This window comes from Bos javanicus, chromosome 2, assembly GCF_032452875.1.
Source record: "Bos javanicus breed banteng chromosome 2, ARS-OSU_banteng_1.0, whole genome shotgun sequence".
In the NCBI taxonomy this organism is placed as follows: domain Eukaryota; kingdom Metazoa; phylum Chordata; class Mammalia; order Artiodactyla; family Bovidae; genus Bos; species Bos javanicus.
The window spans coordinates 95,891,064-96,011,240 of NC_083869.1; the positions used below are offsets into that span (position 1 = coordinate 95,891,064).

The 120,177-nt window shown below is 39.8% G+C and overlaps 3 protein-coding genes and 1 pseudogene across 19 annotated transcripts; 2 read left to right on the top strand and 2 right to left on the bottom strand.

Moving 5' to 3' along the window:
* Window positions 1-10,877: 10,877 nt before the first annotated feature.
* Window positions 10,878-26,493, bottom strand: LOC133227856 (mitochondrial import inner membrane translocase subunit Tim17-B-like; annotated as a pseudogene).
* A 9,018-nt stretch (window positions 26,494-35,511) lies between these two features.
* Window positions 35,512-108,928, top strand: CREB1 (cAMP responsive element binding protein 1). Of its 12 annotated transcripts, XM_061382751.1 has the most exons (11): window positions 35,629-35,715; window positions 54,041-54,162; window positions 60,653-60,799; window positions 61,510-61,551; window positions 68,371-68,471; window positions 71,534-71,676; window positions 76,364-76,546; window positions 78,443-78,593; window positions 86,296-86,865; window positions 88,147-103,028; window positions 108,630-108,928. In XM_061382751.1, exons 2-9 carry the CDS (start codon window positions 54,049-54,051, stop codon window positions 86,438-86,440), a joined length of 1,026 nt encoding a protein of 341 aa, XP_061238735.1. In that variant the 5' UTR covers window positions 35,629-35,715; window positions 54,041-54,048; the 3' UTR covers window positions 86,441-86,865; window positions 88,147-103,028; window positions 108,630-108,928. The 12 variants fall into 12 exon arrangements, with proteins under 12 accessions (XP_061238746.1, XP_061238762.1, XP_061238735.1 ...); XM_061382762.1 differs by lacking the exon at window positions 35,629-35,715 and adding an exon at window positions 35,512-35,599 and having other exon boundaries at window positions 86,296-103,028; XM_061382729.1 differs by having other exon boundaries at window positions 86,296-103,028.
* METTL21A (methyltransferase 21A, HSPA lysine) lies at window positions 36,505-108,228 on the bottom strand. 5 transcript variants are annotated; one of them, XR_009729973.1, is made up of 5 exons: window positions 107,706-107,941; window positions 107,110-107,289; window positions 105,554-105,665; window positions 59,500-59,653; window positions 36,505-56,913 (listed from the first exon to the last, which is right to left on the bottom strand). XR_009729973.1 is itself a non-coding variant. In XM_061382850.1 (5 exons), the coding sequence occupies exons 3-5, from the start codon at window positions 107,254-107,256 to the stop codon at window positions 99,563-99,565; spliced, it is 657 nt and encodes a 218-aa protein (XP_061238834.1). In that variant the 5' UTR covers window positions 107,257-107,289; window positions 107,706-107,796; window positions 107,948-108,127; the 3' UTR covers window positions 99,262-99,562. The 5 variants fall into 5 exon arrangements, 4 of the variants coding, with proteins under 4 accessions (XP_061238834.1, XP_061238824.1, XP_061238843.1 ...); XM_061382850.1 differs by lacking the exons at window positions 36,505-56,913; window positions 59,500-59,653 and adding exons at window positions 99,262-99,960; window positions 107,948-108,127 and having other exon boundaries at window positions 107,706-107,796; XM_061382840.1 differs by lacking the exons at window positions 36,505-56,913; window positions 59,500-59,653; window positions 107,706-107,941 and adding exons at window positions 99,262-99,960; window positions 108,141-108,228.
* Window positions 108,700-117,402, top strand: LOC133227847 (protein bicaudal D homolog 1-like). 2 transcript variants are annotated; one of them, XM_061382870.1, is made up of 2 exons: window positions 108,700-108,945; window positions 117,202-117,402. In XM_061382870.1, the coding sequence occupies exons 1-2, from the start codon at window positions 108,700-108,702 to the stop codon at window positions 117,370-117,372; spliced, it is 417 nt and encodes a 138-aa protein (XP_061238854.1). In that variant the 3' UTR covers window positions 117,373-117,402. The 2 variants fall into 2 exon arrangements, with proteins under 2 accessions (XP_061238854.1, XP_061238864.1); XM_061382880.1 differs by having other exon boundaries at window positions 108,700-108,928.
* Window positions 117,403-120,177: the final 2,775 nt, after the last annotated feature.

Consider the following 120,177-nt stretch of genomic DNA (forward strand, 5'->3'; position numbering starts at 1 on the left):
CCTGGTGGGCTACAGTCCACAGGGTCACAATGAGTCGGACACGACTGAGCGACTTTGCTTCACTTCACTTCACTAGGGCCATTTGTCTGGCAACAAGCAGACAAAGATGAACTTTGAAGAGTTCAGCTAATCTCTCCTCTTCCACTCTCTTCCTACACTTCAACTTTTATAGTAAACTGATTAAGTTATAGGTATTTATCTAACAACCGAGAAGTACACTAGAAAAACACAGTTTATAAAACATGCATTAGTCAGGATAACATAGACTATGCTAGATTAAAGTATGAGCCAGTGACTCTGGAAAGTTTAATCTCTTGCTCACACAGGGTGCTATGCCAATTAGGCAACTCCCCAGGGCATCTATCCTTTATCTGGGGACTCAGTAATCTAAGCTGCTTCCACTGAATGGCTTTGCTATATCAGGACATGGCCTTCAAGATCACAGCAGGAGAGAGGGAGAGGGAAGCTGAAGGATCATATACAGGTCTTAAATGCTTTGTTTGAGAACTACTACGTGTCATTCTACTTACAATTCAGTGGCCATTCTGCTTACATTCTACTTACAATTCAGTGGCCATTCTGCTTACAGGCTCATGACTAAGAGGGCTTGGAAAAGTAGCAAGTAAGTGCAAACGTGATAGATAATATATCAGTGTCTCTGATATAGGGCACTGTATTCATGTTTTCTTAATACTACTACTGCCACTATTATTAATACTAACACTACAACTAATAATAAAACCATATATTTATCACAACTAAAGTTTATTTTTGTTATTTATCATTATCAAGGAACAAACTTTTCATTTTTATTAGTCAATTCCACTGAGGTTATTTTGCTTCATTTAACCTGACATAAATTTTTCTACTCTTTGGGATTTCTTTTTGTTCTTTTTGTATTTTCTTGAGCTGGGTATTTTATACTCAATCTGATTTATTTTCTAATAAACACTTGTTATAAATTTCCCTCCAAATGACACTTGCCTACTTTTTATAATTCTGATATACTACTTTCATTGTGGTTTCATTCTGAATTTTATACAATTTTATTCTGACTATCTCTTCATCCAGAAAACTAACTATTTAGGAAAATGTCTTGCTAATTTCCAAATGTATAGATTTTCTCTCCTTATTGCTTATAGGATCTTAGTTCCCTGACTAGGGACTGAACCTGGGCCACTGCAGTGAAAGTGTCATGTCCTAACCACTAGACTGCCAAGGAATTCCCAGGTAGCTCTCTTTTATTGTTGTTATTGTTAACTTATAATTGTATTACATTGTAATCAACCAGCATGGTTCCACCTATTTGGTAGCAAATGCTTAACTTGTTGAAATTTTTTTGGCCTGTTTTGTTTTTGTGTGACTATGTTTATCTCATTCTCTAAAATAAGGTAAAGAATTACCTAGAGGGTTTTTACAAGATAACATATAGCCAAATGTTTCTCCAGACTGTCGTTGTTCAGTTGCTAACTCATGTCCAGCTCTTTGCAATCAAATGTACTGTAGCATGCCAGGCTTCCTTGCAGAGAAGGCAATGGCACCCCACTCCAGTACTCTTGCCTGGAGAATCCCATGGACGGAGGAGCCGGTGGGCTGCAGTCCATGGGGTCGCTAAGAGTTGGACACAACTGAGCGAGTTCACTTTCACTTTTCACTTTCACGTGTTGGAGAAGGAAATGGCAAACCACTCCAGTGTTCTTGCCTGGAGAATCCCAGGGACGGGGGAGCCTGGTGGGATGCCATCTATGGGGTCGAACAGAGTCGGACATGACTGAAGCGACTTAGCAGCAGTAGCAGCAGCAGGCTTCCTTGTCATTCACTATCTCCCAGAGTCAAGTTTACACAAACACATGTCCATTGAGTCGGTGATGCTATCAAACCATATCATCCTCTGCCACCCTCTTTCTCCTTTTGCCTTCAATCTTTCCCAGCATCAGGGTCTTTTCCAATGAATCAGCTCTTCACATCAGGTGGTCAAATTATTGAAGCTTCAGTTTCAGCATCAGTCCTTCCAATGAATATTCAGGACTGATTTCATTAAGGATTGACTGGGTTGATCTCTCTGCAGTCCAAGGGACTCACTCTCAAGAGTCTTCTCCAGCACCACAATTCTAAGGCATCAATTCTTAGGCGCTCAGCCTTCTCTATGGTCCAAATCTCACATCCATACACGACTTCTGGAAAAAACATAGCTTTGACTACTTGGACCTTTGTTGGCAAAGTGATGTCTTTGCTCTTAATACGCTATCTAGGTTTACCATAGCTTTCCTTCCAAGGAGCAGGCAACTTTTAATTTGATGTAATGGCTACAGTCACCATCTGCAGTGATTTTGGAGCCCAAGAAAATAAAATCTGTCACTGCTTCCACTTTTTCTTCTTCTATTTGCCATGAAATGATGGGACCAGATGCCATGATCTTAGTTTTTTGAATGCTGGGTTTTAAGCCAGTTTGTTCACTCTCCTCCTTCACCCTCTTCAAGAGGCTCTTTAATTCCTCTTCACTTTCTCCAGACTATACGTCATGATTTCCAGGGGCAGTTACAGGCATTGTATTTTTACTGCCCATTCATACCCACCACAGCAATAATTCTCACATATACCACTGGTGAAAACCTCTATTCCAACTATTCTGTAGTTTTGGAATTTGATGAATTGAGATTGGGGTTGAGAAGATCCCCTGGAGAAGGCCGTGGCAACCCACTCCAGTATTTTCGCCTGGAGAATCTCATGAACAGAGGAGCCTCGCAGGCTATGGTCCACAGGATTGCACAGAGTCGGACATGACTGAAGTGACCTAGCACGAACACATGCTACTATGAGCATCACATGATAGCTAAAGATCTGTATAACAGAAATAAAACCCTAGTTCATCTTCTAAAATGTCAATGGCTTGTGAGAAGGTGTGACATTCGCATTACTTTTGCATCTTGTCTCTATGCACAATCTTGAGCATTCAGTAAAAGCTTCATAAAATGTCTTAAATGTAATTTATGAGCATGTGCCTTAGTTTCATGTTGCTACTGGAGCAAATCACCACAGACTCAGTGACCTAAAACAACACAAATTTCATATCTTAGAGTCCTAGTAGTCAGAAGTTCAAAATGGATCTCACTGTGCTAACCAAGGTGTTGGCACGGCTGCATCCATTTCCGGAGGCTTTAGGAGAGACCGTATTCTCTTGCCTTTTCCCGCTTCTAGAGGCTGCCACATTCCTTAGCTTGTGGCTCCCTTCCATTTGCAAAGCCATCAAGGGCAGGTCTTTCTCACAAAGCCAGTTCTCTTTTTTCTAACGTTTTTGCCTCTGCCTTGCCCACTTAAGGATTCCTGTGATTACATTTGGCCCACCAGATAATCCAGGATAATCTCCTTATTTTAAAGTCAGCTGGTTAGCAACTTTAATTCTATCTACAAACTTAATTCCCCTTTCCATGTAACATGATATATTCATAGGTTCTGTGGATTAAGACATGAGCATCTTTCAGAGGGCATTATTCTGTCTACCACAGTACATAAGACCAAAAAGGAAAAAGAAAAAGAAAAAAAAAAAAGAATAGAGGAGGAAATGACAGTGAATTTTTAAAATGGAGTAGTAACATTTACAACAGTAATAAAATTACAAATATATAAGAATTAGTGCATTAGACTATAAGCATCTGGAACAAAGCAAAAAAAAAAAAAGAGCTTTATTCAATACTATTAGTTTATTCCAAAAGCACACACACACACACATACACAGAGTAATAGCTTGGTTAGCTGATGCTACAGCTGGGATATTACTGTTTATTAATTAGACAAATGAAATAAAAAATGAACAACATGTTTGCTAGTTATTACACTTTTGTAGAAAAAGTTCCTAAATGCCTTTCTTCCTGGAAAAGGATTTTTTTCTTACTGCTTCCATTCCAGCTCACCTCTAACATTTCCGGAAAAGTTCTAGGAGGATGGATAAAAGCCTTAACATTTGCCTCCCAGCTTAATTCATCACAGCCCCAGGATGGATGGTGACTGTGCAAGCGTACTCTGGAGACAGAGCACCGCTGGCCTGAATCAGAAGCAAAGGCTGGTCAACATCGCCCCCTTGTGCAGAGAGGCAGAGACATCACTCCCTCTGGCTACCCAATCGGTATACTGCAGGAAATATCTTGGCTGAAACTCCACGGAAAATGGCTGTTTGGAGAATGAAATTCCCCAGAGCTTTTAAAATCAACTCTTTTCATCGTTTTAAGCCTATTTATTGGGAAATCTCTCTAAAATATATTACACATAAGAAATAATCATACTGAGTCAATACTGCGTGAAAGAATGTAACAGCATAAAATAAATTATTCATTGCCTTGCCTTGTAAAGAGCACTCTGAATGCAATTTTAACTATCCTTTTTGGCTGTGAACCTCAGTCCATTTACTGTTCCATAGAGTAGATAAAACACCAATATTCTTTTGCATGTTTATGACTTTTTTTAAGGTTTTTTTCATCATTGCTGTTTGGGTTTTTTGCCTCCTCTGTTGCTTATCAGTGGTCACTTTATTTTGAGTTTGTCAGTGTGGCTTCCTTAGCAGCTTTCTTTCCTTTTTTATTTGCTGTGGAAATAGTAATTAGGATACCAAGCTGGTTAGAATTATAAGTAAAAGGAGGTTAAACAGGCTCTCAATAAAACCCTCTCTTACAAGTAAAATGTGTGAAATTTAAGACAAAACTAGAGAGACAGTGCACACAGCCCTGCCTGTTGCATTGCATTTCAGGGCTGTTTGACATCTATTTGACTTCTTAGCAGCTATTTTTCCCTCTTCCCTATTTTTTTTTTTTCTGAATAGGTTAGTGTGCTTTGGCAAGATGGAATATTGTTATATTTTTCAATGTGTCAAAACTATTAAATGGAATTTCCTGGGAATGAAAAAAAGAAAAGCCATATCCCTTTGAATGCTTATGGCAAATTGATACAAAACCAGGGATGCAACTTAAACATGAATTAATAGGAGAAAACGCAAAAGGTGGCTCATCTGTATAGCAAAATACTATGAGATACGAGTTGTGTATACCACATGTACGCACATCGACTGGAAAATATGTTCACTGTCCTGTGGTTTAGTTGCTACACTGATAGAAAAATGTGCCTCTCTTTGGTTCCCCAGGGGACAGTGCTGAGATCTATTTCAGAAGGCCCCTTGGGAGGTGGCAGCGGACTCTAGCACTAGTCACCCACAGGCTTGTCCCACTCAGTAATGCATCCTGATATTAGTTGCCCCTCATTCCCGGGTTCACTCCTCCAGTCCTTACTCTGCTTCCTTCGATCATCACCGCAAGTCATTGCACACAGCCTTTGTCTTGGGCTTTGGTTTTGAGAGAAGCCAGGTTAAAAAAAAAAAAAAAAGACATTGTCAAAGGAGAATATGATGAACCGCTGCACCCACTTACAACCGTGAGGGAAAGACTAAGAGAATGCAAGAAACTGACCCAGAACCATGGCACCAATCTGCTACAGAACCATCTACCTCTAGACATCTTGTTGCATGAAAAGAAGAATCCCCTATTAAGTTGTTGACAATTGGGTTTTGTGTTGTTTGCAGCCAAAGTACTTCTTGGGAGTATCTCACTTAGAGCTGAAGGCAGAAGGATCAGCCCTCATGTGGGAAGCCTGGAGGAGTTCCGGTTTGTGGAGAATGCTGGCAGAGACAAAGACAGAGGGAATGAGTCCTGTGGTTTACATTCTTCTACCAGTAAATTCTTCTTTTTGCCTAAGATAGTTGATGTAGTTTCTATCACTTGCAAACAAAAGTCCTGCGTCATTTAAGTCTGAGTTTATTCTTGTTCTACAAAAAAAAAAGTGGGTATGTGTGTGTGAGCGTATGTTCACTGAAGCATGGGAAAACACAAATGGATGTACTGAATGGCTACCAGCAGTTGTTTCTGAGAACTGGAATAGAGGGGAGTAAGAAGGACATGGGCTTCCCAGGTGGCGCTAGTGGTAAAGAACCCGCCTGCCAATGCAGGAGACAAAGGAGATGAATTTCGATCCCTGGGTTGGAAAGATCCCCTGAAGGAGGACATGGCAATCCACTCTAGTACTCTTTCCTGGAGTATCCAATGGACAATGGAGCCTGGAGGGCTACAGTCCACAGGGTTACAAAGAGTCAGACAAGACTAAAGCAACTCAGTGTGCAAGAAAGTCATATGTATAATTTTCACTTTATGAACTTTTAATGTTTAAACTTGTTATAACCAACTTTATCATTTTTGTACTTTTAAAAGACTAATAACTGCAGAAATTCTGGGATAATGTATGTGTTGTTTGAGGCTGTTTAGTTTGAGATGTGTGGCAACTGAAAACTAATACACGAGTCATCACAAACCTGAGAATCACAGCTTACAAACCACCCAACAAACCTCAGGCAGACAACCACAAATCCCGAGGCCCAAATAAAAGCAGAAATAAGTGCTGAGTAAGGAACTGATGCCGGGAACTTGTATCCAATCGGCCTGTGACTATGGCCCCCTACTCTCCCAAACATATAATTTCCATTACTTCTCCTAAAACCCGACCCAATAAGCCCACGATCTAAGTTAAAAACAAACATAAAAGTGTGCCTGCCATGCAAATGCAGCTTCAAAGCAAGCTCACCCATTTACCCCTTCGCTGCCTAGACACAACAACCTAGAGCAGCCACGGCTTCCAGAGTCAATGTCAACAGCCTGAATGAAGCACCAAAGAAAATGGGAGGTGTGCTGGGCTAACCTGAGCACAGGGGCTGACAGGATGCAGCCAGGACCAGAGGGGATGGGGTCGTGGGAAAGGAATACACTGGCTCAGCCACACAAGCCAGCTGGTAGATGGACCAACGCAGAAACTAACAGGGATACGACACTCTCAGGGTCGAGATGGTGCCGGCAACTGGAGCACTGACAGGGGAAAGAAAATCAGGACCAGCAGGACTGAAGCCAGCAGGACCTGGAGCAGTGGCAGGAGGACACCAGGAACAGAACTCAGGGGAGGACCAGAGAGATCCAGTGTGAGGCTGCAGGGCTGGGAGGCAGCAGCTGATGAGGGCTGAGACCCCGAACTCCAGGTGGGGATACTGAGGCAGAAATCCAGGGATATGAGGAGTAAGAGCTATATATGCATACTTACCACATACTAATTGCTTTAAACTCACAGTGCACTTAATTCTTCCAAATATCTTGTGAAGGGGAACTTTTACCATCTCCATTTTTGAAAAGAAGAAATTAAGGTTGATAGAAGATACTGATTTGCTCAGCCACATGCTAGTATATTGGTCAGCTTGGGCTATTATAATAGAATACCACAGATTGGGTGATGTAAAGAACAGAAATTTGTTTTCTCCACCTTCTGGAGTTTCAAAGTCCAAGATCAAGGTGCTGGCAAGGTTGGTTTCTAGTGAAGTCTCTTTTCCTGGTTTGCAGATGGTTGCCTTCCTGCTGTGTCCTCACATGGCCTTTAATTCAGTACACATGTAGAGAGAGAGATCTCTGATTTATCCTCCTCTTATGAAGACACCAGTCCTGATGGGTTAGGGCCCCACCCTATGACTTCATTAAACCTTAATTACCTTCTTAGAGGCTCTTATCTCTAAATATAGTCACATTGGGCTTTCGGGCTACAACATAAGAATCTGGAGGAGACGGGATGGGTAGGGGAGTGGGGATGGAGTGGGAAAAAGACACAAATCAGGGGAAAAAACACAAATCAGTGCAAAAGAGCTAGTTAGTAGTAAATACAGACAGTATGACTTCAGAATAGTTCAATAAATTAAGATTATAGTTCAATGAGTTTTGAATAAACGCATATACATTCAAATAACCCACAGTCCTAGCAAGAACTAAACAGTACATCTTAACCTTGAGACTCCCTCTACCAGACTATCTGATGACAGGAGGTGATGCTACTGGTAGATTTCACGGCAGCCCGGAGTCATCTCTGGCACTGAAGACACAAGGTCCATGAGCGGCAAGACTGGATTATGAACTCCCTTCTACACACACCCACATCTGTACGGGGCTCCCTGCCTGGCCGGTCCTCACCCTCTGCTGCTCTGGATTCTAGCAGACTGATCCTCCCGAGGTGTTACTACCCCTCCCTCTCTGTGTAAGGCAGTGCCTCTGGCATCTTCTCTGTGGCTCCAGCTCCTACAAAATAGTCCCGCAGTGGTTTCCACCAGATGACCCTCGTGCCTCCTCTACTTTGGTAAAGAAGCACTTCCTCCCTGTTGAGTTCCAGTTCAGAAGAATCAGGGGCTTCCTGCTGTTGCTAGTCTCTGAGTTATCCTGCCATCCACTGCTTGGCTTCTCTGCTCTTCCATCTCCTATACCAACAGTTACCTGCATTATATTCCACAGATTCAGACACTCAGCATGGTTTCTCTTCTCCTGGTTATGCTTTTCAAACCAGGGCTGCTACAGCCCCTCAGAAACTGGGGCAGTTCTAGGCATTGGACGGCGCCCGTGCACAGACGCTGGAAGACGGAGGACTCATTAGCAGAGATTTCTCCAAGAGAATACCAGAGATTATGTTTTTGTTCTTGACATGTTGACACCTTGCTGGTCTATCTTGTTAGCAAATTAGCACTTCCCTCCAATCCATTTGTTGCCCGTGGCTCACCGGTTTTTCAGGTGGACCTGTGCAAGCTGTCGAAACTAGCGATGCTTTTATCACATGGTTCTTTAGCTACTGTCATGACATTATGCTACTAATTGGATTTGTCGAACTGCCACATATTTTCCCAAAAAAAAGTGCATGTCTCTACGAAGTGGTTGGGGAGAAAATAGTGACTTTGGAGTGCAAAATCGGATACTCCAACACTGAGAAGCCTTCAACTGCCTGTGGGTATCCCCTTGGATGCTGCCAACCAGCTGGGGTGGGGTCAGGGAGAAGCCTTTGCAGAGGCTTAAAAGAGGCACAATGCCTGGTCAGCTCTAGTTCCAGTTTACGTCAAGCTCTAGCTAACTGTAAAATCCATATTGAGTAGATTTCCAGGACTACCGCAGAAGGAACCCCATCTCTAGTTTGGCTGCAAAACTAAGCCTTGGCTTCCAAGAGAGGGAACACCAGGAGGCAGACTGCACCCACTGGCTCACTGCCCTGTATCTGGGGACTTCTCCAGAGCTGCAATACTTCTGAGTCAAGTCTCCTTTCCTCAGCGCCCACCTCCTAAGTGACAGGCTGTTGGCCGGTCCTGATTGCCGGAGTAGAAGTCCTGCTGTCTGGGATCGGGAAGGAAACCAGACAGCTCCCACTTCTCCTTCACTCGCTACGTGATAGATCACTTCAGCTGGAAGAAGTATCGCAAAAGGACCTGGAAGCTAGTGGGAGAAATGTGACCCCAAAAAAGAAAGAAAGAATCCTTTAGTCACAGAGCTTTTTATTCTAACCACAGAACAGGCTCTTGCTTTCTGTGGGAATAATAAAATCCTAGGCCCGCACTATACTAGCTCCTCAAACAAAAAGCAGCTCCCTAGACTGTAACTCCTCAGGGCTTCTGGGTTGGATTTAGTTTTCACTGGGTAAAGGAATACATTAAAAGGAAAGACTGAGTACCCTTAAGAAAATCAAAGGAGTAAATAAGCTTGGTGTTCAAACAAGGAAAACACAGGCTGCAGGCAGCTCTGCCCTGTGGTGGATTCTGCACCTGGTGAACAGACAGCACTGTGTCTGCCCCAGCGGGACTTTCCCCACAGTGGACTGGCGGCTTCAGAGGTCCAGCAGACTGCCAGGGACAGCTCTTCCACCTGGGAAAATAGAGTGAAAAGGAAGGGCTGAAAGAGAGAACTTCATTCCAAAGGAAAAGCACAACAGCTAAAAGTTATTATAAGAGAAGGATCTCAAAGCAGGTGGCAGGAGCTATTTTAAGGGTAAAGAAATATTCTTGGTGGAGAAGTGTTTGGGAAAAAAACACAAATAGTGCATGAATATCATATTAGAGGAAGAAAATGTTCTCTCCAAACTAAAGAGCGGGTATGGAGTCAGTTGTTTTCACATCACATAAGCCCAGTGCATGCCACCTCAGCCTTTCCTCATCTCACCTGGCTCCTGTCTTTGGCAACCCTTTCCTCCAAAGGCAGCCAGACCCAGAATTCTCTGAGAAGAGTGTTCCTCTAAATTATTCATAGGACAGTTCTACCAACTTCCTATCCTCCCCTTCCCAGAAGTATCTGCTCTGTAATAATCCAGTGAAAATGACCAATGCTTGGAACAAATAATGAATCACTCCTTGTAAAATTTCAGGAACTTGTAGATATTTCATACAGGGAGGAATGTCTCTTCAATTCAGTTCAGTTCAGTCGCTCAGTCATGTTCGACTCTTTGTGACCACATGAATGTGGTCACACCAGGACTCCCTGTCCATCACCAACTCCCGGAGTTCACTCAGACTCACATCCATCGAGTCGGTGATGCCATCCAGCCATCTCATCCTCTGTTGTCCCCTTCTCCTCCTGCCCTCAATCCCTCCCAGCATCAGAATCTTTTCTAATGAGTCAACTCTTCGCATGAGGTGGCCAAAGTATTGGAGTTTCAGCCTCAGCATCAGTCCTTCCAATGAACACCCAGGACTTTAGGATGGACTGGTTGGATCTCCTTGCAGTCCAAGGGACTCAAAAGAGTCTTCTCCAGCACCTACCCACATCCTAAATGGTACCACATATAAATATGCTATAAACTTGACCTTTTTTAGGGTATGAGGTCTTGTTTTATGGGAGTGAGAACATTATTTTTTAAATACTGATTTTCAAAAGTTGAGATCGCTACTTTCAATTAAAATCTAAAGCAGACCAGAAAAATATTTATGATGTTATTTCCAACTTGTCTTCTCTTCCTCGTACATGAACTTTGTTTTTAGTAAAGATACGGGAAAGTGCTTTAATAAGCAAAAAAAAAAAAACTTTCTAAAATCCTATTTAATCTTGTATTTTTTTTTTTTTTTTCATTTTCAAAACTGGCTTTAAATACTCATCAGAGTGCTATGCGAAGCAACTGGGGTGAGAGCATGTTACACATATGAGCGGGGGCTGGAGTGCCCTGAGAGAAGAGGGACCCATCCATCAGAGCAGCTGGGGTGCCCCACACCCACCCTGGGATAAGGGAACAGATAGAGGCCCTCTCTGGAGGGTCCCATGGGCCAACTGGGAGCCAGCCCTCCCTTCGAGGTAGATCATCTGGGAAGGGACCGAGATGGAGCTCTCACAGTGGCGGTGATAGGCGGTCACTTCCTCAGTGGTACTGCTGATAGCTGGGGTAGCTTGGGCCCGGGGTACCCTCCTTAGGGGGCAGCTGGCCAGGGTCCTCCAAGAATGGGGGTGCATTGTGGCACTGCTGGGCAGTATAGCAAGTGAGAAGGATGCCAACACCCTCGATGAGGGCCAACAGGATGGTCCCCCATCATTGCCGAGCCCACCATGGCCAATGGGCCACTGCGGGCAGCCAGCACAGGCCTGGTCTGTGCTCCACTGGTGATGGAGTTCCAGGGATCTTCCTTGCCCCGAAGCCGCATCAGACCACACTTGATGGTGGAAAACCGCGCTCCTCCCCCGCCCGCCATAGTGAAGGCTCGACCGCAATCATCCACAATTCGCCATGGGCAAGGTTCCTGAGCATACTCCTCCATGGCGCCGCACAGTATGGCTAAACCCCAGCCGGGCCACACCCCCCGTTGTATTTCTTTTCTACCAGTGCACTTTTGGAAGTGTTTTATCCATATGACACTCTAGTCCTGGTAGGGATAAAACATGACTGACAAGTCTATGTCCATATTTACAACTGGTAGGGATTCCTACCATAATATTGCATTCTCAGTTCTCACTACAGTAGACTATTGCCAGGGACAGACACAATAATCCCCTCAATTGCATGCTTTTTCAATGTGACTCTGCTACTCCTTCCATCAGTGAAAGTGAAAGTGTTAGTCACTCAGTCATGTCCACCTCTTTGGGACCCCCATGGACTGTAGCCCACCAGGCTCCTCTGTCCATGGAATTCTCCAGGCAAGAATACTTCCATCAGTGAGTGGAGTCCATTTCCTCTCCCCTTGAACCTGGGTTGGCTTTGTGACTTTCTTGACTCACAGAATTTGGCAGGTGTGAGTTCCAGGCACCCTTGTGGAGCCCCAAACCTCCATGTAAAGAAGCCCAGGCTGTCCTGTTAGATAAGTGTCTCAGAGGAAGGAGCCCCAAGGTGCCCAGCTGACAGCCATACCCAGACATGTGAGTGGGACCTTGCTGCATCCTCCAGCCGGAGCCATGACCAGCCCACACATGTAGAGCAAATGCGTATCTTTTCCACTGAGTCCACTCAGATGGCAGGTCTACAGAATCATAAGCAAATTACTGCTTTATGCCACTGTGTTTTGGGGTACTTTGTTACCTAGCAGTAGAGAACCAAACTACTGACTTTACACAAAATGACTAAATTGTGTACAGCTACCCAGATTTGGTACATCCAAAATGAAATACTTAACCTCAGAAAGCATCATCTGTCTAAATACAAAAATGTAAATGATTGAAGTTCAAATTATGCTCCAAATCAGAGACCACTTCCCCCAGACCCCTGCTCGCCTTCTTCTATGGCAGTGGCCCTCAAAGTGTGATGCCGGAACAGCAATATCAACAACACATGAGAACTTGTTAGAAATGCAGATTTTGGGCCTTCTACTGAGAGAGAAACTCTGAGGATGGGGCCCATAAATCTGTATTTCAACAAGCCTTGTAGGTGAGTCTGATGCATGCTGAAGTGTGACAACCACTGTTCTATAGCAATAACACTTCTGATGCTTAACTGGTATACCTGGCCACCTGGATAAAAACTAGGTTAGGTGGCTAGGTAAAGCCACGGCTAAGTTCCGACAAACAAAAAGTAAGCAGAAATGGGAAAAGGGGTGTTCTCTTCTCTGTCTCTTTCACCTTCATGCTGGCTGGAATTCAGATATGATGGGTGGAGCCCTGGAAGCTGTCTTTGATCATGAGATGATCCTGGGAAAGGAATCCATGCACAGCAGAGCAACAAGACAGAAGGAGCCCAGGCCCCTGATATTATGGAGATGCCACGTTCCCTGACTTCCTGAACATGAGGAATTCCTATCTTCAGTTCTGTTTCTAAAGTTTTCTACCCCTCACAATTAAATCCTAACTAAGATATCATTCTAAGTAGTACCCCTTCCCCTTACCAGCTGAAATATTCTTTAATATAAGAATATTTTATTTTCTTCACTTGTCACAAGATATTCTTTAGGTTGTTTCTATTTTCATTTGCCTATTAACCATCTCCCTATTTGACTGGAAGCTCATGGAGGCAGTTTTATTCATCATTGAATCCCCAGCATCCAACACATTTTACCCTCCAAACGAGGACTTGGAGAATATTTACTGAATCAGATGGACAGATGAAAGGATGGATGTAGTAAAGCCACAGTTTTTCCTATAATCTTTAAGCACTGATAAAATGATCAAGCCTTAAATAAATCTTTTTACATCCAGTAAAACTATCTCCCTACAACATCTTATCTGTTCCACAATGTAATCTAAACATGAAGCAATAATAGTAACTAACACTTTTATACATCTTGTGTGAAAGTCACTCAGTCGTATCTGGCTCTTTCCAACCCCATGGACTGTAGCCTCCGAGGCTCCTCTGTCCATGGAATTCTCCAGGTCAGAATACTGGAGTGGGTAGCCGTTCTCTTCTCCAGGGGATCTTCCCAACCCAGGGATTAAACCCAGGTCTACCACATTGCAGGCAGATTCTTTCCCATCTCAGCCACCAGGGAAGCCCAAGAATACTGGAGTGGGTAGCCTATGCCTTCTCCAGCAGATCTTCTCCAGCAGATCTTCCTGACTCAGGAATCAAACCAGGGTCTCCTGCATTACACCAAAACAAGCTCCAAAAGAGGCACATACTATAATATACCTTACCTGTATTCCTCAAACCTGTCAAAAATCATCAAAAACAGGAAAGTTTGAGAAAGTGTCACAGGGAACTTAAGAAGACTAGAAAATGTAACCTAGTATTCTGGATGGAATTATGGGAACAGAAAAGGGCATTAGGTAGAGATGAAGGAAATCTGAATAAATTAAACACTTTAGCTGATAATAATATGTCACTATTGGTTTAGTAATTGTAACAAATGTACCACACTAATACAAGATGTTAATAGCAGGTAAACTGGGCCTGGGGTGGGGTAAGGGGGGGTTGTGGGTATATACTCTCTGTACTGTCTGCTCACTTCCTTAAATCTAAAACTGTTCTTAAAAATGAAGTCTATTTTTTAAAAAAGACATATATTAATTCTCATGAAAACTGAGATGGGAACCATGATGAGCCCTATTTTACAGATAAGAGTACCTTAAGTTCGGTTTCCCCAAGTCTTTGAGACTTAGAATATACGTCTCTTCTGCACCAAAATGTATTTGATTCATTTAAATAATGTGTATTGATTACTGTCTGCCAGTCAGAGACTGAGCTTAGGTGATTCTATGAAGAGAGGCACAATTAGGAAGGCAGAAAGAACTTTGTATCTACCTACTGAAATTAAAGGGCACAAGCAAACATTTTATTAAGAAAGTGTGCACAATCCTAAAATGTATTTTACATGGTGACAGCACATATACTCCTTCAATAGCTAAAAACAACTGAGCTTGACATCTAATTATCAAGATAACTATTTAAATATGAAGCCACCAGCTGGCATAAATTTTTAAGAACACATAAGCCATATATCAGAAGTTACAAGGCTGTTTAAGAATGAATTTGTATCTTATCCCAGATACTAAAATAACTAAGGCTCTATCTTTGAGGACAATCCCTGGTCTATTGAAAGAACACCTCAAAGGAGAAAACTCCCTATGTCATTTGCATTCCTTTCTGAAGATATTCAGTGTAAACTTCCTTAACTGTTATTTTGGCTGGTAGAACCTTAACATTTTCATTGCTGATTACTCCACTGATCAAAACAAAGATTTGGTACATTGGCTGATCAAGCTGAAATTCCTGGCCCATGCCAGTCTGACCATGAAATGTCATACATGCTCACATAATGTGGTACACGAAGACAAAAATAAGCTTTTTTTTTTTTTTTTGCAAAGTGTATTACTTCTGGGGCTTCTTGATTTTCATACCTGGAACTGTAAGTAACAGGTAGACTCCAATCTAAATATCCACCTGAAACAATACCCAAGGGAGCACTTGTACCCGTAACTTCACTGCTTCTTGTGATTCCTTTAGCTGCCTCACTGTATTTAGCCTTAAAAGTCCAGCTGAGGCATTAGGTCCTTCACAAAGTTTTAGCCCGCTCAGTGTGGGCCATGGCACCTTGTACAGACCTCAGTCATAGTACTTACCACAATTCAGTACATTTTAACAAGTAATAAATGCAGATGAGGTACCATTCTGGGCATCTGGGAAACATCAGTGAACAAATCAAAGATGCCTACCCTTGTGAGGAAAAATACACAATAAATAAACTATAATAAGTAAATTTTATAGTATGCTATAATGATAAGTGCTATGGAAAAGTAAAGGACTTCCCTGGTGGCTCAGTGGTAAAAGAATCGGCCTGCCCATGCAGGAGATGTGGGTTCAATCCCAGGTCTAGGAAGATCCCCTGGAGAAGAAAATGGCATCCCATGGACAGAGGAGCCTGGCGGGCTGTAGTCCATGGGGTTGCAAAAGAGTTGGACACGACTTAGCAACTGACCAACAAAAACATATGGAAAAAGAAAACACGGAGCGGGTTAAGAGGGCTGGGATGGACTAGGGCACAGAAGAAGGTTCAAGTTATAGCACTTGAACCATATATAAGAGTACTCATGTTCTCTTCTGTGAGAACAGGATTTAAGCAAAGACTTGATGGAGGTGAGGGAATTAACTCACTTCCTTCAAGTCTTTGCAGATCCCAGAAAAAGAGGCTTCCAGATAGTGGAAAGAACAAGAGCAAAGACCCTCACACAGGAAAATGCTTGGTGAGTTTGAGAAGAAGCTTGGAGGCCAGTGAATCTGGAGCAAAATGCCTCAGAAGGGAATAGGAGGGGAAGAGAGAGGCAAAGCAGGGAGCATCAATGATGGCAGCTTGTGGGCCATTACAAACACTGTGGCTTTTACTCTGTGTGAAGTGGGGAACTGTTGATGGGCTTTAAGTAGTGGAGAGACATGATCTTATTTTTGCAAGATTCACTCAGGTCATTATGTGGGGAATAAAATTGTAGCGGGTCCAAGACAGGAGCAGAAAAACCTGTTAGGAGGTAATTATAAGAGAGGAGGATGCCTCAGGCAAGAGAAGTAGCATAAAGTGGGGCAGATGAGAGCCAGATTTTGGATTTAGCATCATGGGGGAAGGAGTCGGGTGTAATCCTTGTGTTAGTCGCTCAGTCATGTCTGACTCTTTGCTACTCCACAAACTGTAGCCTGCCAGGCTCCTCTGTCCACGGAATTCTCCAGTTAAGAATACTGGATTGGGTTGCCATTTCCTTCTCCAGGGGATCTTCCTGACCCAGGGATTGAACCTGGTCTCCTGCACTGCAGGCAGATTCTTTACCATTTGACCGCCAGGGAAGCCCCGATAACAAACAAAGGAGAGCCAAAGACGTCTTCAGGGATTTTGTCCTGAGCAACTACTACAATGGAGGTATCAGGAACCAATGTGGGAAGACCATAGAAGAGGCAGATTAGTATGTGAAGAGCAGGAATTCATGAAAGAACATGAATTTGGTTGTCTGAAAATGTTCTGTTGACAGTTTCTGGTAAGATGGAATAAATACAAGGAGAGTGGGTGTCAGCACTCTGAAAGAAAATCTGGGATTCAGCAGAGCAGCACATTTTAGAAGTGCTCCATTTCAAATTCCCAACACTTGATATCAGAGACAACATTGTGAGGAAAAACACAGAAATCAATGTCTTTGAATCTAAAAGTGATGGTGAAGAATTAGACTCTGAACATGAAAAAAATCTAAAAACACCTCAAATGATTTATCTACATTTACCTCTTTATACATGACCTGAGAATAAAATATGATTTTAAAAATCCACTAGATAGGACTAAATTTTCAAAAAATAGAAAGTAACTTCAGTGGTAAGAAATCACCATGTAATAGTTTAATGGGCAATGCTTTTCTTAGTGACACAAAAAATATCTTTAAATTGGATACAAGGAAATAATGATGATTAAAAATAACTAATACTTACTAGCCACAATGAGCCAGGGACAGTGCTAAGTGCTATACATGGAATTTTTTTTTTTTTTTACTCTCACAACAATCCTATGAAGTAGTAACCAATTTCCCTCCTTTTAAGAGAATGCCCAAAATAGTGCAGAAAACTTATGTGTCTTTTGTATGTCCCATACAATCTTTGTGCTTTGCTACTTTTTCCCCTTTGGAAAAAATCATCAGCTTCCTATTTAATAATTCCTCACCTTTAAGAATTTTAAGAAGGAAATCTTTAGCATGGGTCTTAGATGCCTGCTGCATTTATTATCCCAAGTCCAGCTGCTCTCTCTGCTACACATAGACTTCTAATTCCAGTCTTTTGTGTGGGTTTGGGGTTTTGTTTGGTTCCCTTTTTCAAGTCAAAAAATAGGCATGGGAGACTTCGCAGTGTCTGGGACTCTGTGATCCCAATGCAGGGAGTTCCAGTTTGATCCTGGGTCGGGAAAGTGAAAGTGAAAGTCACTCAGTCATGTCCAACCCTTGTTGACCCCATGGACATACAGTCCATGGAATTCTGTAGGCCAGAATACTTGAGTGGGTAGCCTTTCCCTCCTCCAGGGGATCTTCGCAACCCAGGATCAAATCCAGGTCTCCCACATTGTGGGTAGATTCTTTACCAGGTGAGCCACAGGGAAGCCCAAGAAAACTGGAATGGGTAGCCTATCCCTTCTTCAGAGGATCTTCCCAACCCAGGAATTGAAACGGGGTCTCCTGCATTACAGGCGGATTCTTTAGGAACTGAGCTCTCAGGGAATTGGATCTCAAGTGCTACAACTAAAGATCCCATGTGCCACAACTGGGACCTAACATAGCCAAATAAATAAATAAATTTTTTTTCAACAAAAAACAAAAAAACAAGCACAGAAGGAGGTGCAGGGCTAAAGGGATGAGTAACTGTCCCTGCCTTGAGGCACTTACAGTCTAATTGGTGAAACAACACACAAATGGGTAATCTACTCCCTCTCACATGCCAGGTTTTCTGTGTGTGCAGCAAGCTCTGACAATGCAGCGACAACTCAGGGCAGGCCCTGATGGAAAGAAAAAGTGGGTGTTTTCTCAACTCCTTCAGCTTCATGCTGGATTACGGGTCATTCTGGTAAACATTCTTGGGCTGCAGTGAGCCACTCAGAGGGTGTTTTGATAACTCTTTGATACCTTGTATCACATAGGCCACAAGAGCATACACTGTTTGTTTAATCTTGGACTAAAGATGACAGACTAGGTTCTATGTAAGTCCTGAAGATGATTCAGTTCCGGCTTCCCAGGAAAAAAAAAAAAAAAAAAACAAATTCTGACACACAATTACCAAAGCATGGTACTGGCTGGGCTCAAAAACCACAGTTACAAAAACTATTTAGCAACATACTGTAGAATAAATGTTCATTGACATTTACAGAGTATTAGTCAATAATATATTAAACAATAACATTTACAGATTTATTACATGAATCTACACAGGGTACTTGTACTGGGGTTAGGGAGTGGGGGAAAAAAAGGACGTAGTTCATTTTGGAAAAGGATCAGTCTAGTTAGGGAGCCTCTGTGAACCTAGAATAAAAACCAGAGTTATAAACACACCAAATTCTAGTAAATTCAATCCCATTTTACTGATGTTTATAACCCTCATAGGCTGCAGTCCATGGGGTCGCAACGAGTCGGATACGACTGAGTGACTTCATTTTCACTTTTCACTTTCATGGGTTGGAGAAGGAAATGGCAACCCACTCCAGTGTTCTTGCCTGGAGAATCCCAGGGACGGGGGAGGCTGATGGGCTGCCGTCTATGGGGTCACACAGAGTCGGACTCGACTGAAGTGACTTAGCAGCAGCAGCATAACCCTCATTCATAGTTTGAGACTATGTGCACTAAGGGACCTCTTATATTAACAGCATCTCAGAACTGTGACAATATCTGCTCAAACCAATGGATTAGGATGATATGAAGTTTTTTTTTCCTGATCTGCAACTACAAGACCCTAATGGTATAAAATCTGCTTGTGCAGGGGAGGGATGAGCAAGAATGTGCTCTAAGTTCAGCTGGCAATAAGATATTTCCTAGAAGAAGCAACACTGTTGTTAATGCAATTTACAGAAACCTATACCAAATCACCGTCATTTTTGACAGGTCCCTTAGGGAAAAAAAAAAAAAGTGTGTCAAATACTAAAACATTAGATTTTAGCTGACTGGATTAGATTCCTTGCTAAAAGCTGTCTACACAGAAGCAACATTGACAATCATGACACTGAAATTTTTAAGGGTTCTTATTCTCATCTGCAGCCTTAGGATGTGTACAGATGAAAAGATTTATTCTCTCCTCCATCATCCTTACAAACTCAAACAGGTAACTTCATCTAAATTCCTTGTAGAGGGAAGGGGTAAAAGCCTAGGTGGGAGGAACTTTTGAAAATAGTGTCTCTTCCCCACTCCATCTTTTGATGTTACTGATGGAAATGGTCTATGTGTGAAAAAGAAAACCTGAGAACCACTCATCTGAAATATCTGAACACACAACCAGATGATACAGATAGTTTCAGGAGATACGGGAACTGCTACCATTAAGCTCACCTCCAGTACAATTCCACTATATAGAGACGGGATGCCTCCTAGGGTGTGGCTTGAACCGCTGTATCCTGTACCTGAGTTTAAGTGAAAGTGAAAAGTGAGAGTGAAGTCGCTCAATCATGTCCGACTGTTTGGGACCCCATAGACTGTAGCCTTCCAGGCTCCTCTGTCCATGGGATTTTCCAGGCAAGAGTACTGGAGTGGATTGCCATTTCCTTCTCCAGGGGATCTTCCCAACCCAGGGCTTGAATCCAGGTCTCTCACATTGTAGACAGACGCTTTACCATCTGAGCCCCCAGGGAAGTACCTGAGTTTAGGTAATAACAACTCCTGTGAGGGCGTGAGTCAGCTGCGTTGCTTTCCAGTGTCACCAAGACTACATACATGACTAAACCACAATTATCACAGAGATCAGAAAAGTTTTATCAAGATGCACGTGAACATCAGCATGAAGACTGATGCAGTTAACGACCACTTCACCCTTTTTATTCATATATTGAAAGAAATGTTAACTCTTCTAGAGAAGAAATGTGCTCTGATACTTCTGAAGTACATCCTATGATAAATTATATTTCACTTCAGCACAGTAAAGCATCAGTTTTTAAGCCCCAAAAGACATCTTGTGTGGATGCTTTGCTTTCTTTGAATAAGCATTAGGGAGCAAAGGCATAAAACCTAAAGGGGAAGGAGTTAAGAATCCAGTAAGACAGTTATAAAGTTAAGAGAAACCTATCTTTTTGGACTGATGTTAAAGCTGAAACTCCAATACTTTGGCCACCTGATGTGAAGACCTGACTCATTTGAAGAGACCCTGATGCTGGGAAAGATTGAAGGCGGGAGGAGAAGGGGATGACAGAGGATGAGATGGTTGGATGGCATCACCGACTCAATGGACATAAGTTTGAGTGTACTCCTGGAGTTGGTGATGGACAGGGAGGCCTGGAGTGCTTCGGTCCATGGGGTTGCAAAGAGTCAGACACGACTGAGTGACGGAACTGAACTGAAGTGAATGCTGTAGATATGTGACTGCTATAACTAGTAAGAGAGTAGTGTAGCCAAAAATGCAGTATTTGGACAGGACTGCAAAAAAGAAAGCTGTTATCCTTAGAAAGTCAAATGTTTCCACCTTCTCAGGGTTACTAATGCTGTTTTCCCACAGCTTCTTGGAAAAATATCGCTGTTTTCTCTGGGCTCTTTCCAGGTGCTTTATTGAGAGAGCAAAATGGAGGAAGAGGAAAATACCATAAACAACTTCACTGTGGAAGGATGGGAAATGCTGACCTCAATCTGCTTCTGTTCTTTCTGTATAAAATTCTCATATGCGTAATTGCAGAGGAAGAAGGATAATCAGAAAATATGGCATTGGTCATTTGCTGATTGTTCTAGCACAATAATTCTCAAATATATTCATCCTTTATAGTCTAAATCAGAGCTTCTAAAACACTCTATGGTAAAGGACCAAATTTTAAAATTTCCAGTCTACTGCAAGCTTTTATAAATTACAGTAGAAATGAGTTACTGGAAAAGTAAATTTTTAAAAATATACAAAATATAAGCCCCCAAATTTTGTATTAGTGATTTCAACAGGCATAAAATACTCTGTCAAATTGCTATTAAAGTTTATAAAAGCTTATTCTCAGCTTCTGTACTTACCTTGTGGCAGATGGATAACAAACTATTCTGAACTACAGTCTGAAAAGAATTGTCTTAACCACACACCTATTCACAAACATGGGACACATATACATCACAGAAGCACACACAAGCACATCAAAGTAAAGATAAATTTCTATCCATTTAAAAAATAATTTAAATATATATATAAAATAATTGTTCTATATATTTCTTTAAAATTCACTTTATACCAAAAAAGTTGATGAGAAAGCAGCCATCTCCTACCCCACCTCTCCCCTTCAGTACCTACCCAAAGTGGCAGCTGTCTAACAATCACACCTATCAGGGGAGCTGTCATTGCCAACCTCCCGTCCCCCCAGCCTGACTTTCCTCCTGGGGCTCTCTTCTTCTCACAGCTGCTGACCTGGGTATTCCCTCTGCCTCTCTTCTATGCAGGGATACCCTTTGAGAAACACTATAATGCTGTTCAAAATATTTGCTGCTCCTGCCTTGGGGTTGATTATACTCACCCCATTGATGTCAGGCTTGGTTATGAGTTGTGACGTCCCATCCGATAGGAGGATTTTCCATCTCTGCCTTGTTAAACTCAGAAGTGACCGTGTGACTTGCTTTGGCCAATGACATGTGACATTCCAAGGTGGAAACTTGAGAGAGTTCTATCATCTCTTTTCGTTCTGCCATAAGTCTGGCAATTTCACAGATAAAGAATGCTCCGCCAGCCTGAGTCCAATTATGATGATGAAAAGGAGCAGAACTACACAACGGGCACAATGGGTGAAAAGAAATAAACCTACGCTGTAAACCATTGAGAGTTTGGCACTGTTTGTGACTGCATCAGAGCCTGAGTTGATGAATATATCTGTATTTCCTAGATCTCCTTTGTTTTATGCTCTAATTTTGACAATTTATCTTCCAGTAGCTTCCTGAGAAAGTGTCTATAACAGGCAAAGATCTAATATGTCTGAAAATAATAGAATACTGCATTTGAAATAATTTTCTCTCTGAATCAGAAAGCACGGAGACATTGCCTTCTAGTTCCCAATGATGCTGTTGGGAAGACCACTGTTATTTTTATTTCTAGTCCTTTGTGTGTATCTTCACCCACTCCCAGAGGCTTTTAATGGCTGCTCTAAAATTTCGTGGTTATGTGCTTTGTTACGGGCCTTTTTCAAGAGACCTGAGTATCTTTCAATCTTAATGCTCATGTTTTTGAAATCTAGGACGGAATCTTCAATATTTATCTTAAAATCATCTTTTTCTTTTTTAAATAAAAATTTTAGTTTCATCAAAGTTAAATATGCTCTAAGTCTGCAGAGTCAACAACCTTCTCACTGAATATTTACTGTTCCCCAGGGACAGCTACTCTGATTTTTTTTTTTAGCTAGTTCTTTGGTATTGACCTCCATATCTCTACACATATATTTAATTGTGGTAACATGATATTTCTGTTTTAGGCATTATTTATTTTCATTATGGAAATGAGGATTTATTCTCCTCCTTCTCTGCACATCCACAACATATATGCTCCTTTCACTATATATCATAACTTTAATTAGATTAATCATGAGTATTTACATTATTAGGACCTTGTATTCCAGTTAGATTTGAGTCATGTAATAACTATGATTACTTTTCCTCTCCTACCAAACTTTTTGTTTTCCCTGGAGTTAATAATTGTATTGTTCTTTTCATTTAGTTTCCTAAGCATATATTGGCAATTCAAAACTCTCTACAACTCATTTAAATTTCATCTCAGTACATTTTTACATGTCAGACTTTCTAGTTTGTTGGTTAGTTGGTTGGATAGTTTGTTGGTTTCTCTCTTTCATGCTGGACAATTCCCTTAAGTTCACTGGAGCACTCCCAAATGGAGGTCCTTTCTCCTCATTTCTCAAGAAAGAAGGATTGAATATACTTTAGTTAGCAGTTTGTTAGCTGGGTTTATAACTTTTAAATATTTGGACAAATGTTCCATAGGCCACTTTTTATGCTCTTTTCCCAGGCTCTACAAATGGCATAAAGCAGACACGGCCACTAACCCCTGAACTCTGGCTTCCTGTCGGGCAAATTTGCTTCCTTTTCATCAACACCCCTTCTGCAGGCTTAGGTATCAGCTTCCCAACTCTGCTAAGTCAGTTGCCCTTCCTCCATTCATCCTATCTTCTAAGCATGCGTTGAATTCTCTCAACTGCTGTTATCAGCTTTTCTGTTCCTTTGTCCTTGAGGGGTTGTAGAAGTATCCTATTGCTGCTGTGACAAATTATCACAAACGAAATGTCTTCAAACAACACAAGTTTATCATCTTAAAATGCTGGAGGTCTGAAGTCCGTAATCAGTCTCAGTCCGATAAAATCAAGGTGTTGGCAGGTGGCATCCCGTTAGGAAACAGAGGGAGAATCTGTTTCTTTGCCTTTTCAAGTTCCTACAGGATGTCTGCATTTGTTGGCTAGTGACCTCATCCTCTATCCTCAAAGCCAGCTGCTAAGCATCTTCCATTCTTTCTCTCTCTCTCTCTAACTCTCCTGCCTCCTTCTTTCCCTTATAAAAAGCTTTGTGAAATCACGTCCAACTCTTTGCAACCCCATGAACTATAGCCTGCCAGGCTCCTCTGTCCATGGAATTCTTCAGGCAAAAATACTAGAGGGGGCAGCCATTTCCTTCTCTAGGGGATCTTCCTGACCCAGGGGTTGAACTCAGGTCTCCTGCATTGCAGGAGGATTCTTTACCATCTGATCCACCCTGGAAGCCCTCGGGGATTACACTGGGCCCACTCAAACAATCTAAGATAATCACCATATCTCAAAATTCTTAACTTAATCACATCTGCAAAGTCCTTTTTTTTCAAATAAGACAATCCCAGGTCCCAGAAATTAAGATAGGAGTACTTATGAAGGGACTGTTATTCTGTCTATCGTAAGGGTTTACACTTTTCTTACTCCTTTAGTGTGGAGTGTCAGAAATGAGCAAAGCAAAAAATATGTGTTCAATCACCTTGTTTGATCAGGAACCCAAATAGTATGTGTACTGTTTCCAATCCCTGGGATTCTTCTCAAATCTTTTTTCAAATAGATAAAAATAACAGATAGGAATAATAATAGAAATAACCAAATATCACTGAAGCCTTTAATCTATACATGAGATTAGAACAACCTTCAGAAATTTTTCATGAATCATGAGTGTCACTGTTTGGAAGAGAATCTGGCAGAGTAGAAATGGGAAGAAAATGAATAAAAGTGGAAAACAGAACAAATGAGTAGGAAAAAAAATTTTTGAAGGAGGTGCTTATAAGATTATGAAATATACCTGACACTCAGTAATATGGGTGCTAACCACAGACTGACAGACAAGAATCAAAGATGAGAACAGAAAGGTCACATCACATATGAAAAAAAAGCTAAATTTAGAATTGGAATTTCTAAATTCAAACCCCAATTCTCAAACTTACAGTCTGATCTTGTGCAAGTCAATCAGGTGTCTTGGTTGTACAGCTGAAGCCGAAACCATCAAAAAAAGTTATCTCAATTTAAATTAGCAAACATATATGAAAGACTTCAGGGAGCCATCAATCACATTGCAGTTGGATGTTAGTTGAATCTAAAGCAGAAATCGGCACTAATTGAAAACTAGCATTATGGCAAAGTAATGATAACATAAGAACCCAACAGCTGGAAGGCAGACTAAAAGAAAATTTTCTTTCCTATTTCTAAAACAATGGACTTAAAAAAATAAACAAACAAAGAAAAAGATGGACTAACCATAAGAAAATTCACCTTAATGCATGGTCACGATTGCAGATATTCTATAGAAATACCACTTTTACTCATTATTATTATTATTTTTTACTGAACTCCTTCAGTGTGCCAAACACCCCATGCTAGGTATTAAAGTTATAGCAGTGAATAAGGAAGATGCAATCGCTGCCCTCACAGAGGTTAGTCTAGTAGGGAACCAGACAATTAAGCAAAAAATGGCAAGTAAGTGTGATAGGTGATTTCAGTTCAGTTCAGTTCAGTCGCTCAGTCGTGTCCGACTCTTTGCAACCCCATGAATCACAGCACGCCAGGACTGCCTGTCCATCACCAACTCCTGGAGTTCACTCAGACTCACGTCCATCGAGTCAGTGATGCCATCCAGCCATCTCATCCTCTATCTTTCCCTTCTCCTCTTGCCCCCAATCCCTCCCAGCATCATGGGAACCAAAACATGGACTTCAGGCAGTGAAATCAGACTAGGGTGCAAGTCTGAGGTAGGGGGTTAAGTACCGTGCTCAGAGTTCATGACATACCCTTCAGAGCTCAGCCACACAGCAGGAACTAGCAAAGCAAAAATGAAAGGGGATGGTTAGACAGAGGGTGCCAAGGAGCCTACTCCTTCACCTAGGAAGACTGACAAGGTATTTTGGAAACTTTTTAGCCTAATTCTTGTGTCATGTATGAAATGGTGACAGGACCACTATGAGAGTAAAGTGCTTGTATTACTATGATGCTATCAGACTCACACTAATGAAATAATAATTACTTTGCTTTCTTCTCAGAGTAAATTCCCTCCCCTACTGCTCACTCTACAACCAGGCAGTGGAGCACAGTGGTTAAGAGTGCCACTGTGGGATCCGTTTGCCAGATCTGGAAATCAGGCTCTGGAATCAGGTTGCCAGCTTTGGGTTCACATTCTCACTCTTGCCGCTTGCTAGCTCTAAGACCTTGGAGAGGTTATTTTCTTCATCCCTTTAGGCTTCAGCTTACTTATGTACAAAATGTTCCTAATGTTACTATTTTCCTCATTAAGTTATTATGAGGATTAAGTTAGTTAACAAGTCAAAAGTGTTTAAAACAGTGCCCAGGCCAAAGTAAGAACTCAATAAATCTTCACTTATTGCTGCTACCAGTTTTATTTGCCAACCACTGGCCTTTTGTAATTTCCAGGAGGATAAGAGGTCAGTTGATTTTGTTTACATGGCATTGCTTTCAGTCACAAGGAAGACAAGAATGCAGCAAGACTACTAGCTTACCAACTGGTCCTCAAAATAGAAATAAGACGCAACCAGAATCTTGTTGATCAGTTCTTCGGTTCTGACTCTGAACGTGGGAAGATCAGAAAGCTTCAAAGAGGTCTTCGTCTCTTTCAGGTTATATAGAACTAAGACAGAGATGGCAGAGAGTGTGACCATGCTGAAATCAGGTCCCATAAGAAGGCAGTACTTTGGTGGACTCTTATGATTCAGGCTGTAAAACAGAAACAATATTTATAGATGCATTTAGAGACTATCAAGCTAAGGGAGACCTGTTTATGCAAACCAATGCCAGGAGATTAAGTCCAAAATTTCAACTGCATTCACTCATGAAACATTTGAATGGCAGCTATGTATAAAATACTGTTCTAAATGTTAAGAATATAGCAGTCAAAAAAGAGACGAAAGTCCCTGCAAACATATTAAATGAGCTAAGTATATATCATACCAGAAAGTCACAGGTGCCATGGAGAATAATAAAGTACCAGAAGGAGACAGAGAGAGCAAAAGAGCAAAGGTGGGGTGTGGGGTGAACAATTTTCATCAGGGTAATAAGGGAAGGCCTCACGGAAATGGGGACGTTTAAGCAAAGACCTGAGGAGGTGAGAAGGACATGGAAACGTCTCAAAGGAGCATCCTGACCAGAAAGAACAGCAAATTTGAGTCCCTGAGGAGAATGTGTCCAAAGTGTTGAGGAACAGCAAGGTGGTCAATGGGCCTGAGCAGTGAAAGGTCGGGTGAGAAGAGCAGGAAGTGGATCAGAAAGGAAATGGGGTCTTGTAAGCCTAACTGTAAGAATCACAGCCTTTTCAGAGTGAGGTGGGAGCTACTAGATAGCTTTGAACAGAATCATAGTTTAAAAGGATCACCCTGGCTGCTGGGCTGAGAAGAGAATGAAGGCTAATGGAGGCTGATATGAAATCCTGATTGAAGGTAACGGCAGCTTGGACCAAGGCGGTATCAGTGAGGATGGGAGAATTAGTCACATATTTTGAAGAAACAGCAGCAGGATTTGATGACAGATTGGATGTGGGGTGTAAAAGAGTTGCTGAGTAAGCCTCAGCAGTGGAAATGATGGAGTTACCATTAACCGGGACAGAGAAGGTTTTAAGTATAGAAGGTTTTTGAGCAGAGGAGAGATCAGATCAGGAGTTTAGTTTTAGTATAATAAAATGGAAAGGTCTATTAAACATCCAAGGTTTCCTTGGTAGTTCAACTGGTAAAGAATCCACCTGCAATGCAGGAGACCCCGGTTCAATTCCTGGGTCAGGAAGATCCACTGGAGAAGGGATAGGCTACACATTTCAGTATTCTGACATGGAGAATTCCATGGACTGTATAGACAGTCCATGGGGTTGCAGAGTCAGACACGACTGAGCGACTCTCACTTTTCAGAGGTCTATTAAATATCCTTGGATACACAAGTCCTACTCTGAGACTGGGGAGTTGTGAGCATATTTATATCTGATGCCATAACACTTAATGAGGTACTGAGGGAGAGAGCATGAACCAGAAGAGGTGCAAGGTCAGAGACCAATAGTAAGAGGTCAGTGAGCAAAAGAGATTGAGAACAATGACTAGTAATGCATCTTGAATATCAGAGGAGAGTAAAGTGCCCTGTAATACTGAAGAAACAAGTGTAACAAGTGAAGTTACATGGGCGGTTGTGATTAACTGTGTCAAATGCTGTTGATAAGTCAACTGAAAAGACTGAGAACAGGCCATTGGATTAAGTAACATGGAGAGCAGTTTTGGTGGAATTCTGAAGGCAAGAGCTAGTTGGAGTGAATTTAACAGAAAATGTGAGAAAGGAACTGGGATGGTAAATACAGAACTCTTTCAGGGATACTCACTGTAAAGAGCAAAAAAAAAAAAAAAAAAGGGACAGTAGCTAGAGGAGAAAGTAGAAATAGAGAGTTTTGTTGTTGTTATTGTTGAAGATTAATTTTAAGACGCAAAATATTAATTTACACTGTTTTTCAGTTGCTAAGCCATGTCTGACTTTTTGTGACCCCATGAACTGCAGCATGCCAGGCTTCTCTGTCCATCATTATTTCCCTGAGTTTCTTCAAACTCATGCCCATTGAGTCAGTGATGCCATCCAACCATCTCATCCTCTGTCACCCCCTTCTCCACTTGCCCTCAATTTTTCCCAGCATCAGGGTCTTTATCAATGAATGAGTCAGCTCTTCGAATTAGGTGGCCAAAGTATTAGAGCTTCAGCTTCAGCATCAGTCCTTCAAATCTACCTTATCTAACTTATGTAGGGAACTATAACTGGTAAACAGAACACAAACAGATGTAACTGATCAGTGCCTTCTCCTCTCTGTTGGAAAACTGTTGGGAAAGTCCAATTAAAGTCACAAGACTAATTCATGGGCATGGACAATAGCTCCACCTTACCACTGTTTCCAATTATTAAGACTCTCCAGCATCCATCTACACTGCAGGAAAAGTACTGCTAAGTACATCAGATGCTTTAATCAGCTGGGCAGGGTACCTCTCCTGTGACCAGTGCTGGAGAAACTCTAACCATTCTAATCATTCCTTCATTCAAGAAACATTACTGAGCGCCTGCTATATGCCAATTACTAGGGATACAAGTCCAACAAAACGTAACATTGCCTTTAGGAAGTTCATGGTTCAATAAAGGATGCAGACAAGCAAGGAAATCAAACCAGTCAATCCGGAAGGAAATCAACTCTGAATATTCATTGGAAGGATTGATGCTGAAGCTCCAATACTTTGGCACCTGATTCGAAAAGTCATCTCACTGGAAAACCCTGATGCCTGGAAAGACTGAAGGCCAAAGGAGAAGGGAGTGGGAGAGGATGAGATGGTTAGATATGTAATGTTAGATGTTTAGATATGTTAGAACTATTTAGTGACTGAACCACAACTAAATAAATAGTTCTCATTTAATGGTAAAAGAGGTATGTGTACATGTAAGAGACAAACTTTGAATTAAATAGTTAACTGCTTAGTATGGGGACATCTAGGTCATTTCTTTATAGATAAGCTTCCCTGCTAAGTCACTTCAGTCGTGTTCACTCTGTGCAACCCCATAGACAGAAGCCCACCAGGCTCCCGTGTCCCTGGGATTCTCCAGGCAAGAACACTGGAGTGGGTTGCTATTTCCTTCTCCAGTGCATGAAAGTGAAAAGTGAAAGTGAAGTCGCTCAGTCGCGTCCGACTCTTAGCGACCCCATGGACTACAGCCTACCAGGCTCCTCCATTCATGGGATTTTCCAGGCAAGAGTACTGGAGTGGGGTGCCATTTGCCTTCCCTGGGGGCTTACAAATCCACCTACCAATGCAGGAGACATGGGTTCAATCTCTGGGTCAGGAAGATCTTCTGGAGAAGGCAATGGCAACTCGCTCCAGTATTCTTGCCTGGGAAATTCCATGGACAGAGGAGCCTGTCTTCTGTTCATGTGATGACAAAAGAGTCAGACTAAACAACAACAATGGTTCAAGTGTTTGACATCCATCAGTGAACAAAACAAAGACACTCCTATTTAGAATGTGTATATCAGCAGGGGAACCAATACACAATGAACATAAAAAGTAGTAAAACAGACAGTGTATCTGAAGATAATGACTGCTATAGGGAAAAATAGGGGTGGCTGAGGTAGGTGTCAAATTGTAATTTTAAACAGTATGAGCAAGGCCTCAGTGAGAAAGTGGCCATTGGGGCAAAGACCTGAAGGAGGTGAGGGAGTCAGCTATCTTCAAATTTAGAAAAAACATTTTAAGCACTGAAACAGACCCAAGGTGCTAAGGTAGAAGCGTAGCTGGTGTGTGGCAGGGGGAGAAGTAGGGAAACTTCTTAAGTAATTGCAGTAATCCAGGCAAGAGATGAAGGTACTGCAGATCCAGGTCACCTGTACCTGCAGTGGAGGTAGTAGTCAGTTTTTGGATATATTTTGAAGGTACAGCCAATAGAATTATCTACAAGAATAGATGTGGAATAAGAGAGAAAAGAAGGTATTAAGAATCATTCCAAGATTTCTAACCTCAGCAACTAAGATGGAAAATGCTGCAGGTGCAGATGTGAGGGGGAAATCAGCTCAGTGTTGGACATATTGAGCTTTAGATGTCTATTAGACACCTCTGTAGCACCTAAGATCCTCTTGGCCTTCTTGCCTGTGGGACGATTTGCAACTTATTTTGTCCCTATTGCCATGGCCACCCAATCTCAGGCAGTAACCACCCAATAGTGCTTTGCCTCATGCTCAGGCCCCACGTCTCACACAAAGGTCTGCTTGGTGCCCACACAAAACATAACTGTGTATATGTTCCAGAGGAGGATAGTGTTAGCATTTTTTGATTGAATCTTAACCTTCTCTCCTGACTCACTTCTTTTCCCTACCCTCATTTCCCCAGGACGGTACTCCCTAATAAGATAGGAGCACAGAAGCCTCTGCCTCAGATTCTGTTTTCTGGGAGAACCAAGGCTAAGACAACATCCTAAGACAACAGCGAAGGCATGAGTGGATAGCTGTTGGGAGTATGGAGTCTGGAGTTTGGGAGAGTGATTTGGGGAAAAGATATAATTTTGAGAGTTAATCAGCATAGGTGTTGTATTTGCAATCACAAGACAGGATGAGGGCATAAACGAGTGAACAAAAAAGATAAATAGCAGATACTGGAGAAGTTGACGATTTTATTCTAGTATCTTTGAAAGCAGTACTTTTGAGAGCAGAAACAACCTTTTATTCATTGCTATAGCTCCAGTTTTATAGTACAGGGCACAAAGTAGGTGCTCAACAGTTATTTTTAGAATAAACAAAATAGGTCATCATGGCCCTCGAGTTAGATAGAAAAACAAACTAAGTCACGAGAGGTGATGAACTAAAACAAGCAGGATTCATGGAACTTGAGTTCACAGTGAGGGTAAAAATTAGGTTCAACAGCGGAAGCAAGAGAGAAAAATAACAGGAAAAGGAAGTGGTGGTTAGAAAAAAAGTGCTCAGATACCACTTTCTCCTTGAAGCCTTTTACAATCATCTCATCTGCCTTATTCTAAGTCCACTTGCACCCATGTGCTCTTCTCTTTCATTAACCCTGTTTTCCAATTGAAAAATTAAGTCATGAATGGGAGTAGCTTTCAAGTCCCAGAGATAAAAATGGATGCTAAAGTTGGATGATTCTAGTTCATTTCTATGGTTTATGGATATGCAAATACATGAAATTAGAAGACTACATTTCAAATCTGAAGTATATCCAAAGTGTTTAGTAAAATAACATGCACTTGAATGACTGGATGACTGAATGAATAAGTGAATTAACGAGGTCAGGTAAGAACAGAGGTCAGGGGAGCTGACATCAAGGACAAAATACAATTGAATGATTGTTGGAGGCTCACCGATCTGACCATAGGGCAGAGGTGAATCAGGGAAGTGGGGCTGCAGTTAAAAAGCACCTAGGAAGTTAGCAAAGCAACTAAGACATGAAGAGGTAGGGCCTAAGTGAGTTCACAGTGCGAACAGAAAAGGAGAATGCAGGGAAATTTTAAAATTAAAAATTACCATAGTTGTTGAGTCGTAAGTATAGGCTATGAGTAACTTTATGACCCCATGGACTGTAGCCTGCCAGGCTCCTCTGTCCATGGGATTCTCCAGGCAAGAATACTGGAGTGGGTTGCCATTCCTTTCTCCAAGGGATCTTCTGGACCCAGGGATCCAAACCCAGGTTCTCCCACATTGCAGGCAGATACTTTACCATCTGAGCCACCTGGGAAGCCCCAAATAATCCCAATATTTTGGTATCATGTATAGTGCCAGGGTAAGAAGAACAAGAAGGTAAGCTACATTTTGAAAGTGTATTTGACACAAAGATGAGATATATAAATAAATCTAATAATGGGCAACATTTTAATTGACACTTGTTACATGTCATTGTGCCAAGTACACTTTCCATGAATGATCTCATTTAATTACCATAAGTCAGTCATGTCTGACTCTTAGGGACCCCATGGACTGCAGCCTATCAGGCTCCTCTGTCCATGGGATTTTCCAGGCAATAGTACTGGAGTGGATTGCCATTTCCTTCTCTTCGGGATCTTCCCGACCCAGGGATCGAACCCGGGTCTCCTGCATTGTAAACAGACAGTTAACCGCCTGAGCCACCATTTCACTGATGGGAAAACTGAGGTGCAGGAGGGAAGACCATGCCCAAAGTCACACAGCTGAACCAGGATTTGAATCCTAAAATATTAAGAAATTTTGCCATGACCACAGAGATATTATTTGTTCAATAAATACTTGATGAACACCACTGCATTGTGCTGAGGATGGGAGGAGAGAAACTCTGGTGGCAAACGAGGCACACTTGGTCACTACCTGCACAGAATTACATGGACAGTAAACAAATAATTCCAAGAATGATGAATCAGGAAAGTGCTAAGTTACAATTAGGTAGGAGGAGTGGGTGACAGAAAAGAATTTTCAAGGAAAGGGAATAGCATGTATAAATACCTTGAGGTGAGAGCCTACAGTAGAGAACAAGAGAAAAGAGTCTGGAAAAATAAAAGACATGGCTGGAGTGCAGATAGCTAGAGAAATCATTGGCGAGGCTGAGAACACAAGCCTGGATAACGGAGGGCCTGGCCTTCAAGATAAGGACTCAGATTGTGTTCAGTAAACAAAGGGAAGGACTGAAGGAATTCAATCAGGGTAGTGACTTGATCAGATTTGTATTTGTTAAAAATTACTCTGGCTGCAGTATGGCAAATGGATTGGAATGAGCCAAGACCAGTTTTGTAGGACCTAGATGCTAGTTGCTCAGAACTTCCAGCAAGAGGTGAAGTTAGCTTAGAGTGGGATGGAAATGTGGTCATAAGAACAGAGAGAAGCCACAAATCCTATTCTTTCAAGGTAGGTCTAGGTGATTCTGATGTGTGTTAGAGGTTTCTTAGGTTTCTGAACTAAGTAGATGGATAGGATTTCCTTTACTGAACCAAGGGCTATTAGGAAGAGGGGTTTGGCACACCCAAGTCATCCAGATGAAAGTGTAGCAAAAGCACTTGGAAATATGAATCTAGAGTTCAAGAGCAAGATCTAGGCTTGAGCTCTGAGCTGGAGTCTTTTGCATATGGTATCTGAAGGGAACAGAAGAGGAGGAGACCACCTAGGAAAGCATATACGGTGGGACTCCAGAAGCAGGTGAAGCTCAACAGGATTCCAGTATTTAACAGTTGGCTAGAGGAGAAGCGGGTTGTTAAAGAACCAGAGAGTTAAGAGGAAAACAAGAGTTTAAGAGCATATGTGGATGAGGGTGTGGGCAATAGTAAGATGCCAGAACAAGGTCTTGTAAGCAGAGGCCTGAAGCTTGTCTGTGACAATTCAGAGCTGCTCCAGGTGTGTGGTAAGAACAGAAACTAGACTAGAGAGGGCTGAGGAGTGAGTCATGAGAGAATGTCCATGTGGTAAGACATGGAGAGGGACTTAAAGACAGAAATCTAGGCGTGAGAGATTTGGTGGTGGTTTAGTTGCTAAGTCGCGTCCGACTCTTGTGACCCCATGGACTGTAGCCTGCCAGGTTTCTCTGTCCGTGGGATTATCAAGGCAAGAATACTGAAGCGGGCTGCCATTTCCTTCTCCAGGGGAGAGAGACTTAAGGCTGTTCAAATACTAGACAGAAACGCCAGTAGAGGAAGAAAGGTTGAAAATAACGGAAGGAAAGGAGGTTATTCTTCAGCCCAAGGAGAAAGCAGGAGGAGATCTACAGTACTAGGCTACAGTACCGGGCTAGGGAACTCTTTCAACAGCAAGTCAGTATGGGGCGGAGCTCTGACTTGGACCCTCTCCGCTTCCTAAGACACATTTGCTTTAAGCATGCCTGCTAAGTTGCTTCACTCGTGTCTGACTCTTTGCAACCCCATGGGCTCTTGCCCTCCAGGCTCCTCTGTCATGGGATTCTCCAGGCAAGAATATTGGAGTGGGTTGCCATTTCCTTCTCCAGAGCTTTAAGCGACTGAAAGTGAATTACAACAGACCTGAAAGACCGGGAGAGAGCATTGCCGAGTTAAATAAAAAGGATAATGATAAAGTCAGCATGGAGTCTCGGGTGACCTCTCAAGGGGCAAGATCAGCAGCTTCCAAGCAACGGAAGTCGTACTGAGGGTTCGGATGGGGGAGTGGGTGGTGAAGAAAAGGGGGCAGCGGCTGCAGTAGGAAACTGTGAAAAAGAAAGTAATACAGGATGGTTCCCCCTCCACCGCCCCCCCCCCCCAAAAAAGGCGGGCAAGTAAGGGGGGTTAGGGGAAGACACTTCGAAAGTGCAAAAGAGCAACCTCGGTCAGGGCAGGTCATGGCTCGGAGGCCGAAGGTGTGCCCCACGGGCCTGGCCTTCCTCGCTGCCCGGCTAAACTCCGCCAGCTGCCCGGAGTCCCAGGGCCTCCGTGCCCCGAAATTGAACGGTCCCGCCGGCGCCCGCCAGGTTTCTCTGCGGATTCTCAGAGCGGAGCCTCCCGGCCTGCCCAGAAAGGCGGAAAACCCTTCCCACAGGGGCCCACGACGCCCCCGGGCCGCGCCGAGGCCTAGCATCCCAGCGGCCCAGGCCTCGGGGAACCGCAGAGCTGCAGCAGGCCTTCCTCCCCGGCTCCGCACGGCTTCCGCGCTCAGCCGCGGCCCCGACCCGGTGGCGCGTCTTTCTGGTCCCTGCAGCTTTTGAAAGTTCCCGGGGCCGGCGGCGCTCTGGGGCCCAGGCCCGTGACGCTGCAGCCGCCCTAGAGCCCGCCGCTTACAGCCGCAAGGGCAGCCCGCGCGGGGGTTTCCATCGAACCGTCCACACCCTTCGGGAATTCCCCACCACGCCACACACAAACCCCAATTCTTCCTGCAAATTTCCGCCGCCGGTTTGAAACCGTCGATACGCGGCGAGGGCAGCGGGGGTGCGTAGACAGACCCCGCTCTTCCCCACCCCTGGGTCCCAGCCCACCGCCTCTTTCCCTCTCCCGGAGGAACCCCTCCGCCGCGCCCGAAGGAACACGAAGGTCTTCGGCAACTTCCGCCTCCAGCGCGGAGGGCGGGGCCGCTCGAGCTCCTCCGGGCCGAGCTCGGCTTTTTCCGTGCGCGGCCGCTGCGCACTCGGCACTGGGCGGCGCTGGCTGGCTCCCTGGCTGCGAGTCCTCAGTCGGCGGCGGCTGCTGCTGCCTGTGGCCCGGGCGGCTGGGAGAAGCGGAGTGTTGGTGAGTGACGCGGCGGAGGTGTAGTTTGACGCGGTGTGTTACGTGGGGGAGAGAATAAAACTCCAGCGAGATCCGGGCCGCGAACGAAAGCAGTGACGGAGGAGCTTGTACCACCGGTAAGAGGAGCAGGAGGAGGAGGCAGGAGCCGGAGAGAGCCGGGGGGACGGAGGGGGGACGGGGAGGCGCCGGACACCCGCGCTCGGGGCCTTCCCCTCGCAGGAGGGGCCGCGGTAAAGATGGAGCCTCCGCCCGAGCCCCACACCATCGCCGCCGCTCGCAGCGAACAAAGAATAATGGCGGCGGACTGGAGCCAGCGGCGGCCGGGGCGGCAGCGACTCTGCCTGCAGCCAGCGGCGGCGCTCATGGCGGGGGGCGGCGGGCGGCGGGCGGGGTGGGAGCCGGCGGCCGGGGGTGTGTGCGGGCGGGCGGCCGGCCGCGGCGAGCTGGCGCCCGCGTTCCCGCCGCCACCGGGCCGGGCGCGGAGCCGGGAGCCCGGAGCCGCCCCGGGGGAGGCCGCCCGCCGGCCCGGCCGGCGCTGCCCCCTGTGCCGCCTGCCCGGCCCCCGCCGACAGTCTCGCCCCCCGACCCGGCCCGCAGTCCGCCGGGGCAGCGCCGCCGGGGTGCCCGCGGGGGGTGGAGGAGGAAGAAGGCGACAGTTAAGGGCAGAGGAGGTGAAGGTGCCTGCCTTCCCGGTAGCCTCCGTGTCTGCCATGCCCGCCTAGCGAGGGGAAGCGGTGCTCAGTCTGACCTACTCTCCTCTCCTCTCTTTGTGCAATAAAGTTCGAAACCCAAGGTTTTCCTCTCGTCCTGTATTTTATTCACGCCCTTTCCCCCCGCTCCCGCCCCATTGGGAAAATGCTGTTTTCTGTGCTTTTCTGCTTACATGAGGTAATGAGAACTCGCGCTTTTTAAAATAATTTTTGACTCTTTCCCTCACCCTCTTTTTTTTTTTTTTTAAATCAGTAGTCATGGAAATGCATTCTTTGGAGGAGGAAGGGGTGCTAAGAAAAATACATTTGTAATTAAAAACCTATTGGGATCTTGTAAAAGGGAAGCTGATGTTTGAAAACAGTTTCGGTTTTAACCCTTTTCAATAAGGTAATCACTTGAGAGCTATCATTCTGAAACACTTCGTTGAAACGAGTATTAGCGATGTACTTTTGTTTCACATCACCTTGGCGGGGGGCAGCCGTGGTGTTGGGTCCTTTGGATCTCCCCTCGCACCCCGACCATATTTCTCACATCTTTCTTAAACACGAGATTGGTTAACCCTAATTCTAAAAATAGCCATTTAAAAGTATCCATTATTTGCCTCGCCCGTAGTAGGTAACCCTAGCCCCAGACCCACAATAATTTAAGCCACAAGGTTTATTTTTTTCTTGCCCTATTGGGGAAAACGGACAGCAGAAAAATCATTGACACATCAAAAATTAAAAGACAGTTTTTAAAGGACCATGGGATGTGACCTATTTAAGTTTCTCTTACCTTCTTCAGAAGTTAAACTTTCATGCTAGCGTTAGCTTTCATCAGTTCTGCCTTCTAAAGGTTTAATATAAAATACTTTTGGTTGCCAGTTGTTGAAATCTTTTACATTCATTTCCTGATTTAAATATAAAGCCAAAACGGTTATTTTAGGTGATGCAAAAGGTTCTTTTTAAAATACTTCCCTGTCTCATGGTATGATAGAATGGTGATTGATACAAAGTTTCTTGTTAGGAATAAATACTGTTAGTAGGAGCATTGTCTTCTGATATTCTTTATCCAAGTCACTTTTCCAAAACCTCCTTGCTGTATTACTAGTATTAAAAAAGAAAACACATTGGCCATTTTTCATTGCCAAGAAATTTAATTAAGATGAAATAAACAGTATTTTTCCGTTAAGGGTTGGGAAGATGATTTTATTTCCAAACACTGAGGAAATTATGGTCTTGATGATGCCATAGATTACTGGTTTTCCTTAAGGATTTTCTGCAAACCAGCATAAGTTGAACAGAAGTTCTTTGCCCTTACAGATACTATCTGACAATGACGCTTCCTTTGTTGAATTTTTTTTTAAAGTTATGATAGTTTTTTTCTTTTGTTTCATCCAAAAGATCTTTTAAATTTTTTAATTATAAATTCATAATCTAATTCTTACCAGTCTCAGGTGAAACTTCGTAAACTTTTGTAATCATTAATATTTGGATATTTTTTTGTAACATGTTACTAAGTTATACTCTACCCCCTCCCAGGGATCAGCAGAAATTACAGTTAAATCTGCTTGAACCTTTTTTTAATGGACGTGTATTCAGAAAGCCAGTGAGTCTTTAATAGAAATTAACTGAAAACTATTAAAAGGGCATTTCTTATGGAATATAAAACTCCAGTGTAACTCCTTTTGAATCATTTTTTTTTCTCCCCCAAAGAAGAGCCTAAGGAAACTTATTCATAAAATGGCACCTTTTTCTGCTTTCTGAAATTCATTTTCATGATTAGATCTGATTAATAGACATTTTTGTTTCTTTATAGAGACGTACTTTTATTTTTCATTCTAAGACACTGAGTTTTATTTGGGGGGATATAATATGGCTACAGTAAAAGCAGGTATATAGCCCTCACTTCACCTCATTTTAAAAATTCTTTTCCTTTATTTACACAGAAAAAAATTCTTGTACTCATTCATACAGTGTATCAGTGAAATTTGTAATTTCATTTATTCTGTAAATGTCTTATCAGACATGGTTATGTGGACTTGTTTATAGCCAGCCTGTGATACAATCTTACAAGCGTATCTTTCTTGATACATAGTGTCACTTCAAGTGATGGCTTCTTTATTGACTAGTTAGAGCTCAAATCTGAGTTTAAGGATAGTAGTCAGAGAATGAGAAAAAGAAAATGAAAGGATTTTTTTTCTTCTTACTCAAGTAAGAACACATTTCTACATTATCACTTGAAACACAGTTTATGGCGCTGAGTCCGAAGAGACTGAAGTGACTTAGCAACAGTAGCAGCAAACAGTAGTATTTACTGTGATAGAGAAGGTAGTTAGTGGAAAAAGCACTGGGTTTGGGAATCACAGGCCAGTTTGAATCCTGCTGTTGCCACTATTATCCTGTGCCTACCCTCAAGGAATTTTGTGACCAACATGAAGTTTCTTGATCTTTCTCAGTCTTTGTTTCTTTATCTGTTAGAATAATGCCAGCTACTTTTAGTGTTGTCAGGTAATTATAAAGTACTTCCTTGGGGATTAAATTTATTTTTAAGTTTTATTTTAACTTCCTAGCTGTGGAACCTTGGGCAGATTTCTTCTCTGTACTTCTCATTTTCCTTGATCTTAAGTAAACAGTTATCTAACTCAGACACATGTGGGAATTAAATGAGTTAATACATATTAAACTCTAGGCATGTCACAAGTGGTCAACAAATGTTTCCTTTATGTTTTAAATTATCCTTCATCATTATTGTTACTGTGTTTTAATTCACTAGGCCAGAAGCTGCAGCAAATCCAAAGATGGATTACACTGTCATATCTCTCTACCCTCAAGGAACTATTGGGGACATGATGACTAATAAGGCAGAATATATGCCATAAGAAAGCAGTCAAAAGGAAAGAGAGATCACACTTGATGAAGATGGAAGAAAAGAGGATTATACTTTTGTATTTCCAGTTTTTATTTTTTAATAAGTAATTCTTTTAGATAGTCCATAATTCAGAACACATAAAATGTCATACAGCAGAAGGTCATGTTTTTGCCCCCACCCTCCAATCACCCAGGTGTTAGCAGTTTCTCTTTTGTCCTTTCAGAGGTACTCTATCCATGTACAAACCAGTATGTATGTACTCTCCTGCCACATCCCCTTTTTTATTTGAATGGTAGTATGCTGTGTACACTCCTATATCTCGGCAGTTTTCACTTAACACGGCTTAGCATTGGGGTTGTGTCAGTACGTAAAGACCTTCATTCTTTTCATTATCAGGCACTTTATCATCTGGATATACCTTTGTTTATTGACTAGTTAGTGTGTTGATTTTATTTTTAACTCTCATGGCTTTTTAAAGGAAATCTGTTATTACGCCTTTATTTCTTTAAATGAAAGATTTCATTTGAATGAGAGATAGCAAGTTATTTAAACTCCCTCAATTATCTTCAGTTTCGGGGGTTTTTTTTAAGTTTTATTAAAATATTTGAGATGTACATGAATAGGGAAGCAAGCTGTATAAGAATTAACTCTCAAAGTAAATTTAGTCTGTATTTAACGTCTTTGTTGTGGTCCTTAGAGCCCTCAACAGACTCTTCCTTTTATTATTTCCGCCAATAAAAGTCTATAGTTTTCTCTTTAAATGAGAAAGAACATCTTACATAGTCTAGATCTTTTTTTAAGTAGACCATTCTCATGGGATGCGATTACCCAGTAATCTTGATTACTGTACTAGCTTTCTCCGAGTTAATTTTTTACACACTCATTAACTTATTTTTTTTGATGATTTTCTAATATTTCTTGGTGTAGTTATCAGTGAGTTTTATATTTGATACCTAAATAAACAGTTTCACCTATATGATTTTCTATTGAGATTTTTCTTCTTAGATGAATTTTTTTTTCTTTTACTGTGGAAATCCTTGGCCAAGTTATTACTTGGCCCAAGTAATAACTCCTTTCAACAAAAGCACAAAAGAAAAGTTTCAATGCTCTCTTTTTCTTTTTTTCGACCTTCTAAGCAGCATTTAACTATTTGTACATTTTAAATATACATCTGTTAGTATATTTATCTTTAAAATACACATGCTATAAGGTCTTTAAGTTGATTAAACTTAGAAAATGATAACTAATAATCTAGCAGCAGGGACGCAGAAAGCTCTCTTATCTTTTGAAAAAACAAATCATTAAATGAAGCTGTTTTGGTGATCTCATTCTTTGTATGCTTAACTTGACATATTAAAGCTTTTAATGTAAGAATATTGTCTTATTTTGAGGATTTACTAGTATTATATAAAATACTAATACATGCCAATTTTACCCACTCAATGACTAAAATGTTTACAAAGCACTTATAGATTGGTAGGGGTCGGGAGTGGATAATTGAAATTTGTCAAGACAGGAAAATTTTCCTCTGGAACATATCTGGGGGCTACCAGGGAATTAAATGATTTCTCACAGTCTCATTGTATCGGTGAATTGCCTTTTGGATTGGAGGTAAAGATCGTGAACTAAAACAACAAACTGATGCTGTGAAAATGGCTACTTGTTTTCCTCTGCCAATTTAATAAATGTGCTAACTCAGTCATTATAAGTGCTTAGTCTTGGTCAACTTTTTGAAGTTACAAGAAGTATGGTTCTAAATTTATACTATCAAATCTGTAAATGTAGATTTTTGAGACATATTTGAAACACATTTGTTTCTCTTCTGACTCAGTATGCTCCCTTAGTATATACAAACTCTTTGTCTTGTGTTTTGCTTTGCATTTTTCTCTTTGCTTAGCTCTGCCAGTCCTGATCCTGTACAGATGTGTTTCATTATTTTACCTAGTTTTGCTTACCTGTCTCCTCTGTTACCAGTAAGAAGATGGGGCAAAGATTTCTGGTGTTAATTACAGCAGATAAGTAGATGACAGTATTTTACATAACCAGTGATGAAAAATTACCTTTATGTATTTAATCAATTACATGAATCACAGTTTAAGAATAGTACCCCTCGTTAAACTTTTAAATACCTGAGTTGCTTTTCCTCAGGGTTGAGGTAAGATTAGTAAAGTTTAGTTTACCATAAGTGAAATGGGCTGTCTGAACAAATTCTTCCTGGTTGGATTTATCTAGAATCTCTGAATATTCTATCACTCATCAAGGTTTAGAGAGTAAGAAGTTTGAGGCATTGATGCTAACTTTTTTTACTCCTTTTGAGAAAAGTAAATACATTTGTTTGGAGAAGAGAGAATTAAGTGAGAAGTTAAAATAACTAAGTAATGACCTTGGTGTCTGAGTGGAGGATGGGCCTGAGAGTTTATACCAGTGGTATTAGAAAATGTCTACCAAAGATTACTAAATCTTGGAAACTAAGATTTCTTTCTTTAATTTTAAGTCTTTCTCTAATGAAGTGGTTATCTGTGTTTGAATTTCTGGTTGTTATTATATGACAGTATCTGTGTTAAGTTGCTTCAGTCGTGTCCAACTCTTTGTGACCCTATAGACTGTAGCCCCCAGGCTCCTCTGTCCATGGGATTCTTCAGGCAAGAATATGACAGTATAGATGTAACTAAAAATGTTTGTAATCTAAACGAAGCTGAGTAACAATTTTGAGGGGGGTTATCCCTTTTTGTGTAAGTAATTCGCAATAGGAGATTCATAAATACCTTGTCATCGTTGAATTGAAATTTATTGCTTTTTCTGAACTCTCTACTCTTAAAAGGGCATCATATTCTTAAAATATTTATTGTTTGCTGTTACTGCCATTTATCCATCTAGTCATTCTGTGAACATTTATTGAACATCATCTTTTTCATAGTTGGTGAAATAGTCGTAAGAAAATTTAATCAAGTATTTTTAGAGATATTAAATAAACCATTGTTCTGGTTGCTATAGAAGCCTGAGTATGTGGCTTTACTGCCCTTAAGGTACTTACAGTATAATGGAGATGACAGAAACAAGTATAATAAAAAACGGTTTATATGTGGCAGAATGTCAGTTCTCACTGTCTTGAAGGACTACTGAGTTTAGAAGAAAAGGTGTTCAGTGAGGAAACTTATGAGAAGATAGTACTCAAATTGCGTACGGAAGAACTTGGAAGGTGAGACGAAGGCGAGTGTATTGTGGGCAGTGGCATGGACAACAAAAGTGAAGACATGGAAGCAGAATGAACTTGATACATTCACCTTTCTTGAGGTGAAGAAAGTGTCGTATTAAATGTAAATCCACAGTATCTAGGAGCCCTAAGTGTGAAGCAGGAAGCTTTAAATTCCATTTAAGAGGAGGAACAACATAAACAGAGCAATGGTGTGATATGACAAGCTAAAGTGTAGGTAACCGGGCTGCATACCCCCAGTCCTAGGCAACTACTAAAGTTCCCTAGGCACTTTTTGTCTCCAGTGCTGAATTCTTTTAGTGCTTAGTCGTGTCTGACTCCTTGTGGCCCCATGGACTAGCCTGCCAGGGTGCTCTGTCCATGGGATTTGGATTTCCCAGGCAAACATACCAGAGTGGGTTGCCATTTCCTTTTCCAGGGGAATCTTCCCAACCCAGGGATCGAACTCACCTTTCCTGTGTCTCTTGCATTGCAGGTGGATTCTTTACCTGCTAAGCCACTGGGGAAGCCTATTCTGAACATTGCATATAAATGGATTGCATTGTGATGAGCTTCTTTTACTTAACACAGTAAAACTGTTAGGGTTTATCCATGTTTATCAGGACTTCATTCCTTTCTGTTGCTAAATGATATTGTTTTATAGACATGCAATATTTTATTCATGAATTCATGGACATTTGAACCTTTGGGCCATTGTGAATAATGCTGCCACAAACATTCATTTATTACACATGTTGTCATTTCTCTTGGGTTTATACCTAGGAGTGGAATTGCTGGCTTATATGGTAACTATGTTAACCATTTTGAGGAACTGCCAGGCTTAGAGTGGTACCCTTTTACATTCCCACTGGTAGTGTATAAGAGTTATTTCTCTGTATCCTCAACACTTGTTTTTATTTTTCATTGTAGCCGTTGTAGTGGGTGAGACGTAGTATCTCATTGTGGTTTAGATCTGCATTTCCCTAATGACTAATGCTGTCAAGCATCTTTTTGTGTACTTATTGGCCATTTGTATATCTTGGAAGAAGTGTCTGTTCAGATCCTTTGCCCATTTTTAAATTGGGTTATTTGTCTTATTATTGAGTTGTAATAGTTGTTATTCTAGATACAAGTTTATTACCAGATATATATGATTTATGAAACTTTCTTCTATGGATTGTCTTCACTTCCTTGGCACAAAAGTTTTTAATTTTGACAATTTCCAACTCATCTTTTTTTTTTCTCTCCCTTTCATTGCTTGTGCTTTTTGTTGTCATATCTTGGACATTATAAATTCTTAATTATTATAGACATTTTCTAAATATCTCTGAAAGCCACGACTATTTAATGAAAAATATAGTACATATTTGGAATTACACCCCACTTGCTCTGATCTTCTCTTTTATCCTATGTCCAGATTCCTTAGTTTTGAGTACTGACCAAAAGAAGCAAAGGTAAATATCAAGAAATAGCAACTTTGAAACAAAGTTTAATTCAAATTTTTGTGAATTATTTGTTACTAGAGAATTTATTATGTTTGTGTGAATGTAGTGTATTACTCGTGAATGTAAAAATTCTCCTGTATTAGGGGAATTCACACTTAGCAGACTTTTACCATGGAGGCATCCCTGGTATCTTGGGCATAAGCAGTCTGCCTACAGTGTAGGAGACATGGGTTCCATTCCTAGGTCTGGAAGATCTCCTGGAGAAGAGAATGACTACCCACTCCAGTACTGTTGCCTGGATCATCCCATGGACAGAGGAGCCTGGCAGTCTACAATCCATGGGGTCGCAGAGAATTGGACACGACTGAGTGACTAACACACACACACACCATGGAGGCGGTACTAACTCCTTCATTTTTTGCAGTTGACTAAACTGACCTCTGGAGAATTTAAATTTACAAACTAGTAGAACATTTTCCCTGGGCAAGAAATAACAGTAAAGCATAGTCTTCGTCACTCTGAATATTAATAGCATAATCTCTTTGTGAAGAAAGTTTTGAAGGTTTAGCTTTATTGACGATTATTAAAATTTGTTGTTCCTCATCAATAGTTTTGGTTTATAAAAGTTCATTTACTTGAAGGAAGTATTGTAGCCAAAGTCTTGTAAAAATATTGATTTCGTTATCTTATTAATCAAGTCTGCATCAACAGAAAGGTTACCATAAATAGCCAGCTCTTGCTTTCCTTTTTTCCATAATTCATTGTTTTTCTGTCATTTCAAAAAAGTTTATGGTTTGAAATAATTATTAACTAAATACTTGTTTGGAGGGAATTTATATGTAAACTGATGGTAGGGATTAGTTTATACTTGCCTAGCTCTTTGGTAAGTTTGTGAGCCCTTTGAGAGAAAGGGTTCTTGGCTGCTTTACTCTATAGTCCCCATAGTTTTTGGCAGAACACTTATTATGTAATATGCATGAAAACTTACAATGAATGAATTCCTCTTGGAGGGTCACAGATTTGAAAAGCAGGATTAAAACCAATCCCCCTTAAGGTTTTGCACGAAAGGGACTAAAACCAATCCCCCTGAGGTTAGAGGAAGCTGACGTATATGCATATGCTTAGACAATTAGGGGCTTCCCTGGGGCTCAGACGGTAAAGAATCTGCCTGCAATGCCAGAGAACCTGGGTTCCATCCCTGGGTAGAGAAGATCCCCTGGAGAAGGAAGGGAATGGCAACCCACTCCAGTATTCTTGCCTGGAGAATTCCATGGACAAGAAGCTTGGCGGGCCACGGTCCATGGGATCGCAAATAGTCGGACACTTGTAATTGCTTAGACAGATTACAGGTTTATTTTTTAAAAGCCAAGGAAATTAGATTTGTTTTTTCGTAGCTTAAAAATAAACTTTTTTCACTGGAGTCTAAATTAATTCCGATGGTTTACTAACGCTTTTCACCTCTGAAACAGGAAAAATAGCATGAGACTATTAATCAAAGTGATTACCAGAAGTCACTATCAGGTTGATAATAAAGTACATTTACATGAAATGCTGGACTTGATTTTTCAGGATTAGAGATAAAAGATATCTAAATATGAAATGAGTCCTTATCAAAACTTTACATAAAGTCGACTGTGGTCTACATGTCATTTTTCATCTTTGTAGATTAACTATGGCTATTTTTTAAGATATAGTTCAATATATCCTTGGTGCTTTGAGTGCTCGAGATTTTTCTAGTAAGCCAAATATAATTAAAATGATTAGCATGTTGCTTAATAGTTTATGCAGTTTTGCTGCCATATATTTCTTCACTTTTTATAATATCAGAAACTAGATGTGCATAGCCCTAAACAGTCTTATAAAGTTCTTAGAAATCTCTTAACATCTGTAGTTCTCCATCTGTGAAGTCAGAGCTAAAGCCAGAATTCCTGTCTTATGACTCCTGCCATGTAACGTGTACTGTGTTACTTCGGGAAAACTGATTTTCACTCTTTGTTGTCTAGTATGTAAATAATTCACCAAGACTAGCATTTAAAATTTAGTTCAAAACAAACTGTTATAATAATAAACGTTAACTTTATACACTTTTTTTTTTAAAACACTTGGACATTCATTTTTCATTTCAATATAGTGATTTTCACATAGTCACTCAGGTTGAGTAAATGGAATAATGGGCTATAAATATTTAATCTCCAGGTATAACTTCTGTAAGTCCTTAACAGTTTTAGCCTTGAGCTAGTTTATGAAGCAGAACTTGAAATTTGAAGACAGCTTCACTCTTTACTCAACATGGAAATTGCTCTTCTAAAAGTAATTACATGTAGGAGGTGCATAATGCTTTTTTCCCTTAAAAAAAAAAAAAGCAGCTTCAAAAATCTAGTAGAATTTCATATATAGAACCTTATATAAGGTCACTTCTTTGTAAGGCTAAAGGTGGAAAAAGTTGTGAAAATGGTATCAGATGGGTGTTTGGATAGAAAGAATGGGAAGAGTTCAGTAAAGTGTTATTATGTAAAATAATGCATAGTCATAGCTGCTGCTTTGCTAAGCAACATTGTTTGTCTCTTGGTGACCAGATATGTGAAGGCTTGTTTTAGAGCCACAAGTAGTCTTACCTGAAGGAAAACAAGACAGATACATTTTGCCAGTACTTAAAAAAATAACAGTAACTGATGTGAGAAAGTACTAAAGCTTTCTTATTAAAAGATAGTATAGAATTAGTCACACTAGAATATGAGGATGGTTTATGTAGATCAAATAATAACTTTCCTAATTCATTTCAGTTAAGTACTGCCTTTGAGGACAGTTTCTTACAGAGCATACTACATATTTTAAAATAACTTATTAAAAATAGCATTCAAATGCTGTAGTAATCCGAAAACTGCAATAAATCATAACATGTAAATCTTGAACTTAAGGTGGTTTTCTGTAAGTTCAGCCCAATAAACAAAAAAATTAGAGAATTAGTTTTAATAAATAACATTGAAAAGATTCCCTTTTGTTGTATGTGTTTTTGTTTTTGTTTTTTTTTTAGGTAATGGTAGTTGAGTACTGGCAATTACTATTAATAATTTATTAAAACATATAAACACATTTTCAAGCTTTTTCTTTTGTCTCATGAGTGATTAAATTTCATCAGATTCAGATCATATAGAATTAATTTCAGATACAGCTTTTCTTCCCTTCCTCTAATACTAGACTATAGGCTAAATAAAGTATGGATTTGTATTCCAGTTAAGGGAGAAGGATCTTGGTAGGATCATAGAGAAAACTTTCTGAAAATTATGTCAGAATTTACGTAGCTTGGTAAAGTTACCAAGTTATTTTAGTTTTTCACATTGCCTATTCTGGTTCTTTCCCTAAAAACATATATATATATATATAACCTTAATTTGATGGCATCACCGACTCAATGGACGTGAGTTTGAGTGAACTCCGGGAGTTGGTGATGGACAGGGAGGCCTGGCGTGCTGCGATTCATGGGGTCGCAAAGAGTCGGACACGACTGAGCGACTGAACTGAACTAAATCAGTCTCTAATCTAATAAGGTTCTTACAGCTGGAGTTGGTACGTGTGTTGAGCGTGGAGTATACTTGTGTACGTGTGTACATACCTACACACATGTATACATATACATTACAACATTCAAATATGCTATTTTCCTATCTGGTTTCAGTGAAAGTATGCTGTATTTAATACCAAATGACTGTTATTAGCATCAGAAACCTGAAGCATTAAATTTCCAGTATTGATTGCATACATCTCAGTTCTGCTTAATAGGGCATAGAGTGAAGACAAATGAAGTATCTCAAGGTTAACAACCAAAAAGCATACAGGAGGTAAAAAGAGGAAGCAGTGCACCATAATCGTTGACTCCTGGAAAGCTAGAGTCCTTTACATAGCAGCTGAACATTTAGTTTTAATTTGCTTTATTAAATTAATCATGTGGTGGTGGTTTAGTTGCTAAGTCGTGTCCAGCTCTTGGGACCGCATGGACTGTAGCCCACCAGGCTCCTTTGTCCATGGGATTCTCAAGGCAAGAATACTGGAGTGGGTTTCCATTTCCTTCTCCGGGGGATCTTCCCAACCCAGGAGTCGAGCCTGGGTCTCCTGAATTGTAGGCAGATTCTTTACCAACTGAGCTACAAGGGAAGCTCAAATTAATCATAACACTCAGAATATTACTCTTAATCAAGACATATTAAATGTGTACAAGTAATGCTAGCAAGGCTTTCAAACAGCTGTAGTATACTAAAAAATTAACAAGTACAAAATAACTATGTAAAAAGTATTGTACATGAGCCTTAGATGTTTTTAGGTTTTCTGCAAAATATTTTTAGTAATACATTTGACTATGACAACAAACTGGTCATTTAGTTTTAAAATCATGTGCCCAAATGTGACTTTTTTCTGTGATTACTCTGGAGACTTTAAAGTCTGCTTTTGTGATTTCCTTAAATCTCTAGACTTGGTGAAAGAGTTCAGGAGTCACCCACTTGCTAGATACAAGAGCAGGTTTTTTTTTTTTCCCCCCTCGTTTATAATAAAGGTCATTTGCATTTTAAAAACCATGGCCTATATTCATATGTTCTCTTAGTTATGAATGTATTATTTATTCAGAGTCAAAATTCGTAGTTATTTCTATGAATACTGAACCTTTCATTCTAAACTGGATTACATTTGTCATAGATTTAAGGGATTAAAAAGTAAACTTGTGAGGGAGATGGATTTATTTTTCATAAACTTGAGCTAGGATGTTTAGGATCTTAAGGACCTGGGCACTTCTTAGAGTTCAAAGTATTTTAGGATAAAGAACAAGGTGAAGATTTACAGCATTCTTTGCTTTCACTTAATGGTTGTTAGTGAAAGTGATGATACAGGCTTGCTTTCTTGTTCAGTGACCTTTATTACAGAATTTGGTACTGCCAGATATTTCTCCCTGATTTGGTATAGTTCTGTATAGGTGCTGGGTAGGTGAATTTGAATGCTACCTTATCCATGAGGTATCCACTTTTATAGTATTGAAAATCCCTCAGCATCCTTCCCACCCTTATATTTTACCCAACACTTAACTGTGTTCTGATTTGTTACATGTTTTACTTGTTATACTTTCTCTCTTCTATTTCCACACACTAGAATATAAATTCCACAAAGTTTTAAAAAAAATTTATTTCTTCATCTCCAGTAACTTGAACAAGTGCCCAACATGTAAGTACTTGGATATAATGCTATAATACAAGTATACTGTATATAATGTAAGTTGTTAAAATTGAAGATCCTGTTAGTTTAAGAACAGTGAATTATTGACTTCTGGTGAGTTACCTCGGGATGTATTGCTTTACAGAGTAAAATACATTGCAACATAAAAATTCTAAACCCATTAACTTAACTTTGAGACATCATTCTCATATTCTCATTTTGCCCTAGTAGCTGCAGATTGATTAGAAATGACCATCCTTTATCTTTTATCCTTTATACACCAGCCACTGACTCACTCATTTCTCTAAAGGCCTACTGTTATTAAAGTCTTTGCTTACACCGTTTTTCTTATCAGAAAATAAATGCCCAAATTTATTAATACTGTATTTATCCTCAGTGTTTGGCATTCCACCACTCTTGACTATTGCAGCATACTGTCTTCTCAAATAGACACTTTACTGGAATGTTTATCCTAACTATATTGAAATTTTTGAATATCGTCTTGACTATGTAAAGGTACAAAAGTAATACAATCCTAGTCAGATAAATTTCTTGATACTTTCTAAGATGGAAAGAAAAAAGCTGCTCTATCCTCTTTGAAAATTAAGAAAAGGACTGTTAAACTGATAAATTTTATGTATCATATCTGAATGGTAATATTTTTATATTTGCCCAAGATTAAGAGGCTAGGCGACGTATTTTTAGTCCATCTTTGCTATGAACCGTATAGTAAAAGGAGGTAATAAATATTAAGTGGCCTGCATAATTGTGTGTGTGTGCATGCATCTTGTGTTGTCACTTCCTAAGACCAATGCATTTAAAATTGAGATAGATCTTTTTATCCATCTCTTGTTTTCAGATGAGGAAACTAGAACACAAAAAACTTAATTTTGTCCTGTGACCACTTGATGACAGCTCCAGCTTTCCATCAAATGCTAGGCTCTTTTTCAGAACAGCATTCTTTGTTTCGCTCAAGGTGAGGTGCATAATACTGCAGAATCATTCCCTTTTTGTTTTTCATGTTAAGAGATAGAACTCTGAAGACCCTTAGAGCAAAATGGCATGTCTTTGTGAATGAATTTTTAAAAGAAATTTTTTAGGCATAACACTATTTTGAAATTCATTTTTAAGTTCATGGTTTTCAAAGAATTACATTCTATTTTTAGGGTTAAATCATGAAAATACCTAAATCTTAAATATCATTCCCAAATAAATTTTGGAATTCAGAATTATTGGAAGAACTCAAGAATTCTTGATAAATTGTCAAGCTAATACTAGATTTTCCATGATTTCTAAAGATTTATTGTTTCTAATGTTCCAGATCCAGTATTGTTACAACATTCTATCAGACTTCATATGTACCTTATCTATGCTTATTCAGTCTTTTGCTTGTTTTTGCACTCCCAAAATGCATTTCATTTGTATAATCAATTAGGAATCTACTTTCTTCAAGTAATTTTGGAAACCCAGATATTGGCTTTGTTAAATGATCCTGTGTCTGAATACTGCTCTGCTGACTAAAATTGCTCCTGGGTTAATAGAAAAATTGAAGACTGTATACATCATACCTTATTATCTCTCCTCTCTCCACCTGAAGATACAAACATAAAGGAGTAAAAGCTTTCAAAGTCATAATTAATGTGCTCACATTAAATGCTAATTTAGTTTAGTTGGAGACGGCTGTTTCAGTACCTTCAAGGTGAAAACCAGAAGAATAGTTTCTGTTTTAGTTGACTCTTCTGAATTTCTTACCTGAAACAAATTGTTTTTCCTTAAATGATTCTCACTTGTGCTTTGAGAAAGGCCTGAATTAACTGATAAAAGACAATTGTACTGTTGCTCAAATGGTTGATATCTGCTGAAGCTAATTAATATGGCTGTCCCCCACTTTGAAAAAGGTTTGGTTGTCTTCCAGAATGAAATGGTAATGAAACACTGGCAGTTTATTTACATGGGGGATCCTAACCATTGGAAATACCACTTTGTCTTTAGAAGAAAAGTAATATAACATCATCTAGTTGGGGAGGGAAGAAGATGCAAATCAATCACATTCTTTCTTTGAATGTGACCTTGTAACTATAATTACTTATGTTAACTAATGGTTTTATTTTTTTATTGTAGAATCATAAATATCTTATTTTCTGAAGCAAGTTGCAATGATACCCTTCCCAGGTGGCACTAGTGGTAAAGAACCAGCCTGCCAATGCAGGAGATACAGGAGACGTGGATTCAGTCCCTGGGTCAGGAAGATCCCCTGGGGAAGGGCAAAGCAACCCATTCCAGTATCCTTGCCTGGAGAATCCCATGGACAGAGGAGCCTGGTGGGTTACAGTCCACAGGGTTGCAAAAAGTTGGACATGACTGAAGTAATTTAGCAAGCACACACCTTAAATGTTAAAAGAAAATTAAGTGGCTCTAACATATTGAAAAGTAAACAGAAGAAGTATGATCTGTGCTTTGAGTTACTTTTTATCAGATGGTAGGGTGAAACTGTTTGGATGACAGCGTAGGTTAAAAAAAAATGCGGCGGACGTCCCTGGTGGCCCAATGGTTAGGACTCCGTGTTTCCAGTGCTGGGGAGGGTGTGTGATCCTTGGTGGGAGATTCCACATGTGGCGTGGTGCAGCCAGAAGATTTAAAAACAAAATGTGGCTTGGACTGAAGTCTTTTCAAAATGGTTGTGTATTCTCTATGAAAAGGTATTATGATGGTAAATTTGTGTTTATCTTTGTTCTCATTAAGTTGATTATGTGGGGCAGAAGATAGAGAAAAGTTTGTGGGTTTCTGCTGTTATTTAGCTTGACTCAGTGCTGTCCTCGATGGATCCTTTACTTACTTTATTGTTATTATTAAGATTAGATTGTTTTGCTTTCATGTTTTCTTCCAGAGCAACAGTATGAACCGTATTTAGTATTCACAAACTATTTTTTGATGTTGCTTTCTGTTACTTTTAAGTCTGTGTGAAATTTTTTAGTTTAAAAGAACATCGATTTTAAGTGTACAACTCAAATGAATTATCACAGGGGGTAGTAAAGTTATTTTACAATTCTTTTAAAAAATTAGTTATTTTTACTTTTTGGAAATTGGGGTAAACAGTTTAGGTAAATTTTGAACAAATACTAATTTCATATTATAGGTATCAGATTAAAAACTTTTTATCCGTGGATATCTCAAAATCATGACTAAAGTAAAGCTTTTGATTCGTATTTTGAAAATGTTACCCATCGTTTCTGGTATTAAAATGTCTTTACTTGAACACATAATCCTGAATCCATGCTCACAGAAAAGTACTGAAATATATAAAAGGTGCAAATCATCATTTACAGTTCTACCAAATCTTTCTCTCTTCAGAGCCAGCACTTAACTATGGTTCAGTTAAAATTTCTACACCTTTTCCATGCATATACCTTTATAACAATTTGTTATACATTTTTTTTTTAATGTAAATGGGGTTCTACATTATAAAAAGTTCTATAACTTGCCATTTCACTGTCTTGGAAAGCTTTATTTGTCATTCCATTATAGTTAGACTTCATTGTTTTTCATTGCTTTAATATTTTAATGGTCCTTCTAATGATGGATACTTGTTTCTAGTTTTTTACTATTCCAAAAAAAATTCTATCTTTGTAAACTAGTCAATAAATAATAAGAGTTTCTTACTGAGTAGTAGTTTCTCTGTATTCTAGATGTTATTGTGTTGATTGTATGTATGAGATATTTTCTCGTTGTGTACTTGTCTTGGTGGCTTTTGTCTTGTTAATATTTTAAATAATTATGTAGTCAAATCTGTTGATCTTTTACTTTGTCATTTGTTTTGTGGCTTCTTTATTTCTAAATTATTCATTTCCACAGAGATATTTTCATTTTTAACTGTCACTTGTAAAAACATTCTATAGACTCCTGTGAATGGTGGCAGAATGTTAGTATGTGATACATTTTGATGGCATGTAATAATCACATAAGGATTAATGACTATTTTGATTATCAGTTTCAGAGTTATAAAATAAATGTAATAAATTCTGGAAAAGCATTGGAGTTTTTGTGTTGTTTATCAAATCGCCATAGGTAGTCCTTACTATTAAATTTATTTTTGACAGGTAATATGTTAGGAACTGAGTGATAACAGTAGTACACAAGTAAGAAATAATCCCTTTTATTCTGACTCCTTGAGACACGGTTCCTCCCCCAGTTTATCTGCTATATATATATAATCAGTTTTTCTAATCTCAAAGTAGTGTCCGCTGCTGGGAATTGCCCTCCACTTTTGCAGTCACCCAGTGCCAGATCTAACAAACACTCTAAACTCTTAGCAAAGCAGGATCTAAAAGGATCAGCCTTGATTAATGTATCCAGAATCTAGTTAAAATTTTTAAGTGTTTTATTGTGTGTGTGTTGTTTGTGGGTATACATGCACGTGTGGAGTGTTGCACATTATATAGGGTAATGAGTCAGAATGCAAAAGAACCTTTTACGTGTTTGAGGTCTCTAATTTGACTCTGTGTCAAGAGCCATAAGTTGAGCTCTTGAAACTTGGGCTATTTTGTCTTAACCACCAGCAATTTCCTGAAGAAGTAGGTTATAATTTTTCTGTTTCTTCCCTATCATAGAGGGAATACCTTTATAGGAGGTACCTTGAAGCCTGTATCTCATAGACCCTGTCATCAACTCACTTCTGCTCTCTGCCCTCCCTCCTTACCTGATTGATACATTTTGAAAACATTAAAACTTTGCTGCTGCCCTTCCTCTCCTTTTTAGGACAGATTCATGGAAGAGGGGAATCCCGTCTTCCATAACAGATGGAGTAATATTGGGAAGTAAAAGGAAAAAGCTTTTTTCTTTTTTGAAAAAACTAGAACTTTTACAGCTCAGCATATTTGGACAAGTCTTGACAGTAATCCAACTACATTGTAGCTTAACTAGATTTCTGAGTGCATCTGCTAACCTAACCACCACATATACCTTTTTATAACTTGAAAATTGCCTTTAAAACCACAAAAGCACAAAGCACTGTAGTGCTTGTAACACTCTTCCATATTATTGTAGGTAACTAAATGACCATGGAATCTGGAGCAGAGAACCAGCAGAGTGGAGATGCAGCTGTAACAGAAGCTGAAAGCCAGCAAATGACAGTTCAAGCCCAGCCACAGATTGCCACATTAGCCCAGGTATAAAAACATGGAGAGATTCCAAGTTGTCTCTTCTAAGAGGAATATGTTTCAAATACAAGAGAACTTAGTTTTTATTAGAGATATACATAGAATGAGTGGTGACATTCTTAGAATATCAAAATTCCTATTTATTTAGTATCAACCTAATTTTAGAAATGACAGTATTCAGTAACAGAAAAATGTATTGCTAAATACTAACACACTATTTGTAGTAGTGACATGATTCAGGATAATTACATTTAAACTGATGGGTAGATGGTCTCTTAAAGGAATAAAACTATGATGACTGGGTTTTTTTTTTTTTTTTTCATAGATTTATTTGGGGGCATGGGGACACATAATCTGAAAGGCTAATTTTACATGTGCTTAAACGAAAAAGAATAAACAAATAAATTGACACACAAGTAAATATCAAGGATGATAGTTTTTGTCCCTGTATTTCTTAAAGTATGATTCATAGTTCTTTCATTTTGTCTTTGTCTTAAACATTCTAAGGTTATATTCTCATCTTTATTTTTTGTTCTTATGTATTTTTCCTCAAATGTTTTATTAACATTTATTGGCATTATGTTATATATGAGTGAGAAAAGTGGTTAATATAAAAACCAAATAGCAAACAAATAACCTGCTAGGTAAGAAGAGTGGGATGTGGAGCTTCCGCTTCCCAGAGAGTTTAAAAGCTCTCCTACAGGAGAGTCTGGAGCAAGAATGGATCTTGGGAAATGGAGGACTAATCACATATGGTCACCACACTGAGCTAAAATACAGGTCAAATACTAGGTCTCTAGCAGGAATACTAGGGCCGAATACTAGGTCTTCTGGTAGTCAGAAGCAGTGGGATGTTCTGTGTTTTCTCCTAAGATCACTGGGGCCCACCTCCAGCCCTGAGGAGTAAGACAAAGCAGATTATATTTAGGGATGAAGTAAACGTACACTCACGATGAAGCAGGTGCAGGAACAAAGGTGAGAGCATCAGGGCCTCTTAAGTACATGTCAAGGCAAATGTGTACAGATCCTAATCGGGGCTCATCCAGGCACTCAGCCCTCTAGTAAAAAGAAGATACAGTACCAGCAGGGATTTTGGTGATGACAATCCTCAACATACCTATCTCTCAGGACACCATTCTTCTGGTCTGGATGTCCTCCACGTCTGCTGTGTAACGTCATTCTGGAGGTTGCCTTCCTACTGTCTTGTGGAGTTTTGTTTTCAGTGGTTCCTTGAGCAAGTTTGACTGGGTAAAGAATTCCTGGTAAAGAAAATGTTTTTCAAATTTTTAAGGCACAGTCATTTTCTAGTATTAATGTTTTAAAAGACTAAACCCATTTCTTACTTTGTATCTCTTGTTACTTGTAAAAATCTCTGTTCCCAGTGCTTCACCATTTCATTATCAAGGCCTTGAATTGTTACCATCCATTGTGCAGTAGTCTTCAGTGCCCCCCCCCCCTTTTTTTTAAGTGGAAACTTGGGTCTTCAATTCTGGGCAATTTCCTTAAGTTATTTCGTTGATGATTTTTTTCTCTCCCTCTTCTTTCTCTTTTATCTCTTGGATTCTTGTGATCCAGATGTTAATACCTCTAGGACTGTTTCTCTAGTTTTCTCTCCTGTTTCAGTCTGTCTTTGCTCTGCCCTCAGAGATTTCTTCAACTTCACACTTCACCCCATCTGTTGGATTTGTTTTATTTCTGCTATCATGTTTCCAAGAGTTCCTTTTGTTTCTGAACAGTCCTTTTGTATTTTAATAGTATCCTGTTTGTTTCAGGCTTCCCTGGGGGCTCAGACAGTAAAGAATCTGCCTGCCATGCAGGAGACCAGGTTCAATCCTTGGGTCAGGAAGATACCCAGGAGAAGGAAATGGCTACCCACTCCAGTATTCTTGCCTGGAGAATTCCATGGACAGAGGAGCCTGGTGGGCTACAGTCCGTGGGATCGCAGAGTCAGACATGACAGAGCAACTAACACTTACACTTTTTTTTTTTTTTAATGTTTCATGCAGGCAGTATTTTCCCTTTATAATATTAAGTTTTAAGTTTTCTTCTCTCTACATAGATTTTCTTCTGTATAGTTTTCCTCTTCTATCTTTTTGGTCACCATCTTTCATATTAGAAGCTTTCCTCATATTTGATAACTTGTGGTTGTTGGCCTACATTTAAAAGTAAGGTGACCAAAAACCTATGTTGGATGTTGTGTGTATACGTTCGGGGCCTGACATCTGTGAGTTGTGAGGTTCGTGGTAGGGTGGCATCCCAGTGTCATTATGTTAAGTCTTCTTAACTTGGTGTTTGTTGGTCAGGTTCCCCAGAGAAAAGCTTTACTATCTCCTCATGTAAGTAAAGACCTGTGAGCCAACCAACGGAAGGAGATTGGAGTTCAGTACCTCACCTCAGCAATGCCTGGTGTCAAGCAGTCAAGAAACCCTCCATCAGAAAATAAACCAACGTTTTTCTGTCCTCATAGGGGAGATTAGTGTCCATTCACAGAGGCTGAGGAGGGGATCTGCTTGCTTTTCAAAGAGCCTTCAGTCAGCCTTCCTTATCTTCAGCCCCTCCTTTCACTCTGCCTTCTAGGGGGCCCTAGATTCTGAGCCTCTTAAGGACCTTGTAGCACAAATCAAGCTGTCCCTGCCTCCACCTCATGAGTTGGTCATCTGAGGTCTTCCAAGTTCGTTACCATTCACCCACCTGTTTCTAGCCTCCAAAACTCATTATTGTTACTTCCTTTCCCATTCTTCTCTGCTGGTGTGATTATGCCTGTAAAAACAAAATCAGTTTCATGAAGCTTAATTGGAAATTCGGGAAAGAACAAAATTATATGCACATGTTCAATTAGCATATAATCACGGATAAGTGGAATGACATGATACTAGAGTTTTAGGAGAAGTAGTGTCTGTTCACTTTTGTAAGTTTTGTTGTTGTTCTTTTTAATACCTGATTACAGAGGGTTTTTTTTCATTTGCTCATCCAAGTCCTTAACATATACATTTTGACATAATTTCTCAGAATTCTGATACCTATTTTTGTTGTCTCGTAGTAAACTGTAAATTTGTAATAAAATTGTCAAGACCATTGTGATTTGACCATTGGATGTAAAAAAACAAATTCAGCCTAACTAGTGAAGGAGGAAAATCAGTCTAAAATAATAATGAAATGTCTTCTGTTACTTTTGAAATTTACAAGTATTTCTTTTAAAGTGGAAAAAACATTGGTTTTGACTATAAGAATGTTAATTTTTATGGAGGGCTTTAAGTAAAGAGTTGGGTGAAAGGATGATTGCTGCAATACTGTTGTCGCCTTTCTTATAACAGGCACATTTGAAAACCTAAATGGACAGTAATAGGAATTTATTAAATTATTATTACACAGTTATTAATTATTAAATTAAATTACACAGTCATTAAAACCGTTAAAGAATACTATTAATGGTATGAAGAGATATTTGAAATGGATTTGAAAGATTCTGTGATAGTGCCAAAAAAATTGAGTGTGCATATATATATATATGTATATATATATATGCATCTTTAAAAACACATGTATCTACAGCAAAAATATTAAATGATGAGCTCTGAGTGGTAGGAATATAAGTGATTTTTTTCTATATTGGTGTATCTGAATTTTCTAAATTCACAATGAGAGAAACCATTATGTGGAATGATTAGCATAGAAAGAGGATTATTTGTTAAGTTAGCTTGTTACATTTACCTTATAGAATACTCAGAGGACATACTAATTGCTTCAAATATTAGAAGAGCTTTCCATTGATATGAGATATTCTGAATAATTTACAGTTTTGGTTCTCCAACCTTGATGTCGGGGAACATGTCCTTGGGTCCATCAGAGGTTGTGACTAATTTATAAACAGGCACCCTATGGAACTCTAGTGGAGGTAATCGTGGATCACATTTTGAGAACCAAGTAAAACTTAAGTAAGATTTGTAGTGGCCAGAAAAAAAGTGATTGATAAGGAAGGACTTCCTCACTGTCCAAAGGGGAAGCTCAGGACTTAAGCCTCTGCCTTTAGTAGGTGTCTTTCCCCCCAAGCTTTATAGTCAGATATTTAACTGCCTTGTAAACATCTCTGCAAATTCAGATGTCGTATCAATTCCATTGTTTTCCACCATTACCCCAGCCACCCATAAGCTGCTTCTTGTGTTCTCTGTTTGGCATAGTTTACCCGTTTTCACCCACATGTGAACTATGTGGGTCGTCTTTGATTTCTCTCTCACTTCCTTCCATCAGTCATTCATAAATCCCTTTCTGGTCTGCCTCCTGAATTTTCATTAAATCACTTATATTATTTCCATCCCTAATACACCTAGTGCCTAATTGCTGGCCTTCACTTTTACTACTATATATAGACTTTCTCAGTTGGTCTCACCTCTACTTTCTTCTTCCTCTGAAATAAGTATCTTTTACCCTACCACTAAAGTAAAGTGATCTATCGAAAATGGAAACCTCACTATGGTATTCAGGAGTTCAAAAGCCCTTCAGTGTATAAAATGCAGATTTTCTTCCTCTGAAATAAGTATCTTTTACCCTACCACTAAAGTAAAGTGATCTATCTAAAATGGAAACCACACTATGGTATTCAGGAGTTCAAAAGCCCTTCAGTGCATAAAATGCAGATTCTTTAATGTAACTTATATAAGATTTCATGACTAGCCCATCTGGCCCCTGCCTATTATTCCATCTCTCCATACTTCCTACTGCCTATAGTAACACACTTATATGTTCCAGTAGTAGTAACTGCTGGTCATCCCTCTCTGCCATGTACAGACATTGCTGTTCTCTTTGCTTTTGCCAGTGTCACCGTCTTCGTGAAGTTCTGTGCCTCCCCTCTGCAACTCATAAGAACATGCCTTACTCGTTCTTTCTTTTTTTTTTTTTTAACTAGTATGCTTTGTTTCAAATTAACATACTTTCCTTGTAGCCTCTCCTCCTCTTGCTTTGGGTGGGATCACTCTCCTCACTGTGTCCATTTTTCTCTTTGCAGACTACATTACTTCATTGAATTATATTTATTTGTGGCCTTTTCCCCATTCCTTCATACACATGCCTCAATAATTTCTTTAAGGGCAAAAACCTATGTCTTTCTCATTTCTGTAGTTTCAATTCTAGCGTTGTTCTGGCACACATATCCCCAGTAGGTGAGTTCAGTCACTCAGTTGAATGACTCCTGGACTGAGTCGACCTCATGGACTTGAGTCGACCTCATGGACTGTAGCACACCAGGCCTCCCTGTCCATCACCAACTCCCGGAGCTTGCTCAAGACATGTCCATCAAGTCAGTGATGCCATCCGACCATCTCATCCTCTGTTGTCCCCTTCTCCTCCTACCTTCAATCTTTCCCAGCATCAGGGTCTTTTCCAATGAATCAGTTCTTCACATCAGGTGGCCAAAGTACTAGGGCTTCAGCTTCAGCATCAGTCCTTCCAATGAATATTCAGGACTGATTTCCTTTAGGACTGACTAGTTGGATCTCCTTGCAGTCTAAGGAAAGAGTATGATCACACGACCTTCATTAAATTCCCAAATTTATTACCAAATGGACAAATAAAATTGCTACCCTCAAACACATTCAAGCGCAGGAACCATAAATACTGTACAATCTGATAGATACATATGACTTAAGAGCCCTTTTAACCTGGGTATTGACTTATTAAGATTGCCTTCTTTGTGCCTCAGAAGAAAACTGGTTTCTCAAATTCTCTCAATTCTGCCCCTTTATCTCTTCAAGAGGAAGATAAATCCTTAAAATATCAACTATTACCAGTTCAGTGCTGGGAGGAGATAGAAATTTTCAGTTTGTACTTCCTCATGAATGAAAGGCATACTTGTAATAAGTTTATAAGAGAAAAATATGCTTTATACTGTAAGATATGTATTTGTTTTAGACTTAGTAGCTAAGCTTCACCCAAGTTTGGGAACAATTATACTTTAGAACATGGCTTAATTTAACACATGATATTCTGAAGAATTTTACATTCCTTCAAAGCTAGCTTATCTCTTGACCTTGGGTAAGTTGCTTAATCTCTTGGAGCACTTAATGTTTCTGTCTCTCAGTGGGGAGAGAATATGGGGATAACTCTTATTCTAACCCAGTCTGATTTCTTCAAAGAGCAAATGAGAAATTGAATATGAAAGCAGGTGGGAAACTTTAAAGCACCGTACAAATAAAGTGGTATTTAGTGTTCAAAAAAGTCTGTGTTACATATTTTGATATTATATTAGAACAGTTTTTTGATTTTTGTCATTTGGGAGGAGTTTAAAAGTGGGGGGCATGGGAAGTATTTGTAGTGTTTGTTTCTTTTTGTTTTTTTTTTCCAAAAAGAATATTAAGCTTAATGTTAGTTCCTTTCACACCATTGGAATACTTAAACCTAGCAGAAGGGTCATCCTTTTGCTGCTAAAAAGTTGCTTCATATTAAACATGAGTACTCCCAAGGAGGTATCTGTGATGGTAATTTTTTTCCATGTTCAACACCATAGGTATCTATGCCAGCAGCTCACGCAACATCATCTGCTCCCACCGTAACTTTAGTACAGCTGCCCAATGGGCAGACAGTTCAAGTCCATGGAGTTATTCAGGCGGCCCAGCCATCAGTTATTCAGTCTCCACAAGTCCAGACAGTTCAGGTATGTGTATAAAAAGTTCTGCATCTACTTTCATAACTGTCGTTGATAGCCATATTTCTCTTCCTCTCATTATGAAAATAGGAACATGTCTAGTTTAGAGTTTTATTTTATAGTAATTATGGAATATGCTGCATCTGTATAGTCACCTTAAGTATAGGAACATATATACACAAGAACAGACATAATAAAAAACTGTTTCTTAAACTGGAGGAAAAAAAGAATTGATTGGGAAAAATCATAAAGTATACGGGATAAAGTGGAAATGTTGGGAGAGACTATAAGGGTACCTCAGGGAAATAAGATGCAAAATAATAACTTTGTAATTATTTTCTAAGCATGCAATTGGAAAAAACAGCCCTTGTCAAAAATTAATAACCTTACCTAAGGTATTATTTGAATTTTAGAGAAAAACAACTATGTTTACAAGTCTTAAGTTAGAGTATATACAACTTCGAAATGATACCTTCAGAAATTGTACCTTAAGAATCAGGTATTTTTCCATGCATGTTATCTTATTCTTTGGAGAGATTGTTCCTTTAATTTGGATCCAAGGGGAATAAAGGCATGTAAACCTCTACTTAACTGTAGGGAACCTAGGGCAGTATACGTCTTTGCAATGAGCTTATTGGGGAAGGAAAAAAAAAAGACTTGAACGTTCATTCAAGTAGGCCATAACCCCAGCCTCCCATTTCATATTTTTTGCTTCACAGTCTTCCTGTAAGGACTTAAAAAGACTTTTCTCCGGAACTCAGGTGAGTCCTAGGTCCTATTTTTAGAAAGGAAGGTGAGAAATTATTCTTTATATCTTTGTCCCTTCTCTCTAAACATGGAACTCAAGGTTTAAATAAAAATCTTAGGTATCTTCTAGGTGTAGGCCAAACTCGTTACCTATCCAGCCCTTAATCTGTTACTTAGTTTCCCTATTTACATCCTTCTCCCCTCCTCCAAATGGTAGTCTGGCATTACTTCAACTCTTTCAGAGAAAGGAGGCAATCTCCAGAGGTAACCAGTTTATAATCGGGTGATTGCTAAAATATTCTTCCCTGAGGTGAACCAGAATACCTTTCTAAAAGTATTACCTAGTGGTCCCAATTCTATCCTCAGAAACAAGCAAATTGAACTCCTTTTTCTATTGGACTGCTTCCTTTTCCCTATCTCCCACATCCTTCCCATTAAAAATATGTCCAGACCAAGTAAATGCCTGTTTTTCTTCAGCCATTTATAATCGACATTGCTTTGTTTCCTCTTTACCATCCATGTCGTCATCTTGTGGGTGAGAGCTGTCTTCTTTCTTTTCCCCTTGAGTACAGTAGCCAGATTGATTGATACTTGTAGAGGGGAGAAGTCCCTTCTTTGTCTTCTATTAGTGTCATCAAAGGATATAATAGATGTTAACTCACCTCTACTTCATTTGATCTCTGTGCTTTGGTTTGCTTGGACATTTAGGGCAGGGGTAAAAGGAGAAAGAAGAATGAATGTTTTTATATAAGTAAAATCATCAAGTTGTAATATTGAAAAGGAATTTGTTGTTACTAAATAGATGGTATAGTCCAGGTAAAGACTGAAGAATTTGTTATTTCTATAGAACCACACTGACTGAACAATAGTCTCCTATCTTTTGTCTCAGTTTTTATTTCATTGAATGCTGCCTAACTGTTGTTCATATGATGTATGCCATTACTAATTCCCTGCTTGTATCTTCCTCTTGATAATAGTGGAAAGAACCTGACCTTCTAGTCAGGAGACCTAGATTCCAGATCTCACATTAACCTTTACTTTTTCTTTTTCACTTACGATAGGAGGTCTTTCTATAAAGAACACACAAAAATTAACACAAAATTTGCTAACATTATAAATATTGGTTTTAATAATGTTTAATTGTTGATTATATTCTTAATTTTAATCTTTACTCTGTGGTAAGAATAATAATAATGACCATTAACTTGTAGAAATGTGTGAGCTGTGCTTATAATTAGAAACCTGAATTCCAGAAACAGAAACACAAACAGTATTTTTAATTTAAAGGCCCTAAACCATGGAGAAGCTATTAAACTTCAGTGGTATTTCAGCTGGTTCACAGTGATTAGAATTAATCATTAGAGAATGGTTTATAACAGAAGAGGTGATCAAACAAGGAGAGAACTGATTCCTCAAACTTCTTGATGGAAGAATATTAGTATTCTAGAACAGCATTTCTGAAATATATAAGGTACATTTCTCTTGATGTGAGAATAAGATATTAAGATTTCTGTTTATCTTTTTTCATCTCAGAGGATTAGAAACTAAGCTTTACTAATATTTCATATTCATCAGTGCCCTAACTTATCCCTTAGGTATACGTGTAAGTCAGATCTCACAGATTATGTAAAAATTCCCACAAAAATAATGGGAGTTACACAAATGTATAGAAGTTAACAGTATCATCCTCACTTTTCATTTGTTAATTTTGGATGCATTTTTAATACAATGCAGTTAAAACATTGCATAGGATTTATGGATTATGTTACCTTAAATTATTACATTCATTCCTTCAACGAATTTTTATTGATCACATGCTATGTGCCAGTCACTGTTCTAGGTGCTGTGAAAGCAGCAGTGAGCAAATAATACTTCTCTATTCTCATGAAGATCACATTTGAGCGAAGAGAGACAATGAAAAAATAAATTATGTCAGGTGAGGATAAGTGCTGGGAAGATAATTAAAGCAGGGGAAAGGGATAGAGAATAATGTGGAGGGAAGGGTATTTTATTTTATGTAGAGTGGTCAGGGAACACAAAGAGCAGAAAACTAGAAAGCAGTGAAGGAGGCTAAGCCATACAAATAATAAAAGCAAGTCCAGAGGCCCAAAAGTGAAAGTATAGCAAGATGACATGGCCTGAATAGAGTGAGCAAGAGGGATTGTGGTTGGCACTGAAGTTTTTGATACAGCCTTTGCAGTACTTCATAATGTGGTGGAGACACACATTATGTCTTTTGTGATGGACGCACACACAAGTCTTTTGTGCAAGGTATCCAGTAGTTATCATATAGCAAATATTTGAGTTGCTGAACAAACACAAGGATGTTACTTGTTTATTTTTACATGACAAGTGTTCCAAAGTTGCTGATCTTTATAATGGCAAGCAAGAGATAACCTATAAAGGATATGTTAACTAACAGATATTTTTGAAAAAAAGAAATTCTTTTCAACTATCCTTTCTGAGAGAAGGTGACATTTTAACAATGTATGAGAGAATACCTCCATTTTGAAAAGAAATCATGCTTTGGACAGAATATTTTGAATATAGAAGTTTGGAAATGTTCCCATACTTTTTTTTAACTGAAAACAGTATAGATTTGTCACCTAGAAACTCAAATGTATATACTTTTAAAACTCTGGAAATAGAGTTTTCCAAACTATTCAGAAGTGTTCTTGAGTTTCAGGAGGTGTTGAACTTATTTGTTAAAATGTAAAAGCTTTTATTAGCATGTAATAACTGACCAAGAGTCAGGGAGATGAAAGTATACTAGTAAATTTCATCAAAAGTTTGTGCAATTGATAGATGAAAGTGAAAAAAAAAAATGATTGTTTTATTTAGTAGGCCCAATCACAAAGCACTTATTCCTATATCCACATGTCATGAACTCCTTTTTTCAGCAGTTGCAGATGTCAGATCACATTTCAGAAAGTCCAGGCTTCGAATCATATTTTTGCGTCACTGTTATAAAATATTAAATGGTTTCTTAATGAACCATATTAAAGCACATCACTCTTGTTGCTATGAAATATTAAGAAATTTACAAGTGTATTTTAATACTTACATTGACTCTTTAAAATTAATTTGTTTTATGATATAGATAATACTTAAAACTTGAAAATAAATGTATGTGCTTATATCAGATTTTCTTATTTATAAGGGAGATCTGCAGATCAAAACAGTCTGGAGATTACTGCTCTAGACTTCTATTAAACTCCTTGATCCAGTGAATAAACTTTGGCCCTAAACCTGAGCCTGAACTGTACTCCAGGAAAGTGCTTAAGTTTTCAGGGGACCATGTATAGTTTGAGAAAACATTTAATACAACCATTTTTAAAATTTTGTGCTAGTCACTGTATATTTTATTTTGACATTTCAAATAACATCGAAATAGGGATTTTTTTTTTCCTTCTTATATAAATAGGAGGTATGGTTTTTTAACAAACTTTGTCTTAACAAATAAAGAAAATATTGAGAAATACAGATCTAAAAGGTTCAGTGATGGGTTTGGCTTTTTTTAAATTTCTTGACCTATAAGTGGCCATGATTAAAGTCCTATTTAAGGAACTCAGGAAGGGATTAATAATAGAGGCAGGAGGAGGTGAAGACCAGAGGAAGGGGCTCTGTCATTGGAATGTGATGATAGTCTTTGATACTTACAAGTGGGATATAGTTTTTCATGTTATTTTTTTAATAACCTATTAAACGTGTTGAACTGTTATTATTTAAAAGGATTTTAATGGTGCTTAATGGTCTTAGCAATGAGGATTTAGTGGTTTAGGGGGCAGGTTTGGTTTTTTTGTTTGGTTTTGGTTTGAGGTGGGGTATGGTGTTGGGGGTGGGGGGAGTTTTGTTTGTTTTTTGGTAGATAGTCCATAGGAATTGGCTTCATATTCATAATTCTAAGTTCTCTCTGGATAGTATTCCACCAAAGAGGAAATACTACATTCATTAAGTAGTATTGAATAGTTCTGAATTCCCTTTACATTTAAAAAATTGCAGTACGTATCACTTATATGTGGAATTTTAAAAATACGACAAACTAGTGAATATATTAAAAAAGAAACAGACTCACAGATACAGAGAACAAACTAGTGGTTACCTGTGGGGATAGGGATGAGGAAAGTGGCAATATAGGAGTAGGGGCTAAGAGGTACAAACTATTATGTATAAAATAAGCTATAAGAACTTATTGTGCAACACAGGGAATATAGCCAATATTTTATAACTGTAAATGGGACATCGCCTTTAAAAATTGTGACTCACTATACTGTATACTTATAAATTACATTGTACAGCAGTCATACTTCAATTTTTTTTTTTTGAATTGCAATCGTAGAGTATAAGTTAGTTCCTTTTGTGTGAATTGACAAGTTATTTCAGGTAAGAGGAATAGGAGACTTTGTTCTACTGGGAGCAATAGATGCATTGAGTTTGGGGGAAAAAATTAAAGGCCATATATTTAAAAAGCAGTGTTAATTTGTTTCATTTCAAAATTGTCCTATGTGTGGTTTATGTAGCATATTTTAAAGTTGTTATTTTAAGGACTTTCAACTTGGAAGAGTGTGCTTTAGTTCAGTTCAGTCGCTCAATCGTGTCCAACTCTTTGCGACCCCATGAATCGCAGCATGCCAGGCTTCCCTGTCCATCACCAACTCCTGGAGCTCACTCAAACTCACGCCTATCGAATCAGTGATGCCATCCAGCCATCTCATCCTCTGTCGTCCCCTTCTCCTGCCCCCAATCCCTCCCAGCATCAGAGTCTTTTCCAATGAGTCAACTCTTCACATGAGTGTGCTTGCATCATTATATATCCTTGAAAGAAGGTTGTAAGAATGAGAGTTAAGCAAAAAAAGACAGAATGTAGAGAAACTAAGGTTCTAAAAAACATTAATGAGGATAAACATTTGTCAGGTTATTCACTTTGAGTTCGATCTTGTTATCCATTGAAATTCTGATTCTCTGCTAAGGCCTTTTTACAACTCCTCATCAGCTCTACATCTTTGAGAAAGTCTGTGTAGAGACTCTGCTGAGTGAGCTAGTTAACAGCAGCTACAGATTAGTGGGAAAGTGTTCTTTGTGTTCGTTTGGCAGTAACTATAGTGTTGTTCGGAGAAGGCAATGGCACCCCACTCCAGTACTCTTGCCTGGAAAATCCCATGGACGGAGGTGCCTGGTAGGCTGCAGTCCGTGGGGTCCCAAAGAGTCGGAAACAACTGAACGACTTCACTTTCACTTTTCACTTTCATGCATTGGAGAAGGACATGGCAACCCACTCCAGTGTTCTTGCCTGGAGAATCCCAGGGATGGGGGAGCCTGGTAGGTTGCCATCTATGGGGTCGCACAGAGTCGGACACGACTGAAGCGACTTAGCAGCAGCAGCATAGTGTTGTTACTCTACCATGAATCACAGGTCTATAGGACTATACTTGGTTTACTTTAAAAATGTTTTAAGGGGCACATACATTACTTTAACATAGATCTATTTTGTGAAAAATTACTAGATTTAACAAACTTCATTTTAAAGTGAGTGTGTATCACAAAGCCCTCCGAATACAACTGCCTGCTGTCCAGAACCCTTAGGCTCGGACCACATACTTGATTTCTCAAGTTTCTCTTAACTGTGTTTGTTCTTAACTGCCTTTGCCATAAATTTTGATAAGGCGCTATCCCACATAGACCCTTTTGCCTTGGTTAAATTTAATTCTCACTCCGACAGCAGCATGCTCACCTAGGTTAGGAGAGAGCAAGAGGCTCCTGCTGTTTAGCCTAGGGAAACTTGGCAGTGTAAATTTGACAGACTAGCTTACCTAAATGACTGAAGTTCTAGTCTAAAAATGGTCTGAAAATGCTCTGGGTTGCTGCTTCTGACAAAATTGGTTTGAGATTGGAACCAGCAGGATACTGATGCTAGTATCAAATTTAGTTGACATCTAAATTTGAGATGTCAGGTGTTTACAGTGGCTTCACTACTTCATAGCTTTGTGACTTGGGTGATTTACTTAAACGCTTTGTGCCTCAGTTATTCCATCTATAAACTGGACATACTAATGGTACTTATCTAGTACCTAAAGTGAGTAATGTAATATATGTATATGCTTTAACATATCATCTGCCACATAGTAAGTTCTCAGTAAATGCTAGTTGCTGCTATTATTATTATCCCACATAAAATCTGTATTCATTTACCTTTATTCCTTCTCAATCCAAGCGTACTTTCCAGAATACACAGTTCTTTACCTTGAAGTTTTGCTTAATAAAAATTGTGGATTGCCAACTTTGACACATGTCTAAATGTAGCAGAGGACTTCTTCCAGAATTGCTAGAAAAAGCCATCTGGAACATGGTTGAAGGATCACCGATCTTACTTGTACAATTGTAAATACACTCAAAAGTATTTACACATCAGTTAAAGGAAAATATTTGTACAATCAGTAGACTGACAGCTAGATATTTAGTCATTTATTCTTTCCTTTGTGTCAGAACTTTATTTTACTTGGTAGTTTTGTTCTAACTATAAGAAAACAACTGACAGGTGATACTGATACATTCAGTGTTGATTATAAGAAGACCTGAAAGAGATTAGGCTGAATTTGGATATCACAAAAGTTTGGTTTTGACAAAAAAATTTTAGGTTCTCTGACTTCTGTAGGATGGGGAAAAAAGGGGAGAGGAAAGGGATGGTATGATTATTTCCCATAAAAACTAATTTTCTACTGAAGCATGTATAAGGTTGATATATGCCCTTTTGTATTTTACCTTTTCTTAAAATTCATAAAAATTTTATGGGAACTAAATTTGATTATCATGATAAAGTTCTTCTTTATTTTCAGATTTCAACTATTGCAGAAAGTGAAGATTCACAGGAGTCAGTGGATAGTGTAACCGATTCCCAAAAACGAAGAGAGATTCTTTCAAGGAGGCCTTCCTACAGGTATGTAGGTAGTTGAATAGTTAAAAGAATTTAGGATCAGAAGTATAAAGGTGTACCCCTGTGTAGTTACAGATGAAGAGATGTCAGAACGCCAGTTAGATGCTCTATTCAGGACCATACAGAACATGTCTTTTCATCTTGAGTTGCTTCTCTCAAATAAGTTGAAGCTTGTCATATAGAATAAGAGCACTTCTTAATCTGAACATGTTGTGTCTGACTCTTTGTGACCCCATCAACTACAGCCCACCAGTCTCCTCCCTCCATGGGATTTTCCAGGCAAGAATACTCGAGTGAATAGCCATTTCCTTCTCCAGAGGATCCTCCTGACTCAGGGATCGAACCAGGCATTGCAGGCAGATTCTTTACCATCTGAGCCACCAGAGAAGCCTTACTCTGAACAGTCCTGGATAAAAGATTGATTTTTTTTTTTTCCTTCTGTTTTTGTAGACTGTGCTGGCTGCTGCTTTTCTGTTTAAAAGATTGGAATACATTTGATAAGGTTATAGCATTTTCTAGTTATAAGTCAGTTCTGAGACTGTACCATGTACTTCATAACACATTTCTTATTCCATGGTACTTAGCATGATAACTGCTTGTTAATTTAATAGTTGCTTAGGGTGATGTTTGATGATATTCCCTAATTTTAGGGGCACCTTACTGCAGTTTTATGTTCAGCTACAAAAGTTGCCTAATCCATACCTTGCTTCCAAGATGGACCAAAACTGTTTTTAGTACTACATAGAAATTGGAGCCATATTAAGTATTTCCAGGAAGAGCAATTCCACAAATCTTTTAAGTTCAATTCATAGTTTAATAAACTTCAAGCTTATTCTTCCCTTCTTTAGCCTACATTATTTCTATTTATATATATTTCTATTTTTCAAAGGAATGTTATATCTTTTCCATTTTCTTGGCTGTTAAGCCAGCCCTTTTCTTTATCCTCACAATTTAATTAGGGATCCTAAAGAAATACCAGTAAATTGAGGTCTTGAGGATTCTGTGTTACCAAGTATGTGTTGTATTTATTTATACTCATAATTCTCAAAATATAGCTAGTTTTATCTTTTAACTTTGAAATATATCTAGTGTTACTATGTAAGACATTTGATCCTGAAGCAAATTCAACTTGATACTAAGAAACAAGCTACATGGCTTCTCTATATAAGTTCTAGGTAAACCCTAGCTGTAACCTTATGATACATGATGTGTTTTATGTTGGAAAAAAATCTTTTTTTTTTTTTTTGCCTTAATTGGCACCACACATGTGTAGAGAAGGGTATCTTCCCTTATAATCAAACCTCCATAATGGAGTATGCCATTATTTTGCTTTTAGTTTATGAACTCTCAAAACCTAGCCTGTATGTCTTAATTTGATTATAACAAGATCTGTATCAATATTCTTAGGTTATTTTTGTGAAGTTGGAGAAATGGGAATTAAATAATACATGCTGGGTTTTTATTGGAACAGCCCAGCTTTATAGTGATCAGTTTTTACCCAGAGGAAGTCCTTGAAGGGTTCTCACTGGATTTCATCTGGCTTGGTGTTTTTATCAGTAATTGAGCTGAAAACATAAAAGCCATGTTTATCAGATCAACAAATAACAGAAACTTAAGGGCAAAGTACCCTAAGAGATGGTAGAATAAAAACCTTGAAAGATCATAGCAGCCAAGGGAAATAGAGTGAAACGAATAGTCACACTTTATTTTTGGGGGCTACAAATCACTGCAGATGGTGACTGCAGCCATGAAATTAAAAGACGCTTTACTCCTTGGAAGGAAAGTTATGACCAACCTAGATAGCATATTCAAAAGTAGAGACATTACTTTGCCAACAAAGGTCTGTCTGGTCAAGGCCATGGTTTTTCCAGTGGTCATGTATGGATGTGAGAGTTGGACTGTGAAGAAAGCTGAGCGCCAAAGAATTGATGCTTTTGAACTGTGGTGTTGGAGAAGACTCTTGAGAGTCCCATGGACTGCAAGGAGATCCAACCAGTCCATTCTGAAGGAGATCAGCCCTGGGTGTTCTTTGGAAGGAATGATGCTAAAGCTGAAACTCCAGCACTTTGGCCACCTCATGCAAAGAGTTGACTCATTGGAAAAGACTCTGATGCTGGGAGGGATTGGGGGCAGGAGGAGAAGGGGACGACAGAGGATGAGATGGCTGGATGGCATCACTGACTCTATGAACATGAGTTTGAGTGAACTCCGGAAGTTGATGATGGACAGGGAGTCCTGGCGTGCTGCAGTTCATGGGGTCGCAAAGAGTCAGACACGACTGAGTGACTGAACTGAACTGAACTAAACTATAGGATAAAATGTTGAGGATAATGGTAAAATTTCTGAACTTGAGTTTAAAATAAAATCAGTTATTCCCATACAGGATTCTGGATTAAGAATTCATCTAAAAAAGATAATGTTCTTTAATTATCATTGATTAAATGTGGTTGCCAAAAAAGCCAATACACCATAAGATTGTATTGGTTTAAAAGAAAAAAATAACCTAGTGTCTAGATTAAAGTGAAAGTTGCCCAGTTGTATCCAAGTGTTTTACCCCATGGACTATAAAGTCCATGAAATTTTCCAGGCCAGACTACTGGAGTGGGTAGCTGTTCCCTTCTCCAGGAGATCTTCCCAAACCAGTGATTGAGCCCAGGTCTCCCATATTGTAGGTGGATTCTTTTCCAGCTGAGCCAGCAGGGAAGCATTCTTTGCCATGCAAAAGGGTTGTTTTTCCTGTAGTCAGTTTTTCTATTCATCTCTTCTTTAATTGCACCTGGATTTTGAATCATCGTCTTTTTTATGTTCACTGAAAGGAGAAATTCATCTGTGTTTTTTCTAGTCCTCATATGGTTTTGACATGTAGATGCCCTGATTGATTTTTAGTTTAATGTTGCATATTTTATTGTTTATTATTGTAAGTTTTTACATTTTAAACTATAACATTTTTAAATTCTATCCTAAACACTCAACTTTCTGTCAGTTTTCTGATCTTTTCCTCTTCTTTGTATTTGGCCAGTAAATGTTACTTTTATTTTAACTGATACAATTCTCTATTTTTCTAGGAAAATTTTGAATGACTTATCTTCTGATGCACCAGGAGTGCCAAGGATTGAAGAAGAGAAATCTGAAGAGGAGACTTCAGCACCTGCCATCACCACTGTCACGGTGCCAACTCCGATTTATCAGACTAGCAGTGGACAGTATAGTGAGTAATTGATATTTCTGTTTTGGAAAATGAGTTGAAAAACTAATGGCTGCATTCTCAAAGTAATCTTATAAAAGCAGTCGGCACTTTGCTAGATCTTGATTGTCACTGTTATATTTCCTTTCAGTTCAGTTCAGTTCAGTCACTCAGTCGTGTCCGACTCTCCATCGAGTCAGTGATGCCATCCAGCCATCTCATCCTCTGTCGTCCCCTTCTCCTCCTGCCCCCAATCCCTCCCAGCATCAGAGTCTTTTCCAATGAGTCAACTCTTCGCATGAGGTGGCCAAAGTGCTGGAGTTTCAGCTTTAGCATCATTCCTTCCAAAGAAATCCCAGGGCTGATCTCCTTCAGAATGGACTGGTTGGATCTCCTTGCAGTCCATGGGACTCTCAAGAGTCTTCTCCAACACCACAGTTCAAAAGCATCAATTCTTTGGCGCTCAGCCTTCTTCACAGTCCAACTCTCACATCCATGCATGACCACAGGAAAAACCATAGCCTTGACTAGATGAACCTTTGTTGGCAAAGTAATGTCTCTGCTTTTGAATATGCTATCTAGGTTGGTCATAACTTTCCTTCTAAGGAGTAAGCGTCTTTTAATTTCATGGCTGCAGTCACCATCTGCAGTGATTTTGGAGCCCCCAAAAAATAAAGTCTGACACTGTTTCCACTCTTTCCCCATCTATTTCCCATAAAGTGATGGGACCAGATGCCATGATCTTCGTTTTCCGAATGTTGAGCTTTAAGCCAACTTTTTCACCCTCCACTTTCACTTTCATATATTTCCTTTACTTATATGCAAAGTTTTGTAACAGAAGCATTTGCTTTTCTTCAGGGTTTAGTTAGGATTACCCACGTATGTAAGACCTCTAAGTGGCCCTTTGTTTTGTTCAGGTGCATGGAGAGTCTAAGAAGTTTTTTAAACCACTACTTAAAAATGTATTTCAGTCCTCATATAACACGTTAATAGAAAACATGAGTTTTCAGATAATTATTCTTTGATTATGTTTAAGGCCAATTTTTGTCTCACAGAAAACAAAGATTTTTTTGAAAAATTATCAAAGTTCCCATTTCTCTGATGTCTCTGATACTTGGGTCTCTCTTCTTATCTTTCATCTCAATCTATTACAAAAGTACTTTTTGAGTTCTCCCTTTGTTTGATCAAAGGCATTTGTGTGAATGGTACCTTTTTCCTCTGTTTTTTCCCAATATCTTTTTGCCTTCCACAGTGCCTCACACACTGATGTCTTCATTTTTATTTGTTTATTAAATACAATGCTGCCCGCTCTATAGTTGCCCTCCCTCTCTTCCTTAATAACACATCAAATGTACACATCGAAACTCTTACTACATTGGTTTTCTAATGTCCTGGGGTAGTCTGTGTCAGAAATATGTATAAAAGTTTGACTGCCAGTTCATAATTTTTCAGTTACACCTTGGCCTTGGTTTGCATAACTAATTTGTATTCCACCCATATTAAAAACAAGTAGCAGACTTTTTAGCTCTACCAAAGCTGAAACTTTTAATAGTAAGTAGAAGGCAGGCATTTTTGACTAAGCTTCTTGTCCATTCTGTAAGTTTATTAGAGTTCACTCATCCTCTTCCTTCTTCATTGGCAGAAAGAGGTGTATTGTGTATTTTTTATCAAAATAATTTGAGCTATTCAAGGTATATGTGCTAACATATTGATACATGAACTTTTTCTCCAACTTTAGTACACTTGAGGAATATAGCATAGTGCTATTAGTAACAGAGATTCATTTACCACAGCAGTTCTCATTTGAATTAGAAATAGAAGGCATGCTCTCCAGACAGAGGCATATCAGAATCTGAAATAGGGAAGTGAAGTTGAGGGAGGTAAAGCTCAGAAAAACAGATGTCATTTGGCACACCCCTTCCATTCAGCAGCTAACAGTTGCTTGTTTTAAGGTTAATACTTTGAGATTTTAAAGGCTTTATGCATTAATGTTTATGCCTTATTCTCTCTGTATATGCATATATGACTTTGATGGAACTGATTTAACATTATGTTCTTGATTATTATTAACAATCAATATAATGACCACTTACATATGTAACAATATTATATATTTATTATAAAACAAGTATATGGTTGGGAAAATTCAAATGGTAGAGGTTTCTAGTATTAATAAAAATTAAAGACCCTTCCCATCCCTCCCCAGTAGTAAGAGTTTGGTATATATTCTTCATTCTTTTTCATTCTGTTTATACATACACATGTAAAATGTACATGTGAGACCTACATTATTTATATACTACAGACAAATATATGCATATATAGTTATGTAAGTGGTTTATTTTAATAGCTACATTGTGTTTCACTGTATAAATATAACATTTGTTTAAAAATCACATACACTGTTGAATATTTAGGACTTTTCTACTGTTTCAAATAATGCTACATAAACATTCTTTTAGTATATAGTGCCCTATCCTGTCAGTGGGGTAGCGTCTAATGAGTGGAATTGTTGAATCCTAGTCAGCCTGCCCAGTTACCCTTCCCAGTGACTACATCAATTTATAGCCAATAAATTGGTGGTTGTGTTTTTTCATTAACACTAGTATTAGTTTGTCCATTACTTGGTTCACAATCCCTGATAATAAGTGTTGAAAAGATGTTATTCTTAGGCAGAAAAACATGTTTCACTAAATCGTTTTTCTCTTCATTTTGGCTACTCAAACTCTCAGCTAAGTTTGTTTAATTATACACTTTCCTTATTTTGTGATAGAATCATTATATACATCTAAATACACGTTAGTTACTTGACTTCTTTTCCTTCTTGTTTTAATTTAGTTTTTTTGAGAGCAATCTTAAATCCTTTTAAAATATAACATGTATAAATAAATATTAAGAGAAAAACAATGTTTGATAGGATCAGACTTCAGTTTTCAGAGTACTTTCCTATATACATGGTCTCATTTGAGTTTTATAATAATTATACTTATGGGCTAGAACCATATATTTTTATTTTTACAGAAGAGATAACAGATTCAAATAATAGTTTAGTGATGGAACTTGGACTAGAACCCAGATCTCCTGATTTTTTAGTTTGCTTCTTTCCTTCCACTTTGATTTCGTTGGTATATAGTCAAGAAGAAAGCTCTGTGTGTTGAATACAGTGGAATTTGCTCATTAACTCTAATTGAGAAATTGTGGTTTGATTCTGTTAACCTTCTGATTCTTTCAAGTTATCCAGCAGTGTTAATCTCAGAATACTTTTTACATATTTCTTTTTTCCCCTTTGTCTAACATAAGTAAAATTTATGGAGTTAGCTAAAGTGGATGGATTGTATATTCCAGTATCTGAATTTTCACAGGTATTATTTACTAAACTAAATTGTAGCCATTAACTGTTATTATTTCTTTATTAAACAGTAAATAATATAATTTTTAATACATAAATGACTTGGGATATTAGTCATGCAGAGCTAGCTGACAGTTGATCCCAAACCATCAATAATTTCCTTCTAAGAGACACAAAGTAACATGCTCAAGTCAGACATGTTGACTTTGTTAAAATCCATTATGTAGTTTTATATGTAATACTGTGATTTTTTAGTCCTTCTCTTTCTGGAATACTTGAACTCTTAACAGGAGAAAGTGTCTAACTTTTTCCATGTACCAAAGGTTAATTCAGTTTCTTTTATAAAGTGAAATGTCTTGTATGAGCCAAAATTTATTTCCTTTGGAGCAGATGAATGACACATGTGAATAATCAATGGATTCTACGTGAGAAGGCTTGAATATGTAGCTTAGAAATAGCAATAAGATACTTTTTCCTAAATGATCATCTTGGGCTCCAGTTTTAAACTCTATGAGAGGTCTGTGGTAATTAAGTTCCATAGGACATTTCAGTTGTCTCATTGAGTGGATTTCTGTTACACTTTATGTATTCCTAACTGAGTAAGAGAACAGAATGCACTACTGAACTGCTTTATTAATTATGCATTAAAATAATCATTTATTGGGTGCCTATTACATACCCATGTCTGTGGTAATAAATACATGAATGTAGAGAAGAAATATAGTACATAGTTAATGCAAGAATAAAGGAAGTGTGGGTCACAGAGTGGTATCTGTTCTCAACCAAATAACTTCAAATGGAATTTAACATTTTCTCATTTTATTTTTTTAATTGTTTTAACTAACATTATTATAAATTGTAATGTGGTTCATAGAGTATACTTGTATTCTATAGAAATTGGATATAAGTTTTCCTGAGCAGAAAGTTCGGAGAAGGCAGTGGCACCCCACTCCAATACTCTTGCCTGGAAAATCCCATGGACAGAGGAGCCTGGTAGGCTGCAGTCCGTGGGGTCTCTAGGAGTCGGACACGACTGAGCGACTTCACTTTCACTTTTCACTTTCATGCATTGGAGAAGGAAATGGCAACCCACTCCAGTGTTCTTGCCTGGAGAATCCCAGGGATTGGGGAGCCTGGTGGGCTGCCGTCTTTGGGGTCGCACAGAGTCAGATAGGACTGAAGTGACTTAGCAGCAGCAGCAGAGCAGAAAGTTACTTGACTATACAGAATCTTTCTTGGTGATGTTATCTGCTGTAATAATTTCTCCTAAATATGTCTTGCAAATTATTCTTTGAATTTAGTGTGTGTGTGTGTTATATGGTATTAATTAAACTTGTAACAATAAAATCTGTTGGATTTTAGTTGCCATTACCCAAGGAGGAGCAATACAACTGGCTAACAATGGTACTGATGGGGTACAGGGCCTGCAGACATTAACCATGACCAATGCAGCTGCCACTCAGCCAGGTACTACCATCCTGCAGTATGCACAGACCACTGATGGACAGCAAATCCTAGTGCCCAGCAACCAAGTTGTTGTTCAAGGTAAGAGAAGTTAGAACTCACAGGTGTAAATTCTTTAAAAGGTTAAAATTTTACAGACTCAGAAAAAAGTAAGTATGGTAATGCAAAGCACTGTTAAAATACAGCTTATTTTCTGCAACATAGATAATATTGTCCATGAACTCTTCTTCCGTTATTCCAATTAGACCAAAATGTCATGGCATAAAAACAACTATTTTCAGTTTTAAAAATATAACTTCTATATTTAACACCTTTAACATTTGGATGTAGGAGAAATGGGGTAGGCTAGAGGGAAAGACAATAAAATTAGGAGTTTAAAAAGCTAGTTTCTAAATCTAAGTATATAGATTTGCTTTGTGACCTTCAGAAAGAGCCAGCCTCCCTTGACCTCATTTTTTTTTCAGTGTGTCACATGAAAAGTTGTGCTAAATCACTGATAAGAATCTTCGGAGGTTCAAATTCTGTTTCTCTGCTTTTAGTCAAAAGTAATTTATATCTTCATTTCTATGGTCATCATTTTTTATTTCAAAGGAAATCATTATATTCTGAAGAATCTTTTGCCAGTGTGCAAGTCCACTGCTCTATAAGCAAGAATAGTTAAATCCATGATGAATTACAAAAATTCAAAAACTACAAATATTTTTTCTTTTTTTGTTTTCTTGTTGTTTTCTTCCTGTTTGTTTCAGAAATCTCTATCAATAGTGGATCATTTTTCTTTGAATTCATTGTATATTTTAAGAAGATTTATGCCAGATTTAAAATTTGCATATTAAGGAGATAGTACATCTGTTTCTAAAGATATTTTCATTAATAGTATGTTTTGTCTCTATTAGGTAATGACAGATATGCCCCTTCACCATGGATGATTAATTTTCAATAATTCTAAAACCAGCTAAAGAATCATAATATATTTAAAGGGCCCTAGTGTACTTACAGGATATTTTGTTACTAAACAAATAATATTTGAAGAAGATAATATTTTGCTTATTAATGGGAGTAAAACACCTTTTCACTTTACACGCAGGTACTCAAAAATTGTAAAGCAGGATGTCAGTGAATTTGAATTCTGAACGTCAGTTTGAAGATGGTAACACATTTAGTATATACATCTTTTTGACTCAAACTACACATTTTAATTGATACTAATAACAAATATGGATGATTTTTAAAGAGTTTCAAATTCTCTCAGATAATGTTAGGTTTCTTATTCCTAGGAGGGCATATTTATTATTAAGCTGTTTTTAGAAAGAGACTTTTTTATTTCACAAATGATAGATCATTTAATTATAAAAATAAAACTTCAATTTATTTAGCCATTATCATTTACATTAAAGCAGTGCTTACAGGTGATATAATTGATCAAGTGATACATTTTTTCGTCCTTTCAGTTTTGTTACAATCAGGAATTTATAATAGTTGACCATAATGCTTTATTTTCTCTTCGATTTTGCTATTTTTTGAAAAGTCATGGTCGTTTTTATGTCGTGGCAAGAGTTTACTTGAAATTTTTTAATGTGAATTTACCAGTATCAAAGGAAGACATTGAGGACTATACTTTGTCTAGGAAGATCATCCAAGCTGTGCCCTACTTACCTTTTAGGTTTAAGGCTGGTAAACATGTTAACAACAGAACAGAACTATGTTCCAATGAAAGATAAATGTAAGATCCAGCAGATATAAGTCATGAAGATCCTTTTTCATCCAAGTGCCTATACTAATAAATACACTAAATTGGGAATTATTTCTGAGTAATGAATGAGCCAAAGAGTGCTGCTGATCTCAACATTTTAGTCAGAATCATCTGTTGCTTTTTTCCTTTTAATTCAACATGTATGTTCAGATTGATGATTGACCCGTAGTTTTACCAAGTCACAGTGCTTCAGTGTCTCACACCATGCTCACTGTTTCTCTTTTCAGCTGCCTCTGGAGATGTACAGACATACCAGATTCGCACAGCGCCCACTAGCACCATTGCCCCTGGAGTTGTTATGGCGTCTTCCCCAGCACTTCCTACACAGCCTGCTGAAGAAGCGGCGCGAAAGAGAGAGGTTCGCCTCATGAAGAACAGGTACATACATTGCATTTCCTTCGATTGTTGTAGGTCAAGTATAACTTCAGATTATGTCAGTAGCATCTTTGCATTGGGATTTTTTTTCTAGTAAAATTGATGGATCCTGCTAAAACTTCTTTATTTAATAAGCTGCACTTAATGATGGCTGATGGTCAGTCTTTGATGAGTAGTAGTTCTCTTTCATGCAGTTTCTCCATGAGAGAGATAATGCACAACTTTGCTGTATTTTAACTATTGCTTCAGCCAGCTGACTCAGTTATTTAAAAATTGTTTTTTGTCACAAGTAGTATCATTAAGAAAATTAGGAGTTGTGTGTGTATATAAATGGTAAGTTTTATTTACATTAAATGTATTTGTAATAAGATAAATGTATGATGGCCAGTCCAAGTTTTAATGCATATTAAACACCTAAATAAAGATTTTCAGAAAATAGAGTAATTCTGAGAATATCTTATTATTGACAAAAATTTTAAAATAGAGCTAGTCTTCAACAATGAACATGCTAGATGTCAAAAATTTCTTAAACATGGGAAAGTTATTTCCATAAAGTAAATTCATAGCTGTAAATAGCTTTGTTATTAAAAAACAAAAGCAGAATAAAAAATGTTATTTACTTGTATTTACCTTAGTATTTGTATGTATTTAGTTTAGGATTTAAATATTTACCTTAAGATATGGAAGTTATCTAAGACAAACCAAAGAAAAGGAAAATAAAGATATTAAAAGTTTGAAACATTGAAAATATTCCTCTGCCTTTCACCCCAAGATTCTTCACATGCTGTGATGAAGTGAAGGAAACATGAAAGTTGAATTTAGAGGATCTAGATTCAAATCCTGGGTCTACCCCTTTTGCTGTGACTTCAGAACATAACCTCCTAAACCTCAGTTTTCTGGCATTTTTACAAAGAATCTGTTGTAAAAATAGAATCCCACTACCCACCCAGAGGGTGGTTCTGTGGGTCAAATAAGATAATTCCTTTGAAAGCACTTTGTAACTGCAGTGCTCTATTGAAACATTTGTTTTTCTGCAATTTCATTTTTCAGCTCAGATCAGCCTCTTTGATTCCTAAAATATTCCTAGCTATTACAGAATGTTAGTAAATTAGATCTAGACTATGAGAAATGGCAGTTTTTTTCCAGGTTATTAGGAAAAGAGTTGGAAACAAGCTGAGTAACTTATTTGTGCTCTATCAATCTGTGATTTTCTGTAAGTATTTAAGTTAGAATAATAAGCAGAAACATAAAAGCTGTGTTCATATTTAAATGTATTTAAAAATATAAACTCCGTTTAAACTTTTTCAGTTTTAAATGTTTGTAAGGAAATGTTTTAACCCTTTTTAAAATTAGAAGCAAGTCTGATTAGAAGTCTCAAGTAAAGGCTAGGCTAAAAAATGTAAGATAACAATATTTACTGAAGAAACCATTTCTCAACAGACACAGCAGTCAGGTAAAAAATAAATCTCTTGATTGTGAAAACATCAGAAAGACTTCAGATTATGTCTATGTAGTCTGGCTCTGTAGAACAGAAACACTTAAGCACAAGCTGAGCAGGCAGCACTACAGCTTCTTGTCTACTCTGGTCTACAGAGAGAGAGCTGCCCATTTATAAAAGCAAATTAATTTGACTGGCATACCAAATTTTCCTTTTTCTCTATTCATTTGATTCATGATTTCCCACACACACACCCACCCACCCACAAACACACACACCTCCAGGTTGGGGACAGGGCACACAGAGCTACAGCTCCTAACAACCTCTGCTTGCCTGAGATATTCAGGGAAGCTACCTAACTTACTGTGAACTCTTTAATAAAATACTTTGGCTTGGATTTAATTTCACTCTAAGGAAACTTCCCATTGACTGCTATAGCTCCCTTTTCCCGTTATTCCCAGATTCCTGCTGCTTCTACTTTTTCAACTTTCATTCACTAGAATTTGCCTTCTGAGCCCACCATACCACTCCTGTGTCTGCAAAAACATACAGATACCCTCCAATTTGGCACATCTAGTATTCTGTTCTCATTTCATTTTACCTTTATGGGAGTACTTGACACTTCTAACTGCTCGTTTCTCTAAGCTCTTCTTTGGCTTATTCACCTGGTTTTCTGCCTACTTTTCAAGTTTTCCCTTGAAACTTTCATGCCTACCTGTATTTCAGGCACCACCTTTATGTTGATACAACTTAATTATATACTGGTTTTGACCTTTCCCTTGAGATATCACTTATTTAGGTACCAGTATATATTAGACACAGTACTTTGTTTCTTTATATATTTCATTAGTTCTGCCCACAGTAAGAAAGAAGCTTATCTCCACTTTACAGTAAGCAAGTAAATATTTTGGCAGAGGTCACACCTTTTAAGAAATGGGTAGAACTGGGATATGAGCCTGGATCTGACACCAGAGCATGTGCACATGCTACCTCTCGTGTGAGCATGCAATTGTCATCGCCTGCTCTGCCGCGCAAACTGGAACACATGGTGGCAGTGTGCTGGAGGTATGTAGGGCCACGAAGCAAACATGGGAGCTTCCCTTGAATATTTATTTTGCTCAAAAATTTGGCAGAAACAAACATTTTAAAGGTAAAACTAAAGATTCGAAACTAAAGGTAAAACTAAATTCATACCAAAGGTAGTTGGCTTTGGATTGTGCCCCCATCCTTAGTTTTCTCTGGTATTATGGTTATTTAGGTGGAAAAGTTAGAGAATCAGTCTTCTGAACATACTCACTAGGATAGATACCCCTTATGTACCCCACACAAAGGCTGTCCTCTAAACTTGGATAAGGAAAAGTTGTGATTCTTCAAATTCTGTAACATTCAAATTGCCATATACTCAGAAATGAAGCGGTAAATGTTCTAAAAGTATAAATGGTTACATTAATTGTGTTGCTACAGTAACAAAAAATCAGTGTCTTAGAAACAAAAATCTCTTCCTCACTTACTTACATTTTGGCAGCTGCAAGTCATATGCTATGGCTCTCCTCCACGTGCTCCCAGCCAAAGGAGGAGCATCTCTTTGAGGCCTGTCCTTGTAGCAAAGGGAAAGGGGCAATGCTTTTTGAAGCATCTGCTTGATTGTGATGAACATCACGTCCACTCGAGTACCACTGGCGAAAGCACAGGTGAGGACAAGCCCAACGTCAGTGAAATGGGGATGTATACTCTTCCCACAGGGAGGGAGGAGTAAAAAATTATGGAAGCAATGCAACCCCTGTCTTGTAATTTTAGAATGCAGGAAGAATATAACAGTTTTCATAAAAGTAGACGTCATAAAGGAAAAGGTTAAGTAGGTACGACAACACCTATGATTAGCCAAGGAAAAGATAAAATAGCAAAGCAAACAAACTAGAAACCTTTTAACATATAAAATCAGGAGACTAATAAGGGTATGTAATAGGTAGATTTAAAGACAATGAATTAGAAATAGGGTTTAAAAAAATAAAAAATTCAAAGCAAGTAAAGTGTATGCTATGTCAGTGAAGGTACATCCATTCAGCTTCCCAGGTTGCTCAGCTGGTAAAGAATTGCCTGCAAAGCAGGAGGCCCTGGTTCGATTTCTGGGTCAGGAAAATCCCTTGGAGAAGGGATAGACTACCCACTCCAGTATTCTTGGGCTTTCCTAGGGCTTTCCCCTGGGAAAATTCTTTATGGCTCAGACCGTAAAGAATCCATCCTCAATGCAGAAGTCCTGGGTTCAGTCCCTGGGTTTGGAAGATCCCCTGGAGAAGGGAACAGCTACTCATTCTAGTATTCTTGCCTGGAATATTCCATGGACAGAGGAGCCTGGCAGGCTGTAGACCATGGGGTTGCAAAGAGTCTGACACGACTGAGCAACTTTCACTTTTTCATTCAACTATATAAAACCAACCATTAATAATGAAGGTTTGTTTTTATTGAGATGGGAAGATGCTCATAGTGGAAAAGAGCAGGTTACCAATATATATATTATAATCCCATTTTTATTTATTTTTATTACAGAAGATAAACATACTCATTATAAGCATATTAGGAAACATAACCTAAAATATATACTCACCACTAATGTACCACCCAAAATGTTAACATTCTGGAGTATAATTTTTTTCCCCTAGTATATATGTGCAATGATAAATAACATACTTTTAGTATAGTTTTTAATTTTTTATTTTGGAAAAATTTTAGCTTATGGGAACAGTTAAAAGCATTTTAGTACAGAGTTCTAGATACTCTTATCAACCTTCTCAACTTTCTTACAATTTTAGCATATTATATAACCAGTCTGTGTTTCTTAAAACTAAAGAAATTAACATTCTGTCATATACTGTGGATAGTAATTAACATAGTATTTTTGGACTTCCCTGGTGGCTAAGACTGTAAAGTGTCTGCCTACAATGCGGGAGACCAGGATTCAGTCCTTGGGTCGGGAAGATCTCCTAGAGAAGGAAATGGCAACCCACTCCAGTGTTCTTGCCTGGAAAATCCCATGGACAGAGGAACCTGGTAGGGTACAGTCCGTGGGGTCGCAAAGAGTCGGACACGACTGAGCGACTTCACTTTCTTTCTTTTTTATCATGGTATAATACCATTAACTGAACTATCCATTTTATTTGAATTTCCTCAGTTATTCCACTTTTCTCTACCAAAATCCAATCCGGGTTACTACATTGCATTTATTCATTGTGGCTCCTCATCTCCTCCAGTCTGTGACAGTTGTTTTCTTTTGAAGAGTAATAAACTTTCTTTCAGAATATCCCTCACTTTGGACCTGTGTGCTGTTTTCTTATGATTAGATAAAGGTAATGAATTTGGGGTAAGAATCCCACAGAGGTGTAATCTGCCCCTTCTTGTCACTTATCAGGAAGCACATACTAGCATGATTCATTCCTGACAATGTTCACTTTGATCACTTGGTTAAAGTGCTCTCCAACTGCTCCACTACATTTATTTTTCTCTTTTTACACCCTCTTCCCTACAAGCAAGTTACTACATTCAGCCCACACTGAAATGGAGGATTATTAAATACCACCTCCTGGAACAGAGAGTATCAAAGAATTTGTGGTTATAGGTGAAAACTAACATAGTAATTGGTGTAATTTCACAAAGATACTTGGAGACTATGCAAATATCTTATTTCTTTTTCAGGTATTCCCCACTAATTTTAGTATTCACAGGAAGATCTTTCCTGATTATTACTATGATATTATAATGAGAATTTTGTTTCCCCATCCCTTCTGCAATTATTAACTGGAATTCTTTAAGGAAAATCTTTCCCTTCCCCGTGTATTTTTTATATCAGTATGAATTTATAGATATTTACCTTATTCTTTGGGCTGTAATTCAATATTACTTAATTATGATATTGTTAAGATTATTCCAGCTTTGGCCATTAGGAGTTCTTGTAAGTTGGTTCCTGTGTCCTTTAGATGGCATCTTAATTTTCTTGAAGCTCATCTTTATTTTCTGACACTACATTATCCAGGTTCAACTTCTCATCTTATGGTTTTCTCTGCCTTAGCTTTGAAATCAGCCATTTCTTCAGTGAGCCCTAGTTTCTTTCATTGGAAAATGGTTTACTTTGACCAATTGGTTAAAGTGCTGTCCAACTGCCCCCCATTACAGTTATTTTTCTCTTTTTATAAATTTTTCAAAGTGCTCTTTGCTACTGCGGTTTCACAGGCCCTCTTAAAGGACAGAGCTAGGAAATATATATGTGCGTGTGTATATACACTAGCTCATGTATACACACATCTATAGTTCTGTGTATTACTATATACTGTAGTAATTACTGTAAGTATGTTTTACTAACCCCACTGACTAATCTCTAACCACAGGGTTTATTTTAGCCTTACCTTCCCCCTTTGCTTATTTGTAACTTCGTTCTCTGAGAGAAACTTGGCTTCCCAATAAAGATGGTTTATTTATGTATTTATTAAACACTAGTATCATATAAAATAGTTTTATAATTGCTAACTTATACCCTTGTGAGAAACAAATTTACAATACAACATTTATGTACAATTCTTTTTTTTCTCGCTTATAACCTTAAAGTACTAGTAAAGGCACTGTTTTCAGACTTACTTAGCTGTGCTTCTTCTTTCTCTACTCCTTTCAGTGAGGTGGGTGGTGGTGGTGGTTTAATTGCTAAATTCTGTCCAACTCTGTGACCCCATGGACTGTAGCCTGCCAGGATCCTCTGTCCATGGAATTTCCCAGGCAAGAATACTGGAGCAGGTTGTCATTTCCTCTTCCAGGGAATCTTCCCGACGCAGGGATCAAACTTGTATCTCTGCTTCACAGGCTCGTTACCCCTGAGCCACCTGGGACGCCCTCAGTGAATTTATGGCATACATTTACAGTAAAGTTAGATTTGTCAACGTGTTCATTCAGTTCTGGGATTACCTGATATCTTGTTCTCTGTTTTTAAGTTGTCATTACTTTACTCTTTGTGCTGCGTGGTTCTCTGGCGTCTGACAGACATATCTCCCACCACAGTGCCGTACAGTGCATTTATACCATTCTAAAAAGCATTCCCAGTGATGATTCTTGGTGGTTGGCCTCTACCCCTTTCCTCAGCTCCTAGAAACCACTGAACTGTTTTCCATCTTCTTCTGTCTTTTCCAGAATCTCCTATAACTGTAACCTTTTGGATATGACTTCTCTCACTTAGCACAATGCATTCAAGACCCATTGTTAGTGGTGTATGAATCAGGTAGTTGGTTTTATCCCTGGTATTCTATGGATGTGGTTTATCCATTCACCTTAAAGTTTATCTTCATTTCTAGTTTTGAAGTATTATGAATAAAGTTACAATGAACAGTTAGATACAGGTTTTTGTATGAACTTTCAGTTCACTTGAGTAAATATCTAGGAGTGGCCTGGATGGATGCAATGATAGGTATATATTTAATAAGAAACTGCCAAACTGTTCTTCAGAGTGGCTATACCATTTGCCTTTCTACCAGCAATGTGTGAAAGTTCCAAGTGCTGTGTATCAAGTGTTATAACTATATTTTATATTTAGGTCTTTGATCCCTTTTGAATTAATTTTTGTAAGGTGTGAAGTGTGTTCAGGTTTATCTTTCTGTATCAACTGTTTATTCTAGCACCATTTGGTAAAAAAGATTATTCTTTCTTTGTGGAATTGCCCTTGTACTTCTGTCAAAATGTAATTGACCATATTTGTATAGGCTTGTTTCTGGGGTGTCTGGCTTGCTTCATTGTTTTTCTTTTTCTTTTTTTTTTTTTGCTTCATTGTTTTGTGTATCTGCCCTTTTGCCCATTCAGTCCATTGGGAGAATCTTTTCATTCTCTTATTTTCTTAAAAGTACTCAGATAGAAATTTTTGAGACACTTTAAGAGGCACTCTCTAAACTAAAGAGTTCTTTAAATTTTTTATTTAAAGCTCATTTGAATTTTTGTATTCTGTTCCAAAATATAGTAATTTTTATTTTCATGTGAGAATGCTTGCTACCCTTCTGCCCCATCAATTAAAATTGGTGCTTCAGAACAGTTTTTTTTTTAATCAGTTTTCTATGGTATGTTGAAAATTTTACATTAGGCAATTTCCAAGTCATTCTCTTTATTTTTTCAAATGCCTAATCTATAATATATTAAAATGTTTGTTGCTTTGAGCCAGATCTCTTTTTTTAATGTATTCTATCTAACCCAAAATAAAGGCTGCAGAAATGTTGCCTAATCTTTCCTGTCTTTTGCTTACAGGGAAGCAGCACGAGAGTGTCGTAGAAAGAAGAAAGAATATGTGAAATGTCTAGAAAACAGAGTGGCAGTGCTTGAAAATCAAAACAAGACACTGATTGAGGAGCTAAAAGCACTTAAGGACCTTTACTGCCACAAATCAGATTAATTTGGGATTTCAATTTTCACCTATGATGGTGGGAAAAGGACTGGCTTGGCCACAACCAGAAAGACAAAATAAACATTTTATTTTCTAAACATTTCTTTTTTTCTATGCGCAAAACTGCCTGAAAGCAACTACAGAATTTCATTCATTTGTGCTTTTGCATTAAACTGTGAATGCTCCAACACCTGCCTCCACTTCTCCCCTCAAGAAATTTTCAGCACCAGGAATCATGAAGAGACTTCTGCTTTGTATCCCCTGCCCTCTTCAAGAAGTAATAATTTGTTTACTTGTAAATTGATGGGGGAAATGAGGAAAAGAAAATCTTTTTTTAAATGATGTCAAGGTTTGTGCTGAGCTCCTTGATTGCCTTAGGGACAGAATTACCCCAGCTCCTTGAGTTGACGTAATGTTTGGGCCGCATGCTTAAAGTAAGTAAGGTGCAATGAAGAAGTGTTGATTGCCAAATTGACATGTTTTCACATTTCCATTGTGAATTATGTAAAATCGTTGAAGAGACATACCTTGTGAGAAAAGAATTTTAGGATGGTGTTGAAGAAATTAAGAATGAATTCAGAGTGCTTTCTGTGTATATTCTCTTCAATACTGAACACTTGTCCTTGGTTCTTAAAAATATTCTGTATTAACTATAGCTCTTCAATAGGGCAGTTGTTGCTTCTTAATTCAGTTCTGTATGTGTTCAACATTTTTGAATACATTAAAAGAAGTAACCAACTGAATGAAAAAGCATGGTATTTGATTTTAAATTAAATCAAAGTAAGTAAAATTACAAAGCTTCATTTAGTTTAGTACTAAATTTTTAGTACAAAGATGCTCATTAGTAAACCAGTTCCTTGAGTTATATAACAAGGTTTTTAAATAAATGTTTTTGTCATCACCTTCAAAAATATTTATATTGTCACACATTTACTTTAAAAGGTTTTTCTAATTAAACTGCTCCTCTTTGCACTTATACCACCAACAGGAAAGCCTTCAAGATGTTGAAGCAAAGTGATATATTTGTTTATAAAATGTTATGTGTTGTAGAAAAATGCTGATTTTAAATTGTTTCCATATTAACATACTTTAACAGTTTAGTGAATTTTTTAATGAAAAAAGTTGTAAGGATATAGTTTAAAAGTACAATATTAGATATACACAAGGAAAATATTTTCTTCAGACTTATTTGAATGACTGCTGTACTACGATATTTGAATTGTCATTCTTGCAAGACCTTTTTTTGTTGTTTTCTTCCAAAAGGGATAGGGATGCTTAGCTTTCCAGTATGCTGTATATCCTTTGTTATTCTGTGAAGGAGCTACCTGTTTTACCTGACTAGAACCGTCTGTATGTATCACACATTGTTTCCAATATGACTTTTAATTACTAATACTCATTTTATTCACTAAGTTGATAAATTTAAAAGTTGCCCTTTAAAAAAATAAGACTGAGATAGATCTGAAAAATTTGAAATTGACATAATGTTAAATTATAATTTCTCATTTGAAAAGGTGTTCTTTTTTTTAAGAGTCTAGGATTTAATGTTTTATATTTAGTTATGTCATGGGTTGTTTTTAAGTTTGTTAATGTGTTAACAAAATATGCAGATGTGGGTGTTAATTATTGAGTCCATTTTGAAAAGTAAGACTTTTAATTAATATTTGTAAATGGTATTATTTTTTGTTTGTAACAAACCGTTGTCTTTTTTTAAGGATGAACAGAGTTTATGAAGCCAGCATCATTCTAAGAATTGAGTGATGTAGTCTTATCTTTGGACAGTTCACCAGATTCTCAAGAAGGCTTTCAAACGACTGTAAATTTTGTTGTTTATCCTGCTGAGCTAACGGTGAAAGTTGTAGCATAAAAATTATTTGTATGCCAGCATAGATATACCATTTTCCAAAACTGGTTTGATAGAAACCAAGCAAAATCACAAATCTGTTTGCAAACCAGAATTTTTAAATGAGTCAGAATGTCAAAACTGAACATTTTAAAAGTCATAAGCTTTAGAAATGAAAATTGCTTAATATTTAGCAAATTAAATGTTTTCAGAAATCAAGGCTGTTTAATTAGCAAGTTGGTGGTCTCTTAGTCCCTGATAAATCAAGGCAATCACATCCATATTAGCTGGTTGGATTTATAAGTTACTTTGAGGATGACTGCTCTGGTTTGAAGTCAGTTAATGGTGAGGTAAGAAGTATATTCTGTTGCTAAATCTGTTTAGACCTTGGAGAGAGAGATTTTCGTTTATACAGATAGAAATTAAGCATCTTTTGTGAAGACTTTTTTTTTTTAAGAGAATTGGGGGAAATGTGTTTGTTTTTAAGCATGCAACTTTGAGAATCTTTGTTAACAACATAATTTTTAAAAATCTTACAGCCAAGAATATATGTGGCCACATTATAAATGTTTTTTGTCTTCATATTGGCCAAAAGGGAATAAAACTGTCATCATAGGAATCTGTACATATGCTACTGATTTGCCTAGAAAATAGCAAGTTTGGTATTGCTCACTTTGCAAATATAGGGCCATGTGGCACTTTTATCTATAGGACAGATTAATTCTAATAAAAATGAAGTGGGAGGGGTTTATTTTTGATATATTGCTCTTATGAGTTTTTAGGCTTTGATAGTGTTTAACTGAAAAGTGGTTTAGAAAGGGCTAGATCCAATGTGTTCACATTATTAAACAGAATTGATACCAGGTGTAATTTTTAAGTTCATTCTTTTTCAAACTCAAGTACCATATTGGCAACCATAATATTGTCATAGGTGCTCTATTCATTTAGATATTCTTGGGGGGATGGCATTTGTATAATACATGTGTACATATATATATACATACAGTATATATCTGAGGCTCTGAGAGCTCTTAAGTCAGGAATGCTAAGTATTATAGTATATTGAGGTCAGATGAAATTTTACATTTTTGCGTGATCTATTGCATCCCTTTTCGTAGTTTCTTGGACTGCATTACTCCAGCACTCATGATGGATTTTTTTATCTGCTAATTTCCTTTTTTTTAATTGTTAATTTTATTTGACTTGATACTTTTAAACATGTTACTAGTCACTTGAACCACCACCACAACCACCACCACCCCCAAAAGTATTTGGTTTTTATGCTTTGTCTCTGGCAGCTATAACAGTGGTGAGAACATTTTGAAGATAGCTTCTAAAAGGTACCACTGATTTTTTCAAAAATCATCCTGGGGGAAAATTTTTGGTGTTTTCATTTGAGCAGGGATTTTTGTCAGAAAATACACTTAGATGGTAAGTCAGCAGCAGTGCTAGTATCTGAAAGCACAATACCAGTCAGGCAGGCTGTCCGATCAGAAGTCATCTGGCTGAGGTTTATCTCTGTCTCTCAGGCCTAATCCCTGATCCTTTTGACCATTTAGGGTGACATGTGGAATCATACAAAGGCTTATTAGGAAGGTACAAGTTTGTTTAAACCAGGATGCTTTTACTTACTTTAAGTGACTTCAATCTAGATTTCTTATTTTCATTTCTAATATTTTTAATTCTGTGATCAGCTTTAGTCAGCTGTCAGCATAAATTGGTCTCTTTATTTTGAAGATCAGAAGGTTGGCTGCTTCATTTTTCAGGATTAAATAAGGCTGACATCTTAAAGTTAAAATTTTGAATTAAAGTAGGTTCCAAAGACACTTGTTACACACCATTTCATTTTTTTCAAGAGGCTCTATTTGTTGCCTTTGTAACCCTGAAAACTGTGGGTATATTGTTTCCCATTGACTTAATACAAAAGTTGTATATTTATTTGGATTATATTTACATTATATTCTTTGTAAATGTTTGGTGTAACTTGCACTTTTAAAACGACCCTGTTTGGGGTATTAGCAAACTTGAGAAATTCCCTCATCAATTGTCATCTGACTTTTTATGTCTTTCTCCTCTCTTCAAATCATGTGTCTTTTTTATGGAAGCTTTTCATTGATTAAAATATTTTATTTAACACCTAAATGCTAGCCTTATAAATAGCTGTAAAAAGAGGAAAATAAGGAAATTAGACTAGCTCAATTAATTTAAAAATGGGTTCAAACCCTATCTAATTCTCTTTCATCATGAATAAAGATAGTAGGAAATACAACTCAAGTGAATAAATACTTATTTCCAATTTTAAATGAGATTCTGTCCTCACCCCAACAATACTATCTATAGGATCCTAAGATATCCTTGAATTTGTGCAGAACAGTGAAAGACTTCAAGGTAATTAATTATTGTTGTCATGGAGAACACGTAATAATTTGATTAACTTTTTCACTTTAAATTGTCTTTGTTAACATAAAAAATAACTGTCTAAATTTGACTGGTTTCAGATGAGAGGAAAAGTGAGGTGTGCTTATAGTAAGCCTATAGGTGAACAGTTGTGGGATAAATTTGTTCACTCAGTTGTACAAAGCACAACTAGAACTTTTTGTTGGATGGCTTACATACATCTTGAATACTTTTAATGTTGATGTGTTGACTTTTTTTAAGTTGACTGCACAGTCACTGTTTGTACTAGGAACTGGTTTCCTTGACTGTCTAGAATCAACGGCTGAGAGAGGCACTAATCCCTGAGGGGTTGAACATATCATGGAGCTGAGTCAGTATGGAAGAATTTCAAATCAATCAAACAGGGTGCTGCAGTTCCATCTGTCTCATCTGCTGATGATAAGTTCTTATTGATGAGTGAATGTAGCTTAAGCCTTTGTATGTGTCCTCAGGGGGCAGACAAACTTTAAGAGGGACCAGATAACGTTTGAATGGAGGAATTATATTTCAGGTGTTTTAGCTTGAAATTTATTTTTTAAAAAAATAAAAATAGAAAAAAAAAAAAAGAACAAAGCCTGTGAAGCAATTTGATACTATAAACAGGCTGAGTTGTTTAGCACAGAGAGAAAATATTGACCTGTCTGCATTCTGGTACTGTACATACAGGTCCTAGTTGGGTAAAACACGATACATTTTGAGTTATTCTCACCAGCAAGTAAAAGTAAAGTGAATATTCTTCAGTAAGTGTCTTTTGAAAGGGTCAAACTATAGGAAATGCAAATTTTACCTGCTTTATACAGGCATTATTTAATACTTGCCTATAGAAGTATGGCATTTCTAAGCTGGTGTCTGAGGAGCATCTCAGATGTGAGAGTAAATCTAACATAGTTCAAAAATTGGTAAGGGAGGAAGAAAATCCCTGCAGATGATGACCTTAGTCAGCTGGCCAAGTGAAACGATCTGTCATTGTGTTTGGGAGGTTTTATTTTCTTACGTTTTTAAAATTGGTATATGCTTTATAGACATTGTATTTTTATCCAGGTGCCACTCCAATCTGTGTATGTAATAAAATTATTTATATTAAAATTGGGAAATAATCCGTGAGTATAGATGAGGATGGCAGAGAAGAGTGCTCGTTCGCAGTTTTCCATGTAAAGTCCCTGACTAGTTTGTCATGTCAGTTGTCATCCCCACCCAAAAAAGGAATTATTTCTAACCTAGCTTTATCACTTGAAACTTTAGAAACAAAGTAATCAGGGAAGTTTCTAGAGAGAAAGGTGTCAGGTTTTTGGTTTTGTTTTGTTTTTCCTTGAGGATTGGGGTCAAGAATACCTCCCCCCAAAACTGTCAGCACAAAACAGGGTATTGACTTTTAACTCTGATGTTGCTATTGGAGTTGAATACTAAATAAGTAACTATAGTGAGGAAAATACATTTCTAATAAAATTCCCTACATTCTAGAAGCATCCCTGTTTTAATTTTTTTTTTTTTTACCTAAATCTTTTTGTGCTTTGTGTAAAAAGAAAAAATGTACTGAGTTATAATGCATTTTATTAACACTATGTACATATTAGCTGCTTTGTGTTCAGAATGGTAGCAGTTGCTTTGTATATTAAAGTAATCCTTGTGAATTTGTGAAATATTGTCATAAAGTGCTTTTTCTTACTGTAATCTTTGTGGTATCAACTGTCATAATGCCCTTTTTACACAAACATTTATGTGCTGTCACATAAACATGCTTTTAAAAACTCTTTAAGTCTCTCTTTTTGGGATGGGATCATCTACATTGTGGTTTTTCTAGGTGTGTTAAGCAATATTTTGTGGACTTGGTTTATTTTGTTAAATGGCAAAAGTTATGCTAGAATATATCACAAGCTTATGTTGCACAGCAGCAGAAAACTAACTCAAACAACATATCTTTACTTAATTTTACTGTATTCCTGGTTTTTAGCACAATATTTCTTTTTTCAGCAAAATTAATGAACAGTGCCTTTTTTAGGATTTAGAGATGTTACTGCCCTGTTGAGACAACCGATGGGAGACATATGGCCAGCTGTGTTTAATGTCTCAAAATGCATGTTTGCATTGGAAGGATAAGAACAGATGGATCTATTGGGTCTCGTAATTCTAAAGTTCTGTGATTGCATAAAATGGAAGGAAAGGGGAGGAGATGTGGTTAATTTGCTCTTTACTTAAAGCTCAAGAATAAAAGATTCTCTCCTGTACTGTTGATTCAATTTCTGAAAATTAGCAGTTGCAGTCTAAAGGGCCTTTAAAAATTGCCATGTTGTTTAAGCCTGTTATATCTGCCATTGTATTGAAAGAAATACATGCGTTTTATTCCTTTCTTCTTCTACAAAGAGTGACCACATAATGTACAGACAGACATTTTTGCGAGGGAAAGGGTGAGGTGTAAGCCAGGACTATGATGAGCTAACTGGGATTTACGGTGACCTTCCTTGTCAGCTGAGCTTAGGTGCTTGGATCTCCAGTAAAAACGAAGAGTGCCTATCCTCTCCATCCACAACTTGCTGTCACTTGCTTATTTCACAAACACGTACTTGTTGAGAACACAGTTCAGGGCACTGAAAAGTTCCTGTCTTCAAGAAACTAAGACACACAGCCAAGGAAACAATTGTAACACATTAATACAATTTGAGTCCTGAACTCTAGACTCATATTTGTCATCTGTACTCCAACTGCAAAATAGAGGTCCAAACTGAACTTTTAATTTCTCCTCTAAATCTATTGTCCCTTAAGCTGGTTCTTCTCCATCTGGAAGGTGACACCATTATCCACTAAGCTGCCTTGAATCAGGGTTGTCCTTCCCTCTTCATTTTAATTTCTCCACAACTTAAGCACATTGACCATACTAGGGCTTAGAATGCTAGTGAGGGCCTAACAAGAGAGAAGGTAATTTGAGTTTGAATGTGACTTTTGTTCTTGAGGTGCAAATTCATAAAACATCATTTTGAAGTGTGCATTCATAATGTATTCCCACCACCTATATCTAGTTCCAAAACTTTTATCACTCCAAAGAAATGCTGTACTCAAATAAGAATCATTCAGTTTTCCCCTCCCTTCAGCCCTTGACAACCACCAATCTCTGTAGATTTACCTGTTCTGGATATTTCACATTATCATACAATATGTGACATTTTATGTCTGGCTGCTTTCAGTTAGCCTACTGTTTTTGAAGTTCCTCCACATTGTAGCATTTATCAGTACTTCATTTCTTTTTATGGCCAAGTAATATTCCAATGTATATATATGCCACAGTTTGTTCATCTGTTGTGCCTTTTTTGTTCCCACTTTGGAGCCATTGTAAATGATGCTTCTGTGAACATTCGTGTGCAAGTTTGGTGTTTGAGTGCTTGTTGTCAACTTTTGAAGGGTATATACATCTAGGAGTGGAATTGCTGGGTCACATAATTCTGTGAGTTAAATTTTGAGGAACTGCCTCAGTGGCTGCACCATTTTCCATTCCCACCAGTGATGCAGAAGTGTTCCAGTTTCTCTACATCCTGGCCAACACTTGTTTACTTTTTGAAAAAAAAAAAAAAAAGTAAAGCCATTCTTATGGATGGGGAAGTGGTATCTTACTGGGGTTTTGACTTGTAATTCCTTGATTAATGACACTGAACATCTATTCATGTGTTTGTTGGCCATTTGTATATCTTTGGAGAAGTGTCCAATTTCATTGCTTGGCTTTTTCTTGAGTTTCGAGTTCTTTATATATTCTGGATACTACATCCTTATCAAATAATAGGATTTTGCAAATATTTTCTCCTGTAACTTTTCTTCTCATTTTCTTGATAATGTCCTCATTCTAATTTTTTAACTTAGTTTTTTAAAGTAATAGTATATTTGGAAAAAAACAGTACAAATGGGTGAGTTTATCCTTTTAGTGACAGTCTGTCACTAAATGTACACACACATGTAAATCTTTTCTCTCCTTGTCTCTTTTTTATAGATGGTGCTTTATTCCTCTGAATGTGTCTTGGCAATAGTTGTATTTCACCACGTCTATCTACCTCAGTCTAACAGGTGTGAAGTATCCCATTGTATAGATATAACACAGCTTATTGAACTAGTACTCTCTTTCTGGACATTTAGTTTGTTTGAAACTGCTGACTGTTAAGATATACACAAGTTAGTATAGATGTATATACAAGTTAGTGTATCTCCAGGATAGATACCAAAAAGTGGAAACTTATTAAGTATAGTTTTCTTCATATTTCGAGGTGGTTTGCCAAGCAGTATTAAGAAACTGCTAAGTTAATTTTAAAATGTCGTATTCATTAGTATTTTTTATGTCAAACTTCACAGTCTCTCTTCTCATAAATATTCAGAGAAAAATTAAAAGTAGCAGACTAGCTTAAGGTTAGTAGTCCTCATTTCTGTTTTACTGTTTTCCCTTCTAATCTTCCTGAGCAACAGTTGTCCTCAGCTAGGGAGCATGTGGTGATGCCATCTTTTTAGTGTTAGATTTTAACCCTTCTCTGGTTGGAAGAAGAGCATAACGTGATTTTAAAGCAGAAACTTCTGAGCTAAGAAGTCCTCGATTTTTGAAGTGAGAGAGCCCTGAGGACTGCCCTGCTTTTTCCCTGGCAGCTCACGTCAGTGGTGAGAGAAACCAAATCTCCAGTTTCGAACAACACGGAAATATACTCACTATAGCGTCTCACCTTATTCTTGTAAAGCACTTGAAAATGCTGCTCCTGTCTCAGCAGAGGTTGTGGGAGCCATAACATGACTTTTTCTAACACTAAATCACGTGTGTATTTCACCAACTATACCCAGGACCTCGTATCAGCTCAGTTCAGTCCCTCAGTCGTGTCTGACTCTTTGCGACCCCATTGACTGCAGCACGCCAGGCCTTCCTGTCCATCACCAACTCCCAGAGTTTACTCAAACTCCTGTCCATTGAGTCAGTGATGCCATCCAACCATCTCATCCTCTGTCCTCCCCTTCTCCTGCCCTCAATCTTTCCCAGCATCAGGGTCTTTTCAGTGAGTCAGCTCTTTGCATCAGGTGGCCAAGGTATTGGAGTTTCAGCTTCAACATCAGTCCTTCCAATGAATATTCAGGACTGATTTCCTTTAGGATGGACTGGTTGGATCTCCTTGCAGTCCAAGGGACTCTTACCAATAGTGCACTAAAAGTGATTTTTAAAAGAATCTTATTAATAAATTGTTTCAATTCCCTGGCAAGTCCAGTGGTTAAGATTCTGCCCATTCATTGTCAAAGGTGTGGGTTCAGTCCCTTGTCAGGGAACTAAGATCCCACAAGCTACATAGTGCAGTCAAATAAGAAATTTAAAAAAGTGCTTGAATTTTAAGAACAGTATCTTAAATTGTTATTTTTGTTTCTTGATTTTAAAAATGACTGAAAATCATTTGCTTCCATCAACCACCATAAACTAAAGGCATAGATTAACCAGAAATGATGTTGGAACTGAATCTTTTATATAAGTGCATAACAATTTTGTTACTGAGAATACACTTTACATTTTGATATTGCTGAGAATAGGCAATTTAATAAGGTAACTGATACATAAAGGAATATTTTTCATGAGTATATATTGAACAACTTTTATGAAGAGGACACTGTTAACACTTGAAATATAAAATATGAGGTACAGTCCTTGCCTTGCTGGAGCATAAACTGTACTTGGAGAGATGATGAAACATTTCAGACAACGTTACTCTGCCCTCGGTTTTCAATCTAGTGTTCAGTTCACTTAGATAAAGTTTTTTGATCAATTATAATTGTGATCCTTGAGTACAAAGAATAAATGTACTATTAGAAGCTGTTAGAAACCATGGAAACCATGGCTTCAGATGGTTCTGTCATGAACTAAAGCAAGATATCCTTAAGAGGGATCTTAGAAAACAAGTGGACTTTAGAGTTTTAGTTCTAAAAACCTGATGTATATTTTAACTGAGCATCTTGGCATTTGATTCTTTTTTTTTTTTTAATATAAATTTATTTTAATTGGAGGCTAATTACTTTGTAATAGTGCATTGGTTTTGCCATACATCGACATGAATCCGCCACGGGTGTACACGTGTTCCCCATCCTGAACCCTCCCTCCCATCTCCCTCCCCATACCATCCCTCTGGGTCATCCCAGTGCACCAGCCCTGAGCACCCTGTCTCATGCATCGAACCTGGACTGGCGATTCGTTTCACATATGATAATATACATGTTTCAATGCCATTTTCCCATATCATCCCACCCTCGCCCTCTCCCACAGAGTCCAAAAGACTGTTTTATACATCTGTGTCTCTGGCTGTCTCGCATACAGGGTTATCGTTACCATCATTCTAAATTCCATATATATGCATTAGTATACTGTATTGGTGGCTTAGTTCACTCTGTATAATAGGCTCCAGTTTCATCCACCTCACTAGAATTGGCATTTGATTTTAACTGGGAAAAAAAAAGTTACTGATACCCACTTGGCTGTTAACCACATAACAGTTTAAGAAACCGAGCAATGTGAGAATCAAGGCTTAGGCCAGTAGGTCTAGAGGAGACTAGATTTCTATCCTTGAGGACAAAATAAGCACACTTTAAAATGCATATTTATAGAATAAATTAATCCTTTTCTCAGAAATAAAAAGTCGCAACTCTGTTGACATTTATAGTGGACCGGATATATTCTTACACCCCCTCCCTCTGTACACACCCCTGAAGCACTCATTTCCCAGCTTCTGGTAACATCGGTGGCTGATGGCGCTCAGCTGAGTCTCTCAGGAACTGTCTCCACCCCAAAGTTAAGCCCCTTGGATCCAATGACTGACTACACAAGGATGTAAGTCCCACCCCCTTACCTCAACACCCATTTTCTGGCCACCCCAGCTCTGAATTCTGCTGAGGGCTTTCCCACCTGCATCCCAACCCAATTTCTCCCTCTTTCCCAATCCTGCTACTTTTACTCCCTCAGAGGTGTTGTTCTTGAAAGCATTCTCATTTAAACTTTCCAAACCTTAACCTTCAACCCTGAGTCTATTTCCCTAGGGAACTGGACCTGTGCCATTTTGAACCAAAAGCCAAAAAAAAAAAAAAAAAAAAGACTTGATTTTCACTTAGACAGCCGAGCTATTGCTGGTGAATTTTTCTCACCTTTTCTTCTATTTGTAGGACAAGGGGAAAAAATTACCTTCCACTTTTTCTGATTCTTAATGTTTTACAGAAACGTAAAAGAACCCAATCACAGCCTCACTTGGTGGTGCACCCAAGCACTCTACTGCCCCCCCCACCCATACCCAGACATTCTCAGAGCTCTCTCCAGAGTCAGGGATGTTCAAGCAAAGGAGCTGAACTCCAATCAATACATTCATTTCTAGTAACAAACCTAGATGGGGTTGGCCTTTCATTATAGTGTTGTTAATATTGCAGGGCTTTTATTTTACTTGTTTTTAAAGATGTTCCAGGCCCATGGTACAGTACTGGCATTTTATGGATTCGGTTATCTGTGGACATTTCCATTTCATGTGCATTTATCAGAACTGTGTTGAACTGGCACATCACAATCCTCAGAACTTTAAATTCACCTTTATTAAAGTAAAACCTCTATCTAAACCTCTATTTAAAATATGACACATCCAAAATAGTCATTAAAAGTTAAGAGGGAGGAGGTCTTGTTTGTAATGTTTTACAAAGAAATCTATCTCTAGTACGAAACATCATACTGAAATTATAATATTCTTGTGGTCTAAATGTTTAAGCTGTTGTTTAAGCTTTTACATTGTGGGGGTAAAAAACAAAAGGCCAGGGTATGTGTGTGACTTCATAACGTCTATCAAAGGTAATCATAAAACAATGTAGCAATCAATCAATCCAAAGATCAATACCCTCTAACTGTAATTCATTCAACAAATATTTGGTTATAATATACTAGATACTGGGGAGACCATAATGAAAGAGGCAGAGGCATTCCTGGCCCCCCAAGAACCATACAATCTTCTGGGGCACACAAACATTGAATAAACAATTATAAGTGCAATGTGGAAGGAGCTGAGACGGGGAGTTAACCTCCCATGGAGGGATGAGGTCTAAAACTTTTTCTTTTACTGTCATACTGTGCATCATGAGGAGGCAGGGAAAGCCTACAAAACAACATTTGAGAAATACAAAAACATTGGAGAAAGGGTAAAGCTGAAGGGAGATACTACAGCTTTTGATCTGAAGAAGATAATCTATTCCCAGCACATAGAGGTCTAAGATTTTAGGAGCTTACCAAAAAGTAACTAAAATTTTATTTTTATTTACTCTTTTGTTTATATACCTAAATGTGAAATTATACCAAAAATGCATATGAGACCTCAGAAAACTCACATCCTAATCTTTAGTAACCAAAAGTACTTAAGGCCTAAATACATCAGACAAAAGATTTCAACAGTATTAACAGATCAAGGAATGTACATTAAACTTCTTGTCTTATAAAATTAGACAACTGGGATAAACATATGTCTTACAATGTGTTTTAAATGATTTGCATCACCTAGCCTCACCAAAACAAGTTCTTTATACCAACCCTTCATCAGAGCATCGATGAAAATTGTTTATTGAGAGGCAGTATATGGGATACAGAAAAAACACAAACCAAAATCTCACACTTTCCTTTCATGTTAACTGAATTTCAGAGTTAGTAATATATAACTAAAGAAGTCACAGCTATGGGACAAAGTGCTGCTTTGTTTTACAACTGCACATTTGCTTTGTCTTTTGAGAACCTTTGGTTAAACTTGTACAGCGGGCTACTTTATTACATATGATTATATTCCCCATATAAGACCTTAATTGATACACTCAGTGACAACATTCTTATAAATTAGAACCAATTATAAGTCCTCTCTCAGGCATCTCCTCTGTGCTTTGTAAATATGTACGTCTTTTTCAGAATCATAGTGAACCTTACTCACAGTAAATTGCCTCTCCAACATTGCTAAAAAGTTGTAATCCCGTTCATAGCGAATTCGGCAAGCTAAAAGAACCACAGAGTGGTTGCTACAGAGATGCTCCAATGTTTGAAGAAGATCTGTGAATGTTTCTTCTAAATATATGATATCAGCTCCAAGTATCAGGTCAAATTCTCCAGGTGAAAAACTCCCCAAATTTTGTCCCCAAGTCAGCTCCTTAACCACAGCTTTGGGCTGGATATGGGGTGGTAAATTGGCTTGAACGTTTGATTTAAGAAACTCTAATGCTACTTTTCGATCCGTGATAGTCACATGAGCACCTAGAATGTGGGACAGAAAGTAATGCGCACATCAGTACAATTAACAAGGAGAGGGGTCAAGTTAAAAAGCAGGGTGAGCGACGCTACACATTTCACCTAATACATCAGAACAGTGGCCAGAAGCTCCTCCTCTAGTGCCTGCGGGTAAACATGAACCTTCTGTTCGCCTCTATGACTTCTCACTGTTTGCAGAAGTTACGCCTATTAAATACAACGTCCCCAAGTGATAAGGTAGCTGATGCTTCTGAATTCTGCAGGCAGAAGTGGCCCACCCTCCATAGGTATCTACCATTACACTTCATTCCTTAGGGTACCATCTTCAAGTCAGTAGGCTTCGGGGCAGAATGGAAGCCAAAGATGAAAAATCTGGGCGCAATTGATTATGAAGACAGCAAGATACTTTTAAACACAGAAAGGCTCCTTTCTGGGGCTAAAGCTTTAAAAAGAAGCATGGAAAAGATTAACTGGCTGCTAAGAAATTTCAATCTACCTCTACTTACGCTGTCAGGAAGCAGCCAATCTATATGCAATCATTCAATTTACATATAATTATGGAAAAATGATAACATTAAAAATCACAAGATTGTATTACAGTCCTGTAGGTGAAATAATGTTCTCTGTGTGCTAAGTTTCTACAAGCAATGTGTAAAATAAAGGAGGCAGTACTGTATTAATCTGTTTCTTGTGGGTTGTTTACAATGAACTAAGAGATTCAACTTTTTGAACCAGTATGGCGGAGAGAAGTCTGAACTGGTAGTTAGCCTTCAGGTGAAGCAACTACATAGGTCAGCCCTGAAACACCTCAGCTACACTGCATTAACACTATCATACACATAATCCTGCTTGGTTTTAACCCTGTAACTTCTAAAACATAAACATTACACTTCATTCTTTCATAAATTACTTTTCATCTGTACCCTCCAGTCTGCAGTCTTCATGGGCAATCCCCCAGAGGATCCCAGCACAGCTGCTGGCAGCACCATTTCCGTACAGTTTATCCTGAAGGGTTCTTATCTTGACATATAGCGTATTAGAGTATATAATTCCGCTGGACATGTGACTCAGTCCTGAGTGTGATACTGTGAAAATGTGCAAGTTGACGATGCATGCACCTATCACTGTTGCAAGACAGAATGCTGCCTGGTGAGTAGAATTCAGTGATACTTTCCATCTCTCCTGGTAACAAGCCTTTCCTGCTTTGACCTAGAACTTTACCTCTGGACTTCCTAACAGTCTACAGGGCACTCTGCTGTCAGCACTGGAGTGATGTGGTTTTCCATATGCCACCGCAGTGTTCACGTTAATAGCTCTTAGATGTAGACCTCCTCGAACGCCTGCCTCAGAGGTTTCTGAGGCTACCTCTGACCTGCCAAGTGTGCCACAAGTTTCAGTAGAATCTTACTGTCAGTTGACCATTCCCCAAAACACCCACCAGCTCCATAAATATCCAAGTGGCTGCCATCAGCCATGGGACAAAGACCCCTACCTTCACAGAATCTACATTCAAGTGAGGAGAGAGGCAGCAAGGGGTGTTTTTAAAAGTAGGGTATCCAGTATGTTAGTCGGAGGTACACACTAAGGAAAAAAATAAAGCAGGAAAGAGAGATAAAACATCAGGAAGTAAGAGAGTTGGTTTGAAAGGAAGGGCCTCACGGAGAAGGTAACTTAGGTAGGGGAATAACCAAATGCATAGACACATGTATGGAATCACGATTATAACTATGATTAAAATATGAGTGGAGATTCCTTTAAAAAACTAGTAGTAAAACTACCATATGACCCAGCAATCCCACCACTGGGCATACACCCTGAGGGAACCACAACTGAAAAAGACACGTGTACCCAGTGTTCATAGTAGCACTGTTTACAATAGCTTAGGACACAGAAGCAACCTAGACATCCATCCACAGACGAATGGGTAAAGAAGTGGTGGTACATAAATACAATGGAATATTATTCAGCCACAAAAAGGAGCAAATCTGAGTTAGTTCTAGTAAGGTGGATGAATCTAGAGCCTGTTATAAGAGTGAAGTAAGTCAGAAAGAGAAAAATATATCATATATTAACAAATAAATGGAATCTAGAAAAATGGGACTGATGAACCTATTTGCAGGGTAGGAATAGAGACTCAGACATGCAGAACAGACTTGTGGTCATAGCTGGGGAAGGACGGGATGGGATTAAATAGAGAGAGTAGTCCTGAAACATACACATTACCATATGTACTGCCAGTGGGAAGCTGCGGAAAACAGAGGGAGCTCAACCCACTGCTGTGTCTCAACCTAGAGGGGTGGGATGGGGTGGGTGGTGGGAGAGAGGTTCAAGAAGGAAGGGACATGTGTATATTTATGGCTGATTCACATTGTTGTACGCCAGAAACCAACACATTATAAAATTACTCTTCAATTAAAAATAAATTTTTAAAAATATGGATGGAGAAAAGGAAAAGAAGGAAACACACCAAGATTCTAATGGTAATTATGTTGTAAAGTCATGAACAACCAGAATCTTTGGTGGGTTTTTCCTTTTTTTCAGACTGCTTCTAGGGCTATTTTTGTAATAGAGTTATATCATTTTTATAACAAACAGTAATTTTCCTGATTTTCTAGCTCATCTTTCATTCCAAAGCTCTTTGGGCATCCACTGTGTGCCAGCTGCTGTATTCGCACCAAGGACACGCAGAATAAGACACCATCCCCCTCCTCGGGAGCCTCAGCTGGCCAGGAGAGACGGACACCTGAAACAACCGCCTGGAGTCAGACGTGGCAGAGCCAGGGGCAGAGCGGGCACCGAGCCCTGGGGCGGCAGAGAAACGAGGCCACAGCTACTGCTGGGGCAGCCACGGGCACGCCGTCTGCCCTTCTGCATTCTGGCCCCTACCAGAGGCCCCATCTTTTGTGGCAACAACTAACTAGTCCCTCGCTCTGGGATGGTCTTTGAAGAACCTTACCTGGCTTTCCCAAGCCCACAAATGCAGATTTCCAGATCGGAAACAAACACGCAGAGGGGCTATGAACACTTGCTGAGCATTTACTTTGTGCCAGTCAATGACCTACAGATGTCTACAGGTAATCTCATTTGATCCTCGCTGGGCAGTGAATACGGTCATTATCCCCATTTTATTGGGAAACTGAGGTTTAGAGATTCAGCAACTTGCCCAAGGTAACACAGCTGCTGCTGCTGCTGCTAAGTCGCTTCAGTCGTGTCTGACTCTGTGCGACCCCATAGATGGCAGCCCACCAGGCTCCCCCGTCCCTGGGATTCTCCAGGCAAGAACACTGGAGTGGGTTGCCATTTCCTTCTCCACTGCATGAAAGTGAAAAGTGAAAGTCAAGTCGCTCAGTCGTGTTCAACTCTTTGCGACCCCACGGACTGCAGCCTACCAGGCTCCTCTGTCCATGGGATTTTCCAGGCAAGAGTACTGGAGTGGGTTGCCATTGCCTTCTCCAGTAACACAGCTAGTAAGAAGTAAAAGAAGTCAGAGGTGGTGGAGTGCTTACTTGCGGCTGGGGGGTGGTGAGGGAGTGGGCAGGAGGGCATATTGGGAGTTTGGGATCAGCAGGTGCAAACTATTGTATGTGGGATGAATGGCAGCAAAGTCCTACTGTGTAGCACAGGGAACTGTATTCAGTATGCTGTGACGGAGCAAAATGGGAAATGTATGTATGTATATATATGTCTGGGTCGGGTTGCTGTGCAGCAGAAGTTGGCATGACATTGGGAATCAACTATGCTTCAGTAAAATTAAATTGAAAAAAAAAAAAGAGGTCAGCGCCTAGTGGGCCTCTAACCCTGTGCACATCACCACAGTCTGTCTTGACAGCAGTGAGGACGCCCTTGTTCTCAGGAAGAGACAGAAGAAACCTCATCTTTCCATCCAGTTAACTCCTCTCACGCCACCAAGACGAGGGTTAGTGTTGCAGAAAGAAAAAAACTCAGGCTGCTGTATCTGACAAGCCCGGTTTGAGTCTCAGCTCAACACTAATCAGGACTTCAAAAAGTGGGTTAGTTTCCCAGAACTTCCAGCTTCACTGGCAAAATGAAAATTTTAAAACATACCTAACATACACAGGGATGATACAAGGTTAATGTGAGGAGAACAAAAGGTGGTATCACTGAGGGCCTCCCTGGTGACTGAGAGTGCTGTGACACCAGATACGCGTGTGGGCTAAGTCGATTCAGTCATGTCCGACTTTTTGCCACCCCGTGGAACTGAAGCCTACCAGGCCTCTCTGTCCACGGGGTTCTCCGGGCAAGAGTACTGGAATGGGTTGCCATTCCCTTCTCCAAGGGATCTTCCCAACCAAGGGATGAAACCCACATCTCTTGCGTCTCCTGCATTGGCCGGTGGGTTCTTTACCACTAGTGCCACCTGTGATGTCAGACAGATGGACCTAAATCAGCTTCTAGGTACGTAATTCCACCCACCGCCCCGCCTATGCTCCCCATGGGAAGGCAAAATCTAAACAGAGAAAGTAATACTGAAAAAGATATGTTGCCAGAAAAAGAACAGGACAAAAGTGGGGCTTTAGTGGGTCCTCAAGTACTTGTACACACAAGATGGAATTCTAGATCCTGACCACCCCAGTGTGGTCTGAGGACCAGCAGTTTGGGCATCACTGTCATCACTTGGGAGCTCATAAGAAATGCAGGCTCTTGGGCCCCACTCTAGACCCAGGGAAGAACAAACAAGAGCCCCAGCTGACAATACCGAAGTGAGGAATAGTATATATTATATCTTAGAGGCAGGTCTACCCAATCATCAAATAGCTTGAACTGCACAAGCCAGAAATTGTAGAAAAGAATCAAAAAAATTGTCAACAGTCAACTCTTTGTCAAAAAAGAGTCAATGAATTATGAAATAGAAATGAAGGTTAAAAATGCTCTAGGCCTAAATTAATGTCTGTATGCAAAAAACACACACACACAAACCTTGACATCAAGTCAGAACTACGTACTATTTAATAGAGGATGTCAGTTCAAACTGCAGGGGGCCTAGCCCTTCCTAAAAGGAACAAACCACCAAAGATTCCTCAGCAACAAAGGTAAAAGATTTTCTGCTCTCCTTACTTCCTTGGGGTAAATCCAAACATAGACACAGGGATAGTGGTTTAGTTGCTAAGTCATGTCCAGCTCTTGAGACCCCATGACTGTAGCCCGCCAGGCTCCATGGGATTTCCCAGGCAAGAATACTGGAGTGGGTTGCCATTTCCTTCTCCAGGGGAACTTCCCAACCCAGAGATCAAACCTGCTTCCCCTGCACTGCAGGAGGTCGGTACCTAAAACTGTAAAATAAAAATAAAAATAAAAAAATACATGAATTGGATAATTCTCTTTGAATTCAGTCTCCTTAAGATCATCACAGAATTGAAGGGGGCAAAGCATCTCCAGTGAGAATATAAATAACAGGATGAGACAGAAAGAGAAGGAATGAGCCTTCCTGGAGTTGTGAACATAGCAGTTGTGGCCCGTGACTCATAATAAGTACAAGGAGAAGGACAGTAACCCAGTAAGAGGGAAACTAACAAAGGGTTTGCGTCATGAAAAGGCCACCCTTCCACTCACACGGGAGGGAGCCCTGCGTCACACTCACCCAGCAGGGCAGCCACTATGCCCACCAGCCCTGTGCCAGCACCCAGCTCCACAGCAGAGCAGCCCCTGAGCTCCACAGTGCCCATCTCCAGATACGTGGCAAGAACGACAGCCTGAGTCAAAACACAGTATGACAGTTAAGGTCAACAAGCGCTTCAGGATTTCCAGCAGGCTCCATGCTCCAGGAAGTTACCACACACCCCCTCCCACTGCGAGGCTCAACTCCCAGGTTAACAGCACCCGTGGGAACTCAGCTGCTGCTGGTAGGGTCACCTAGAGCAAACATGGATACCAAGTCCCACAGCCCAGCTGCCCCCAGCCCCACCGGAGGCCCTTGGGGGGACAGCAGCAGTCAGTGATTCTGTCCACCCAAGACCGGGTCCTGCTGAATCTGGGAAGGTGGTTAACTTCTGTGTCACAGCACTCTGACACTCAAGGTTTACAAACCCATTCTGGCAGAGCTGACATGAACAGTCTCTGTGATTTGGCTTAAGGAAAGTCCAGTTCCTAAACCGAGTTCAAATCAGCAAAGCCAAAACCAAAGGGGACAAGCAGAGCCCCACTAAGCCTCTCGGAGCTGCACCCCTCTCTCCTGCTCTCCTGAGCCCCTAACACTCATCACCCCTCAGCGACCCGACATCAAGGGGTAAGTTTCAGATGAAGGGTTGGACTTGATATGTGAGTTAGCATTTGCAAACAACTCTAAAAATCAGTGTATGCTCTTAACATAATTTTAATTTTTCATGGCCACATAGTATACTGAGCAATTCCTCTTCTCCGGGAGAATGAAGGAGACTCACCCATTCCTCACTATTCTGTATCTTTACTACTCTCTGAGAAAACTTTTCTTGTAGTTACCTTGGACTAGATTCCTAGAAGTAGTACCACTGGGTTACAGATATATCAATATTTTGTATCCCTGAATGTTTCTGACACCCCTAATACAATGTTAAGATGGTAAAACTGTATCTATGCCAATCATTTATCCAGCATTCACTGAATCCTGAGTTTCCCACTGAATCCCAGGTGTGGCTAGAGGCTGAGGGCAAGTCTGCCACAAGCAGTTGAAAGAACAGGGCTGGGGAGAGGGAAAAGTAGCAATTACAGTGCCCTTTTTTGATCATGACAACTATGGAAAACTTAAAGAAAACACATGATCCTCCTGTGGGGCTTTGTCAGTTACATTTTCTTTGTGCAATGTTAAACTTAGTCTCCAAAGCAGCTAGGGGCTCCAGTGGCAAGTCATTTAATTTCTCTCAGCTTTCTTTACTCACCCTTAAAATGCAATCTATTTAGTGGGGTGAGGGGCGGGCAGGAAAATGATTCTAGTGGGTAGAGGTTTTCTGGGGATGGGGTGTGGTGATGCAATGTTTTAAAACTCAGCATAGAGGTACTTGCACCACTTTGTGAATTTACTTAAAAAAAAAAAAAAACACAACTTGAAGTGAAAGGTACAGTATATGAATTACAAGCCAACAAAGCTGTTAACTTTTCAAAAATAAGAGCAGTCTTATCATCAATTGCTGATATGTTCAGAGGCGTCCGGGGCTCACTTACCGCGTCCCAAACCACCGCTGCGACTCCCAGTTGCTTCCAGTCCTGCCGGATCTGTATCGTGTGGTTTGCAAAGGAGAAGGTGGCCAGAGGCTTGTGGAATCTCTGCAGCCCCATCTCCGCGGTCTCCGTATAGGGCACCAGGGCCATCTCGCCCCCGCCCAACTCTCTGTTCCCTCCAAGCTGTAGGGCAAAAGAATCCTGAGTGAGGCTCTAGCCAGAAAATGCATGACCTCTTTAGTAGCTCCAAGTGCTCAAAGCCAGTTGTTACAAGTTCAAAAGAAGAAAGAGTTGAGGCGAAGTCTCTAATCCCTTTTGCACGGCCCTCCTGGGAAGTGAGATTTCGCTCTGAATTCACGCCAAAGGTGCTGGATGCCCTATACATTCAGCTGTAACCACTCAGTGAATTCGGTAAGAGTGAGCGAAGTGGAGATGTCAGCTCAGGGCGCGGACAAAGTAGCGCTTTATAAACCGCCTGGGCCCGCGTGGACTGCGGCTTGCAACCCGCCGCGGTCGACGGGGCATCTATTGTTTTGTGTTGGTCTCCCCTCGCTCCCTCTCCCTCGGTGAGTTCAATGGGGACCACCACGGACTCGAACCTGAACTTCAACCCGGGGTTAACGTTGTGATTATCCTGCTTTATGGTACCAGTTGGATATACACGGTCTACGCAGATCCATTTCCTGGAGACTGAAAGTGAAAGACCCTCGGGGATTCTGAATCACTCGCGGGGAGCGGGACCATGGGTCCGGCATGGAGTGGCCCCCCACCGCGGCTGGGAGCCCTCCCCGGAGTCGCCCGCCCCGCCAACCCCAAAGAGGGGCAGCGGACAGGGACGCACGTCTTTCCGCCGGGCCCTGAGGCTACGGGAAGCAGCGGGGTAGGGGCTGGAGCCTGGAGAGGGGCCGCCCACTCGGCGCGGCCTCACCCCGCCCCGGGAGCGCCGGAACCTCCCCGCCGATGGCACGGCCAGCACCCCGGGAGCCCGGCGGGCCACACACTGGGGCCCGCGGCACGGCCTTGCCTCTACTTACGGCTCCGGAGACGGCCTCGCGTGGCGCGCGCGTCGCTTTCCCCGCCCCCAAGGTCGCCGACGGAAATGACCGGCTTTAAAGGGCCAGAGAGCGGGTAGACCGCCGGGCCGGGCGGGGGCGGGGGCGGGGGCGGGGGCGGGTGGCCGGCGCTGGGCCACCCGTTTCCGGTCCCCCGCCTTCCCAGAACAAGCGATCCCCGAGCGCCAGCGACGCGGAGCGGCGGGTGCAGTGTGGGGACCCAGAGCGGGGATGGCGGGGCGGAGGCGGGGGCGGGGCGGGGTTCCCGCTGTGTGTGTCCGCAAGTCAGTTTCTCTGGCCACCGAGGGTGGAGCTCGTGGGGGATCCACGCTCTCTAAATCGGGGCGTTTTATAACGACCACCGCAGACTCGATCCTGAACTTAAACTGGGCGGACTCGATCCTGAACTTAAACTGGGCGGACTCGATCCTGAACTTAAACGGCATTAACAGTATGATTATCACGCTTTAGGATACCCTCTGTTATTACTGCCCCACCGTCATCTCCAGTATTAGATACAAGTGACATTCGCAAAGAACCAATGAATATCTACAACCTTAATGCCATAATCCGGGACCAAATCAAACATCTGCAGAAAGCCGTGGACCGGTCCTTGGAGCTGTCTCGTCAAGGAGCTGCAGCACGGGAGCTGGCCCCCGTGGTCGATAAAGACAAGGAAGCCCTAATGAAAAAGATCCTCAAGTCGCTACTGAGCACCAAACGGGAGCAGATCCGCCACACTGAGGGCGGTGCTGAAAGCCAACAAACAGGTGATCTCATTCTACTGGTGAGCTATGCTAGCCAACACTTTAGTTTATGCCTAAATGTTTTCAGTGTCCACTACCATCAGAATGGGAGAAGGAAATGCCAACCCACTCCAGTATTCTTGCCTGGAGAATTCCATGGACAGAGGAGCCTGGCGGGCTATAGTCCATGGGGTCACAAAGAGTCGGACATGACTGACCAACTAACACTACTACACTACTGGATATACACCGCTGGTGATGCGGGGGCGCGGAGGGCCTGGGTGCCACCGCGGCCGGGGACCGCGAAGCCACCCGCCTGGCGCTGGACAGGCGGTGGGTCCACCTGCCAGTCTCTGTGCTAGTTCTCGCGCTCGCGCTTTTGTGTGTGTGTGGTTTTAAAATTTGTGCGCTTGCGGGTCAGTAGCGGGTGTAGGAGAAAATTCGCCCCTAAGAATACGTGGTCACCCATCCACCACCCATCACCCATTCACCATCTCACCAAAGTGAAGTCCGAATTAGTGAATTCGCGCGCTCCGTGGCTGCGGAGTGGAAAACGCGGGGTTGTTGCTAGCGCGGTCAGCCGGGATCCTGTCTCCTTCCTCCCCCGGCCAAAAGGTCAGCGCACCTGCCCTGGGGGCACCCGTTCTCGAGACGAAACTGCTCAGAGTGTGGTGTCTGGCCGCAGGCCCATGGGAGGGACGCGGTTGGAGAGAGCATCCAGGAATGTGACTGCGCTGGGGGTTGGAGGGAGGGGGGCAAAAATGACGAGATGAGGGCTACCCTCCTTTTCCCTGGAAGGTTTCTTTTTCCTCTTGGATCTTGACCCCCAGACCCTGCAACCCACCCGCCGCCGCTCTCTCGCAGCGAGTCTCAGCTCCGCCTGCACTTTGGAATAAACTGGAGCGCTTTTCAACCCTGCAGAGCTGGATGCTGTCACTGCAAAGTCTCAGCTGGTTAGCGGTGGGGCCAGAGCAATCCTATTTTTCAGAGCTTCCCGGGTGATTCCGGCCGGCAGACTGGACCATGCCCCTCCCCACGACCCCCGCGTCCCCGCTTCCTATTCCTCTCGCATCCCGCAGGGGGCGTGCTCTGCTCTCTGTCCAGATTTCCTTAGAAAGCTGGGACCCTCGGCTGCAAAAGTGACTTGAAGAACTTTGAAAGCCACCAGTGAAAATCTTTTCCATTTTTCCTTCCTTTCTTTGCTTTGCTCAGTTATTCATCATTAACTTTTTTATGTTAGTGGCATAAAACTGGCAAGAAAGTGCAACGATTCCCCAAACACTCCCTGCCCGGTGCCTAGCCTCCCCGTTTATCATCTCCCACCAGAATGGTGCATTTATTACAACTGATGAACCTACGGTAACACATCATTATCACCCCAAGACCAGAGTTTACACATTAGACTTCACTGTTGGTATCAGTTCAGTTCAGTTTTGTTGCTCAGTCGTGTCTGACTCTTTGCGACCCCATGGACTGCAACATGCCAGGCCTTCCTGTCCATCACCAACTCCTGGAGTTTACTCAAACTCATGTCCATTGAGTCGGTGATGCCATCCAACCATCTCATCCTCTGTCGTCCCCTTCTCCTCCTGCCCTCAATCTTTCCCAGCATCAGGGTCTTTTCAAATGAGTCAGCTCTTCACATCAGGTGGCCAAAGTATTGGAGTTTCAGCTTCAACATCAGTCCGTCCAATGAATATTCAGGATTGATTTCCTTTAGGATGGACTGGTTGGATCTCCTTGCAGTCCAAGGGACTCTCAAGAGTCTTCTCCAATACTGCAATTCAAAAGCACCAATTGTTTGGCGCTCAGCTTTCTTTTTAGTAAAACTCTCACATCCATACTTGACTACTAGAAAAACAATAGCCTTAACTAGATGGACCTTTGTTGGCAGAGTAATGTCTCTACTTTTTAATGTGGTGTCTAGGTCATAACTTTTCTTCCAAAGAGTAAGCATCTTTTAATTGCATGGCTGCAATCACCATCTGCAGTGATTTCGGAGCCCCAAAAATAAAGTCTGACACTGTTTCCCCATCTATTTGCAATGAAGTGATGGGACTGATGCCATGATCTTTGTTTTCTGAATGTTGAGTTTTAAGCCAACTTTTTCACTCTCCTCTTTCACTTTCATCAAGAGACTCTTTAGTTCTTCTTCACTTTCTGCCATAAGGGTGGTGTCATCTGCATATCTGAGGTTATTGATATTTCTCCCAGCAATCTTGATTCCAGCTTGTGCTTCATCAGCCCAGCGTTTTCTCATGATGTACTCTGCATAGAAGTTAAATAAGCAGGGTGACAATATACATCCTTGATGTATTCCTGTCCTCATTTGGAACCAGTCTGTTGTTCCATGTCCAGTTCTAACTGTTGCTTCCTGACCTGCCTACAGATTTCTCAAGAGGCAGGTCAGGTGATCTGGTACTCCCATCTCTTCTAGAATTTTCCACAGTTCATTGTGATCCACACAGTCAAGGCTTTGGCATAGTCCATAAAGCAGAAATAGATGTTTTTTTCTGGAACTCTCTTGCTTTTTCAATGATCCAGCGGTTGTTGGCAATTTGATCTCTGGTTCCTCTGCCTTTTCTAAAACCAGCTTGAACATCTGAAAGTTCATGGTTCACGCATTGTTGAAGCCTGGCTTGGAGAATTTTGAGCATTACTTTACTAGCATGTGAGATGGGTGCAATTGTGCGGTAGTTTGAGCATTCTTTGGCATTGCCTTTCATTGGGATTAGAATGAAAACCGACCTTTTCCAGTCCTGTGGCTGGGTTTTCCAAATGTGCTGGCATATTGAGTACAGCATCTTTTAGGATTTGAAATAGCTCAGCTGGAATTCCATCACCTCCACTAGCTTTGTTTGTAATGATGCTTCCTAAGGCCCACTTGACTTCACATTCCAGGATGTCTGGCTCTAGGTGAGTTATCACACCATCATGATTATCTGGGTCGTGAAGATCTTTTTTGTACAGTTCTTCTGTGTATTCTTGCCATCTCTTCTTAATATCTTCTGCTTCTATTAAGTCCATACCAATTCTGTCCTTTATTAAGCCCATCTTTGTATGAAATGTTCCCTTGGTATCTCTAATTTTCTTGAAGAGATCTCTAGTCTTTCCCATTCTATTGTTTTCCTCTGTTTCTTTGCACTGATCACTGAGGAAGGCTTTCTTATCTCTCCTTGCTATCTTTTAGAACTCTGCATTCAAATGGGTATATCTTTCCTTTTCTCCTTTGCTTTCTGCTTCTCTTCATTTCACAGCTATTTGTAAGGCCTCCTCAGACAGCCATTTTGCTTGTTTGCATTTCTTTTTCTTGGGGATGGTCTTGATCCCTGTCTCCTGTACAATGTCATGAACCTCCATCCATAGTTCATCAGGCACTCTGTCTATCAGATCTAGTCCCTTAAATCTATTTCTCACTTCCACTCAAATCGTAAGGGATTTGATTTAAGTCATACCTGAATGGTCTAGTGGTTTGCCCTACTTTCTTCAATTTCAGTCTGAATTTGGCAATAAGGAGTTCATGATCTGAGCCATGGTCAGCTCCCAGTCTTATTTTTGCTGACTGTATAGAGCTTCTCCATCTTTGACTGCAAAGAATATGATCAATCTGATTTCGGTGTTGACTATCTGGTGATGTCCATGTGTAGACTCTTCTCTTGTGTTGTTGGAAGAGGGTGTTTGCTATGACCAGTGTGTTCTCTTGGCAAAACTCTATTAGCCTTTGCCCTGCTTCATTCTGTACTCCAAGGCCAAATTTGCCTGTTACTCTAGGTGTTCTTGACTTCCTACTTTTGTATTCCAGTCCCCTATAATGAAAAGGACATCTTTTTTTGAGTATTAGTTCTAAAAGATCTTATAGGTCTTCATAGAACCATTCAACTTCAGCTTCTTCAGCATTACTGATCAGGGCCTAGACTTGGATTGCCATAATACTGAATGATTTGCCTTGGAAACGAACAGAAATCATTCTGTTGTTTTTGAGATTGCATCCAAGTACTGCATTTCAGACTCTTTTGTTGACTATGATGGCTACTCCATTTCTTCTAAGGGATTCTTGCCCACAGTAGTAGATATAATGTTCATCTGAGTTAAATTCACCCATTCCTGTCCATTTTAGTTCGCTGATTCCTAAAACATCAACGTTCACTCTTACCATCTCCAGTTTGACCACTTCCATTTGCCTTGATTCATGGACCTAGCATTCCAGAATCCTATGCAATATTGCTCTTTATAGCATCATACTTTGCTTCCTTCACCAGTCACATCCACAACTAGGTGCTGTTTTTGCTTTGGCTCTGTCTCTCCCTTCTTTCTGGAGTTATTTCTCCACTGATCTGCATAGCATGTTGGTGTTGTACATTTTATGAACTTGGACAAATGAAGATATGTACCCACCATTATAGTGTCACATAGAGTAGTTGCACTTCCTAAAAATCCTCTGTCTTCTACGTATCCATCCATAACCTTTGGCAACCACTGATTTTTTTTTTTAACTCCAAAAAGTTTTGCATTTTCCAGGACGTCATATAGTTAGAATCATACAGTATGTAGCCCTTTGCTTAGTGTGCATTTAAGGTTCCTTCATGTCTTTTCATTGTTTGGTAGTTTATTTCTTTGAAGTGCTGAATGACACACATTCCATTGTATGGATATAGTACAGTTTGTCCATTTACCCACTAAAAGACAGCCTGATTGCTTCCAGGTTTTGGCAGTTATGAATAAAGCTGCTATAAACATTCCTGTGCAGGCTTCTCTATGGTCATAAGTTTCCACCTCCTTTGGGTAGAGACCAAGGAGCTTCACTTCTGAGTCACATGGAAGAGTATGTTTTGTTTTATAAGAAACTGCCAAACTGCTTTCCAAAGTGACTGTATGATTTTGCAATCCCATCAGAAATGAATGAGAGTTCCTGTTGCTTCACATCCTTACCAGCATTTGATGTTGTCAGTGTCTGGATGTCGGCCATTCTAATGGGCTTGTAGTGGCCTCTCATTGCTGTTTTAATTTGCAATTCCCTAATTACATGTGACATGGAGCATCTTTTTTTCCCCCAGTTTTATTGAGATATGATTGACATATAACTTTGTATTAGTTTACAGTATACAACATAATAACATGATACATGTAAATATTGCAAAATGATCACCACAGTAAGTTTAGTGTGATGATATATAGCCTCACATAGTTATAGTTTTTCTCCTTGTGATGAGAACTTTTAAGATCTGGTATCTTAAGTTGCTTCAGTCATGTCTGATTTTTTGTGACTCCATGGACTGTAGCCCTCTAGGCTCCTCTGTCCATGGAATTTCTCAGGCAAAAATACTGGAGTGGATTGCCATGCCCTCCTTCAGGGGATCTTCCCGACCCAGGGATCAAACCCACGTCTCTTGTGTCTCCTGCATTGGCAGGCAGGTTCTTTACCACTAGCGCCACCTGGGAAGTCCCCTAGGTAGATTTTATGGTAATTCTGTTCTATTTTTAAGTTTTTGAGGAAACTCCATACTGTTTTCCATAGTGAGTGTAGCAATTTACATTCCCACCCACAGTGCACAAGGGTTTTCTTCTCTCCACATTCTCACCAACACTTGTAATCTCTTACCTTTTTGATAATAGGCATTCAACAAATATCTCACTGTGGCTTTGATTTGCATTTCTGTGGTGATTAATGATGCTGAGCACCTTTTCACACACCTGTTGTTTGGACCTTTTTAAAATCTGATTTCTTATAGTTAGATTTTAAGAGTTCTTTGTGTATTTTGGATAATACTCCTTTATTAGATGTGTCTTTTGGAAATATTCTTCCAGTCTGTGGCTTGTCTTTTTATTCTCTTGAGTTTCGTTTGCAGAACAGAAATGTTTAATTTTAATGCAAGTTAGGCTTATCAGTTATTTCTTTCATGGATCATGCCTTTGGTATTATACCTAAAACATCATCACTATGCTCAAGGTCGTCTAGGCTTTCTCCTGTTTTATCTTCTAGGAGTTTTATAGATTTGCATTTTAATCTAAGTCTGTGATCCATATCAAGTTAATTCTTATGAAAGCTGTAAGACTGTATCTAGAATTATTTTTTCCATGTGGATGTCTAGTTGTTCCAGCACCATTTGTTGAAAAGACAGTTTTTTTCCTCCCTGGTATTGCCTTTGCTCCACCTGGGGATGGGGTTAGGGACCGCCCCTATCTGGAGCCCTGTCACTGCTCCTTTTCCCTTTGCTAAAGACCTGCAGACCCCAGATGGGGGCGCTTCCTAACCCCATCCCCCGGTGGAGCAGAGCCCCAGCCAACCTGTGTAATTTGTGAACCATGAGTGAGAAATAAACCTTTATTGAGCTCACCATTGAGACTGAGGATTGTTATTACAGCATAATGCAGCAGAAGCTGCCAGAACACAAGTGTGAAAAAGGGAAATTTCAAAACAGGGAGAAGCTTATAGTGTGGGTGGCTCAATTTCAGTAAAGGTGATCCTTTTTGGGAGCTCTACATGGGGCTTCCCAGGTGGCACAATAGTAAAGAACTCACCTGCTCATGCAGGAGACCTGGGTTCTATCTCCTGGAGGAGGAAATCGCAACCCACGCTAGTGTTCTTGCCTGGAAAATTCCATGGACAGAGGAACCCTGTGGGCTACAGTCCATGGGGTCACAAAGAGTCAGACACGACTGAGCACTCACATACCTCCCACTCTCCCTTGTTAGCATCAGCATCAACTGAGACAACTGACTGCCTTTATCCAACTGTGATTCTAAGGCTTGAAGACCATTTTCCTACTTGGGACAGTCTTGTGGGAGATGTGCAGAAAGGTAGATTCACTTTCTAGATTATTTATAATTCCAAAGTGCAGCTTGTTCATAATATAACAGTCTCTAAATCTATGTGCTTTTTGCTCATAGCAAGGTGGCTGGGCTTCATTCCCTGGTCATCTCCTGGACCCAAACAAAGGGACCATGCTTGGTCGTCTCCTCCAGGTCCGTGGTTCCCCGTGTACCTTTAGTCTATTGGACCCTCATACCCACTCACCCCTTGTGGAGAGCAGGATTTAGGGTAAGGTAGAATATAAATAAGTATACCCAGGGCCTTTTAATTTATAGCTTTTTGTTTTTATTCCTGTGACTAAAACTGCCTTTCCCCAGTCTTATGACTCCTCACTAGAGAATAATGGTAGAAGGGAGTTTGTTCTTTTATCCCTCCTGTTTTCTGGAACTGGCCCATATACAAGGTCACAGCAGATGCAGCCACCCTGGTACAATGTGATCCTGCCCCGGACCAAGGTGGATACCCAGCCTGGGCTGGGCAGATAATTCCCTCTGCAGATCGAGAATTCAGGGTGGCTACTGAACATCTCTTGTTATTATCTTTATTAATTCAATATTTATTTCTTGTTTGGTTGGTAGCAGTCCCCTTTTGCTAATGGTCAAGAGCCCTGGGGCCTGAGAATCTGGGTCCTATCCCAGCTCTGCAACTTAGTTTCAATTAGTTGTGAGACCTTAGCTAGGATGCGTTCACCTGTGCCTCACTCTGTTCCCCAGCTATAAACTGTTCACTCTGTTCCCCAGTATAAAGAGGGGGTAATGTGCTGATTAAACTACTAAACAAGGGCTTCCAGGTGATGCTAGCGGTAAAGAACCTGCCTGCCAATGCAGGAGACATAAAAGACGCAGGTTTAATCCCTGGGTCGGCAAGATCCCCTTGAGGAGGGCACGGCAACCCACTCAGTATTCTTGCCTGGAAAATCCCCATGGACAGAGGAGCCTCGCAAGCTACAGTGCACAGGGTCGCAAGAGTCAGACATGACTGAAACTATTTTAGCACGCAAGGTGAGGTTCAAATGAGTTATCTAAAGTACTTAAAACCATGCCCAGCAAACAGTGAACTTCATGTAGCATTTGCTCTTACTCGTCTATGTTTGGGATGGGACTAACCTCAGCCTTGACTCCAGGACCAGACACATGGCCCCAGCCTGGCCAAAGAGTATTTCCTTCTATCTGGTGGGTCAGAAGTAGGCATGTGACCAAAGCTGGGCTTTCCTGTGGCCAATCGTGAGACTTGCTGGGACTCTCAGAGAACCAGAGGGTTGAGGAGGACGAGAAATCCGAGTCCTGTTAGTCATCTGGTCCCAAGAGGACTGAACCAGGAGCGACTGGAGCCCCTGCAGGTGCCTGTGGAAGGAGAAGTGCCTCCTGAGGTGCCAAATGACCACCTGGATCCAGTGGGCCAGAAGTGCTGGGTTATTTGAGCTGTTAAATTCCCTAGTTAGCTTAAATGAGTTTGGGCTGCTTTTTCCCTTTTGTGTCCCCTGCAGAAGAAAAACAATCCTGATATTTTCAGTCTGGGCTGGTTCCTTGAACAAAGGAGAAAAAGCCATGCCCATCAGGGCCACCCGGTGTGCTGTGTGTGGAGAAGCCAGGCCTCCAGATGGTCCTCCAGGTCCTGCTGCAGCTGGGCTCCCAGGGTCTACAGGACGCCAGTGTAACCTGATAATAAAGCTCCCTTTTTTGCTTTAGCTATTGTATTTTCTGATGTGTTTTTTTAGGAAGTAACATAAACAGAAAATGAACATTCTATAAGGTCCTCATGTGTGTGATAGGGCTTCACTTTTGGCTCAGCTGGTAAAGAATCCGCCTGCAATGTGGGAGACCTGGGTTCGATCCCTGAGTTGGGAAGATCCCCTGGAGATGGGAACAGCTACCCACTCCAGTATTCTGGCCTAGAGAATTCCATAGACTGTATAGTCCATGGGGTCACAACGAGTCAGACACTACTGAGCAACTTTCACCTGTATAATAACTTGCTATTGTATTTTCCAAACAAAAATATGATCCTAATAGATGGACTTGTGTTTGAAAGACAAAAAAATCTCCTCTCTACACTCACTGTCAGCAGATGACTGGAGTCCACACGTGCGTGCTAAGTCGATTCAGTCGTGTCCAACCCTTTGTGACCCCATGGACTGTAGTCCGCCAGGCTCCTCTGTCCATAGGATTCTCCAGGCAGGAATACTGGAGTGGGTTGCCATGCCCTTCTCCAGGGGTTTTCCCAACTCAGGGATCGAACCCATGTTTCTTACATCTCCTGCATTGGCATGCAGGTTCTTTACCAACTAGCACCACCTGGGAAGCCTCCCCTCCCACCGTGATAAATATGTTGACAAAACAGAAGTGTGATCTCTGGTTGCATCTTTCTTGTCCATTCTAGGATGAAAAGGCACCCCCACCCCCACCTCACACAACCCTAAGTCTTCTGTCTTCTCTCCAGAACTGGAGAGGATTGCTCCCCACCTTTTTCCACCAATGGCTTCTCCTTTTTGCCTTCAAACAGGTCTGCTGCTGCTGCTGCTGCTAAGTCGCTTCAGTCGTGTCCGACCCTGTGCGACCCCATAGACGGCAGCCCACCAGGCTCCCCCATCCCTGGGATTCTCCAGGCAAGAACACTGGAGTGGGTTGCCATTTCCTTCTCCAATGCATGAAAGTGGAAAGTGAAAGTGAAGTCGCTCAGTCGTGTCCAACTCTCAGCGACCCCATGGATTGAAGTCTACCAGGCTCCTCCATCCATGGGATTTTCCAGGCAAGAGTACTGGAATGGGATGCCATTGCCTTCTCCATCAAACAAGTCTAAGAGTCCCCTATTATCTAAAAATTCAGGATTTTAAGAGTGCTACAGGCTTGCCTCTGCCTGTAACCTGCCTACTCTTCTCGGCGCCCAACTGGCATGTTCTGTTCTCTCAGAGTGCCTCTGGCCAGCGCCAGGTCTTGGCTCTGTCCTGGCACCAGCCTTCTCTGGACATTGGTTCTCTGAACCTTAAAAGGTTCTTTCCTCTAGGACATCAGGGCACCTGTCTCTGGTGTAGCCCTTCTGCCACCAGGGTCCTCCAGGCCTCTGCAGCTTCTCAGAATGCTGGCCTTTCTTCTTATGCTCTTGCCTACTTAGCCTCTTTACTGCAATTTCAGGGTTCAGTGTATTCAAAATCACCACTTCTGCACAAACAGTGGTCTGCTCAGCAGCTCGGCCAAGCAGTGGAAGAGTTGGGGACTGGGACTGCAGGATGCGGACTTGAATCCCACTTCCACTGGTCCTGAATCTCACGACCTTGGGCAAGTTACTACCGCACCTTGAGCTTCAGTTTCCTCATCTGTAGATGGGGTTAATAATAATACCCATCTCACAGGATTGCTACAGGCACCAAGAGGGATGCTGTATGGAAGAGCTCATTGAACACTTTAATGCATGGTATTGTTCTTGCCTGGAGAATCCCAGGGACGGCAGAGCCTGGTGGGCTGCCATCTATGGGGTCGCACAGAGTTGGACACGACTGAAGCAACTTAGCAGCAGCAGCAGCAGCACTGAGTATCTTTAGAGTGAAAAATTAAGAAAACAGGCTTAGAGTCAAAGCCTGGACCTTACTGCTGGTCATATCCTTTCCTAACTGTAGGACCTTGACTCATGAATTAGCATTTTGTGAATTTTCCTCATCCGCAAAAGGGATGTCTTATCATGACCCTGCCAGCTTGATAGGAAGAGGAAGGTGGTGACCACATGCTCAGTTCTTCGACCAGTACCTTGCACACAGGAAGTATTTATTAAACATCTGCTGTAATTTATTTCATCACCCTCATCTGCTACCCCGACTTTTCCCTAGTTCACAGGATCTGTAACCTTCCCACCTTCCAGTGCCCACGCCTTCAGTCTGTTTCATCAGTACTCATGTGATCCCAGGTGGCTTCGGTGACCGACGTGTGTTCAAGGCACTGGCCCTGGTGGTGCACATCCAGGGAAGAAGCCTGTGGTTTCTGTCTCCCCCATCTCATCCTGACATCCTCCTCTGCCCAGGCTGCTTGCTTGGGGTCTGCCTCTGACCTGAGGGCACCGTGAAGTCTTTACATGATTTGCCATCCTTCAGTTTGTCTAATGTGTAACAGGCTCTTACTGTTTCTTCCTAAACACTTTCCTTCTCTGAGACAAACCCCCTTGTCTGTAGACTGGCCTCCTGGTCTCCCGTCTGCCACCAACATCAGAACACACTGGGCAGCCCTGCTGGTGGTTGAAACATTCCAATACTGGCTGCAAGTATGTATGTGTCAACCCCAGTCTCCCAGTTTATCCCAGCCCTGTTTTGCCCTTGTTTCCTTTGTATCCATATATCTATTCTCTACCTCTGTGTCTCTAGTTCTGCTTTGTAAAATAAGATTGTCTGTACCACATTCCAGTTGGTGTACTTTGTTATGGCAGCTCTAGGAAATGGTTATACTGACTTCATGGGCTGGAGCCTTGGCTGAACCTA

Excerpts from the sequence above, each read along its gene's own strand:
- CREB1 (XM_061382762.1), top strand. The coding sequence starts at position 54,049 with ATGACCATGGAATCTGGAGCAGAGAACCAGCAGAGTGGAGATGCAGCT. Across the intron at positions 61,552-68,370 it reads GACTTTTCTCCGGAACTCAG|ATTTCAACTATTGCAGAAAG; the intron begins GTGAGTCCTAGG and ends CTTTATTTTCAG. Across the intron at positions 71,677-76,363 it reads GACTAGCAGTGGACAGTATA|TTGCCATTACCCAAGGAGGA; the intron begins GTGAGTAATTGA and ends GTTGGATTTTAG.
- LOC133227847 (XM_061382870.1), top strand. The coding sequence starts at position 108,700 with ATGAATATCTACAACCTTAATGCCATAATCCGGGACCAAATCAAACAT. Across the intron at positions 108,946-117,201 it reads CAGGTGATCTCATTCTACTG|AAGAAAAACAATCCTGATAT; the intron begins GTGAGCTATGCT and ends TGTCCCCTGCAG.
- METTL21A (XM_061382840.1), bottom strand. The coding sequence starts at position 107,256 with ATGGCCCTGGTGCCCTATACGGAGACCGCGGAGATGGGGCTGCAGAGA. Across the intron at positions 105,666-107,109 it reads CAGCGGTGGTTTGGGACGCG|GCTGTCGTTCTTGCCACGTA; the intron begins GTAAGTGAGCCC and ends GTTTTGACTCAG. Across the intron at positions 99,961-105,553 it reads CATAGTGGCTGCCCTGCTGG|GTGCTCATGTGACTATCACG; the intron begins GTGAGTGTGACG and ends CCCACATTCTAG.